The sequence below is a fragment of the Phocoena phocoena genome, chromosome X, assembly GCF_963924675.1.
Source record: "Phocoena phocoena chromosome X, mPhoPho1.1, whole genome shotgun sequence".
NCBI lineage: Eukaryota > Metazoa > Chordata > Mammalia > Artiodactyla > Phocoenidae > Phocoena > Phocoena phocoena.
The window spans coordinates 112,402,208-112,546,386 of record NC_089240.1 but is presented as its reverse complement, the minus strand read 5'-3'; the positions used below and the strand labels follow the sequence as shown (position 1 = coordinate 112,546,386).

The window sequence follows — 144,179 nt, the reverse complement described above, 5'->3', positions numbered from 1 at the left end:
CACTGGCACAAGTGGCTGCTAGGGACTTGAATTGTAGCTAGTGAAACTGAACTGAATTTAAAATTTTTCTTTATATGTATAACTGATTCACTTTGCTGTACAGCAGAAACTAACACAACATTGTAAATCAACTATGCGCCAATAAAAATTTTTTTAATAAAAACGAATTTTCTTAATTCCAATGAATTTCTTTTTAAATAGCTATGGTTATCTAGCGCTTAGCGTTAGCGTATTGGACAGTACAATTCCAAAGTAAATCTAGGCCCAATGAAGGTCCCAATCACCTTGCCACCTATAGATCAAGATCAGTTTGTCTCTGGCAAACTTTCTTTTAACAAAGCAGTTATTCTTATTATTATTTTTGGCCACGCCACACAGCTTATGGGATCTTAGTTCCCTGACCAGGGATTGAACCCGGGCCCCAGCAGTGAAAGCGCTGAGTCCTAACCACAGGACCACCAGGGAATTCCTGCAACAAAGCAATTTTTAGAAAAATTACTATAAACACTTTCCTGAAAAGGGAAAAAAATTCATTATTCCTGACCTTAGGGTTGTTACAACTACTGATACATTTTGGTACATATTTTTCCCACTTTGCCCAGCTTGCTCATTAGGACCTTGGGCCTTCTGGCAGTCAGAAGGCCTTTGCAGGGCAGCAATAGCCATGGGCTCTTCAGTGGACCCCAGGGACCCCGGGGTCAGCCATGGCTGGTTATCCATAGCCTCACATGAGTGCTTCCGGAGGGGTGAGCAGAGGGGCCGAGGCTGTTCACTGTGGAAGCAGCAACCATCATGGCATCCCAGTTTTTTGTTTGTTTGTTTTGCGGTACGCGGGCCTCTCACTGTCGTGGCCTCTCCCGTTGCGGAGCACAGGCTCCGGACACGCAGGCCCAGCGGCCATGGCTCAAGCGCCCAGCCACCCCGCGGCATGTGGGATCTTCCCGGACCGGGGCACGAACCTGCGTCCCCTGCGTCAGCAGGCGGACTCTCAACCGCTGCGCCACCAGGGAAGCCCCGGTATCCCAGTTTTGACTCCCCAGGTGGCAAGGTCTCCTCTGTGTTCCAGACTCATGTTCTGTCCTGCCTTTTAACTTCTAGAAACTCTCCTCCAGAGGTAAATTCTGGAATACTGGAGCTGGAAAGATCCCTAGCAACGAGCTAGTCCAAGCTGCTTAGAATGTAGATGAAGAGAGACACAGGGCCAGAGACTGAAGGAGATTGGATCCCGGACTCTTGACTCTCAGTCTTTTCAGCAGCTTCTCAAGTCCAGTGACCAGGGCTTCTTCCTCCTCCTGGTACTGTCATACCACAGCTGCTGAGAGGGACCGAGGCAGGAGAGGGACCAAATGTGATGCACTTCTCCTCTCCCAGATCTTCTCCTCTGTTTCATTTGCTCAGCAAAGTAGGAGCAAGTGCCCATTACTACATCTGGCCTCTGTCCTTTGGGAAGCCCCAGCCAGATAGCGAGGCCACCATTGCCTCTCCTCCATGCCTGCCACCATTGTGAAATAAGGTCCTGGTCGCCTGTTCCCACCGTCCCCTTCCCTCCGGGCCTTCTCCGAATGGCCTGGTTGAAACCTGAGCCCAGTTCTTTCCCACACAGGAAAGAAAGGTTCCCACAATGGAAGCCACCTCTTTAAAGGCTCCCATGGCACACGGGAGGAAGGACTACATTCCTCTAAGGAGGCAGTCCTGGCCCCAGGTTGGGTAATTTGCCCACATGTTCCTGCCTCTTAGGGGGAAGCCCTCCAGCTAGGGTACACATTCACGACTCACTCTATGCCCTCTTAGTTTCTCTAAGAGCCCTGGCCATCACGGGGTCTCCATAACTTGGAAGTCGGGACCCTATTGCTACTTTCCAAATCCCCTAGCCCCATTTGCTCCCAGGAAATTTAAACAACTGCATGAGTGCGTCTAAACTCCCCTTTGTGCTATAATTAGGCTGGAACAAGGCTCACCCCAGGACAGAAATACAGTATGCAGCGGGTTATAGACTGCTGCTGGTCTCCACAGTAGGGAAGGAGCGACCTTTTGAATAGGAGGATTAACACATTAGCACATAGATTCCTGCTTCCGGGGAGGGTTGAATTCTAGGATAAGAGCTCCAGCTTGTAGAAAGGGGGGAGGGGAAGGGGGAAGCCGGCACACTAAAGACTGTGTGTTCCCGGGGTACCTGGGGAGTCGACACAGGAAGAGGCCCACAGGCACCAATCAGAGGAGCAGAGCCACTCCAGACCTTCCCCGGTTCAGGGTTGTGCCGGGAAACTGCAGAAACCCAGGAAGGAAAAGCCTCTCCTGCCATCGCCTCTTTATTCTTCCCTGTCAGGTAGTGTTGGCGCAGCTGGCAGGCTGCAGCAAAGCCCAGGAAACAGGAGCACTGAAGCCAGCCTCACAGGAGTACCCGGAGAGGCAGCTGCGTGGCCTTGGGCAGGTGCCGGCACTTCTCCGCCGGCCTCTGTTTCTTCATGCACACAATAGGGGATATTAACATTCATCTCAGGAGGTTGTTAGGAAGATTACATGAGATAACATAAGAAAGCACCTAGAAATGAATAAGTAACACCTAGCAGGCCCTCAACAAATGATAAGGCCTCACGCTCCAACATCCTCTCTGCCACCCACGTTGGCAAGAATTTCCTCAGCAGATTCCCCACTGATTCTTGTCTTTGACTCTGTCTCCAGCTACGCCCCAAGACAGTTGTCCCATGGCTGTCCCCTCTCCTTGCCCATTTAGTATAGGGGGCAGAGTAGGAGTGATTGTGGCCACCCTCCTACTTCTCCTTCAAAGGGCTCGGCCCTGGAACACGGTGGGCCCAAGTTGGTGATCGGCTCCGCCCTGCTACTCTTCACAGGAACTCATGGAAAAGAAGCTCTTGATCTCCTCAAGGGCCAGAAGGGAGGTGATGGTGGCTGGGAGGGGACCCTTAGGGTCTCTGTACCCACTCATGAAAATGCATTGAAGTGGGCTCCGAGACAGCAACAGAGGAAGTCAACAATCAAGGGGCTAGGTGACAGGTTCATTTAAAAGAGAGCAAGAGAAGTTGGGACGTTACCAGCTTTCGACCCTGCCCCCCACTTAAGAAAGATGAAAAAGAAGAGAAAAAAACTTCAAAAAAAAACAACCTGAAAAACTTTTAAAGACCAAAAGAACCTAACAATAATAAACTCTCAAATCTAACAAAAACAGCCAAGAAACTCAGGGAAATGTCTGGGTTGTTGAGTCCCTAAAATAATGAAAAGCTTTTCCTTTACCTCTAGGGTAAGATTGGAAGGGGGCAGGGAGGGAGAAGCAGGAGGGAAGAGAAATGGGAACATGTGTATATGTATAACTGATTCACTTTGTTATAAAGCAGAAACTAACACACCATTGTAAAGCAATTATACTCCAATAAAGATGTTAAAAAGAAAAAAGATTTGAAGGGGGCAAAAGATGTTTCACACCCCAAACCTGCTGGACAACCACAACTCTGCAGCTTAGATACGAGGCAGGGTGCAAAGCAATATGAAGGATGGCAGCGAAGCACCCCTTGCCCTGCAACAGATTTGCCCTTCCCAGAACAGCACAGGGCCAGTTCATTTTCATGGCTTCTGCTTGCCCTGTTTAGTTGAAGATTGACAGATAAGGCCAGAAGACAACTCACTGAACGTCTATAAGTCTCAGTTTCCTCATCTGTAAACTGCGGGTGGGTGACAATACCTGACCTGCCTTCACCCCAGTGGGACCCTGGCAACTGAGTTTTCATTTGAGATCTTAACATTCATTGAGCGCATATGTCCCTGGGGTGTGCTGAGTCTTTGCTCCTTTGAGTCCAAGAAATGAAATCCTTTGTAAATTATAAATCAATACCCACTCCCCAAATTATTATTATTGAAAGTAGCACTCCAAAATCTTGAATGCTTTCTTTAAAATGAATGTTCATCTAAGGGCTGAATACACTTAAAACTTAGATGGAATTCAAGATACAGGCTCTAGGACTTCCCTGGTGGCGCAATGGTTAAGAATCTGCCTGCCAATTCAGGGGACACCGGTTCGAGCCCTGGTCCGGGAAGATTACACATGCCGCGGACCAACTAAGCCGGTGCGCCACAACTACTGAGCCTGCGCTCTAGAGCCCATGAGCCACAACTACTGAGCCCGCGTGCCACAACTACGGAAGCCCAAGTGCCTAGAGTCCCTGCTCTGCAGCAAGAGAAGCCACCGCAATGAGAAGGCCATGCACCGCAAGGAAGAGTAGCCCCCACTTGCTGCAATTAGAGAAAGCCCAGGCGCAGCAACAAAGACCCAACACAGCCAAAAAATTAATTAGTTAATTTTTAAAAAATAAAAAGAAGGCTACACAGATCCTAAAGGGTGTCTTATGGCCTGATTGTCATCTTGTTCTGTCTAGCAGAGCTAATATTAAAAAAAAAAAAGATATAGGCTCTAAATCTGCCTCTCCAAGTGCACATCTCCAGGTTGAGTCTATCAGGCCTGAATGGCTGAATTCTGCTTTGTGAACAGCCACTCTTTCAGAGAATGATGATTTGTGTAGGGTCAAAGGTCAAGAATGCTAATTTCATGTTTTTACTCTTAGAGTACCTTTAGGGGACTGGCAAACTACTGAAAAATGGTTTGGAGTTTGTAAACGTCTTGTATTTACTTGCCAAGTTTGCTTGGTGGCAGCTCTTCGTTGGAGCAGAAGAATGTACTTGCCTTGGAGAGTGACTAAACAGGTGGGATGCTACAGCCAGAGGGCCTGCCTGGCACCCGGGAAGCCCAATAACAGAAGGAAGGCCCAACACCTGGAGTGCCCAACTCCCTGAGGGTCAAAGCGGGAGCATCTCAACTCACCCCAGGAAGTACTTGGTCTGGAGCCACGTCCCCTCCAGGAGACAGGCTTGGGGGACCCTACTTAGATTTCTAAGGGAAGAAATCCCCATTGTACAAGCTGGCACTGGCACTGGCCCTGGACCTAACAGCCACTGAGGTCAGGATGCCAGGATCTCATGTTTAGTCATTTTGAATTATGGGCGGTTAGGGCTTTGGTTTTGCAAATTTAGGCAGAGAAGCGGGATTCCTGGTTAGGAGGACTAAATCAGAAACTTAAACACTTACCCACATGGAGAACTCATTACCTTAGCAGGCAACCCATCTAGGTTTTAACAGCTCTAGTGTGTTAGAAATCTCTTCCTTATATAGCATTGAAATCTTTATCCTTGTAATTTCCACCCTTTGTTCCCAGTTTCTCCCTCAGAAACCACATGGATTAAACCTGCTCTCTTCCCACCAAGAGGCCTTAGGAACATTGTTCCTTGACTCTCAGATTTGGCTGGGCATTGGCTATAGTGATATGCAGTTGGTTAGATAGATGCCTTTCCATCCTTATGATTCTTTGTGGGAAGGAAATTGCTCCTAAAGGGAGACATGACAGTTCCTAAGTCACATAGTATCTCAGTGGTTCCACTAGGAATCCTTCCTGACTCCAGGTATGCTCTCCTTTGCCCCCTCCCCCAAGAACAAAAAGGCTCCCCTGAATTTCTGTTATCAACCAGAATGTTGTGCTTTGGCTAATATGATCAATAACTCCTTAGCCAACAGAAGCAAACATCACACAAAACTCTTTACTGTGGTGGGAGTAGTAGCAACCAGAAATGTTTACAGTATTAAACATACCTTAAAAGGTCACGCTTGGGGCTTCCCTGGTGGCGCAGTGGTTGAGAGTCTGCCTGCCGATGCAGGGGACGCGGGTTCGTGCCCCGGTCCGGGAAGATCCCACATGCCGCGGAATGGCTGGGCCCGTGAGCCATGGCCGCTGAGCCTGCGCGTCCAGAGCCTGTGCTCTGCAACAGGAGAGGCCACAACAGTGAGAGGCCCGCGTACCGCAAAAAAAAACAAGAAACAAACAAACAAAAAGGTCAGGCTTTTCAAAATAGACACCCCCACCTCCCGTTCCCCACTCCCTCTGGCTTCTAGCACTTTTAATAGGCAATTTAGGGGGACTTCCTAGGTAGCCCAGTGGTTAAGAATCCGCCTGCCAATGCAGGGGGCCACGGGTTCGAGCCCTGGTCCGGGAAGATCCCACATGCCGCGGAGCAACTAAGCCTGTGCTCCACAACTACTGAGCCTGCGCTCTAGAGCCTGCGTGCCACAACTACTGAAGCCCGCATGCCTGGAGCCCGTGCTCTGCAACAAGAGAAGCCAGCGCAATGAGAAGCCCGCACATGGCACTGAAGAGAGCCCCTGCTTACAGCAACTAGAGAAAGCCCGCGCGCAGCAACGAAGACCCAACGCAGCCAAAAATAAATAAATAATTTTTCAAAAAAAATAGGCAATTTGAGGACTTCCCTGGTGGTCCAGTGGTTAAGACTCTGCACTTCCACTGTAGGGGGTGCAGGTTCGATCCCCGGTTGGGGAACTAAGATTCTGCATGACGTGCGGTACAGCCAAAATTAAATAAAATTTAATTAAAACAAAATAGGCAGTTTGCTGTCAGAGACTCAATTCCACAGAAGGTAATCTGGGCCTACGTTGGAGAGGTAATTATATCCAATCTCCTGAAGGAGATGACTGAGCCACCGCCCTGTGCCACCTTCCCACACCCCCATCTGCTCACAGGCAGGCTTTCTGGACCGAACTGCCCTTGACATGTTTGCATTTTGTGGTTCCTTTTGCACTGTCTGAGCCAGCCAGCCAGCCGGCCGGGGTCACCAGTTAATGCCACTTAACGCTACTTAAGCTGGGCTTCTAACTAGCCTGTTGACCAAGTCCCCAAGGTCAGACAGTCAGCAACTTCTATTGAGCCTCTCTGCCCTTTGCTGAGTACTGTTCTAGTCGCCTGGTGAGGGAGAGGGAAACAAAAGCCAGGGCCCTCGTCTTCGATGGGTTTACAGGCCCAATTAGCAACTCTCTTGAGAAAAGACTTAAGGACACTTACAAAACAACACACATGTGGGTATAATAGGGAGGGGAGTGAGCCAAGGGGAGATTCTAAGTTCCTTGAGGGAAGGGCTCTGCCTTTGTGTCCCCCCAGGAAGGACCTCTCCACTTCCTCATTAACCTTTTGTTTGGAGCAATTAAACAGACCTTGAGGCTGGCCGGCCTCCTCTTTCTCTCTGGTCTCAGGCTCAATGATCAAGTTGACAACTCTGGGGACTTCATTGACTTCAGATGGGGGTATTTCAATATCTTGCTGAGATGGCTGAATAGGCCTTTGATGTCATGTATATCCATTCGGATCTCAGCATTCCATCAAGGGGAGGAATGATAAAGCTTTCCTCTGGAGTGTCTTCCCCTAAGGCCTCCTGCTGTATAATAATAATAGCAGCTGCTGATAACTGAATACCTACCCTATGCCAGACACTTTACATATGTTATTTCATTTAATACAATAGGAAGGATTATTATTAAGTTAAATGAAAACAGTACTATCAGTATTTTATTTGTTCAGAAACATTAATCTGCAAAAAAAAAAAAAACAAGAAGGCCTGGGTCCAACCTGGAGTTCTTCTGCAGGATGGTGAAAAATAAATCTGAAGAGGACACAGAAGAAAAACACCAAAGGAATAAAAAGTTCTGAACATACAGATGAGATCCAACTATAAAACATGCCATCACAGCCACATCTCCCCACAGCAAAATGCTGGCGAAAACTCTAGGCAGTGTTACATTGATTAAAGTAATATTTAGATCAACAGAAATTGACATAGATCATGTTTTTCGAAATGGATTTAAAAAATCGATATGGCACATTGACGTAAAAAATGAAGGGAGTTAATATTTGTCATCAGTATATTGTGTTCAAGCTTCACAACCACTCTTTGAGGAATGCCGTATTCTTATTCCCATTTTTCAGATGAGGAAACTGAAGACTAGAAAGGTTAAATATCTTTCCTGAGATCACATATGAGCAAAATGGCAGAGCAAGTCTTCAGACACAAGTTTACCTAATTCCAAATCTAGGATTCTTCCTTCTACATCATGTTGCCCTCTATCAATGAATGAGTTAACCCAGACAATGAGACAACAGAGGAAAAAACTCAATTGCATCCATCCAGCCCCAGGCAAAGTGCTGAGCAGCCCTCTACCTCCCTGTGGGCCCGAGGAAGAGCCCCCAGCCCTGAACTGCAGCCGGAGGGATTGCCCATCTCTGAGCCTCACCCCGCTGAAAGGCAAGTGATTGATTGTCCAGGCTTGGGCGGGGCTGAAAAGGCAGCCCTGTCCCAGGAAAGACGCCCGGGCTCACTGGGGCCTCAGTGTGGGCCAGGCCCGCCCTTCCTCCAGTCTCTCTGCCCCCTGTAGCCACCACCACTAGCCACAAACAAGGGCAAGGAGGCCCACTCCTCCCTGGTGGGTATGGCAAACACTTCCTGCCTGTCAGGCTGGTTCATCTCTGTGCCAGGTGCCCAGCTGGGCTGGTGGCCTCTCTCTGGACACCTGTAGCCACCTGTCTGGGTGGTCTGGTCCCGGACCAGGGCCCTGGGGAACAGGCAGCCTTCCTGGGACGGAATGGATGGATACGAGCCCAGGAGGCAGCTACGCAGGATGGTGTGGCCAGGACAGCGGGGCACCGTCTATACTGTTCCTCCTTATGCGTAATGGGTCATAATTATAATACTTGGAACGCATGTGGGGCCTGCTTTTCAGAAGCGCAAAGCCCAATAGAGTACTTCAGTTTCCCAGTCAGTCTCTCACACACAGAGGCACGCACACACACTTTAAAGAGCAGGCCAGAAAGTGTTATAAATAAAATTCTAGAACATGAGTGGGAGGAATAAACAGGAAAATTTCACTGTAAGCGATGAAAATGCACCAGCTCCTTGTAGGATGGCTTTGCTCCAGCAGCCCACAATTGTGCTGTTAATCAGAAAGCAGGCGAGATCTATATTGTTGCTTTGCTCAGGCTTTTTCTCCTTCTCCTTGTCAATACACGTTAGAGACGGTGTAAATACCATTGGTTTTCAGGGCAAAGCTAGCAGTAAGAGAAAGAAGACAGTCCTCATTGGTACAGTGACAGCATAACCTGATGGGTTGCACTGACATTGCAGAGCATCCTTTCCTCCCAGCCACTCTGGGCTCCAGGCTGCCAGCCCCATGGGTTTAGCTCACTTGCCCCACCCTCCCCCCAGGCTCCAACATCCTCCACACTCCTCTCTCTGCTCATCCCCAGAGGTTCCTCATCCTCTAGGCCTTGGTTCAAGGTATTCTGTTCATCTGACACACCCTCCGCCTTCCTCCTACCTCTTTGGAGTCTCTCTGGTGTGGATAACACCCCTTGCCTGGACCCAGCCCCAGAAGGCCCAGCCATCTGACCCCTCCTCTGACCATGAGGACCACCGGCTATCTGGATCTAACACATGCTGCCTGCTTTGTGAGTTAACAGTTCAGTCCCCACTAAAACAGTTCAGGAGCAGCAGCAGCTGAAGATGCTCCCGGAGGCCAGGCTGGGGCTGGGGCTTATGCCCTCTTCATAATATGTACTTGATACGTGACTTTTTTCAAAACTTGAAAAGCAAAGGAGTTGTCCAGGGCATGGTCCCTATTTTGATGGCTTTCATCAAAGTGTAATTACCCAGTGGCTGCGTACATGACTCATAACTCTTGTGACAATTCCTCTATCACTTCATTCTTCTCTTATTTGCACAACCTCTCCTCTCCCCAACCCCGGCCTTTGGCTCAGTGTTTGTGATGGGCCAATAATTCATATTTTTCAGGCCAAGGTAGTATTTTCAAAAATAACACAGGAGCCAACTCCATAGCGCTAGAACTTCTTTCAGTTCTTATATTGTACAAGACCAGGAAATACACATGGAGGTTGCTAGGAAGTGGAGAGATTTTTTTCTTTGGGCCTCCACAAATTAGAAATAAAAGAACCCATGGGAAAAGACGGGTTCTGGAAGGCTCAGAAGAGCTCTTCGAGAATCTGCTAAATAATATTTTTGTCTGCTGTTTGTAAATGTGACTCACTTTGAAACCATCTGTCATGCAGTCCTTTGGAGAGAGCCGAGAAGTATTTAAATCTGTGAAAATGAGTATATTTTGGTATATACCAAAGCAGTGGTTTGTGGTTTTTTTTGCGGTACGCTGGCCTCTCACCATTGTGGCCTCTCTCGTTGCGGAGCACAGGCTCCGGACGCGCAGGCTCAGAGGCCATGGCTCACGGGCCCAGCCGCTCCGCGGCATGTGGGATCCTCCCGGACCGGGACAGGAACCCGCGTCCCCTGCATCGGCAGGTGGACTCTCAACCACTGCGCCACCAGGGAAGCCCCCAAAGCAGTGTTTTAATGGGCCCCTGCTGCACGTTGTCCAGTGCATTCTCTGAAATGTGAATTTATCCAATTGTCAAGTAACATTTAACACGGAGTTGAAAGAAGTGACAGGGCAAGGAATGGCGAGGCCACGGTGCAGTCTGTAGCTGTGTTTCTTCTCGGAGTGGGCAGAGAGGCTGCAATGCAGGTGGGAGAGCCATGTTTCCTCAGGGGTCTGGGGTGGAGTTAGAGATTTTGCTGCTTTTCCTGCCGTTTAGGGAAGCAGCCTTCCCCAGGTTGGGGGAGGACTCTGGCCAGCTGCTCCTCATTTCCTAGTAAAGGGCTAGCTTTGTGCAGGCAGAATTGGGCATGATGACAGCTTAGCACTTCAACCTTTATAACATTTCTGTTTTCGCTGCTGTTTAAATTACTGGCAGGAGCAGCAGCAGCTGAAGTAAAAAATTTGAAAATCATCAAAAAGGGCTTCTTCATGTGGAGTGGAGAAGGTAGATGCAGATGTTTCTCCCAACACCCAAAAGACTAATTCCTGGTGTTTCACATGTGCGGTGGTGGGTCACCAGTTGTCTCTGGGGGACATGCCTTGTTTGCCAAGTAAAATTGTCAATTTCTTGAGGGTCAGGATCTTGTCTGGGGCAAAAATCAAGCGTCAGACCTGGAAGGAACTCCAGAGCCCAAATATCAGAGATGAGAAAATTGAAGTCAAGAAAAGTGGGAAGTGGCGAAGTTAGGACTCATCAGAGGCCTCCAGATTCATGGCCCAATGGCTTCTTACTATACCGTTCTCCAAAATCTGCCAAATACAGACGACTCAACTACTGTGCCACAAAGGACAGCAGGCTAGAAACTTCTCTTATAATACCTGGACACAATCCATGATAAAGAAAGTATGTCAATACCCAAAAGAATTGGAAACTGGTACTCAAATACATGTACATGCATGTTCATAGCAGAGGATGAATGGATTAACAAATTGCAGTATATATACACAATGAATATACTTATAACGATTTCTTTATGCATCTCCTTGGTTATTTCCTTAGGATAAATTCCTGGCCATGCAAAAAATGGAAACCACCCAAGTGTCCATCAACTGACAAATGGATAAACAAAATGTGTATACTGTATATAATGGAATATTATTCGGCCATAAAAAGGAATGAAGTACTGATACATGCTATAGTATGCATGAACCTCAAAAAAAATTATGCCAAATGAAATGAGCCAGACAAAAGGACCAATATTGTATGATACCACTTATATGAAATGTCCAGAATAGGAAGATTAATAGAGAGAGGAAGGAGGAAAGGAGGAGTTATTACTTAATGGGTATAGAGTTTCTTTTTGGGGTGGTGAAAAGGTTTGGACATAACTAGAGGTGGTCGTTGTACAACCCTGTGAATGCACCAAATGCCATGCAATTGTTCACTTTAAGATGGTTAATTTTATGTTATGTGAATTCCAAGTCAATTAAAAAAAAAAGAAGGAAAAAAAGCATGTCAGCATCTTAGCTCATAGGTCTAGGCCATATCTGACTGCTGGCTGCCCCAGCATCCCACGTGGTCTCACTGGGACACAAAGAGTGTTATAAGACCAGCCTGGCAGTCAAGAGCAGGGCTTTAGTATTAGAATCAGGCACAGTTCTCAGCTCTGCTACTGGTCATCTGGGTGCCCTCAGGCAAGTGATTTAATCTCCCTGAGCCTCAGTTTCCTCAGTTTCCTGTAAAATGGGGATTCAGACCCTACCTCATGGAGTTGCCACAAAGATTAAATAACATATAGCAGGTGCTCAAAAGGTGGTAAATAATATTTTGAGGGAAGGTGTATAGATGAGAAGAAATCAATAAATAGTAGCTGTTATCAAGGGTAGGGCAGCAACCTCTTCCACCAGCCTGAAAGAAACAACAAAGGAGCCAAATGAGTATTGGACCTTAAAAGTGCAACATCTAACAGTATTCAGCTCAGGGGATGTGACTGTTGCACCCTATTACCTTGAAGCAGTTGGACAGCCAGGACCTCAGGTTCCCCTGACTATTAAAGATAGACTATGCTCCTCGATAGAATTTGTAGCTTGTACTCTTTATTTTATTTTATTTTATTTTGGCTGCGTTGGGCCTTAGTTGCGGCACGCGGGATCTTTCGTTGCGGCTCGCAGGCTTCTATCTAGTTGTGGCGTGAGGGTTTTCTCTTCTCTAGTTGTGACATGCGGGTTTTCTCTTCTCTAGCTGTGGCGCACAGGCTCCAGGGTGCGTGGGCTTCGTAGTTGTCGTGTGTGGGCTCTGAAGTTGTGGTGCGTGGGTTCCAGAGTTAGTCCCTGACTAGGGATCCAACCCGCATCCCCTGCATTGGAATGCGGATTCTTTACCACCGGACCACCAGGGAAGTCTCCCTGTAGCTTGTACTGTTGACTTTCTCCCTAGTTTCCAACCAAGTTCTCACTTATGCAGTTTCTACCTGGTTTTCCACTTTCAGCGCTATAGTTGGTAATGCCACCATTTCAGCCCTGGGATGCTTGTGTCTATAACAGTCACTTATTCTTCATCCTCAGATCTCCCTCCAGGACTTGGTTCATTCATTTTTCCAGCTTGTCAGCTTTTGAGCATCCTGGGCAGGCTTTGCCTAGATAACTCAGCATTGCATTCTAATCATCACCCACACACATGCCCACCTGAGAGCCCTGAGGTGTGAGATTTCCAGAGTAGCTGCTTGGTAAATGCTTGAGAATAATGCAAGAAGAAAGAAGACTTTTGTTTAAGTGAGCCGAGGTATAATGTAACTAACAGACTGGGAGCATTAGAGAGGAAAGAAAAAAGCAAGTAAGGAAAATGAGAGCTTCTCTTCACCTGGACAGTGATGCTCATTTTAAAAATATATGTTTGGGCTTCCCTGGTGGCGCAGTGGCTGAGAGTCCGCCTGCCGATGCAGGGAACGCGGGTTCATGCCCTGGTCCAGGAAGATCCCACATGCCGTGGAGCGGCTGGGCCCGTGAGCCATGGCCGCTGAGCCTGCACGTTCGGAGCCTGTGCTCCGCAACAGGAGAGGCCACAACAGTGAGAGGCCCCGCGTACCACAAAAAAAATAAATAAATAAAAATATATGTTTATTCAGGGCTTCCCTGGTGGTGCAGTGGTTGAGAGTCCGCCTGCCGATGCAGGGGACACGGGTTCGTGCCCTGGTCCGGGAAGATCCCATATGCCGCGGAGCGGCTGGGCCCGTGAGCCATGGCCACTGAGCCTGCGCATCTGGAGCCTGTGATCCGCAACGGGAGAGGCCACAACAGCGAGAGGCCTGCGTACCGCAAAAAAAAAAAAAAAAAAAAAGGAAAAAAATTTATATATGTTTATTCAAACTTACCAAACAGGAAAGGGGGGGAAGGGATAAATTAGGAGTTTGGGATTAGCAGATACAAACTACTATATATAAAATAGATAACCAGCAAGGACCTACTGTATAGCACAGGGAACTATATTCAATATCCTGTAATAAACTGTAATGGAAAAGAATCTGATAAAGAATATATATATATATATATAGATAGATAGATAGATACACACACACACACATATATATATGTATAACTGAATCACTTTGCTGTACACCTGAAACTAACACATTGTGAATTAACTACACTTCAATAAATATATATATGTTTATTGTTTTCGAGACTGTAAAAATCCCACGTTTTTACTGTAAAATACAGAAAAGTTTCCAAATTTTGTGTGTAGACACACACACACCCCTCAACCCTTCTACTGAAAAAAATTATAGTTGTGGTTTCTTGTATCCCCTTCTTTTGTATAGCATACATAAAGTGCATGAATCTGCAACGTATAGACTGATGAATTTTTACATATGTACACACTCATGTAATCACCACGAGGTGGTAACAAGATATAGAACATTCTAACACCCCAGAAGGTTTTCTTGAATTCCTTTTTTCATAAATATTGCCTAACACCAGCAAAATTTAAAAATCATATCATTTGTACATATTTATTAAAGGTGGACAACCTGACACGAATCTATACTTCAAAAGAAATAAAGTTAGGTGTCAGAGACATGAGAGCATTTAAATCGGAAATTTGACTTATGAAAACAAATTTCTCTTGATGCATTTTGTGGCTGCCTCCTTACCTTGCCCCTGAGAAGTCAGGGCAGAGCAGTCAGGGTTCTCTTAGAGGTGGTGGAAGTGGAAGAGTGGGGAAGGCACTCATTTCTGCCAACTCGTGTGCATCCTCCCCCTTCCCCCCAAGCCACGTGCATGCTGTGTACTCGGAAAATTAAGAAAGTGGCAGTTTGAATTCTGGAAAGTCAGTCTGGGTAAGGGAAACTCGTGTATGTCAGCAGAGAGGGGCATGGGCAAGGCCAAACCCCTGTGCTGCGTGTGGAGCCTGGATTCCGCGAGAGGCCCGGAATGTGTGTCCAGGTTTAATGGTTTCCTTGCTCATTTGAATGTGTTATTGTTCGAGGGGCAGCAAGAGCAGCCGTTCTGTAGACATTACCCATCACTGGTTAGAAAATGACAATGTCAAACCATGTCTGACCCTGACTCTCTTCAGTTCTTTTTATCTGTGGTATCTCTTTGGAATAAAAAGGCCTGCTCCCTGCTGGGTCTTCTTAAAAATGCACATTGTCTCTTCACATAAAAGCAGGGATGATGGAGCTAGGGAAAAAGAAGAAAAAGAAGAGGAGGAGAAGACGGGGGGGTGGGGGTGGGGAATAAATAAATAAAAGAAAAGGCATTCATTCAGACTTCTTAGGTTTGAAGTGCAAGTCCAAAAACCTGTTGGGCTAAATTGGCACTTCATTAAGAACTTCCTTTAAAACATTCTGGTGCTTTCTAAAGGGGGCTTGGTTGTGTGGTAGCTCAGTATCCTGGTGCTCACAGAGGAACTGGGTTCAAAATGTTCAGGGCCAGTGTTGGCGAGGGTGCCCTTCAGCTTCTTGGAGCCCTGCAAGTGTGAAGCTGCCACCAGACGGCTTGTCTGTTTATCTAAACAAAGCAGAGAATAAACATAAAATGCACTAGGCAGTGCCATGTGTCCCTGGGTGTCCTTCGCCACCTTGAGCCACAGTGTGCCCGATACCTAGGAGCCTGTGTTCTCAGGTAAAATCCTGAGTAGAAGCAGCCAGGTTAAACAAACACCATTAATATGGCCACTGTTCTAGTCAGAACCCATGTTTTGCCTCTGACAGTCTTTCCCTGGCTTGAAATTTCAAACAAAAAAGGAAAGGTCAGGTTTCAGGTGGACTGACTAGACAAATGCTAAGGTCCCTTCCAGATCGCACATTCTAGTAGCCTCTACTCAGACCATGCTGGGTTTTCTGCCTCCATGCTACCTTTTTGCCTGTGCGATTTTCTCATCAGCTAGGCGAGATGTGGAAGAGTCACATAAACAATTTTGAGAAATGAATGTTCCAGAAGCGCCTTCACAATCTAAATGCCAAACACTTAGTACTTTTATTTAATCAGAAGGATATGAAGGAATAATTTTCTTTCCATCAATGAACCATTTATGTCCACTGGGTAAATTACAGAAGGAACTCTCTCCCAATTATATTGAAATACACATTTTATATCTAAAGCTGTAGGGCAAATTACAGCCAACAGCTAGAGTTTTGCCATCACATGGAAGTGTACCCACTGAAAAGTGGTTTGTTTTTCCCATTAATTAGAAATAAGAGCTTAGGTGTACAGAAGACCAAGACCAGAGACAAAAGATCTCTTCCCATACCACCTTTGGTTTTTGTTCTCCTACAAGCATGAGACATGAGTCGGAATTTTTACAAACTACATACTTCATGAAACTTTTGCCCCAGTAATAAAGTATGAGAAAATATCAATACCAGTAGATATGTGATTATTGCATAAAAATGTCCACGTTACTCTCTGGGCCTCAGTTATCTCATCAGGAAAATGGGGATAATAAGAAACACCTTCCCTGTAGTGACAGAGCCGTACTGTATGAAAGTAACTCAGATCCCTCTCTGCTCTACAACTTGTATAATTCAATGCTAATTATGGACCAATACAGAGGTAATTCATGTATCTCAATACAAAATTATCAGACCAATTTATTATCCCGCTAAATAGCATTCAATGCTGACAGGGCTGGATCTGCACAAACTGTGAAGTAGATGGAATTTATAATAACCATAATAACAATAGTATTGGCTCATACTGATTGAGCCCCAAATTTTAGGCTCCGTGAGAGAAGAGACATTGTTTTATTCATGAATATATTCCCAAAGCCTGAAAGAGTATTGATCTTCTAAATATGTGTTGAATGAAGGAATGAGTGAATGGATAAATAAATGGATACTTTGTACCAGGCTGTATGGTAAGTGCTTTCCGATTATTTCAATGAATAGATATTTTCTCCTCCATGCTTGGTGCTGAGGGCACATAAAGGAATTTGACATGCTCCAGGCCAAGAGGAATGCTTTTCATATGTTTTCTCTTGTAATCTTCACAGGGTAGGCATGACACATGAGAAAAGAGAGGCTCAGGGAGGGTAAGTTACTTATCTAGGGACACACAGACAGGAAGTAGCAGAACCAGGATTCAGTTCTTGGTCTGCCTGACCCTATAGCCTCGCCTCTTTCACTGGGCAACACTACCTTTCTTCTGTCTGTCTTGTATTTATTTTCTTTTTCTTTTTTTTTTTTTTCTGGTACGCGGGCCTCTCACCATTGTGGCCTCTCCCGTTGCGGAGCACAGCCTCCGGACACGCAGGCTCAGCGGCCATGGCTCATGGGCCCAGCCGCTCCGCGGCATGTGGGATCTTCCCGGACTGGGGCACGAACCCGCGTCCCCTGTATCGACAGGCGGACTCTCAACCACTGCGCCACCAGGGAAGCCCATGTCTTGTATTTATTTTCTGCTCTTCATAAAGAATCCCCGGATAAGGAATCGTTGGGACTTTATCACTTGGCTGAGAAGACTGCCATGGCCTAACTTGCCTCTTTTCAGTCCGTCCTATGCCTCCTCACTTCATTCTTTCGAACGCACTACTTGTATCTTTTCACTCTCCGCTTCTAAATCTTCAGTGTTGATAGGATCAAGATGGCACCGTCCTCCCAGGGTAATGTGTCCCCCTTATCTGGCACCGTATTTCATGAGTCACCCGGATGAACCTGTACTTGGTCAAGATGGTGCCTTCACTGGCCTCATAATCCCCAATCCTCACTGCCTAGTGATTCTTCCCCATCCTTCATGGTCCAAAAGGAGACCTACCTTCTCCACTCCTTTACACATCAGCCTTGCACTGTCCTTGAAGTTTTCCTGGGCATATTCTGGGCTTGGAACATAGTGAGAAGTGACTACATCATTGAACTTGGACTCAGAGGACCTCAATTTAAGACTCCGAGCCAGTTTCCTCACCCGTAAGTTATGGAAAATAATACATGCTTCACAGATAATACATGTGGAAGCAATACCTAATCTCTGCCGCACTAAACAAATGTGTTATTATTGTGAGATTGTCTTCCTATGGAATTCTTTTTTCACCAAAGAGTGTGACACTTGGAAATCATGCTATAGGAAGATTGATTCTGTGACAGCCCCTGGGTGGATGGATGGAGGGAGAAGTTGGAGATCTGTTAGGTGTTGGCTCTACAGTCCAGACAAAAGGTAATAGAACTTGGACAAAGGTTGATGGCTGTTGAGTGGAAAGGAAGACTCAGTCCAAGTTTTTAATACAGAGAGAGGGAGTGTGGCACCTATGGCCTGGGGAAAACTGGGGACAACCCTGACACAAACAGGAAAGTATGGTGGCTAGGTACCTGGAGTTGGTGACTAAAGCTGTAAACACAGATGAGCTCTCTGAGAGAGAAGGAAAAGTAAGGCAAGCTTCAGGCACTAGAGAAAGAATACTGAAGGGAGGTCAGGAGTAGGGAGACAGGAACAGACCACACACATCAACTTCTTCAAAGTGGCTGATCCTTCAATTACTGGTACTTCTGTAAATTTCCAGAGGGACCAAGAGGAGAGGGGCCATCATGAAACAAACAGCAAATTGGGATGAGTGTCCCGAGGGACATGCATTGCCTTCTGCTTTCTTCCCCAGTGTCTTTCTCCATTTAGATATGGATCTTACCTCCCCAGGCAAGATGCCAGCTCCTCAAAGGCCTCTGGTCTTTCAAGTTTCTAGGGCCTTCGCAGAACCAACTTTTGTTCACAGGAAGTGGTCAGAAGACACTACTTGCTTGGTTGCTTGAAAAGGAGAGGTGTGGAGCGAGGGAGGAAAGTTACTTGGTGAGATCTAGGCTGAAGACAGGCTGAGTTTGTCCAGGAAGCTTTTAAGAGTTCTGAAGTAGTAACTAATTTAAAAATCAGGAGATTTCAGGGAGTTCCCTGGTGGTCTAGCGGTTAGGATTTGGTGCTTTCACTGCAGTGGCTCGGGTTCAATCCCTGGTTGGGGAACTGAGATCCCGCAAGCTGTGCTGCTTGGCCAAAAAAAAACCCCCAAAATCAGGAGATTTCAGATACAATTCTAGGTCTTTGTTTTCCCCGGGATACTGCCCATCAGGTGAACCTGTACCCTTGCAGGCAACAGGCATTTACACAAAAAGCCTAAAAAGCCTTTTGGAGGCTGGGGGTCGAGGAATTCTCAGAGAAATCAGGACCTCTGCTAAGGCACAAATGTGGTAGTCATTTTATAAAGACAGTGCTCTGGAGGCCTAGAAGCAGGAGCCATTAGCTCTGCTTGGGGGGATCTATGAAGGTTTTCCAAGAAGAGGTACTATCTCAGCTGAGTTTTGATGGATGAGTATGAAGGACTTGTCCAAAGAATGGAGGGGAATGAAAAGGTATTCCCAGCAGGGGCAGGGTGAGGATGCAGGCATGGTGGAGAATGATACAGGGTTGGGGAGGCCCAGTGAGAAACTTGGTAATGTAGACTATGGCCCAATAGCAAAGATCCAGAGCTGCTGAATGACTTGGCAATTGACCTGGAAAGCAATAGGGTACCATGGGGGAGAGGGGCAGGGTTAAGCAGGGGAGGGACATCGTTCAAGTGATGTCAAAGGCTCACTCTGATGGCTGTGGGAGGGTTGGGTATGATAGGGGGAGAGACTAGAGGCCCACAAGACCTATCCTAAGGGAGGAAGCCACATCCTACTCTTTGTCCGCCTATTTGGCAACCAAAGCAGCTTCCCAGCAGGCCAAGAGAAGGGCCCCCAAAGCTGAGAGAATGGACCTAACTCAACTAATTCTTAAGGACAGCAGCAGTGAGTACATACTTTGTTCCTTCTGCCCACCAGCAAACATACCCCAGTGCTGCATCAGGAGAAATGCCTCACCTGGGAAGACCAACTGTGCCACAAATACAGTAAACCGTGAACTCCCTTCGGCTTGTATATCTCCCCTCTCTCTAGGGCTGGGCAGCATCTGGCACATAGTAGGTGCTCAATAAACATTTATTCATCCGAAATAGGGACACTCATATGGGATTCAGTCAAAGGCCTTACATTTTTTTCAGTCTTGGTTCAGCCACTCAAGAGCTCTGTGGCTGTGGACAAGCCGCATAACTTCAGCGAGACTCAGTTTGTTGATTTATTATTATTATTAATTTTTGGCCATGCCGCATGTCATGTGGGATCCTAGTTCCCTGACCAGGGATCGAACCCGCACCCCCTGCATCGGAAACACGGAGTCTTAACCACTGGACCACCAGGGAAGTCCCTGCTGATCTATTTTAAAAATCAGTATGGGAGTGTGCCTGGAAGCGCTTTGCAAACTCTAAAGTACTATATGACCAAAAGTGGTGTGTCCATAAAATGGAATACTATTCAGCCATAAAAAGGAAGTGCTGACACATGCCACCACATGGATAGGTCTTAAAAACATGATGCTAAATGAAGGAAGCGAGATGCAAAAGGCCACATGTGACATGATTCCTTTTATATGAAATGTCCAGAATTGGCAAATCTATAGAGACAGAAAGCAGATTAGTGGTTGCCAGGGGTTGGGGAGAGAAGGGAATGGACTTAATGTGTTTTCTTTTGAGATGCTGCAAATATTCTGGAACTAGATAGCGGTGATGGTTGTACACCATGGTGAATGTACTAAATGCCACCAAATTGTACTTTTTTTTTTTTTGACCGCACTGGGCAGCTTGCGAGATCCTATTTCCCTGACCAGGGATCGAACCCAGACCCTGGGAGTGAAAGCGCGAGTGCTAACCACTGGACCACCAGGGAATTCCCTGTTACTGTATTTTATCACAGTTTTTAAAAAGCCCCCCAAAAGGGCTATATGAAGGTTAATCATCCTGAGAAGTTGTTGATTCTTGCACTCTACCTGCAGACCCCAATCCATTTTTTGGCATTCAGAGAACTTACAGAGTAGATACACCTCTACTAAGGAGCACAAGAAAACTGGAATGGGAGTGGGGGGAGGGAAGGAGGAGCTTCGGGCCATCAGAAAAGGGAAGCTGGATGGTATTTGTTTCGTAGATTGCCAGTTGTTCACCCTGTTTGTATTTACATGAAAGGAGGCTTTGAAGTGGGAGCCGCCTCTGAGCAGGGCTTGGGGTTCCTGGCTTGCGTGGTAAAGTTCAGACTTGTCCAGATTCGTTTCTAGCCAGAGGTTAACGTTTCTGGTGGAAAAGGCTTAAGTTTTGGTTAATAATACACGAACAGGAAGAGCCGAGTAAACTGGGGGGCAAGGAATGAGTTCCCCCTGGACTTGGTATGAAAGGAAGCTTTCTCTGATTTGGGCTTCATAGTTTGGGAGTATCTTTTTCTCACTTACAGTGGCTGGGTTTCATTTTATTATTAATGTTGGTTGCATCTCAGATCGTATTCTTTTTGGTAAAGAACATCTTTGAGTAAATGCATCAATCAATGAAAGTTAAAAGTGCTCTGGGCTAAGCCCTAGCAATGCCTTGAGGACCTGACGGTTATCCGTTTAAGGAAAACCTGGACCATTTGAAAGTCCCTCGAAAATGGCAGGAAATTCATCTGTAGCTGAGTTTGCTTATTTAGAAAGACTCCTCTCCTAGTTGCAGAGTTAAATGTTATGCCAACCCACCGAAACTGGAAATTTAAGTTCCACTTATAGATGGGTCACAATCTGTCTGTTTCTGCTGATGATCTCCAAGAGTTAATAAAATGTAGAAGAGTCTGCAGTGGGCTTTCAAAACAACAGCTAGCTACTTTCTACAGCTCCTCACAGCCAACCATGTCAACGAGGTTCGCAAACAACAGTGGAGGAAGTCTCAACAAACCCCATGAGGGTGATAATTGTAATGATGGTTCATATCTTCACCCTATGTAGTTTTATGGGAATTGAGAGTCTAGCCAAATAATAAGTTCCAGCCCCTTTTATCTGCCCAGTTCCCAGCACACTCCCGAGGTGTCTGAGGCGCTTCTCACCCTAACCTCTTACAGCAGATTGTAACAATAACAACCGTAATGACAAGTTCTCAATCTGCACAGTTCCCTTCATTAAAGGAGCCCTAGAAGCTTCAAAAACGCTCATTAATGGAATGTGACAAAGCTTAGAAGGTGGGAAGACTCACCCATTTCCAGTTTTCAGGTGGCTAAGTGGAGACAGGGACCCAGAGAGGTGTGAGACTCTGTTAAGAGGCTTAAGGGCAGAGGGGAAGGGGGTTCCTGGGCTACCTTTATTCCATGTGACCTGGGAGTCAAGTCCCGGGTTCTGGACACCCCCCCCTCCCCGCGCCAGCTACATGCTATCAGCAAGTCGCTTCTCTTCTCTGGGCCCCAGTTTCCCTTCGTGAAGAAGGAGGGTTTGGGCCAGAAGGTTTCCAAGGTCAACCCTGAATTTGCTCTGCGGTTGGCAGGGCAGCGGTTCTCCCGCTTCAGGGTTTGATTAGACCTGTAGCAGAACCAGACTGGGGGCTGGGGGGGCTGGGAATGCCTGCCAGGTTTCCGAACAGGTCGGTGCTCCATGAGCACCGTCTGACGGAAAGCAGGTCTGAGGAGGCCAGGTGAGGCTCTAGGGCCAGCTCGGAGTCCCAAGTCTCTCTGGTGCCCGCATCAAACAATGAGATTAATGCCAGCGCTTTCCACTCCTCGCCCAGGAGCTGGGCGGTTACGGGCGTCCTCCAGGCTGCGAGGCTGTAGCAGCGGCGGAGGGGTGCTGGTGGTTAGGTATGGAGGCCGGAGGGCTCCGTCCGGCTTTGGCCCGCGGGCAGCGGGTCAGGTGGCCGCGCGCAGACGGCCTAGGACTCGGACGTGGGTTTCAAGTCCCCAGCCTCTCGGTCCCCTGGGACTTGGGCCCTTCACCCCGGAGAAGTCAGCCCGTCCTCCCCGGGTGGGGGGCGGCGGGCAGGCTCCCCGCCTCCCGGGAGGAGGGAAGGAGGGAGGAGTCCCGCGGGGCGTGTCGCGCGAGGGCGTGTCGCGCGAGGGCGCGTTGCGCGCCCGGTGCGGGCCCCCTAGGAAGTGGATTTGGACGCTCCGGATCCAACCCCGTTTCCAGGTTTTCTCCCGTCCCGGCCCTGCTTGCTCCCGCCCGTCTCCGGCCCCCCCGCCGCCCGCCCCCTCCCCCTGAGTGCCGCCCGCTGGGCCAAGTTTGTCGAGCGCCGCCGCGCACGCCGGCCAGTCAATCAGCGGCAGAGCTGAAGAGGGCACAGCCGTGCGGCCGAGGGCAGAGCGAGCCGAGCCGAGCCGAGCTAGCAGGGCGGACCAGCGCCGGGCAGCCCGAGCCGCGCGCCGCGAGCGCCCGCCGCCGCCCCTCAAGCCCTCCTCGGCCCCCGCAGCGCCTGCCACCTTCCCCTCCTTCCCCGCGCCCCTGTCCCGCCTCCGGCCAGCCCGCCCCGATCGCTGCCCCCGCGGAGCCGGGAGGTCACCGGCCCGCGCCTCCGCTCCCCTGGGCCGCGCACCGCCTCCACGCCCTCCTCCTCCTCGCCGGGTTGGGCGCCTGGCACCGGGGACCGTTGCCTGACGCGCGAGGCCCAGCTCCACTTTTCGCCCCGCGTCTCCTCCTCCTGCTCTCCTCCTCCTCCTCCAACTCCTCCAACTCCCCTCGCTCTCAGACTCCGCTCGCGAGCCCCCGACTCCGCGCCCGCCCGCCACTTTCCGTCCCGCCCCGAAGGTGGGAGCGCGTCCGCCTCGGCCGGCACCATGGCACGGTTCGTCTTGCCCGCGCTGCTCTGCACCCTGGCCGCGCTCAGCGCCGCGCTGCTGGCTGCCGAGCTCAAGTCGAAAAGTTGTTCGGAAGTGCGACGTCTCTACGTGTCCAAAGGCTTCGACAAGAACGATGCCCCCACGCACGAGATCAACGGTAGGTGGGAGCCCCCGGGAGGCGAGCGCAGAGACGGGAGAAGGGGCCGCAGAAGCCCCCTCGCCCCGCCGCCCCTCGCGCCGGGCGCAGGTAGCCGAGACGGAGAAATGGGCAGGCGCGCCGGAGCGAGCCCCGACGCAGAGCGTTCGCTGCGGACGCCGGGGCCCCGGGTGCGCAGCAGGCGGAGGGGCGCCCCCGAGTTACCCGGCGGCACTCCCGCGCTCTGCTTCCTTCCCCCACCCCTCCTCCCGCGGTCTCCCTGGTCCCAGGAAGCCCCAGAGGACTCTGGCCCGCAAAGTGCGTGTCACCGGCTCCCTCGCCTTTTCCGGGTTGAACTCCTTACTGGGCTCCCCGCTTTGTTGTGTGGGTGACGAGAGGTCGGGTAGGGTGGAGGTTGCCAGGTTCCGGGGGGCGCAAAACGTGGAACTTGATGTTTCATTGATGTTCTTTAAAAACCCACTCCCCGCCTCTCTTCCACCGCTGACACGGATTAGGAGTTTTAGTAGCTACAGCGGCTTTAGAAGTGGTCTTTAAAAAGCAAACGACTCTCCACTCCTCCTTCAAACCCTGACTTTTGGGGACTCTCCTGCTTTCCGGGACGTGTTGGACGAGAAGGGTATTTTCCCCCCTTTTATTTCTCACCTCATTTTAAGGGTTAATTGCACTTTAAATTACAAATCTTTGAAAGGACTGATTACTGGAAGCCTGAATCTCAGTTGGGAGATGGTTATGCAAATAGAGACCGCTTAGCCTGTGAAAAAGTTCATCGGGTTTCGGCGCTGGGGGTGCGTGGGGTGTTTGTGAAAGCCCTTCTTGCAGCGCTGGGGAGGCAGCTTTGCGGCGGGTGCCCTTCGCCCCTCCTCGCCAGGCTGGCGGCGGTGGCCGGGCCGATCCCCTCTGGGTGGCACTCATTCGCAGAGGCCAACTGTTGCGCGCAGTCCCGCGGGCCGCGCTGGGGCCAGCGGCCGCGCAGGTAGCCTCTTCGCCCCGAGGGTTCGGAAAGAACCACGAATCTAGCTGGCTGATGGCCAGCTTAACCTAACGGAGAAGTGAGCGATTCGAGCCCCGGGGGCCAAGCCTCCATTCCAAACCTTTCATGGAAGTGAGCAGAGCGCGCCTTTGCCTCGCGGTGTTGGTCACCCGGGTGGGGCGGGCAGGGGGCCGGCAGCCAGCAAAGGAAATACTGTAATTTCAACCAGGCGTTTCCAAAGGCTTAGGAAGACTTGGGGGTCATTTTTTGGGAAGGGCTATTAATAACCTTGGAGATTAAGTGCAGTCATCAATTACATAAAAATTACAAAGGTAGTTGAGGGAAGTTGCTGGGCACTTTTCTTGTGTGACCGGCATCTATCTAGAAATAGAACCTAAGAAATGGTTGGAGCAGCCTAGGACCCCACGCACCTTGGGAGTTATCAAGTAACTCGCACGTTACTGATTAGAGACTGTTTGCCCTTGAGCTGCTTGTTTTTTGGGGAGCTCATGTCTGTCTTCACAGCGGCACGATTTTATTGGTTGTAGAGCCCTAAGAAGCCCTCTTTCTTTCCCCTCTCCCTTCCGCCCCGCTCGAAAAAGTAAAGTTGAGCCAGTAGCCACTGAAGCTTGGGGGCTCCACAGGTCAGACCTGGGGTCTTTGTGCCCTGCACGGTTTGGGCCCGGGGCCCAGTGGAGATGATTGGCGTGAAGGTTACAGTTGTCATTCCCACATTTAGAAGGGATAGATGCAGTGATGCACTTAATGGGAACGTGACAAGTTTTCATCTTCTGCTCATGCAAAACAATATGTGCCTTTGAGGTGGACTGGAGGCGTTCGGGGAGTGGGCTGTGAAATTGTCCTCCCCACTTTCTCCAACTGTGTTCTGTGCAGGCTTGCAAGGGCAGGACATCTTCCCCCGCCAGCAACTCAGGAAAAATGAAGTTTGAAGGGTGCCCAAGGACAGTGCTAGATGTTCCCTTTGATTGTCATGGTCCCCAGAAAACACCTGAGGAATGTTTTTGCATAAATATTTCTCTGGACATATTCCCCCTAAAGATAAGAGCGTTATTAGTGACCAGCAGCAGGAAATGGAAGCTAATGTGCTCACACCCAAAACATTTTATTCTTTTTGTCTTGTCCTTCATCTCCCTCCCAGGGCTGCTGCTTTTATTTCCCCTTTTGAATGACCTACTGGACTGCATTCTCCTGAGGAACAAAGGAAGTGCCTTTTTAGCTGGAATCCTTGGAAGACCACCAAGGACTTTAGCTCATGCAGTGCAATTTCGCACCACTTTCAACAATAACAAAAATGCATGACTGAATGGCTCAAAAATGTGGAGTGTTAGAGGCATTCATTTGAGTCTAGGACACTGTCACAACACAGACAGACCCAAGTAAATACCTTTAGACGGCCAGTATAGAAACGGGGTAATCTTTACCATCACCCTGGCCTCTCCAGCTGCATACATTGTCGTTGTCTCCCCTGGGCTCCACTCAGATAATTTTGGTCATTTGGGAGAGCATAGTCAACGTAGCGACTTGAATGAATTAGTTGCCAGGCACTTTCCTTGGTTGGGGGTGTGTGCGTATGTTTTCTTAAGTGCAAGAAGTCCAGGATTGTTTTCCAGGCAAAGGGTCACAGTGTCTGGGTGCCTAGCCCCAAGTTTAAGGTTTGATTCTTGATGGCCTTGCACTTGCCTTCTAGAGGTTTGAAGAGGTTTTGAGAATACTCCACGATCTTAAGGAACGTTTCAGTCTTTTTAGATTATAATTAAGATAATTTGATGTGCTCACAAGGGTGTCGGGGAGTACAGCATGCTAACAGGGCTCCGACCTAGGTCCTGCATTGCCTATCCACTTGACCCCTGAACTTAACCAAATAATGTGTAGCCTAGATGCCATGATCAAAAGGGATCTTTAACACAAAGGATGGGTTTTTGTTCAGCTTCAATGGGCATATCTTTTGGAGCACCTACTGTGTGCGATATTCTGTGCTTAGCATCATGGGGTCAGCAGGAAGGACGGGAGGGCCTCTGCCACCAGGACCTTCCCAGGTAATAGGGAGATAAGTCTTGCACACACACGATTGGAATACAACATGGTGTGTGATAAGGACCATATGAGTGGTACAGATGAGGAGAAAGGAGTACCTGGGGAGTTCAAGGGAGAAGGGATTTGGGACTAGGATATTAACTTACTAATGGTAGTTCAATAGTAAAAAAAAAAAAAATAGTATTTATAACAAGGAATTGTAAAATCTTACCATTCTCATTGCACCTCCCTCCGTAAGGACAGGATATGCAACAATTGGCATTTATTACTAACCTAATCTTTGCTTGTAATTGTCTTGAAGAGTGAGGCAGTTGGTTAAACCTACTTCACCTTGCCAAAGGTCCCTTCCACAGTGACATCGAACGATACCAAGGAGAACTTTGCATCACAGGTGTGATTTGGGAGTTTTTATTTTCCTGTTCCCATTTACGCTCATGACCAGTGCACCTGTGAGTGTGCATGCATGCTCATATGTGTACCTCTGAGGGAATCACATAAGCTATGTTAGGATTACATGGGAAAACGTGTGCTGGAGAAGTAGGAATACTTTTTTTTTTTTTTTTTTGCGGGGCCTCTCACTGCTGTGGCCTTCCTCGTTGCGGAGCACAGGCTCCGGACGCACAGGTTCAGCGGCCATGGCTCACGGGCCCAGCCGCTCCGCGGCATGCGGGATCCTCCCGGACCGGGGCACGAACCCGCGTCCCCTGCATCGGCAGGCGGACTCTCAACCACTGCGCCACCAGGGAAGCCCCAGGAATACTTTCTGATACTGCGTTGATTATCCCATGTAAGACACACAGCATATGTCTTCAAGAATTGTATTCCCTCTTACCTACTTTAAGTAGATGGGTTGGATTTTGCAGAGAACTTGTGATTTTTCTCACCTGTCAGTATAGAAATTGTCCCGAGTAGTACAGGGACTATCTCCTGGACATGCTCAAAAAAGAACTTGGTAAAAGTTCTGGCTTATGCAGCTCAATCTCTAGTTAGAACATACAAATATAAAATGTTTGATTCAGCATAATTACTATTTTCCTTTTTTGTTTGACTCACATTGGGTTGCACGCAATTTCAGGATTAGCTGGAGAGTAGACTGAGGAATGAAAAAGGAAGGTTTTTTGTTGTCTCAACAAGGGAGACATCAGTGTTTATCTAAGTCAGTTGGGAAGGGGTCTGTGGCTCCCCAATTACATCTGTTTTAGCCCTGAGGTGGTTGCCATATATGTTCACCAAAAATGCATTTTGGCTTCAATGAAAAGATGAAAAGAGCTAGTGGCTATTAAGTGCTTTCCCTGGGCCTGGTCCCAAACAAGATTGTCTCATTTAAAGTCCACAGCAACCATATAAAATCAGAATGATGATTATATTCATCATCCCCATTTTACAGACAAACAGATTCAGAGGGATTTAGAAATCTATTCGCAGTCTTACAGCTAGTTAATGTTGGAGGTGGGATTTGAACCCTAGGTCTTATCTGACCCAAAGTATAGTCTATGCTGTGTTGTACAGATAATAAGAAAGTACCTTCCCGACTCCCATAGGGGGCTGGTCTTAGAAACAAGCTATGAGAGGACCAGCAACTAACTGGTAAAAGACCATCATCACAGCGCTATGCTGATGCTCTAGTAGAGAGATCCAGTCACGTCCTTTGCAGGCAAAGTGTTGTACCCGGACAGAGACAATCTAATGTTAACAGTAGAAGGACTGTAAATTGTATTTCCTGGGTCATGGGGAGCCCACGATAGCTTCTGAGGAGGGGAATTTCGTTAGTCAGGCTGTTCCAGGAAGATAACTGGTGGCACTGCAGAGTTCAGGGTTGGTGAGGCAAGGGGAAGGCAGGGAGAGCTGTTGGGAGGCTGTTTTAAATAGTTCTTAACTGCCTCTTGTCTGTTACATCGGATCCATGGTCTTTGCACACAGCTGTCTTGTTTCCTAGTTCATCGTGTGTGCAGGCACATGTGTGTCTTCTTGCCTCAACCGTAAGTAACCTGAGGACAGATGGCAGCTCCTGGCATTTTGTGTGCCCAATGGTACCAGGTGCGCGAGTGCGGTGCAGTATTTGTTAAACAGGTAGGGGGATGACAGATAATTGTATCGCCTTGTCTGGCAGGACACCGGTGCTATCACGGGATTATACTGCCTTGGTGATAGATCATCATCCCATGGTCTCTTGCTCTCCTGGGAAGCTTTTGGGTCTAAACATTCTGAAGTGAAATAAATTTAGAATAAGTCTCCTAGAAATGTTGTTATAACTTGGAGAATGTTTTTATTCTTTCGGGAGTGTACTCATCTTCACCACTTCATTAATAACCGAGTGTCATAGGCATTTTTCAGAAGCATTCGGAATTCTGTTTTTCTTTCCGCCTTGAGATACACTTCTTTAAGAAACAAACAGTCGAGACTTGTGATTAGGCAATTTAGAACAAATGGAGAAGAGTAATTTAACACCTTAGATTCAGCATATAGAGCTGTCTGATGCACGTCAATTACCTTTAAAAAAAAATAAAATCTTGGGCTTCCCTGGTGGCGCAGTGGTTGAGAGTCCGCCTGCCGATGCAGGGGACAAGGGTTCGTGCCCCAGTCCGGGAGGATCCCACATGCCGCGGAGCGGCTGGGCCCGTGAGCTGTGGCCGCCGAGCCTGCGCGTCTGGAGCCTGTGCTCCGCAACGGGAGAGGCCACAACAGTGAGATGCCCGCATACCACACACACACAAAAAAAAAATTCTTAAATTTGTTGTCTTTACCAAGGTGAAGTACACAGGCTTAAGGATATCAATATTTTTATATAAGCGGGGAATTCCCTGGCGTTCCAGTAGTTAGGGCTCCGCGCTTTCACCTCCTACGCCCTGGTCGGGGAACTAAGAACCCACAAGCCGTGTGGTGTGGCCAAAAAAAAAAAAAAGCAGACACTAAAATACGAACAGTTAAAAACTAGCATTTTCAATTCCACTTGGCTAAACATCTGTTGCTTACTATAGAGAACATGAAAGTGCAGAAAATTCATGAAGCGATTCCATCTTGGAGGTAATTTGAAATACATTTAAGTTCTGATGCATTTAATTCAGCAATCTGGTGGGAGAGAAAAATCAAAGAGATCCATCAACCAGGTATTCAACCTTTGAAAAAGAAACTCTAACAAATGTTAGAAATTAGGAAAAAAATTGAATGGAAGAGTTAAAAAAAAAAAGGCAATAACCTCCAGGAAGCCTGGAAACTATGTAAAAACATCTTATTGGAAGCCCAGATAAATGTGTGCCAGACATCAAAAAGACCAGCTGCTTGGGGGAAGAAAAAAAGAACCCGGCATGACTAACTGGCAGAGTGAAAGAGGTGCTTCAGGGAAAAAGGCATCTTTCACAAAATGGAAAGTTTAAGCCAGCAGAAGGAAGTCCACGAGGTATGGCAGGGCAGGTACAAACTAGAAATTAAGTGAGCTGAAAGAATCAGAGGTGAGCCTTGCCAGGGATTTGAAAAAGGGCCCATGTGATGATAATGGTGAAAAGGGTGGGCTGAGTCCAGCCTCTTAGAGGAAAAGCAATATGGCTTCTTTAAGGGGCAGCCATGCCTGATTAACCTCCCAGAGATCTTTGAAAGAAGCAAGTGGGTGGATACAGGGAAACAGACCTAGTTTAGATTGTCAAGAATTATGCAATGGGATTCCAAGATGGAGTATATTCAGAAAATGCATTTACTTTGGGATAGGTGAGGACATTGGGTTATTGAAAAGAGGAAATAATGGAGGAAGGGCGGGGGAAGAGGGAAGAAACCCCACTGTCCTAGGTGGAGTAGTTTACATGGAAAGGCCATGGTTTCTTGAAAAGAGCAGTTCTAGCCTAGCTCTGTGACAAATCAGTTGTCTGATACCTTTGGTGAGGTTCTTTCTCCTCGATTTGAAAAATGGGAGTGGGGTTGTTAGAATACTGGATTACATCAGTGATTCTCAACCCTGGCAACGCTTTAAAGCGCCTGGAGAGCTTTTTTTTTTTTTAAAAAAAATTATTTATTTATTTATTTTTGGCTGTGTTGGGTCTTCGTTGCTGTGTGCGGGCTTAGTTGAGATGAGCCGGTGCTATTCTTTTTTTTTTTTTTTTTTTTTTCCGGTGCTATTCTTCATTGCGGTGCACGGGCTTCTCATTGCGGTGGCTTCTCTTGTTGCGGAGCACGGGCTCTAGGCACATGGGCTTCAGTAGTTGTGGCGCATGGGCTTAGTTGCTCTGCGGCACGTGGGATCTTCCCGGACCAGGGATCAAACCCGTGTCCCCTGCATTGGCAGGTGGATTCTTAACCACTGCGCCACCAGGGAAGCCCTTGGAGAGCTTTTAAAATCCACTAGTGCCTGGGCATCACCCCAGACCAATTAAATCATACTTTCTGGCAGTGGGGCTAGGTCTTGGTAACTTTTTAAAAGCTCCTCAGTGGCTCTAATGAGCGGCCATGGTTGAGAACCAGTGCCCTAGATGATCAGTGAGTTCCCTTCCATCTCTGAGATTCTGTGATTCTGAATTTTCCAATGAAATTCATCACAAAGTGTTATCTCAGAAGAGAGCTTTGATTTAGACCCAGTGCATGCTTGTTTCAATTTTGGCTAACTTGGATTTAAGAGGAACCTCTGGTTTGTTTATTTATTTATTTAAAAATTTATTTGTTTTATTTTTGGCTGTGTTAGGTCTTCGTTGCTGCACGCGGGCTTTCTCTAGTTGCGGCGAGCGGAGACTACTCTTCAGTTGCGGGGCACGGTCTTCTCATTGCAGTGGCTTCTCGTTGCGGAGCACGGTCTCTAGGCACGCGGGCTTCGTGGGCTCTAGAGCGCAGGCTCAGTAGTTGTGGCGTGGCGCATGGGCTTAATTGGTCCGCAGCATGTGGTATCTTCCCGGACCAGGGCTCAAACCCGTATCCCCTGCATTGGCAGGAGGATTCTTAACCACTGCGCCACCAGGGAAGTCCAGGAACATCTGTTAAACTTGGGAAAAATATTTTTTAATCAAGACGCAAATATATGCCATAACCAGTGATGCTTTGCTGAGAGTGGAGAAATAAGACTAGGACATTGAGAGTACTTTGGAGAGAATTAGACAGGAATCCAGCCTTGCTGTTGTTTATTGATTGTCAGTGTGCTAGGTGATACTTCTTCCCCTCTCTTTATTGGTAAAATAAAAGAAATCTCTTTATCCCTTACTTTAATGTCCTCTTTGCCATGTGTTTATTCTCTTCAAGTACCTTATCAAGAAATAGAAGTACAGTAAATCCCTGGGCTTCTGGCCGGCACAGCCATCCAGAACACAGCTGGGAATGTGGAAGTAAGCAGAAAAGCTAAATGATGGAAACAGCTGTCATAAAGTCCATGCATTCTACTTGGAGAAAAGGCCATCAGAAATTTGTCATCCGCAATCATTGATTTTTTTTTTTTTTTTTTTTTTTTTTTTTTTTTTTTTTCGGTATGTGGGCCTCTCACTGTTGCGGTCTCTCCAGTTGCGGAGCACAGGCTCCGGACGCGCAGACTCAGTGGCCATGGCTCACAGGCCCAGCCGCTCCACGGCATGTGGGATCCTCCCAGACCGGGGCACGAACCCGTGTCCCCTGCATCGGCAGGCGGACTCCCAACCACTGCGCCACCAGGGAAGCCCCGCAATCATTGATTGAATAGCTCTTCTATCAAGAGCAGAATGCTAGGTGCTGGGGATTCAAAGAGTTCCTTTAAAACCAGAATCAAGCTTTTTTGAGGCACTTACATTCAAATTAGGTAGATAGGGTTTAAATGTGGGAAGATAAAAAGTTTAGGTTACCTGGCTTCCCAGCACTACTTGCTACTCCTTACCTGATTAGGAGTAGCAAGCAGTGCTGGTTGTGGACCCATCAGAGGGGTTTGGAGGCAGGCAACCACTGGACCGCCAGGGAAGTCCCTCAGGGCAGTATTAAATAATTGTATATTCTGATTTAAAAGTTCCGAAGGTTTTTTTTTTTCTTTTTCTGCACCATGTAGCTTGTGGGATCTTAGTTCCCCCACCAGGGATTGAACCTGGGCCCTCAACAGTGAAAGCGCAGAGTCTTAACCACTGGACCGCCAGGGAATTCCCAGAAAGTATATTTTAGAAAGAGTGGACATCTCCTAAATACAAAAAATTGCTCTTGAAAGCACATTACCTTTTTAGAGCACCTAGTTTCCCAACAGTGCTGGGTCAATAAGGAGTAAATTCTGTGTGTCACTTTGTCCTTTTCTGGAAAAAAAAAAGTATATTAATATTAATACCACTGAGTATTACTAATTCAGTGGTTTACTCACTTCAGAGCTTTTGGTTGGTGATTTTGTTCCTCTGCACCTTGTCTTCTAATCCCCATAGAATGTCAGATACTGCTGTTACCACCTGCTGTGCTCAGCTTGGGAAACTGACATGCTGACCTGAAGCCACTAAAGGCAAGAGTTGGTTTTGAGTTAGAGGTGACAGGTTTAAATATGTGAATATTGGTTTCCCTTTTATACATTTACCAAACTAAGTAAATGGATAATCATATTTAAAGAAACACTAGAAGTTAAGGACGGGAGTACAGTATTAAGAATGAGGACACATTTGAGGGTCCTTGTCTCTGATGAGGTGGCTGTTGGAACCTTTAAAGGAAAAGAATCTGTTGCTGCCCGATCACGGCCATGTAGCTCCAGCTTTTATCACACTGCCCGGCACATGGTAGGTGTTAGAGAAATGTTTGTGGTTCACAAAGAAGTTCAAGCATGATTTGTGACTTTTGTATTCATTCTGGGAATGAATATTTCTATTCATCCATCCCTTTTAATTCAATTAACTTGATTTTAGCTATTTATTTTAAAATTTGTAATACGTTTAGTCCTAGATGCCTAAGTGAGAAAGAGAATCTTTTTTTTTTTTTTTTTTCTTAGAATGTAGTGTTATTTCTCAGCTTGCTCAGAGGTGGGAGCTAAGTATTTCATGTGGTTTGTTTTAATCCTGGTAGACAAATGGTTGCTGCTTCTTACATTGTCTGTTCCAGACATTAACAGGAACTCCGCTGTACCTGCAGAGGTGCTTCTAGAAAAAATAGCCTTTGCTCCTGTTCCTTGCTTTAGACTCTCAGCCAGGTGTTCGCGTCCCTCCCCTTCCCCAGGCAGTTCAGGTTGGGCCCCAGACAGGGTTGCCCTCTTTGTCTAGTCTAGCTCAAGGTCACCTGGTCCCCACTTCATCCCAGCCATCTTTTCATGCCAGTCCTTTCTCCTCCCAGCTACTTTGTCCGTTGGCTTTCGCAAGCCTCTCTAAGCCTGGCTTCTTTCTTGATGTTGGGCTTCTGTCTACAGGAGCAGACTGGGAAGTGGTTTCTTTTGGACTGCAGAGGTTTCCTTAGTTCTCCAAACCCTTGACGTCGGCATCCCAGCAAGCATCAAGCCGCAGAAAAAAAATTTTCCCTTCAGTTATTGTTTCTGTTCCACCACCCGGGTTTGTCTCCGTTGAGTTTTCAGTCTGGTGTTTGGTTAGAGATGAAAACGAAGAACTGTGTCCTTGCAAACTGCAGTGTGAAACATGTGGTTAACAGTTACTACTTGCAATGGTCCAGCCTGAGTGGGAGTATCATTTTTCTTGGCAGTCACTTCACAGAAAGTCCTGCTTCTTTGGTGCCAGAATAAGCAGTCATTGCATTCCTTACAATTTATAGTCAAATTATTATCTACTATTGTTAAAATTGCCTTAATTATGGAATATTTCCCCATGCTAAGATTTTAAAAAGCAACGCAAGACAACTTTTCACTGGTGTACTTCAGAAATAGTCCTTAAAAATCACTCTCTGACTAGGATGTCAGAGGCTATGACGAGGAATAGCTTTTTGTTTTTATGGGGAGAATTTTTTTTTTTAAGGGGAGGAGTGCAGTGGGTTCACTTTAAACCGAATCCTAACTAACTGTCCCCAGCTGGCTGGTTGGTTAATATTCTGCCTTGTTTATCCCCAGTTTGGAAGTAACTTTCTTTTTCCCCTGCCTCTTCGGGTCCCACAAGCCTGGATTCATTCTGGGAAGAAGGCTTTACTGGTGGGAGGTGGGTTGATCATTAAGCAGTGTGGCGATGGGAGAAGATGGTCTTGTGTCTTTCAGGTTGGAGGGCAAATGAAGAAATCAGAACCTTCCAAGATAAGAGACTGTTTGTTTTCTTAGGATCAGAACAAAGGTTTAGGTGACTGGGTGGGAAATGTTTCTGTTTAGATGCTCTCTCGGAATCTCTGCCTTTGAGCTCTGCTTTCAATATGGATCCAAGAATCTGTCCTCTTCTCTACCACCTCGGTAACTACTGTCCTGGTCTCATCTCCCATCACCTCTTCCCTGGATTATCACAGTTGCCTCTGATGAGTCTCTCTGCTCTGGCTCTTGCTCCAGCCTCTTCCCCACCAGTGTGTTCCCAGCACATTAGCCAGTGTGATCCTATTCTGTTAAACCTCACTCTGACCTTATCACTTGTGCTCAAAGTGCTCCAGTGACTCCCATTGCCACCCAGACCAAAAGCCAGAAGCTTAGGAGGCCTTACAGGGTCTGCCTCTGGCCCCCTCCCATGCCAGACTGTGCTTTTTATCATTTTCCCCCATACACTGGTCTGTCTTCCTCAGCAGGGCTGGCTCCCTCACAGGGTTCTGGGCTTTGCTTACCTATCCCCTTCATGGAGGCGCCTTTCCTGACCTCTGTGTAAGCTAGAATGCCTCCCACAGACACTTTGTCCCTCTCCCCCACTGCTTTGTTCAGTTCTCACAATCTGACCTAAGGGCAGGGACTTTGCCTCTTTTACTCACTGCCCTATACCTAGTGTCTAGTGCGTTGCTTGGCACTCGGATGTTTCTTGAATGAATGCATGAGTGATTCCTCCTGGCAAGTAGCGTGCTCTTAACCGTCCGAAAGCTTTTTCCTAAGAGCATCCTACTTGTGAGTGTGAGGCTACACATCTGACCCTCCATCTGTAGAAAGAGGGTGCCTAGGCCGAAGGTTCATTCAGCAACTACTTTCGAGTACCTCTGAATTGATGGGCATGGTGCCCCATGGGCACTGAGGGTGAGGCAGCGACCAAAGAGGACACAGGCTTCGCATGCATGGCGTCACAGTCTAAACGGCGAGACACATATTGACTTGGTAATCCTCCAAATCAGTATTTAGTGACGGTTCTGATAACTACTTTGAAGGAGAAGTAGTCTTGAGTGCATATTGCACGTGACAGGAGTGGAGCACAGTGTGTTGGAACTTTAGACCCCCCATTTAGGCCCATGGGGCTTTTCTCACTTCCTAGGAGATGTGCGTTTTACACCATCACAACCACCGCTCCTGCAACTTGAATGGCAGGGTCTGTTACTGCCAGTGGGTCCTGAGGCGAAGGCCGGAGTACTTGGAACAGCACAGGGGAGATGGGCCTAAGTTAGCGAGGCTTACCCGGAGCACTCTTCTCTGGTTTTCTCTCTTGGCCATCATTTTAGAGACAGGGTTACGTGGGCACCAGAAAGTGCACGGTGAACTCTTGTGTCACTTTGCACGGTTGTCTTCTGTTGTCGGGGTGCTCTGCAGAGGAACCACCAGGTACCATGAGTACTGAAGCCGCCAGGTTTCTGTGAAAGGTCAGCGTCCACTCTTAGCCCCACAGAGACCACAGAAATGCTAGTTTTTAGAAAATATTTTATTGAAGTATCGTTGATTTACAATGTTGTGTTTAATTTCTGCCTGGCAGCAGAGTGACTCAGTTATACATATATATCCTTTTTCATATTCTTTTCCATTATGGTTTATCACAGGATACTGAATATAGTGCCCTGTGCTGTACAGTAGGACCTTGTTGTTTATCTATCCTGTATATAATAGTTTGCATCTGCCAATCCCAAACTCCCAATCCTTCCCTCCCCCACCCCTCCCCCTTGGCAACCACAAGTCTGTTCTCTATATCGGTGAGACTGTTTTTGATTCGTAGGTATGTTCATTTGTGTCGTATTTTAGATTCCACATGTAAGTGATATCGTGTGGTATTTGTCTTTCTCTGTCTACTTACTTAGTGTGATAATCTCTAGGTCCACCCATGTTTGCTGCAAATGGCATTATTTCATTCTTTTTAATGGTTGACTAATATTCTGTGTATATACATATGTATATGTATATATACATATGTGTATGTATATATACACATGTGTATGTGTATATATACATATATGTATGTATATACGCCACGTCTTCTTTATCCATTCATTTGTCGAGGGACATTTAGGTTGTTTCCATGTCTTGGCTATTGTAAATGGTGCTGCTATGAACATTTATATAGCGTGTATCTTTTCAAATTATACTTTTGTCTGGGTATATGCCCAGGAGTGGGATTGCAGGATCATATGGTAACTCTGTTTTTAGTTTAAGGAACCTCCATACTGTTTTCCATAGTGGCTGCACTAATTTACATTCCCACCAACAGTGCAAGAGGGTTCCCTTTTCTCCACATCCTCTCCAGCATTTATTATTTGTAGACTTTTAAATGATGGCCATTCTGACTGGTGTGCAGTGGTACCTCATTGTTGTTTTTGATTTGCATTTCTCTAATAATTGAAATGCTAGTTTTTTTGACCAGTGAGTGGCTCAGCATGAAGCCCTCCGGCCCCTCAGTGACTATTCGAGTAGAATTCTGGGTCAGCAGAAATGGGCCAGATGCTCTTGCCAGTTGGTAGCAGGATTCCTTCCCTCTCCAAGCCTTTATGAATGGCAACCAGGTGTGCAGGTCTCCAAGACAGGGGGACCCTGACTGTGCGGATGAGTGCAGAGGCTGGCCAGGGAGATAGGATTGTAAGGAAATGCAGCCCAAGTGATAAGTGTTCTAGCAGTTATCATCGGAACAGGATGGGAAGGAGCATTCCCTGCCGTACATTGAGCCCCTCAGAACAGGGTTGTCCCCATTTCAAGAAGGAGTGTATTTCAGAATTTTATTATATATATATTTTTAAATTGAAATAGGATTGATGGTTTTCAGCATTTTAGATGAGTACTCTGGATAAAAATAGGGCCTTATTTTTGTTAGTATGTTCGGAAATTCCAACCTCTAATGAGGAACCCTGAGGCTGGATTATGTATAGGCACCACCTTGCGTGCTTGACAGTTTTACCTACCAGTGCACAAGGAGTCATGAGATCCCAGTATTCCCAGTGTTTCCCGGTTACAAACCAGTGGTTTTCACCATCTTCTAATCCAGACCCCCTCCTTTTACAGCAAGGACAGTCTGTATTGCAGTGATGAAGGCTGAAGCCCCAAGTTCTTGATTTAACGTAGTGAACTGGCTGTATCTGTAGTAAATGGGTGCGTATGTTTGTATGCAAGGGCCAAGTCTTGCGTAGATATGCAGATTAAGGTGTTCCCTATTTTATATATGGATTTAAATATGAAGATTTTGGCATATGCCCTATTTTAAATACAATAGGCTGGCACTATCAATATATAAGGATAAGTTGCCTGATTAAAAATAGAAATAAGCATTTTGTTTCTTGTCCAATCAAGCAAATGGTCCATATGCTATGAAGTACTCATGGTTTGGACTAAGATGTGTGGGTTCATGCTGGGGCAAACCAGTCCTTAGCTATCTAAACATAGCTTTAAGTTTAGGGAGAAGTGATTAATTGTCTCTGGTTTTATTTTTAAAACAGACACAGCATGGACCATTTTTTCCAATAACCTCTTAGTGTTTCTCTTAGAGCTCAGAGATTTTCTTCGTTGCTCCTAAGCTCAAGAATGAAGTAAAATACAGTGAGATTCTGGGATAATGGAGGCTGAGGCTAAGCTTGTTTATCTCTGCTGGATCTGTAATAAAAGGGTTTCCTAGGCAAATGAATGGTGTAAATAAGATCTTGGGAGATGTTTGACACCTGCATAGGGGAAGTGAGGATCTCCAAACACCTCAGGAACAGCCATTTTAATTGAAACCATTGTGTTAATTACAAGTATCTCTCTGTTTATTGAAGTAGGGTCGGTCTCTAAGTTACTTTAAAACTTCGGATGGTGGGAGAGTGGGGAGAAGTCACTTTGGGTTTAAAAGTGATAAATCTGTGTTTCTTTAAAATATTGTATAATTCAACTCATATTCCCTCCAATTAATCAAATTTATAGAAGGCATTTCTGTAATTGACCATAGCAACTAATGGCAGTTCTGCTGTTAGGGCAGGATATGTTTTCCTTCTTGAAGTCCCAGCAGCTGTTGTATCCTCAGAGTTTTCAGAAGGGAAAAACAACCCGAAAAATTGAGATGTGTTTTTCATGCGAGAGGAATGCAAGCTGATCACTAAGAATAAAGGGAAATGACTGCATTGGCGCAGTTATTAATTTCAGAAATGTCTTTGAATCTGTGCTATATGCCGGAGTGTTATGCCAATGCTTTGTGGCTTCCTGGGGTGACACTTAAGAAATGTAAGATTTAGATCCTGTATTTTGCCAAATATGAATTGCCTCAGTATTAAGTGTTTTTCTTAAAAAATTGGTTGTAAAGGAATTTTTCACCATTTTCAAGTTACTTGATGTGTCATCAAACCTTAAATTTTCATAATAGTGTATATTTAGTAGTGTACGCTCTTGTGGAAGAAAGCAGAACCCCAACTTCAGACAGCTTCCAAGGGACCATTAAAATGTCCTTAAAGTATTTCACTTGTATAGTCATTCTTGGAAATGAAGGACAATTTTGATCCTTAATTTAAAAAAGGAAGAATAGGGCTTCCCTGGTGGCGCAGTGGTTGAGAATCCGCTGCTAATGCAGGGGACACGGGTTTGATCCCTGGTCCGGGAAGATCCCACATGCTGCGGAGCAACTAAGCCCATGCACCACAACTACTGAGCCCGCGTGCCACAACTACTGAAGCCTGCGCGCCTAGAGCCTGTGCTTTGCAACAAGCCCGCGCGCCTAGCGCCCGTATGTTGCCACTGCAATGAGTAGCCCCCGCTTACCACAACCAGAGAAAGCCCACACACAGCAACGAAGACCCAATGCAGCCAAAAATGAATGAATGAATGAATTTATGTTAAAAAAAAGGAGTTACTCCCTCTTAATTGGAGGGAATATTAAAAAGAAAAAAAAGGGAAGAATAGGCACTTCCTTGGCCATCCAGTGGTTAGGACTCCAAGCTTCCACTGCAGGGGGCACGGGTTCGATTCCTGGTGGGGGAACAGATCCCACATGCTGTGTGGCACAGCCAAAATAAAAAAACAAAACAAAACCCCAGGAAGAATAGCAGGACATTTTACTCCAGCTAAATGTAAAATGTTGGAGATTTCTTCAAATACCACATCACTTCAGTACGTTTCTTGGTTGTATTGAATTCTGTCCACTGAAGTAGTTGACTTTTGTGCTTTTGTTCTTTTCTAAACAATTTATTGTAACCTTGACCAGGCCTTTCTCATCTCCTTTCTCTTCTCTTCCTTTCCTAATATTTGTTTTGTTTAATCAGTCAATATTGATACATTTTTTCCATTTAAAAAAAAAACAACCAAGAGGGACTTCCCTGGTGGTCCAGTGGCTGGGCCTTCAGTGCTCCCAATGCAGGGGGCCCAGGTCCAATACATGGTCAGGGAACTAGTTCCCGCATGCCATAACCAAAGATCCCGCATGCCGCAACCAAGACTCAGGCGCAGCCATATAAATAAATATTTAAAAAAAAACAACAAGAAGAGGCTAACGTGATTTCATTAGCCCTCTAATTGCGTTATTAATGGAAACCTGTTGGTCCGTTCAAGAGCAAGGGTGCTGGTGACCGGTTCTTCAACCATATGTCTTTAATTTTTAAAGATCTGGCAGGGCCTGAAACTTTGAGAAGTCATGTCATTTTCTTCCAAGGTTTTAAAAATTTAACTGTAATATAAACCCTACCTACTTAAGATTATTTAATCCATATTCAGTAAGATTCCTACAATCATAGTGATCATCATTGTTTTAGTTACAATAGATAGTATGTACTGAGCACTCATTATGGGTCTTTTTAGAAAGCATTATGTAGAGTAACCCATTTTATATAAACAGAAAATAAAAAGACACGATGGAAGGAGAAGGGAATGAGGAATTCTAAAAGCAAGGCTTGGGCTTCCCTGGTGGCGCAGTGGTTGAGAGTCCGCCCGCCGATGCAGGGGACACGGGTTCGTGCCCTGGTCCGGGAAGATCCCACATGCCGCGGAGTGGCTGGGCCTGTGAGCCGTGGCCGCTGAGCCTGCGCGTCCGGAGCCTGTGCTCCGCAGCGGGAGAGGCCACAGCAGTGAGAGGCCCGCATACCACAAAAAAAAAAAAAATAAAAGCAAGGCTTATGCCAGTGAATGGGCTATGCCAGTAGGCTTTCCAGGTAGCATTTATCTGAGAAAAAGAAACCTGACAGTTCTTCAGGCAGGACACTTTCTTGTTGTTACTAAACCTGGAACGAATTTATTATATAGGTTTTTACGTAAAAGACATCAAACAGTGTAGTAATCAGTGTCATCAATATGATGTCATTTATTGTACTGATCTCCCATAAAAACCCCAAGAAACAACATTTGAGAAATTCAGTCTGGCTTTCAGATCCATGGTATTATCTTCAGTCTAAAGAATTCACCTCTTCTACCTTTCTGGGTAGCTGCTTCCTTTTTGTGTATGAATTCATATCTCTTGGTCTCTGAGTCAGAGCTCTCCTGTAACAACCCCATGATATCAGCAAGTACAGCCACCTGCAATGTCCAGAAAACCAGAAAGAGTTACATACCAGGGGAAGTGAGAGCCTGTGGGCTGAAGCCACTTTAGATCTAGGGATTGAAACCATTTTGGGGAGCTGGACAGCATCTTTGATTCTTCAGCCATTTTTCTTCTCCCTGTCCTAACTCTGCTCTCAGGACTTTGTACCTGGCACTGAGAATTGTCAGAGTGTCATTTGGCCTCCAGAGATTGCTGTTTATGGTAGGTTACATATTTTCCAATTGAAAAGATGATATAACAGTAATAATAATGAGTAACTTTTATATCCTTTGCACATCACAGCCCAGTCCCTATTCACATGTACACGTTTCTGTGTGGCTTAAATTATAGTACTTGGTGTATCTGCTATTTTTCCAGTTTGATTGAGATATTGTTGGCATACAGCATAATGATGTGATTTACATATACCATGAAGTGATTGTCACAAGTTTAGTTGAACATTCATCGTCTTGTATAGATAGAAAATTTAAAAAATAGAAAAAAAATTTTTTCTTGTGATGAGAACTCTTAGGATTTCCTCTCTCAACAGCTTTCATATATAACATACAGCAGTGTTAACTCTATTGATCGTGCTGTACATTACATCCCTAGTACTTATTTATCTTATAACTGGACATTTGTACCTTTTGACCACCTTCATCCAATTTCTCCTTTATCTGCTATTTTTAACATAACATGAAAAATGCTTCTGTAGTTCTATAGAATTCAAATTTTCTAATAACTGTATGGTAGTCCCGGAAGTTGATGTACCAGAATCTGTTTTACGTACCCCATACGGCTGTTTAGTTATTTCTGGTGGTTTGTAGATGTGTGTGTTGGGTTTTACATTGAGCACAACGATGATCATCTTCATCCCTATGTGTTTGGCTTCTGTTGAAGAACTTCCTTAAGTTAAATTTTATGTAAATCTCTGTTGCTTTTTTTTAATTTCAGAAAGCTTAAAAAAAAAAGGAAACGTTCCCCTGGTGTCTCAAGCGTGCTGGCGGCACACTCCAGCCTCCTCTGTTCAGGTGTGCAGGGAAGAGAGAGGAGAGGAAATCCGAGGTTTAACCCAGGGACTTGGTCAGCTCTAAGAGTTCAGTTGTTTTTTTCCAGCATTTCCCAGATGCACCCTCTCTCAGCTCTTGCCAGGAACCTACATGTACTTTGGTCCCTAAAAACCTAGTTCAGCAATAATCCCAGAAACAGCTCAAATGTTGGTTGGTGGGAGGGGGGATTAAACCTGAAGGCGAGTATGAATGAGCTGCTTGCAGGGCAATGCCTTTTTCTCTGGTTCTTCTGCCCTTTGATTGGAGGAGGGTTTCCCACATGTCTGTGTGTCCCACTTAAAACAAAACAAAGGGGAAAACCCCAAACAAAACCCTTCCTAAAAACATTTGTCATCTAAACAGAACTTCCTAGAAAGCAGTGTCATTTTTTCTCAATGGAGGGGCTTGTAATAACCCTCCTTCTCACTCCTCTCCCAGTTTTTGACAATGAGAAGATTTTATGACTATTAGTGAAATGGCTTAATTCAGCTTCTTATTCTCTATGGAAAATAACTTTGCTATGCCTAGTGTCTGTCTCTGGTCAAAGGGCGTTTCCTCTGTCATTGACTTCCACGGTTTGTCTGCTTTCAGCTTTGTGATCGGGAGGGTACAGTCTCGCCTTTTAAATTGTCCGCTTCATCTTTTATCTTTCAACAGGTCCTGGAAAGAAATCGTCCAACGGCTTCTTTCCAGTGTCAGTTTTTGAAAGATCCGTGGCTTGCTTTATTTTGACAGGTGGCTGGTGAAAGAGGTGCTTACAGGGTGGGGTAAAGGAGGAGGGGCATCTCAGTGCAGAGAGAGGAGAGAGGTTAGCTGCTGCTTCTGGGGCTTTCTGACACAGGGCAAGTGATTATTGTGCTCTTTCTCCTCAACGGGGCCTTGAGAGAGGAGTTTGCCGACAAGGCCTCCAGTTGGAAGACAGCTGTGCCCTTTTTAGGACCGTTTCGGGGTCTTTGCCTTTTACTGGGAGCAGAATTAGAATCTGGAGAGGATGCAACTGTGTAGATTAATTTCCGGTGATGGTGAACAGTAGTGATAAGTCATTCAAAAGCTAGGTGTCTTTATTTGGGGGAGCTGTAGCTTTGGATCAACCCCAGAGGCCAGGCCAGCATGGTATCTCCGATGGTCTCAGCGACCCTGGTGTTCAGGGATATCTTCCAATAGTCCTGAGTTGCTTTTAGCCATGCTTGCGTTAGTTTATACCACTCCTGGGGATGGCAAATTGACTGTCGACTGCCTGCTGGATAAGTTAGTGCTTCTTTGTTATAACTGAAGCAACTCTCCAGGTCTTTTAACCTTTGGTTATTGGTAGCTTCCTGAGATTGTCACTTCTAGGGTTAATGGGCCTTTATGATGTCCTAAGAGTTAGAATACATATGTATCCCTTTACATCTTCTCTCCGGTACCAGACTGCCCTCTCTCCCCATCCCATTCTACCGCTGACTTTTCATCATTCCAGTTTCTGTCTCCCGAGCCTTCAATTCAGTTTACGGCTTGTTTCATTTGCACAACCCAGCATCATACAAGAATATTCCAGGTGGTTGGAAGAGAGGTAGGAGAGTGTTTTCTGATTCCCATCCCCTCCCTAGGTTCGGGGACAATTTTTTTTGGTGTTGTCGACTACAGTACATTTAACAGATTAAGCCCTGTTAATAATTAAGAATAAGATGTAAGGTTTAAACCGGTCTAAAGAATTAACCAGTAAAACAAGTGAAGCTAAGACAATACATAACTGAAAGGATTGGGGATCCAGGAGGCTCTTTTCCAGACCCTCTTTTCTTGCTCAAGCCCAATCCTGGCTTCCAAGTGGCCTCTTGGGGAGGAAACTGAGTGATCAGTAACGGTGAAAGCAGGGAGCAGAAATCGGTCCACATTGTCTTTTTGTACTAGAACACTGTGGTAACAAAGGCCTCTTGGAAAGAGGGCCATCTGCTGAGGCAGGGAAAGCTTTCTGTCTGCCATGAAGGGGGATGCTTCTTGCATGGGGTTTTAGGAAATTCACTGTAAATTAGAGAGCCTTGATATTAAAGAAAGTGGCTCAGTGTCCTAAGTGAAGGCAGATGCTAGCAGTAACAGCAAATAATAATTAAAGTTTTCTTTAGGGAGGGGTTTCGAGAAACTTGACAATACGCATAGCTCTTAATTCCTTTTGCTGACCTTTTCAGAAGTTCTAAGCTACTTCACTATGCCATTTGATTAGAATATTTACATTCGACTTTAAGCTGATTTGTTTGGTTTGGTTCGGTTTGGTTTTTCTCGTAAGCAGACACAAGCTGTAACATAAGCACGGAAACATATCACTGGCAGGCAGGAGAGAGCCTTCCTTGGATGGCCTGCGAGTCAGGAAGCCTGGGTTCTGCTCCCTGCTCGGCCCCTGACCAGCGGGGGTGATGGGCATTCAGTAAGTCATCATATCAGGGCCTGGTTCCTGGTGTTCATTAAAGGAGGGCGTTGCACTAGATCATCACTAAGATCCTTTCCAGCTCTGATATTCTGTATTTCACCGCAAATGTGTTGAGAGCTGATGAGATGATCTGGAAAGATGAGAGGAATATAAGGAAAGCCCTTTCCTCATTGCATATGTATTCTCGAGTACAATAAAACCTTGAAATGAGCAGTTCTGGGTAACTGAGCTTTCTGAATGGTTTTTGTCTCCTTCCTCGCTGTCAGCTGTCATTCTGTATCGCTGTCAGCATGCCGGCTTTTAGCAACTCCTGTCCCCCCTTCTTGGCTGCTTCCCTTGTGTTCTTAGAAACCGTAGCATTAGGCTCACCAGAACTCTGTGCCAAGTAAGTGGAGAGAAGCTGTTGGGAGGGCCTCGCCTATGACCCCAGCCCGTGGACTTTGGTTGATCAGAGCTTTTTGGGGCTTATTTTTAGGTTCCAGATAGGCCATGTGTCACTCTATCCCTGTTTGTCTCAGGCTAGACATTAGTGTAGTTAATAAGCACATTTCTTCTCTAAGCTAATTAGTCACAGTAGGTGGATGAGAGGAGGTGCGGAGGCACTGAGCCTGGGAAGGGGCCGGGGACTCGGTGTGTATCCCAAGGTGTGTAGCCAGATGGCTAGACATGCATCAGAAGATGCCTCGTTTTGTAAAGGATCAGAAAAGTGGTTGGGAGTGAAGAGCTAGGCTAAGGAGCTGTGGCTTGGATTCTAAAGAGAAACCCGGCCCAGGCGGGCCTCTCTGCTTGAAGTAGGGTGCTGCCCGGGCCAGTGTGTGTATGTTTAGGATTCGCTTGTCTGCCTGGTGCCCGGAATGTTGCACTCGAGCTTCTGAAAAGCTACAGACACGCTGCTTGCTCCCTGTGACTCAGGACGTAGTCCCAGAGTCCCAGAGTGGACGTAGTCAATCAAGCCAACACTCCAGAAAGTTCATCAGCAAGGCATTAACATCCCGATATGCTGCCTTTTTCTGAATTTTCTTTCAGTGGCTCCTGCATGAGACAGAAGTGAAATGATTCATCATTACATTCAGAATAGTCTCTCTGGCCATGAGGCCAATAGCAGTACATAACCCACAATCCAGGCGGATAAACCTTGCCAAGTAAAAGAAGCCAGACTACTCATTCGCCAAGAACAGCAGGACTGTCAGGTCCCCTCCCCACCAACCGTGGCACACGTGTTCTTCCTTCTGCCTAAACTTGCCCCTACCTACTTCTGCCCATTGAATATTCTGCGTCTCTCACAAACCTTTGCATTCATTTTCTCTGATACCCATGGTTGAACATCTCCCCTTCTTGCCCCTAGCATTTTGCTAGGAAGGAATAGATGGACGAATGAATGGACATTAGAATTAGAATGAACTATTCATTCACTTATTCTGTAAGCATTTATATAACATCTCCTATGTGCCCAACTAAGTGGCAGTTACTAGGGATATAAAAAGACAGATTGTGTCTCAAGGAAACAATCCTCATCTCCTATTAAAATTGGCTATTGGTTTTATTACCTCTCCAGGTTTGGAAGCTCCTCGAAGTCAGGTATCCTGATGTCTTGCTCAGCTCTATAATCCCCCATCACGCCTCGCAACACAGTACAGGAGCTCCATAAGTGTTTATTAGCTTGATTTGAAAAACACCCAGCTTTTGCCCATGAAAAAAAAAAAGGGCATACATTCCCCAAAGCCCTTTCCAAAGTGTCGTCGTTGGCGTGGTGCTTTGATCTAACAACAGCAGGCGTGTTAGTCTTTGAAGCACACACTTCCCTCAACATCAAGTGGACTAAAAACACAGAGGGTTAAGACCAGTCCCTGCCAGCCAGGTACAGGAAGGGTCTTCTTTTTACTGTGAAGCCTCCAAAATAAGGACTTCTGCCCATTTGTACTTCTGGATGAGTGCACGTTCCAGCCTGCCACCTATCTTGTTATGCCCAGAGTTGATAGAGTGCTTTAGCTACAAATATGTGCATCTATTGAAAAGATTTGATGCCGTCTACTCAGCTGTAGAAAAGCCTAGCAGAAGAATTGTTTCAGGAAGAATAAGGCTTTTAGACCACACAGTGGTGTTGGAGAAAACAACTTCTAATTATCTAGTTCTTGAGTCTAGTGTGAAAATAATATAGCTAGGGATAATTTATTATGCTGAGTATAAATGGGTGTTCAGAGTTAGAAACTGAAGAACTTACTGGGGGAATTCAAGTATTTAAGCCCTTTGATTCAACCATCAGCACTGCACTGAGAGGAAAATGAAGGGCTGCAACCTCACAGGTCCTACATATCATGTGATTAATTATCAACAGACCTTTCTGAGTATGATGATAAAATTCAATCCAGCCCTCATTTACAGGAAACCCTGCCTCTAGGACAAATTATAGACTTACTAGGTTTATCTAGCAAGGCCTGTCCTTTAAGTGCTATATAATTATTCCTAAACCTTTCAGGAAAGAATTTGAGAAATAATATTTTAAACCCATAAGCTATAGTTCACTAACAAGTTGGAAATCTCATTTAGTCTTCTGTGCTTGCTTGCTGGCCTATTTATTTATTTAATGTTCAAAAATTAACCTTTACTCCCCAGAAATGCTTCCAATTCTCTGCTGTTTCTACTCTGGCAGACAACTATAAATAACAAGGAATTAATATCACTACAAAATGCTTCGGGACAGTTATTCGCAGCATGTAACTGAAACCCACTGCTGTTTTCATGCCGCGTGACTACAATAACAGAAAATACTGGGAGACCAAAGGAGAGACTCTCAGCTCACCCCAAGGATAACCGGACGCCTTCTCCCATAAAGCCACTTTGCCCTTGTGAGCTGAGGCCGGTGTGTTATGGCCAAGTAAGATTTAGTGGACATCTGTGAAAACAGGCTCCTGTCAGGACACAGCTGATCAGCAGTCACAGTGAAGATTTGAACGGCCCATTGGCCCGTAGCACAGGTATCCTTCTTCATGGGCTGCAGATCCCAACATCTGCTACCTCCAATGGGCTGGGTTGCATGATGGACCCCTCAGAGGGAGGGACTGAAGGCTTCTGGCTGCTGTCCCCCTCAAGTCTTCCCACAGAATCTGGTCTCTAATGGCCATAATTAGCTTGGGGTCCAGAAGCGCTGGGTGTGAGTTTTTTTCTAAAATGAAATTCTAAAATCAAATTCTGCATAAAAGGAGCTCTCATCTCAAAAACATAAACTAAACGGACTAGAAACTGGAGGCGGGGGGTGGGGGGGAGTCCTTTGTACTCAGAGAATAGGTACTTTAAGTGTGCCAGAGTGAATTAGGACTATTAATGCTTTCACAACTCTGCTAGTTATTGAGCCGGTCCTTAAAACAAGGGAGGCAAGGGGGGATCTGAATAGACAGATCCCTGACTTAACAGCCACTTCTCAGGTTGTTCTTTAGGCTCTGAGCATGGGCACCTGCCTCTCATTTCCATTCACGTCATTAAGAGCTGCATATCATGTGTAATACAGGACCATCAGCGTTCTTTATTGCTGTTCTTTGAAAGGGAATAAAATCACGTCCCTTTCATTCTCCCTGAAACACGACGTGTTAGAATTAAGGGCCCTGGTACTTTGCCCAATTACTTTTCCAGACAAAGTTTCTTGATTAATGTGCCTAGAAGTAATTTTAATTTAAACAAGCAAATATGTATTCTTTGTTTAAACGTTTTCCAATTCCATCTGTGTCCCTGGTAGAGTCCTCTGAAGGAACTGCTTAGATTTAAAAACAAAACTAAACCAAACCAAACCAAACAAAAAAAAAACCCAAAGAACAAAAATACCTCCCCAAACCAAATAAAATGGACGCCGGTGCCCTTAATGCTATTTCACAGCCACGAGGCCCCTGTATCAAAAAGCTGCTGCATAAAGAACCAGCATCAGTACCCTTGGCAAAGCTGAAACCCCAGTCCTATCCCTCTGCCAAACTACTATTATCAGTAGTTTAGGAATGTCCCTTAATTTCAGCATTAGCTTAACAGCACATACACATAGATAAGCCATCCACAAATCAAACATGAGTTTTGGCTCCCTTGCTTTTTGGGATGTAGGTGGGCACAGCAAAAGGAGCTCAGCAGTTAGATGACCTGTATTGTAACTAGTACAGAGGGCCTATTCTAGGATAAGCTCCTGAAGGGCAGTGCCTCCCAGCAGGGTGTTACAGACTAGAGAGGGCAGGCCTTAGTTTTCAATCTGGGTCCAGATACTCTTCCTGTTCTGTGGGGAGTGGGCGGCAGGTCAGAAAGGGGAATGCTGGCTAGTAAGAGATTTGCTGGGGGGGGGGGGGGCGGGGGTCAGGGCTGTATGCATGTGCCTGAGATGTGACATCTGTGCTGGTAGCTTCTTAGGGTTCCTGGTTACTCTGAAGGTCTTTGCTGACACCCTTGGGGAGTGATGTCTGACCTGGGACCTTTCGAGGTTCCTGCTTGTACATGTAGCCCAACGTCTGAAGCCTTCCGGAAACGCTTTACATGTGCCAAAGACAAGGCCCCGAGTCTGCTTTTGGCCTGGGCTCTCCCTCCTACTCAGGTAATTGTGCATCCTTATGTAACCTTTCAAACTGAAGACTGAGACATTTATAGCAACCTTAAAGTTCCTCTCATCTCTTCTCACTTTCCCCTTTCGAAGTTTGAGCTTTGAGGTCCGGGGTGTGTGTGTGTGTGTGTGTGTGGGTTTTTAAGAAATGGGTTTAATTCACTGCAGATTTAACAACATGGTATGTATGGCCCTGCTCCCAGCTTCAGCTGAAGGACGTGGCTTTGTTTGACAGAGATCCTTGAGACTTATTAACTTTTAAAAAACAGATAGCACTATTCCTTCCAGGAAAAAAGAAAAAGATTGTATGGCTCCTTTTCATAAAGGAGTCAAAGTTGTCACAATTAGTTAGGGCTTTTTTATTTTGTGCATGGCCATTTGCTCTGGGTAGTGGGTTCCTATGGACACATTAAAGTGCAATTCTTTGTGCATTTTTAGTTCTCTGAAGAAACTTTTCACATTGCATTATCACAATAATAAGCATAAATGGTTTTGAAAGGGCTTTTTAACTCTAAGAGCAACTCTTAATATTTTCTAATGGACTTTATTTTTTAGAGCACTTTTAGGTTCACAGCAGATTTGAGCAGAAAGTACAAAGAGTTCCCATGTACCCTGCACCTCCTCACATGCACAGCCTCCCCTGCTATAAACATCCTGCACCAGAGTGGTGCATCTGTTACAGTCTGAGCCTACAGAGTTACATCAGTGACCCTACGTTATCACCCAGAGTCCACCCTTTACATTAGGATTCTCTCTTAGTGTGACACATTCTGTGGGTTTTTGACAAATGTATAATGACATGGATCCACCATTACAGTGTCACACAGAATAGTGTCACTGCCCGAAAAATCCTCTGTGCTCTGCCTATTCATCCTTCCCTCTCCCCCTGCCCCCAACCCCTGGCCACCACTGATCTTTCTCCTGTTTCCGTAGTTTTGCCTTTTCCAGAATGTCCTATAGTTGGCATCAGACAGTATGTAGTCTTTTCAGATTGGCTTCTTTCAGTTAGTAACATGCATTTAAGTTTCCTTCATGTCTGTTCATGGCTTGATAGCTCATTTCTTTTTAGCACTGAGTAATGTTTCATTGTCTGGATGTATCACAGTTTATTTATCCATTCACCTACTGAAGGATATATTGGCTGCTTCCAGATTTTGGTAATTATGAATAAATCTGTAAACATCTGTGTGCAGGTTTTTGCGTGGATATACTTTTCAGCTCCTTTGAATAAATGAGTATGTTTAGTTTTGTAAGGAACTTCCAAACTGCCTTCCAGAGTGGCTGTACCATTTTGCATTCCCCCCAGCAATGAATGAGAGTTCCTGTTGTTCCACAGCCTCACCAGCATTTGGCGTTGTCAGTGTTTTGGATTTTAGCCATTCTAATAGGTGTGTAGTGGTATCTCATTATTGTTTTAATTTGCAATTCTCTAGTGATGATGTGGAACATTTTTTCAAATGCTTTTTTTGCCCTCTGTGTATCTTTGGTGAGAGGTCTCTCAGGTCTTTGCCTCATGTTTTAAATCAGGTTGTTCATTTTCTTATTAATATTTTTTCATCCTATGACAGATGTTCATTTGTTCTCTTCTAACTGGCAGCTAGACAGTTTAATTTTGGTTACATATCTCACCTAAGATAAGTAGGGTTTAAGGCAGATCATGCTTGGTATATGTTCCCCCGGGCTTGCTGAACGATTCACTTTTATTAACATGACTGGTGAAAGGGCAGGTAAAAGTTAGTGATCAATTAAGTGTGCAGCTGCCAATTAACCTATTGAATGTATAAACCATGTCAGAAAATCCAGTTAGTTCTGCTATAACATAACGTATTCATTCCTAAAAGTCACTCTGCTATGTAAAATCATGCAGTAAAACCACAGGGCTTATTGGGAATATTGGGGTTAGGGTCCAACAATTAAAAAAAAAAACGAAAAACTTCACCAGTGGCACATTTTAAAAGCAGGAAACCTAAGAAAAACAATAGCCTACTTTTGCACATGCTAAAATGGTTAAGAAATATATAAAAACTACAATAAATACGACACTTTACCTTAAAGAACACCTGAAGTTTGCTTGTGGTCACGGGGGTGGGGGGTGGTCAGAAGGGTTGCAGACTGTGGGTCCTGGTGAAGTGGTAGAAGGATGTTATCTGAAGTCAGATGGGAAATTAATAAATGTGAACGGGTGTGACTCAACGCAGTGAACTGACAGAGCTGGTGGATGTTTGTGTGTTTATGTGTGGATTCCTACTTGGTTTGTTTCAGCTGGTTGGAGTCCTCTGCTTTTACCTAGTGTTTCTTGAAGATGAAATCACCAGTGAGGGAACCGCAAGTGAGCTGTGAAATTCACAATTATGCCCAAATTGCTTCCTAATTTATCAATGGCGTTGGAAGAAATTTACATTTTCAAAATAAGCATTGTAGCGAAGTGGACTATAGTTAATATCCTTTGTTGATTTCTTGAGTGGCGGTGGGTAGTAGCTGCTCACATGTGACCTCCTTTGTATGTGCTGCCCAGAAGTGCTCCTCTTGAGGGTCCACTGACCAGGGCTCTCATTACCAGTCAGTCCCTCCACAAGGGGCCTCTTGTGCTGCCTGGGAGGGCCGGTTAGCATGCGAAGAGTGACTTCTGGTTTTATATTGATGGGAGAATGCCGTGTTAAGACCTCTGGCTTACTCATTATTGCTGGTGTGGATGAGGAATTGGCCAGCAATGAGTGGCAAGAAGGCTTCCCTGGAGCTGGTCTAACTAAGGCTGGCTGTATATTTGAGCCCTCAAATGGACTGTCGTCCTAGAGTAATTAAAAGCATATTAGACTCTGGTCTTCTTTCAAGTCTCTGGCATGGATCGTAAGAGGACTGGATTCAGTTGTGTCTCTTTTCTGTGCACTTTTCCCCTGATGGATTAAAGAAACCATCTTTTACTAGGGAAACTTTCAATCATGTCAAAACCTCGTTTTCAAAGGGAAAACACCACCTTAGAGAGGAGCTTATTTTCAAATATGGACATTCACATTGCATATAAGTATATAGACAAGTGCTCTAACAACAGCAGCAAGGTGCTGCCCTTCTGTTCTGGGGAACAAATACATTATTTTCACTTTGGAGGGAGGGATTCTCCACAAAATACAGATACAGCTCTGCTCTATGTGTATTATTTCCTATAATTCCCCTCACTAAACATGCTTTGGCTCTATTATTCTTGGGAACCTTTGGGTTTTTCTGTAGATTGGCTGAGACAGATAGATCCTTAGCCTGAAAACCTCTTGCTATCTGGGAGCTACATCAAATTTATGGGGCTGCTGTGCTTGATTGGGAATGGGTCCTTGGAATTAGGAGCTGACATTGTAAAAAGGTTAAGGTTTTGTGAAGAAAACTCGGAACTGTCCCATCTCCGGGTCAAAGCCATCTAGTTTTCCTGGAGCCCCATATTTCTCTGTTACTATTTCCTATTTAGGACCACTCTCTTATCTATGGAAACTCCACTGTTTCAGCACTGATTTTCGTGTGTCACCTCCTTTCATTCTTGCAAAACATTGTAAAATTACTCCCCCTCCCCCATTTTCCACTTAAGGGAACTGAGACTTATCTAAGTCTCTTGCAGGGGATCAAGCAGCATGCAATTTGAACCCAAGACTTTCTTTTTTTAACTCTTATTTTTTTTCATTGTGGTAGATTTCACATAGAAAATCTACCATTTTAACCCTTTTCTTTATTTTTTTTTTGGCTGTTCCGCGTGGCTTGTGGGACCTTAGTTCGCCAAGCTCGGATCAAACCCGTGCCCTCAGCAGTGAAAGTGCGGAGTTCTAACCACTGGACCTCCAGGGAATTCCCTATTTTAACCATTTTAAAGTGTACAGTTCAGTGGCATTTAGTACATTCCATAATATTGTGTAACAGTCAGCACTCTAATTCTAGAATATTTTCATGTCAAAAGTAAAATCCTGTACCTGTTAAGCCACCATTCTTCATCTGCTGCGCCCCCCACACCTCCCCGGCAATCATTAATTTGCTTTCTGTCTGTAAGCATCTTGCCTACTCTGGTATTTCATATAAATGGAATTATACAGTATTGGATCTATTGTGCCTGGCTTCTTTTACTTAGCACAGTTTATCCCCATGGTTGCATCTATTGGCATTTTATTCTTTTTATGGCCGAATAATAGTCCATTGTATGGACATACCACATTTTAGTCCATTCCTCATTTGATGGATGGCCTGTGGGTTGTTTCTACCTTTTGGCTATTTCAGTAGTGCTACTATGAACATTCATGTACACGTTTTTGCCTGCAACACCTGTTTCAGTTTTCTTGAGTATATGCCTCAAGGAGTGGAGTATGCCTCAAGGAGTGGAGTTGCCGGGACATATGGTAATTCTGTGTTTCTTTTTTTTCCTTTTTCCTTTTTTTTTTTTTTTTGCGGTACGCGGGCCGCTCACTGCTGTGGCCTCTCCCATTGCGGAGCGCAGGCTCAGCGGCCATGGCTCACAGGCCCAGCCGCTCCGCGGCATGTGGGATCTTCCCAGACCAGGGCACGAACCTGTGTCCCCTGCATCGGCAGGCGGACTCTCAACCTCTGCGCCACCAGGGAAGCCCTGTGTTTTATCTTTTGAGGAGGTGCCAAACTGTTTTCCACGGTGGCTGCACTATTTCACACCGCCATCAGCAGGTGTGAGGTGAACGCAGGTCTTTCTGACACCAGAGGCTGTGCTCATTTTCTTAGGCCATACCGTCTCCTAATAACTCCGCAAAGGCTCCAGCAGCCCCCTGCCAAGTCTCTCCTCCAGCCAACAACCGAAGCACGTTTCAGCATGTCTCGTGTTCCGAGGGGAAGTTGGTGGTAATATGACTTCGGCTTGGGGGAAAGGACAGGTGTTTGCAATTTGTCAGTGGCCATCTCCTCTTCCTCAGTGTCAGGTAGTGGTGAAGAGGGTAGGTTCTAGAACCAAATACTGTATGATTCCAATTCTAAGAAATATCCAGAATGGGCAAATCCATAGATAGTCGGGTCAGTGACTGCCTAGGACTTAGGCAGTGATAGCTATGGTATGGAGTTTCTTTTTAGGGGTCATGAAAATGTTCTAATATTGGCTGTGGTGATGGTGCACTAAATATACTAAGAACTGTCGTGTGGTATACAGTTCTTTTTTTTTTTTTTCCTTTTGGCCACACCGTGCGGCTTGTAGGATCTTAGTTCCCCAACCAGGGATTGAACCCAGGCCCCTGGCAGTGAGAGTGCAGAGTCCTAACCACTGGACCGCTGGGGAAGTCCCTGTGTGGCGTACTTTAAATGGGTGAATATTGTATGTCACTAAAGTGTTAAAAATCAATGTCGGCTCTAGAGTCTTACTGCCGCTTATTAGCTCTGACCTTGGACAAATTCCTTAGTGACTTCTGCTCCAGGGTTCATATGTGTAAAAGACGGTAAAATAATAGGTTATACCTACCTCATAGAGTTGTGGAGATCAAAGGGGCTAATATAGATAATACAGTGCTTGGCATGGTGTCTGACACATAACCAGTGGTCATTGCATGCTGGTAACTATTAATATTAGCATCATAAAATAGGTTTTGAAGATCCAACTGATAGATGGTGTTCACGATGGGACAGTGAAGACAGGAAGTAGGTGGAATTCCTCTTACAATTTGAATTCTTAGTTCAAGCCTGCTGCCGAGGGCAGTGAGCAATACAGGGCAACATAACGAGGCAATAATTCGGATAGTAATGGGAGATGAGGTCATGTGGCAGGGGGCGTTGGGTAGAGACCTAAGGGCTAGAAAAAGAATATTGGTGCTGATGTGGGAGAGGAAATTGTATTAAAAAGGCTGCTCTGCCCTTCACTGACAACAGATGTTGGGAGGTCTTGGGCTCTGGGCTCCAGGGTCTCTGACCCCCTTGAAATTCTCTCCGGTTTCTTTGGAGGTCATGATCCCACAGTTGGAGGAGTCCTGGTGTAGATTAGCTCCCTTGGATATGTTTTCCTCTCTCTGCCTAATGCCTCCCATACCCAGGAACTTGGAGGTAGGTGCTCATGCCAGCAAAGGAACCAGCAGCTTTTCTAGAGCAACGGAGGAAAAAGCTGGGATGGGATGGAAGGCAGGAGCCTAAAAGACAGGGATCTGTGAGTGAAAAGAAAGCAGAACAAAACGCCGAGCTGCTGCGCTGGTCCAGTTGCTCTCAGGCTGAAGGCCCCCCAGAGGGAGTCAAGCCCTTGTCTGTGTTCCAACTTGCAGGCTCCAGGCATGGGACGATGTCCCACTTGGGGGGCACACAAGAGCAAAGACAGCCTCCCTCCCCCCAGTATTTGAGGAGACAGACTCAAAGCAAACACATAAAGGGACTGAGGATCATGTCCAGAGAACATGCTCTCGAGTCCAATGGGCAGGCTGTAAACCGAGTGTGTAAAGTGCCTAGCGAGGAAATATGGTTAAAGGTTTCGGTTCACAGAGTGCTTTCCTGCCGTCTCTGCACCTCCTTTCCATAAGCCGGTGTCCTGCGTGGACTGATCGTGTTTTACGGCCGGGAACACCCTGGGCTATCGACCCACTGAGTGATTTGTCACTGAGAGACTGTTCAGCGCTGGTGCCTGCTTCTGTGAGGGTATCTGTGCTGGATTCCATCATGGGGGTAGGGATGCCTCTGCCAGCCGAAGCCGCACACGCACGCTCTGTGGCCGAGCGCATGCCTGGGCCATCGTGGCAGATATGGGGATATCCTTGCCAGGAGGCTGGCAAGTGTGAAATGCCATTGGCAAGGACCGGGGCCCGGAGCGTGCAGCCCTGTTGCCTGGGGCAGGGGAGGGGGTGGTCGTGGGCAGCAGGAAAGGGCCTGGGCTCTGATGTGCAGCTTCTCCCTGCCTGCTCGCCCACCCCTCTCCAGCCTGCTGTCTGCCCATCAGCTGTGGGACTGCCAGCCTGAGCACGTGGGCTGCTCCTTGGCTTCGAGCCAGTGGCGAGCTGGGAACCTGTGACTTTGAGACTTGGCCCTTTTCAGTTCTCTTTGTTCAGAAAAAAGTTTCATCCTGGCTCTCTTCAGTGGCTGCCGAGGATTAGGAGAACCCCGGGGAGACTTGGCTATAGGACAGCTCTCAAAGCTGTGCTGGGAAATTTGAAGAGGGGCCATTTTTCTCTGTCTTATTTCAAGTGACATTCTTCTCTCCTTTCCTAAACGGGTTTTTACTGTTGCAAACCCTACAGCATAATCCCCTCGTGTACTTTTGTGATTCCGCAGCTATGGAGAGGATTAGACCAGTATCTGGACCAATAAAATATGGTAAGGACCGTTGAAATGGACAATAAGAAGGAAAGTTCAAATCTAGGCGCTTGTTTTTAATGGTTGGACCAGTTAGAGCCTGTACTTGTTTTCCTGGGTTAGCATTTCTCATTCTTAAAAAAAAAAAAAAAAAAAAAGTCTGCTTTTCACTGCCTTGGAGGGAAAAAGAAAGAAGGGAGGCTTTGCTCTCCTGAACAGAACTTGAGAACAGGACTGCTAAACGGCCAAAGGCTATGGTATTCCCAAGTACAAGTGGGCCATTTTCCAGAATGTGTAACTGCTTGTACTTTCCCCAGTTTAATATTGTTAAGAAATGGAAATTGCCTCGGTTGTAAAGTGGTTTCATATTAAACTTTCTTTTATTAGTGTCAATGGCTTTTAGCTTTTAAAAAATGCTATTTATTCCATGACTATGAATAAATTGTTTTTTGAGAATCTGATTATTAAAAGAGACAGATTTTTTCCATTTTCTGTACACTGCCCTTTGGTATATAGGATAAGTGCCTCTATCTGTCTTGTTACCATGTTTCTTTTGGTATCTTGGGGAGAACTTAACTGTGAGCTGCTTCCATTAGAATTATTTCCCGGAGGACACATTAACAAATCAAAAAGCTGTAGATGACTACATATACACATACGGGGGTGCTTGGTTCGGTTTCTGTAATCCCACAATATACAAATGTTGGCAGAATTTCCATGATTGTATTAATCCTGTGAGCTACTTTGTCATGCATGCTAGCTGATATTTACAAATGGAGGTCTGAAATGGTCTGAAACTTTGAAGTTGCTTTATTATGCAGTATGTGAAGGTGGAAGTGTTTATATTTCTTGTTTTAGACTATACTGGCCAACTGGGCAGCAAAAAAATACACAGTCTCCTAATAGGCTGCAACAATCTCGTAACAAACCTGAAGGTTCCTGGGGAGTTTTCACAGCCTAAACCAACAAGGTTTTGTCAAAGGTTTTGCCAAGGTCTTAAACGCTATGGATGGGTTTTCAATACCTGCTGTGAAATGTTGGTCCATTTCTATGTCATCCACATACCTGCTGAATGACTTTCTTAGTCAGTTTCTGTATTGTGAGCTCAGATGGAATACGATAGCCCTGCTACAAGGAGCTCCTGGTTCTTTAAGGGCTCTGCTTGATTAATGGGAGAGGATTTGAGCATAATTAGGAATCACATTGCGTTTGAAGACTGGAAGTGGAAGCCCAAGAAGGGTCACTGATTTGTTCTCAAGGTCATAGAGTCAGACCTAGTCAGCCTCGCTTCCTCTCAACATGTGTAACAGACTGGATATAGGTTGCTTTTGCCCTTTCCCCCACTCTCCCTATTGGATACATTTTAAAGGTTTCTATAATCAAAGAAGGTCTCGGCTCACCCTGGCCATGCTCTTCGTGACTTTGCACATCTCTCTTTTCTTTCCTCCACCCACCTTCCACTGTGTCTGTTTCTCCCACTGGCCTTCTCCCTTCCTGGCCCTTTCATTTTATTGTTATTGTTGCCCTTCTGCGGAAAGTCTCTTGGTAGTATTCATGTGTTTTAGAATAGCAGACGATATTCCAGGCACAAGTGAGTTACCCTTTGGTTTGTATAAAGCGTAGGCCTTTCTTTTTCCTTTGGTTGCTGTGGGGGGAGTGCTGGTTTTGGTCTCTCATGGACTGGAGTATTTCCCCCCTCCCCCAGCTCTATAAGGCATGCTATGAAACTGACCGTGTTAAAGTGTACAATTCAGTGGTTTGTAATATAGTCAGAGTTGTGCAACCATCACTTAACAGTCTATTTTAGAACATTTTTGTCTCCCTCCCACAAAGAAACCCCTCTAGCAGTCAGTCTCCCCCTATCCCCCCCCCCCCACCCCGCCTCAGTCCTAGGCAACCACAAATCTCTTTTCTGTGTACAGTGACATCCTGAGGGGCCAGTGTATGGTCCCTTCCCTGTGATAAGAGGAGCCGTGTGGCTACTCACTTCCCCACCTTGACAGTGGCCTTCCTGATTTTTGCCCATTTTTCCTCACTAGCTTGACATATCACTAACTTCTTTAGAGTCCAGTAAGCTTGGAGATGAGTGTGCCCTGCACTCCAATTCCTATTCTACAGGTTCTGGGATAGGACCTTGGAGAGCCTCTGTGTTGAACTCCCTTTCTGATGTCTGACTTCCTGCAGCCTCGTTGTTTGTCGGATGCCCCTTGAACCCTGGTGATAGAAAAGCCCAAGACTGGAAGCCTGCTCAAGGCGGGGACTGTGAAACCCCAGCTCTGAGCCCAGTGCCTGCCTGTGGCATAGGAGATGCTCAGTATTCACTGAATGAGTGAGCTTACGCACTGATATTAATGAAGATTAAGTTACCCTAGCATTTTGAGACATACCTGTCACTGTTAACTGAGTTCATTTATGCTGTTGTATACGTGTGTGATTTCTTTAAATAACCCAACTATGGAAGCATTTTAAAAATAGCATGTAAAGCTGTTGTCAGAACAAATTCGGGATGTATCTCATTTTGTGTATTAACGAGACGTATGCTTTCCTCTCAACCTTTTGTTTCTTGTCTTGTGAGTTTGGTCCCTATCGAGGAGAAAACAACATGATGCTCTGTTTATTTTAAGGGGAAAAAAGGAGCCGGTTTAGAGGATGTAGTAGGACTAATGCTATAGACATCAGTACTCCAGGTAGCTGCTTTGGTTCTTTTTAGCGTTTTTCTCATTTATATGAAGATGAGCATCTGGTAAGGAATGCTTTTACTTGCCATTGAGGACATGCCTGTCGTGCAGTCAGAAAACAAGTGGGAGTGAGACATTCTATCTGAGATATCTCTGATTGCCGGAACAGCGGGCTTGGTGTCAAAGTTGAGAAAGTGTCAATAAAATGTTAATGGGGAGACTCCAGGAGTTCAGGGCATTTTGAAGCTCAGCACGTATTCACATCCCTCTGGTATCAGTGAAGATTCCAAAGTGAAACCTGTGGGGTCATTTGGTTTTAATGTTGTCCCACAATAGGATATTAAAAGCCGCACACTAAGGAGCGCAATATAGAAAATTGCTTTGAACTTGCAAAGCTTGCTATCTCAACTGTCCCAGCAACTTTCAAAATGTGATAAGCAGGAATGCAGCAGTTCCAAAGACATGTGCTTGCTCTTAAGCAAACGCCTCAAATGCTCTTAATTTGTACCAGAGACCTTATCAAAGGCCTTGGCAAAACTTCCCGTTTGGCAGTTACGAGAATTAGTTGAGCTTAACCTCTGAGGCGTGGGGTAGGGGTTGGGGAATGAGCATTTCATGCCCTTTCTCGTTGTCAAGGCAGGTGGACCATGGACGAGTGGAAAAGGAATTGGGAAGCAAAGGGGAGGGAATTTGAGACGATCCTCTTTTCCGAGCTGCCACAACCTTCCCTCCAAGACCACTGTCCCCACCGGGCACAGTAACCTATTAGTAGCAACGTTAACCCCATCAGTGAAAACTTGGCTTTGTGTTAAGCTTTGGATCGTTGGCGCTCCCACCCTCAGGCCCCATTTAGCCATGATACTGCTAGGAATAAAGCCTTTTTAAAGAGATTGTTTGTTCATTCTTATTAAAGACTTTTGAACAGTCCAGAAGACAAATTCCGCGTTAGGAAAATAAGTGATGCCTATCTGGCTGGCTGTGACCTTGAAGTAATGACTGGCTTTCCTAGAATTAGGATCTGTATTGCTTGAGAAGCTTTTATTATTTTATTTTTAATAGATCTTTATTGGAGTATAATTGCTTTACAATGTTGCGTTAGTTGCTGCTGTATAACAAAGTGAATCAGTTATACATATACATATGTCCCCCCATATGTCCTCCCTCTTGCGTCTCCCTTCCACCCTCCCTATCCCACCCCTCTAGGTGGCCACAGAGCACTGAGCTGATCTCCCTGTGCTATGCGGCTGCTTCCCACTAGCTATCTGTTTTACATTTGGTAGTGTATATATGTCCATGCCACTCTCTCACTTGGTCCTAGCTTACCCTTCCCCCTCCCTGTGTCCTCAAGTCAATTGTGAAGCTTCTAAGTAGATGGTAGAAGAGTGGGTCAGAAAAATATTTTCAGAGATGCAAAGTATCTACAACTTTGTAGATACAATCGTCAGCAACCAGAATTTTGAAATAATTCCATCTTCCTCAGGAAAGATGAAGGGATAGTGTTTATCAGTAAATGGAGACCACAGCTGTTTTTCTCTAACATATGGCAGGGGGATAAAAATCTTTTACTATATTTTGGCATTTAGGAAAATGTTATAATTTGGTTTTTTTGGAGTGGGGTGTGTGTGTGTGTGTGTGTGTGTGTGTGTGTGTGTGTGTGACACATTCCGCTTTATGCCATGTGTCTCGATTTTTAATCATTTCCAGAAAATGTAAGAAACGGAAAGAATTCTGAAGGAACTAGTAAGTAGGTGTTCATATTGAACCAGAAACTGCATTTAATGGTGTTTTCTCCGTGAACATCTAAGAGTTGTTGTCAGTAGTCCTGAAGCTGACTGGCTGGGGGGGATCTTTACAAGTAGGGTTAGATGACTCTGGAGAGAGGGGTCCGAGGGTTAAGCTTGGGAGTGGGTCAGGAGATTTCATTCTAGAAAATGAACACCCTCATGTTATGATTACCCTTAATTTATACCCTTGGGGCCTCCTTACAAAACAAAAAAAACATTCTGGAGTTGAAAAGCAAAATTTGGGCTTCATGGAGCCTCCTTCGAGCTGTTGAGCCAGGGTCTGGGTGGAGCGGCTTGGTGTTGGGATAGGGGGCCACACTCATTGCTATGAAATTACCTGCAGCCCTTTGGGCTCAGTTTTAGAATGACTTTTAGAATGTCCTGGAAAGTAAATTACTTACCTTGGCCTCGGTTTCTGTGAATTGCCTCTTTCTGTGAGAAACCTTGTAACTCATATAATGGCCTAAGGTTTGTTAGATTTATATTGATCAGTTTGGAAAAAGAGAAATCAACTCAAGCATGTTTTTTTTTTTTTCCTGTGAAAGAAATCCTATGTCCATTAAGGACAAGCTTCGTGTATAAAGATAGCTTTATTTATATTTAGAAATGATAGCTGCAGCCTTTTAAAAACATTAATTAATTTGTTTTTATTTTTGACTGTGTTGGGTCTTCGTTGCTGCACGCAGGCTTTCTCTAGTTGTGGAGAGCGGGGGCTACTCTTCGTTTCAGTGCGCGGGCTTCTCATTGTCGTGGCTTCACTTGTTGCGGAGCACGGGCTCTAGGCGCGAGGGCTTCAGTAGCTGTGGCTCACGGGCTCTAGAGCGCAGGCTCAGTAGTTGTGGCACACAGGCTTAATTGTTCCGCGGCACGTGGGATCTTCCTGGACCAGGGCTCGAACCCCTGTCCCCTGCATTGGCAGGCGGATTCTCAACCACTGCACCACCAGGGAAGCCCTAGCTGCAGGCTTTTCTTTGATGAGTTTGTTTAGATTCCAAAACCTGAGCATGTTTCAGCATTGGGGAAGGGAGGCTACTGACACTTCCCCCAAAAGACAAAGTGATTTGAGGAAAGCAAAAGAGTTGGTAGTAATATGTACACACATATTGTGTGTATGTGAGTTTCTAGTCCTGAAACTAAAAGCAATTTAAAATAACAAACACCATGTTTCAACGGACTGTGTATTTGCCTTAAAAATATCACTATCACTGAGTATGAGTTGCTTCTTAGCGATTTGTAGTTCTGCCCTGTCTTTTTTTTTTTTTTTTTTTGCCCTGTCTTATTTAGGCCTAGAAGTCAAGAAAAAAGTAGACTTTTAATTAATAGTTTTAAAATTTGCTATAGTTTCCAATTATGTTTATATTTGAACAGGAAGAAGGCTTAGGACTTTAAGAAAAGTGATGCTCATAAAACACACTGAAGGGGAACTTACTTAAAGACTGGTTTCATATATGTGTACACACACACACACACACACACACACACACACACACAGCAGTAAATTGGGATGCCACAGCTTGATGAATTTTTCAAATATTTTAGGAAAGGTTTCAGAGCACTCATGAAACAAAAGCATTAAGGACTGCTTGTCATAGCTAATAAAGTTTGCTTGGATCTCACTTGATTTTTCTGCTTCACTTCACAAGGTAATTGAAACTTCCTTTTTACTTCGAGCTCCCCCCACCCCCCCAAGAGCTACAGTCTTAAAAGAACATCTCTTTTGGTTAGCAATTCTATGGAATTTTTCTGAATGTAGGACTAGGTCTTAAATAGTTATAGAGCTAGTGGTCATTCAGTCCTTGGCAGGGAAATTAGTAAAATCTCTAAGTGGCTTCTGGCGGCTGAATAACATCCAAAGAGGAAAAAATGGCTTATTACAACTGGAGCATTTAAAGCATCTCTTGGGTAAGACTGGAAATTTGATCCAGGTCGAAAAGTAGCGATGATGGAACTGTCCCCCTGGAACAACGAAGGTATGAAAATAGGAATCTCCAGTCTCCAAAAAAAACTGAAGAACTTAGGTATAGGAACTATGAATTGATGCAGACGAGTCCAAATGATGAGGTTTCCCAATGATCCACGTCTGCTTGTTTGCCTCTTTATGTCAAGTGGTTCTCTAGAAAAATGCTTTTCTCCATCAAATAAACCAACCTGGAACTCTTAACCAGCTCTTGCAAAATAGCTTCTTCCTCCCTCCCTTCCACCCATGGTTGGTTTTGGGTTGACAGTAAAAGACAAAACAGATTGTTGACTTTACCAGAAAATTTGGGGGACAGATTTTGCTGCTGTGGCTGCCGCTGAGGTGAACAAAAACCTCAGATTGCATGTCCCGTATTCTCAGGGCAAAAGCACTTATTTTGGGAGCGATGTGGGTGGGTTTTGAGGCGCTCTTCTGTTTTTGTTTTAAAGCGTTTGGTAAGAAGACACTTAACTTTGAAATTTTATTTTCATATGTACTGGCTTGAGAGCCCTGACCTCCCACCTCTGCTCAATCCACCTTGTCAGCTTTCATTTTTAACTAAGTAATCAACTAGTTGACATAACTTGCTTATTTTAAAAGCAATCATATGGGAGTAATTTGGCCTCTTTTTTTTTATCAAGTCGAGTGTTAATTATTTTGATCTGCCTCTTGAATGGTGGGTTGTTAATAGTAATATTAGTCACAGCTGGGCTGTGAGTGCTTGAGTCCAGATTCCTTGGTTGAATGTTTCATAGGTCACTAAACAATTTTCTGATGAAAATGATTTATTTAAAGCCTAATTCTTGACCTCTGTCTTCCCCCAGTGCCTTAGGATAATTAAATGCTCAGTACTGTACCTCTAACTAGTTACTTGCCATTGAAGAATTCCTCATTTCAATGTTCATATCATATTCAGAAAGAATTATGTGTCCTGGAAGGAAAGCTTTGTAAATACTGGGGTGTTTAATTCAATTTAAATTCATTTTGAAGAGACTAGTACCATGGATTGAGTGACTGCATTATAACTCACTGTGCAAACGAAGGATTTGAAAAATATTTTGACGTTCTTGACTAGGTTTCATGTCATTCTTTATCAAGTGCATCATAATATATTAGGTTTCTTTGCTTAGCTCACATTGTCTGATGTGTACAAGTTTAATATCATTTAAGACAGACTCTGGTTATCTCATATAAGTGACAATGGTTCTGTGAGAACTACAGCTTCACAGAAATAAAAGAAAAACAGGAACTAGGGTCAGAGGCCTGCCAGGGTATGAAAGGATCATAACCTTCCTCAGAGAAGGCAAACTTGACTGATATGCTAGTTTTTATAGAGCACTTTATTACATGAAGGAATGTGGTAACAGGACTGAAAGCAAACATAGCAGTAATAAAGATTAAATCAATTGTATGTCCTGCTTTGGGGGGAGATAAAAGGGTGTGGTTTTATATAAAATTACTTAATTATAAGTAGGATAAAAATGTCCTGGTTTTGCATATCAAAAAGGTACAGCTCTTCCTCAACTTAAAATAAGTCAAAAATGCATTTAATGCACCTAACCTACAGAGCATCATAGCTTAGCCTAGCCTACCTTAAACTTGCTCCGAACACTTACATTAGCTTACAGCTGGGCAAAGTCATCTAACACAAAGCCTATCTTATGATAAAGTGTTAAAAATCTCATGTAATTTATTTATTTATCTTGCGGTATGCGGGCCTCTCACCGTTGCGGCCTCTCCCGCTGCGGAGCACAGGCTCCGGACGCGCAGGCTCAGCGGCCATGGCTCACCGGCCCAGCCGCTCCGCGGCATGTGGGATCTTCCCGGACCGGGGCAGGAACCCGTGTCCCCTGCATCTGCAGGCGGACTCTCAACCACTGCGCCACCAGGGAAGCCCTCGTGTAATTTATTGAATACTGTCCTGAAGGTGGAAAACAGAACGGTCGTTTGGGTACAGAATGATTATAAATTTATCGATGGTTTTTCCTCGTGAATGCGTGGCTGTCGCTGCCCCAGCATCACCAGACTCTCCTACCACATACCCCTAGCCCAGGAAAAGATTGACATTCAAAATTCGAAGTGCAGTTTCTATTGAGTGTGAGTCACTTTCGCACTTTCCTAAAGTCGAAAAATCATAAGTTGAACCTTTGTTAAGTCAGGGACCGTCTGTACTGTATTTTATGACGTGTTGCATGTATACGTTTATGTATAAGTAGGATTTACACTTGGATATATGAACACAATCAAGAAGCCAGGTCAAAGTCTAAAGATGTGTCATCCTTGTATCCCTTTATATTGAAGTAATGTCAGTATTTTCTTAGGTGATAAACTTACCACGCTCTTAAAAATATTGGGCGTGAAGCTCTAAGGGAATCCAGTCTTTCAGATGGTAAGTCATGAGAGTACAAAAGACGTCGAAAGGTGATTAATTTTATTAACAGAGCTTTTGTGAAATGAAAACATCCCCTTAGACCTTGGTGTGGAGGAGGGAAAGAAGGCGGTGTTTTCAGCTTGGACATTGGGAGTTCTGTAAAATATGCTCCCTCGCCGGCCCCGGGGTGTCTTGTTCAGGGAGGCCTGCACCGTTATCGAAGGGCCTAGATTGGCCGTGCAGATAATTGGGATTAAATTAAGACTTCATACGCTGCCAGGAAAAATAATAGCATATCCATTTCATCTCCAGTACGGTTTCAAGATGATTCACAGTTGGAAGATAGATGGCATGGAGTTGAACCACTATGCATTTTATTTTACCCTTTTATTTGAAAATCTCATCAAATAGATACTTTACTTGAAATATTATAGGTGAGGGAGGGGCTCATTGTTCCAGTTTGCCCAGCACAGTCCAGTTTCTCACCTGTTGTCCCAGCATAATTGTTAATACCGCCTCCTTTCACTCTCAAACGTGTCCTGGGGTGGACTATAATTTACGGTCACCCTAAGGACAGGAATCGGTATATTCACAAAAAGAACTCGATAATTAAATATGACTTAAAAGAGTCTTGCTCCCAAAACTGGGTACGTGAACTTGTAAATATTTGCTAGATGTGAGTTAGCCTAAGTTAGCAGCAGGTTGATGTCCTGGAGGAGCAGGTTCTGTGTATGTTGGAAGAGCACTTTTCAAAGACGCAAGAAAGCCATCTAGACGATGTCTAAAAAGAATCACTTAGAATAGAATTGAGGCCTATTCTGATGGCACTCCAGGGCCCCCATTATGAACAGCACCTCTCCTGACCCTGGCTGCGCACGCAGGCACAGTAAGAGTGGGGGCCCACGACTCACACGCGCTGGGAGGAGTTTTGTGGGCTCTCAAGTATCCGCTTCCCTCCACAGGCTTCTGCCTGAGAGTTGGATGCAGTATATGCAACTGCCTTCCTCCAGGGCCTGCCAGTGTTTTTGTTTTTGAAATCACCGATAAAGACAATCTTTTCTCTTGTGAACCTCTTTCCAGGGAACAACAAAGAGCAGCCAAGAAGCGCGCTTTACTGTTTTATTTGTGCATTTTTAAAAACTGCTTACAGTGCTATAGGCTGAAACTATGAATTATGGTTTTGTGCCTGGTGATCAAATCTCCTCAGCCTAGGGAACACCATAATACCCAAGTTGGATAGAAACGTCCAAATAGTGCAGAAGAGGTGTTTTCGAATCAGATTTATGTGTTTACTATTATGACGTGGTTTAGTGGACTTGGAGCAGGGTGATTGATTCCCAGGCTATATGGGATGACCTTGGATAAGTCACTTAATCCCTCTGTGCTTTAGGTCTCCTTTTCTACTTTTCCAGGCTTAACAAAGCTACGGAAATACTCTTCTGGGGTTAAAGGAGTGAATTGCTTGCTTACAGGAGACACGTTCACTCACTCACCCTTGTGTCTCGCTTGCTAAAACAGGAGAGGTCACGGAGGGCTTTACAAGCGCCTTCAGCTCTAACCCTTGCCCCGAGCAGGATGAGATTCAGAATGCATAGAGTTCCCGGACAGGAATGTGCAACCTAAGTGTAGCAGGAGGTAAGAAGGCCTGGAACTGGCCCGCCCACAGGCCTGCAGGACTATTTTTAGTTCTGGGGCACTAGGGTGGGTCAACTCCTTTTCCAGGGCAGTGTTTTAAACTGGAGCCATGAGTGGCAGGCCCCTCTGGGGAAGCTTTAAATTGGGCCAGGATGGGGTCCCAGTCCATCCCTGGCTGATGATAAGAAAACTGAGTTATTTGGGCAGCAGTGGATAGGGCAGTTACAAGTTACTTACCAGGAGAATATCTCAGTTGAGAAAACTGGATTACCTTGGAGCAGTTGGGAAGTGCTTCTTTTCGCCATCTGGTTCAGAGAGACCATGACAGAGGGAATAGGGCAAAGTAGCAAGGATAGAACACACGGCTTCCCATGTTTTGAAAGTACCTTAGCTCATAAGGCCAGACTCGGACCACCTCCGCCTGCTTTCCGTGGAGCCCTGTGCCCTTGGAGTTCATTGTCAGAGAGCTTCACGTGTGCACCTTTATGGTCATGGGAACAAGTTATGTTAATCTTGCTGACTTTCAGTTTCAGTGGTGATTAGAACACTTATTTCTTAGGATTTTCTTACCTTAATCAACTGCAAGTGATTTTTCCTGGATTCTTTTAAATGAAGAATTAAATAGAGAAAGACCATATAGTACATTAGACTTGGGGCTAGCGTACAGGGGAAACTGAGACCCCCAAAGGTTAAGTACTTTGCTTGGATACAATTTATGAAGTTGGTCCTAGGGACTTACCTCTGTCGTGCTAGGCTGGCACTGGGAGTAGGTTAGGCTGGCAGTGGCCATGGGAAGAATGTTTTGCTTTAGTTTATTACCGTTTAATTCATTGCTGCTTTTCAGTCCTTTACCCTTTGATAGAATCAGAATCATATTCTGTTTGTCGGTGGTATAAGTTTAAAATTGGTTTCCAAAGGGTAAGTCTGCAAAGTCCGTTTATTTCTGTAGAAATGTCCCCCCATTAGCCTTGGCAGGCCTCCAGCCTTGCAGACGTAATGGACCGAAAACTCTGCTGGTTGCCAGCTTTTGGCATTCATACACTGGAACGTACCAACTGGACCATCCCACAGAGGTAGACGTAACTGTAGTCTCATACATAACTTATAAAAATACAGCTACTCTATTTGGCCTGCTACTAAATGTAGAATGTAGAAGTTGCCGTTGAACACAGAGAGGCAGGGTTGGGGAAGAGAAGGTACACTGCAGAAGGAATCCGAAATGATCCGATCTTCCTAAGAACCTCTAAGGACCTCCGTTGACTAAGAAATGAGAGGTTTGGTCTGAAGGCCCTTTCCAGCCCTTCTATTCATCCAAGTATTTACTGAGAACAACTCAACCAGGTACTGCAGCTCTGAGGACGCTCAGGTGAATAAAAGAAACCATTGGCTGCTAGAGGAGCACCCAGTCTAGGAGCTCATTCGGGGGCCAGTGCTCCTTAGCTCTGTCCTCCACACGAGGTCCCTGGGTGCCCCTGAGGAACAGAATCATGGGAGCATAGTAAGATCTTAGAGCTCCTATGAATGTTGGAGCCAGAGCGGGCGTCAGAAGTCATTTAACAGATGAGGTCACTGACACCCAGAGAGGTGTCACATCACCTGTCATACTTGACCCACATCACCCAGCTGCCTTGTGGCACAGTCAGTTTGAGGACCAAGGCTTCTTATCTTCTTCATCATTGCTCTTTTTTTAAAATCAATCAACCTATCTATCTATCTATCCATCTATCTATCTATGGCTGCATTGGGTCTTCGTTGCTGCATCCAGCCTTCCTCTAGTTGCAGCGAGCAGGGGCTACTCTTCGTTGCAGTGTGTGGGCTTCTCATTGCGTGGCTTCTCTTGTTGTGGAGCACGGGCTCTAGGTGCGCGGGCTTTAGTAGTTGTGGCACTCAGGCTCAGTAGTTGTGGCTCGCGGGCTCTAGAGCGCAGGTTCAGTAGTTGTGGCGCATGGGCTTAGTTGCTCCGCGGCATGTGGGATCTTCCTGGACCAGGGCTCAAACCCGTGTCCCCTGCATTGGCAGGCGGGTTCTTAACCACTGCGCCACCAGGGAAGTCCTTCATCGTTGCTCTTTAAATGATAACTGTGGTACTCTCTCTCTCTCTCTCTTTGGGCTTAACAGAATATTGGTTTGGTGTCATCCATGGTGACCAGTTTTTGCTGAGTACAGAGTGAGAATGGTTCACCATCGTTTCCTAAATCATTTTGATCATTTGTCTCTGGTGCACCAGCTCACTGGCTGCGTTCTCTGAGGGATGCGCAGTAGTGCTCAGGGTAGGCTGCAGTGGATCCCAACCTTCTGTAGTCTGAGAAAACCATAGTGCGTTCTGTAAGTGGGGCAGTATTCAGTGTGCAGAAAGTACTTGGCAGACCTGTAAATCCATAGATGTTTGGCAATATCGCTAAGACCCACAGGTTGAGAACCACTGAACTGAACCATTGAAAACATGTGTGTGTGCCTTAATGTAATGATAACATTTGGAGCTTTGGTCTTGGAACTTGATGTTATGATCTGAAATGCTTTTAAACTTGAGTCATCTCAGTGCATACCTGATCTATGCCTTCATTACATTCTTTTGACCTGAAATGCATGAAGCTGATCAGGACTTGAGAAGGCCGTTCTGATGGCATGTAAACACTTGGACTGATAAATGTCCTGCTATAGTATTATATCCTTGCTGTCCAGCTCTTGAGGGATTGCTTATTAACATTTTATCAGCCAATCATTTGCCATTTCTGATCTTACTGTCTAAAACGTGTACCCTCTAACCTAACATCTAGTACAGGATGTTGCTCCATCTTTCTGCAGAGAAAAGCATGTGAAACAGCTGCAACTATTTAGGAAAGATGAGTAATGCAGAAAATAGTGCATATTTGCAGGTTTTAACAGGGTTGTTTCCTTTTCTAACAAAAAATAACAAAATCACAGCCTGTAGGTTTGGAAGACCTCAGACAATAAAATCATTCTGACTTTCGTTTATTAAGTGGGGCTGGAAATTCTTCAGACTTTCTTGTTCTTGAAGAGATTTCCCTGTCAATGTTGGTATTCAGCGTCAGAATAAAAATTGAATAATTTGAGTATGGTAGAGCAGTAAGTCAGAGGGTCTTCTGGGAACAGATCTCAAATTCAGCAGGCTCTCAAATAGATAGTTTGACATGGAAGCTTGGTAGGGTATTGTCATAACTGGGATGGAATGGAAATGTATAGGGGTGGGTTGGTGGAATAATCCATACTAGACCCCGAGCTCCTTTAGGGCAGAGAGTGTGATCATTTTTTATCCTCATCATCTGGCACAATACTTGAGTGACTAGAGACAGAAAACTGGTGGAGATATAGGTAGAGCAAGCATGGTAGTGGTGAAAGACTAATGAAATTGGGATTAAAAAGCACAAGTTTTAAAAATTAGGTGGAAACCACAGGGTGTGTCTACAGGCAGCCACCAAAACTGTAGTTGAAATAGAATGAAACATTAAAAACAAATTGGGGGAGGTTGTAAAAAATTACGTATTTGGCTTTGGGGCTAAAATTCTGCAGCTGTCATCAGGGAGAATGCTCTGCCCGGCAGCCTGAGTAATGAGTAAAAAGAATTTTCAGAAGAAAAAAAATCAACAAGGTCTGTGACTGTCCAACTGCGGCCTCCCACCATCTTTGACAAGAATGACATTTTACCCACCCAAGCCATTCTCCTAAAATGAATTGATAATGTTTGCATTAGTAGGATCTCTTGTTAGAGAATGAGACTGTCTTAAATTTCTTACTGAGTTTTCAGCTGTGTTAGTTAGAAACAGTGGCTATTCTTAGATTTTCAACAGCATTCATATCTGGATATCTTTGGGATAATTTGTTGTGTTCTGACCTGGAAAGTTGATTATGTTTTCCTTTTACTATTTCTGAAAGATGTAATTCACATGAGAGTTATTAAAGTTATCTGATTCTTATTTACTATTTCATTCCAGTTTTACAGTTGCGTGTGTGTATTTGAAGTTCTGAGTGCCCTGGCTAAATTTTAGAATGAAAACAGGAAGTAGTGACTATATTTAAGTGTTTTCTTAGTTGAGGGATTAAAACCCATGTTTTCGAGTTTGTTTTGTTTTGGTCATCACTCCCAATTTAAATGGCATTGTTGTTTTCTGGTGGCCAGAGGAGCTTGTGGAGACCAATAACTTGTGTTAAGCTTGTATGCGAGGTCATTTCAGATGAGATTCTTAACTGTAAAATGTCTATGGATGGCATTCAACATACTTTTTGGCCTGACTGAGTAATTCCACTCCTAGGTACATACCTAAGAGAATTGAAACCCTTTGGGCAGAAAAAAGAAAAAGAAAACTGTAAATTTGGGGATTACTGAGATTTTAGTGCTGTAAAACTGGTTTCCTATTAATGTTTGTATCCAGTATCAAAATACAAATCTGATACTATAATAAATAATGTGAGTATGTTTGTCACAACATTATCCACAGTTGTCACAAGGTGGAAACAACCTAAGTGTCCATCAACAGATGAATGGATAAACAAAGTACAGGCCTACATCGTTTATTGAACTTCACAGATATTGCGTGGTTTTGTTTTGTTTTGTTAAACAAATTGAAGGTTTGTGGCAATCCTGCATGTTCATGTCTCAGTCACATTTTGGTAATTCTCATTATATTTCAGACTTTCATTATATTTGTTATGGTGATCTGTGATCAGTGGTCTTTGGCGTTACTGTCGTAATTGTTTTGGCATTTTTAATAATAAAGTATTTTAAAATTAATGTCCGTACTAAAGAAGGCATGTAAAATTCAGGCATAGTATAGTGTAAACATAACATTTGTATGCATCAGGAAACCAAAAAATTCACGTGACTTGCTTTGTTGTGATATTCACTTCATTGTGGTGGTCTGGAACCAAACCTGCAATATTTCTGAGGTATACCCCTAAGGTATAGCCATACAATGAAATATTATACAGCCACAAAGAAGAATGAAGCACTGATACATGCTACAACACAGATGAACCTTGAAAACTTGATGGTTTGTGAGAAAAGCCAGTACAGAGAGACTATATATTGTATGATTCCTTTTATATGAAATGTCCAGAAGAGACAAATCCATAGAACCAGACAGTAGATTACTGGTTGCCTTGGGCTGATGTATGTGTGCAGTTGGAGGGGAGAGAATGATGGTGACTACTAATATGTATGAAATTTCTTTTGGGGGTGAGGAAAATGTTTTGGAATTAGATAGTGGTGATGGTTGCAAAACTCTAAAACATACGAAAACCCACTGTATTGTACACTTTAAGTGGGCAAAGTGTATGGTACGTGAGTGATATTAGGATTTTTAGAAGTTGCAGGGTGGGAGTGGAAAGCAGCATGTTAGCATCGTTTCCGATGTCCAGTTCTCAAATGGCTAATGTCGGCGTTCACCTGACTGATGGGATGGAAGAATTACAAGCTGGACCACAGGAGACCAGGGTTCTAGCCCTAACCAAATAAGTTGATACTGTCCCACCTTGGACAAGTTCATCCACATTTGCAGGGAACTTCATTTCCCATTCTATAGACTGAGGAAATGTGATCTCAAGATCATAAGTCCCTTCCAGTTCTTAGTAGTTGGAAACTTTGATGGCATTTACTTACATGCAACCTTATTTCACTGTTCTCCATCACCAGAGAATGAAGGGTGATGTTGGGAGTTGAGCCGTGGGAAAAATAGCGTATCCTTTTCATAATAAAAGGATTGAGGGTATCTGGGGAAGGGGGGAAGAAAAGGAGCTTGGCCTAGTCACTTTGGGCTGCTATAACAAAAATATCATAGATTGGGTGACTTAACAGAAATTTATTTCTAACAGTTCTGGAGGCTGTGAAGTCCAAGATCAAGGTGCCAGCAGAGTCAGTGTCTGGTGGGAGCCTCTGCGGTATCTTTTGTAAGGTCCCTAATCCCATTCACGAGGGCTCCACCCTCATGACCAAAGGCTCCACCTCCGGATACCATGACAATGGGGATTAGGTTTCAACATATGAGTTTGGGGGCTGGAGGTATACATTCAGTATAACATTCAGTCTATAGCAGAGCTATATGTTTTTTTTTTTTTTTTTTTTTTTTTTAGAGCTATATGTTTAAAAAACAAATCTGATTTCTCAGACTATTGGGTGAGGGAATGCATGTGGGGTTAATTCCTATTACTGATCCAGGCCGGGCATTGACAATGATTTACCCAGGCACCCTTTGGCCTCTCTGCCATGGAAATCCCAGCTCTCCTCATGCCTCAGCTTTCTGTCAGAACCGAAATCCATCACCACCATTTGTTTTACCAAAAGGAACATCGTCTCTGCCCTGCCCTCCCCTTCTGCCCTTAGCCTGGCTCACCTGACCTGACTTACCTGTTCTTTGTGGTGGGAGACAGCTGTGCAATGGGTGGGAGGTGGAGGGGGTCCAGATCCACAGCAGCACCCATTCATCATCGCTCTGAGAGGAAACAAGGAGTTTACAAGCTTTTACTGAAAAGTCATCGTTGTGTAGGTTTTCCGGAAATAAAGATTGTGTGAGCCATCACAGAGGGCTGTTTTCAGGACATCCCTCACAGAGGATGTTTGTTCGTTCCCCCCAGAAATGCTGGCAGTGTGTAAGCTTTTCATCCCTTCTTTAGCAAGGCATCAGTCTGGTGCTTTTAGTGTCTGATCCTGCTAAAGAAGTAGGAAATGTTAAGAGGGCCTTGTTCTAAAGAAATGATCTCCGAATATCAGTGCTAAGCACCATGTATGACCACACACATGTCCATTTATAAAATGCCCTATGTCACTGGGAGCCATGATGGTTTTATGTCAAAGTTCAGTCTCCAAATCAGGGCCATTTAAAATTGTAAAACCGTTCTGAACTTGTATTGTGTTTATGTTACACATAGGGTACAGATGTGGCAGGTAACATTTGGTACACTGGCACTTTTAGAATGAGAAATAGTGAGCTACTGTTGTCTCCTGCTTCTTCTCTTCTCTGTCCTTTTCCTTCAAGGTTTTTGTTTCCATTATCATATGTAATTTGTTTGGGGGGGGGGTCTTTTCCTTACTGAGCGTCCTGCCTTGTCACTTGTTCTCTTTTGTGAGAGATGAGCAATTTTTGCATTGGGGTACTCTAAAATGAATGAATGATAGAATTTATGCAATTTGGTGTTCCAGAAACTTTGGTTATTTTGGCCTTTGATATTACCCAGGTTTTCTAACATTTTATTTCCCTGGAGCACTTCAGACAGCTATGGTGTTCTTCTGGTGTGTGCAGTGGCTTATTCTAAGGCATATGGTTTGAGAAATGGCTCTCCTTAAGCATCTTATTTTTGCTTTCTTCTTGGATGTTTCAGATGTGTTTCCTTCACTAAGACCTAGTTGTCTTGAGAGAAATTAAGGATGGTCTGAAGTGCAGACAGCAGTCTCTCTTCCCAAGTAGGAAAATATGTGTTTGTAGAAATAAACAAGCCCATTCTGAGAAGTAAATTTATTTTCATGTTTACTTAACTTTTTTCTTTTAAATCTTTTAGGATTAACATTTTTGGTAATATGAATCAGCTGTTTGAAGCCCTTTGAAAGAAAAAACAGCATTATGACCTGGGTCAGCTCTCTGGTCAGTTGTGTCTCTGGCAAGGACACCACACTCAGGTGGAAGGACAAAGAATGTTCTTTTTTGGAACAAAATCTAAGGATCTAAATGTATACAAAACAAACCAGTTTTCGTTAATAAATCACTCCATTGATCTCTCTCTGAATACATCTAGAACTTTTGTGAAGCTCTTGAGTTGTAACCTCGGACAACTGTTGACCTTACACTTGTGGCAGTCAAATATTATGTGTTAGTTGTCTTGCTTCATCTGAAAAGGAAATATTTGGAGTAAAAGATTTTTCTAGATAACTGTTCTTTTACACATCAAACAAACTTTTAAAGATGTTCTAAACATCTCAGTGAAAATATTTCCGAAATATTTATTCTCCTGCCTAATTAAACAGAACGATGAAAACCATAACTAATTAAAGAAGACCCAGGGTCATCAGGGAAATCATATAATAAATGATACTCTAGTGCAGTAATGTCCTTAGGGGTTTTTGAAGTATGAGGAGCTATTTGCCCCTAAGCTAAGCGGCCCTAGAAGGTTCTGCCTGTGTTGCTTCTGCCTCCGTTTTCAGCTGTCACTTGAGCTGTCCTTGATTTGGGTTCACTCTTTGTCGTTTTTCACCCAGGGCAGAACTGAAGGTCTAGAAATCAGACAACAGAGTTGGTTAAATATGCAACTGGAATATTTGTGTGCAAAATAAAGGCTGCGTCCCGGAGGGTGGCTCCAATATTCTACAGTAAATTTCACAGACTTTGACTGTTTCTGTTTTCCTCTTCTTGCTGTTGTTAAACCTCAGCTTCCCTTGCTCATTGGGTTGTCTCAAAGGTTGAGGCAATGTGTGAGCGATTGCTATGCTTCTAGGGTTGTTTACTGGATGAGTGTAATATATCGGTAGTCCATAAAAAATACTTTTAAAGCCTCTCCATACGTGTAATTAAAAAAAGCAATATTCCCATCTTTCCACACCAAACCGTAATTTATTTTCCTTCGTCTCCTCCAGCTCCCTTAACTTCTTTTTATCTAACTTCGGAATTTTACTTATCTCCTTTGTATCTTTTAAGGTTCAGTGGCAGTACACAGGAGCACAGGTGCATGGTAATGCTTTCTGTTATGTTTTTAGCACCCTCCGTAACTTGTATATTCAGGGTCCCCTTTATTCAAATGCATATTCTCCTTGCCTCACCAACCCCACAAGCTCTAGTTTATTAGGTGAACAGGATTTTTCTCCTTTGCCAAAATATTTGGTGTTCTCTCTCCTCCCAGGCTTTATTTTTGTAAATATGCACTGATTTCACCTTTATTGTAAAGTTGGCCGGCCTACTTGATATGGAAATGAGTCTTACTGGTTTCTACTTCCCAGGGTCCCCTCTGGAACCCTTCTTATGAATAGGAATCGCGTTGACAAGCACCAATCTCTTGGGCACAGTGGCTGTTTGTAATGATGGCCGACACATGTTGGCCAAAACAATTTCACCCTTGAGTGACTTCAGAACTGCCTGGTGGATACCATCTGGTCCCAGTGATTTATCTACTCCTGGTTTGTGATTAGATGCAGAGCATCGTGTTTACCACTATTTGATCTAGTACCTCTGACCTGCTGAGTTCAGTGTTCTGGTTTGGGAATGCGAATCTCTTTCCAAGACAAAGAGTTCATTCAGTCTCTTGAGCATCTCCTTTTTAGCCTGTGACTGTGATTAAGTGGGTCCTCGGATGCTCTAAATGGCTTCCTCTCTTACTCTGTTGGCTTTGCAATCTCTTGCAAGTGGCTCCTGCCTAATTTTTATTTTGTGTCTAACCTTCTATGCCTTTGGGGCTTTTCTCCGTACCCAGTCTGGGACTAGCTTTTTATTTCATCGATGACACCTTTACTTCTTTTTACTCTGGCCTTTTAGCCATGATGAAGGTTCTCTTCTCTCTCTCTCTCCAGCCCTCTCCTCAAAATCTAAGTGCTTGGGAGCACTTACTCTGAAGTAACAATAAGGAAAGGTCCCCCCCCGCCCCAACCCTGTATTTTCAAACCAGTCTCCAGGCATCTTGCTTGTTGTTTACTTTTTGAACCCTTTTTTTTCTCTCCCTCAGTAATGCCTGGTTTTGTCATAGCTTCTTACTCTAAAATGGGCCATGTAGTTTTGAACTTTTCTTTACCTCTCCCATGGCGTTGTTGAATTTCATAGTGCTGGGATCCCCACTACACACTGTTTATCCAGCTCCTTGGTGCCTAACTAACTTCTATATACTACTCAGGACCAAGGCCAGGGTATCTCAGGCCCCCGTCCTCCCTTCCCTCCCTGCACACCTCCACCCTATGGAAACATTTGTTCAGGAAGCATTTTTCATCTTTCCAAACCTTGCCTTCACATCCTGGCAGGTGAGTATTATGTTGATGAGTTTTCCTTTTCTCACTCATGTCTGTAAATTATATGCACCATTGTGAAGGGGAAATGCAGGGAAATCTATGGCCCCAGTCTAAAACCTAGTAGAGAAAGGCCTATTTGACAGAAATATTAAAGAAATAAAGAGAGTAAAAGGAGGTGATCAGATGATAAACTGACAGACGCTCCGAGGTCGATATACTCTCATCAGCAACATCAAAAAATCAGCACTTAAATGCATCACAATTGTGCAGGGCAGCTGTCATTTCCATCTTTGTTCTCCCTTTCTTTGATGTGATAGGGAACAAACTCCCTTCATCTGGGGGTCAGTGTTTTTGTTTGTTTTTATTTGATACGCATTTATCCTTAGATACTCTAAATTTTTGAATCATCCACCTTTATTTTATAGAGCAGAGTGTTCTTTCAACAAAGTGATTGGCTATTAAGAACTGATCATTTGTCAGGATAGTGCAGTTAACATAGTATGTACTCCAGGCACATGTATTTTTTTTAAAAAGTAAGATGCATATTTAAGTAAGTAAATAGGAGTGTCTTATTTCAGTCTTTTGTATTCATGAGTGCAGGAGTTCTAGAATGCAAATGATTCATAGTTTATTTGTAGAAATACTTGGATGTTGATGCAAAGTTGATTCCTCAAAATATTAGGCTGGGCTATGTGAAATCGTTGATATTTCACCCTTTTGACCTGAAATAATGGCAACTTCATATGAATCAACCTTTATTATTTTGTTTTTTTATTCATCTCCAACTTTATAACATAACAGAGCCATTTCAAAACTAAAGAAAAGATCCTCTGGTCTGTAATCCCAAAGTGATATTGCTATAGCCTGAAGTTTTACCAAGGGACAGTTTGTCTTTGGGCTAAATAAAGCTAAATTGCTGGTTATTTCTGTAATTTTGAGAAGCAATGCTTCTTAAGACTACTACTAATAGTAGTAATAATCACAACAGGAAAACAACACTCTTCCCTTGATTAAATGTAGCTGAACCCTGAAGCATAGAAAGGACCTCCCTTCTGAGGAATATACAGCCATTCCTCGGGATTGGGGTGGGGGGTTGGTTCCAGGACCCCGCCCCCCCCCCCCCCCCCCCCCAGGGATACCAAAATCCATAGATGCTCAAGTCCCTTATATGACCTAGTACATCGTTCCATATGCTTTAAATCATCTCTAGATTACTTATAATACCTCATACAATGTAAATGTTATGTAAATGGTTGCTGGTACATGACAAATTCAAGTTTTGCCTTTTGGGACTTTTCTGGAATTTTATTTTATTTATTTTTTAAAATACTTACTTACCTAATTTATTTATTTGGCTGTGCTGGGTCTTAGTTGCGGCATGCGGGATCTTTTCTTTAGTTGCGGCATGTGGGATCTAGTTCCCTGACCGGGGATTGAACCCGGGCCCCCTGCATTGGGAGCACAGAGTCTTCACTACTGGACCACCAGGGAAGTCCCTAGAATTAAAAAAAAAATACATATTTTCTATTCACGGTTGGTCGAATCCACAGATGTGGAACCTGTGGATACAGAGAGATGACTGTATAGCATCTTTTGATGTCAGTATTTATAATAATAGCTACTATTGAGTGAGGCCCTATATAGTTTAATGCTTATATTGTATATATATTATATATAGTTTGACACTTATATAGTTTAATGCTTTCAACGATAACGCTTTCAACAAATCTATGAAGTAGGTTCTGTTTTTGTCCCTGTTCTACAAAAGAAGTAGTCTAGAAGTAAAGAGATCAACCCAAAGTTGCACAATTAGTAAGCAGCCTTGATTCCTTCCGTATAACATGGTGCCTTCCTGCCTCAAAGACTCAGAACAAGTGCTGTGTGTAGGAAGCTTTTCAGTTTTCTTTGTTTGAGTTTCCTGCTTGTAGTGACTTTATTCATTTGTTTTGTAATGAACTGGTCTGACTGAGGAACCTTGGTGATGCTGAATAAAATAAGCTGAAGCTCTAGGTTCATTGAGAGCCTGATCCTTCCTGTTCCAAGTTGCTGTTCACCGGTGAGATGAAAAGAAGTTTGAGTTCTGTATGCTATTCCTGGGCTACCACATTTGTCAACACTATTATAAGAGTTTTAGCCAATAAGGCATCATGATTTTTTTTAAACATAGGCTCATTATTTTTTTTCCATAGGCTCATTTGGTAATAATCCCTTAGATAATTTCTGTTTACATTTGTGGCCACAGATCATGGTAGCACAGAGGTTCATCTCACAATAATGGAACAATGCCTTTTTATAAGAGGATACCCACCATTTACCCATACCCACTCAGTCATCAGGCCAAATGGAAACCCAGAAAGTCGGACTTGTGTCACTGAGCACCTCTTGGCGTGTATGTTTATGAAACTTGAGATTGAGCTGTGGTTCTTTTCCAAGCTTACTTAATTATGGTCTCAGAATGATATTCTATGATTGAACTTATCATACCATAGTAGGGTTAAACTTCGATATGATTAGTTGGTCTTTTTGTATTGGGCTGTGTCCATTGTAATATATTCAACATAGAAACGCCCATGGGCAAAAACATAAGTATTTTTTTCAGATCACCCGGTCGAACTCATTCTAACTTAAGCAGTTCATTTGCAAAAACCAGGGCTTATAATGCTGGACATTCAGCTTTTGGAATGGCCTTTCCCTACTACATTGAAACTGATTCCAGAATGTGACTGAAAATCTTTCAGCATGGTAATGCATATGCTCCTGTAACATTGGCTCTTATTTGGGATCATGCCACCTTGGCTCAGAGTTAAAACATAAGATTAGGTAGGTGTTTTTTAAAAATGTGACCTTGCACGGTTTATGATCCTATGAAAGGCAAAGAGGACAAAGTAAGCTATTCTCCGTTCTTTCATATTTCTAGTTACCAATGCTCATTTAAGTACAATAAAATGTTTACTAATTCAAACAGGCAAGCACAACACCGCCCAGTGTTATTTTTAAAACAAGACAGACATTTAGTGTCGCTTGTTTGTTCTCATCCTCCAAGACAGTTTAAAAAATTGCCTCTCCTGGGTTGCTGTGGGATCTGGAAAAACTAGGAGCTTGTGCAAAATATAGGTGTGTGTGTCTGCAAGGAGAAAGTTACTTTAGTTTTTACTTTCCTTTGAAGTACCTTTAAGTATATTCTTAAAATACATCCTAAACCACATACCATTATTCATTTTTCACATAGGATAAAACATCTTCAAGGAGAGGAGCCGAAAACAAGTATATTAAAGTGACTTATTCTTTTCTGGCAAAAAGTCCTGGTATGAAATTGGGTCCTTGAATTTTCCAAAGGAGGCTGTATTTACTGCCCTTCTTTTCTAAGAAGGGCCATTTTAATAATTTTTGCTCTCACATCAAAGACTTTTCACAATAATTATAGTCAATAATTGCAGTAGTAATGCTGTGTGCCATCTGCAGGCTCTGTGTAGTGGAAACTGGATAGAGAAACGTGTCCCTCTGCTTGATGGGAGTTACCGTGAACTTGAGGCCCTGGTGCCAGATTGCCACTAGCATCAGCTTTAGGTGGCCCTGCCACTACTTGGCCCTGGGTCTCATACCAGCTTCCTTTTCTTTCCCATTCCCTGGGCCCATTTCCCTTCAGTTCTTTCTCTCTCCCTCCCCTACCCCTGCAGCCTGAACCTCCCCATCCCCCATGGTTGTTGCTCATCCTAAATTAGCTGATGGGTCTTGATGCAGAGTCACATTCCCAGACTGGAGGAGTAATTGGAACTTCTTTGGGATCAGATATTTGACCAAATCAGTTGCTTTACGAGTAGTTGGCCCATGACCCAAAAGATTTATGGAAAGCAATTGGATATTGAAATAATGAAACAGGTACTTACTCTCCCATTGCTCCAGGCCTTTGAAAGCTGTCTGATGTTTGGAGTTTGTGAACATGAGGCCTCCAGACTATCTCCTGGCCAGACTCTGATGCTCTGGTACTTCTCTTAGGTCCTGTGACAGACACCATTCTATAGTGATTCCAGTGTCAGCCCTATGGCGGCAACCTTCCTGTCTTCTTCGAGGCTCAAAGCAGAATGGCCTCTCTCCTTTCATCCCCACCCAAAGCAAAACACGGGAACACGCAACCCCTTTATTCTTAGTTTTCTGACAGTTCTGCAGGAAACAGGGCCAGGGTACCTCTGATGCACTAGTTGCTTTCTGGAACATTCATATCTATCTCTGTGGCTCTGGGGTGACTAAGAGGACGCTGATCTGGCCAGCCTATATCTGAGGATGGTCAGGAATTGAATAGGCCAGTGGGGGCTTGAATGCAGAGCGAACGACTGGTTTCTCTCTTTTCCTCGTCAGTTGTTGGCAAGGTCAATCACTTCCATCTTCTTCTGTAACGAAGTAAATTTTTTTTGTGTGTCATAAATAAGTAATCACATTAATCTGTTTAGTGCCCAAGATCTGCCCTTATTTTTCCCTTCTCTGTGATACTTAAACCAGAGGAAAATGGTAGATGGCTGGCATGACGGCCCAGCCGAAGAATTTCCTAATTGATGCCTTACATTTAACTTTAAGTACCTTTTTTTTTTTTTTTTTTTTTTTTTGGTGGTACGCGGGCCTCTCACTGTTGTGGCCTCTCCCGTGGCGGAGCACAGGCTCCGGACGCGCAGGCTCAGCGGCCATGGCTCACGGGCCCAGCCGCTCCGTGGCACGTGGGATCCTCCCGGACCGGGGCATGAACCCGTGTCCCCTGCATCGGCAGGCGGACTCTCAACCGCTGCGCCACCAGGGGAGCCCTAAGTACCTTTTTATCAGTTTCAGAGCCCAGAACAAACAGGGATTATTCCTAGCATGGTAGAGAGGAATTATGAAGTCTCTCAATTCCTTTGCTGTTTGGTTTGTCAGTCACTTGAGGGCATAGAAGCTCCTGTCCTCTGACCTCAGCTGCAGGAGTTGGATGGGGTGTCACGCCAGTGATTTATTGACTATTGGAATATAAGGTTCGGGAAGCTCATCATCAAGGGACCAGATTTAGATCTAGAGACGTTTCAAAAATTGAAGCATGAACATCGTCTGAGAGATGGCATTTTTAAATTAATTTGCGTGTTCAGTGACCTGATTTGTCAAGCCAAATAAGTAAAGCATTTGTGTGAAGTTTTTCCTTTGTGGATTTTGCTTTATTGACCAAGAAAGGCAGCGGAACTAGATGCCCAAGGAATTTGCTCATTGCAAGATTTTGCTTTGAGTCCAAGCTAGTACCTTCTGTTAGTTTTGGATGACTCAAAAAATGGCCACAGCATATCTGGCAACGTATAGATTATATTTGAGTAGATGAATCTCTCCCAGTTTGTCCAAAGGCACCTCCTAAGGCACATCTGTTGATGCCCCCAGTGTAAGAAGCATGGGCTGGGTGGATTTGCCTGGGATAGTGTCCCCTCTCCTGTCTTTTGAACTTGAGTTGTTTCTAGATGAGATGAGAAGACCTCAGAGATCTTTGGTCAGGGGAGGGGGGAGGAGTGGCGTGATTCAGAATATACATTAAGAGGGAGAGAGAAGAAGCCTATAGAGCAACAAAAATCCACTTCTGTTCATCTTGTAATTTTCAAGAGGGTGGAGACCAAGCCTTTTGCCTTTTTTGCACCGAGGAATGGCATGTAGCACGTAAGAGGCACTGGGTAAATACCGCATTAAACACCAGCAATTTTTTGTGTGTTGTCAAATTGGGCCAAAGGTTAGTTTGGGAGAAGTGAACGAATACTTTGATATAGAGCTGGAGAAAATTTTAGGACAGAGTTCCATTTCCAGATAATCTCTTGAGGTGGAATGGTTGAAGTGGTAAATGTACTCAATTTTTTAATCCTCACGAACAAATCAAATGTAATTAATCAACAGGTCTGATCCTAAAGGAGAGATTCTGGAAGGTGAGATTGGGGAATTGAATGGCGCCAAGGAGACGGTCATTAGAATAAATAGGGAGATGGCCATTAAAATAAATGCCAATCAGACCTGGGATGCCTCACTTATAAAGGCAAGCAGGTAGAATGTATAATAGAGAATGGGAACACTGGAAAGTTAAGCAAACTTAATCTTCTAGGAAGGGCAACATCATTTCTATAAGTGGAATCTGTGCTTGATTAATGACCTTGTGTTTTTCAAGGGACTAAAGCATATGTGGACAAGGGACTAAAGCATATGTGGACAGAGGGAAACCAGTGAATGTGATCTATCTGGGCTTTCAAAAAGCTCTTCGTGGGATTGCACAGCAAGCCAAGGAAACTTAAAATAACTGGCAACTACTATGATTGGCTTTGAGGCAGGAAGCAAAGGGTTAGCGATAAATAAGTCAAGCCTCTGTATAGCCACAGTAACGGTGGCATCCTCTCCAAAATTAGGATGGAGACAAATTTTGCTTGAAACTCTAGTAAATAGCCTAAAAGAGGAAATGTACGTTGAAAACTTTACTTTTGGCAACAAAAATGGGGCTGAATTCTAGGGTGTCTGCCCCAAGGGTGGCAGGCCCAAGTGTTAGGATACTAGATAATGGTGAAGAGGAGCTTTTTTGAGGGTTGAGGAAACTCAGCCTTGCAAAATGAGGTCTCTGCCTTTCCTCCATCTGCCTGCGCTAAGGTTGCATAACACTTTTATCTCATGCTATAAAAATTAACCCCTGTTCAACTGTGGCCCATGTCCATGGGAAGGGAGACTAATTAAATTAAGAGTCCTTAAATGCAAATCTGTATTAGAGTCAGCTGTAACTTACTGTGACCTTTAACAAGAATTTTGTGCAAGTGGGTTTTAATTAAGTACAGACTTTGAAAAAGTAACTTTTCTTTCCCCTTCGCCATTTCATTGATACCTGGCTAGAATTTTAAAGAATGGTTCATGTGGCTTGAAATCTGTTGTTAGAGAATCATTTTTCTTTACGTGAGGCAGTGAACTTTGTTATCACTCATGGTAAAGGCATTCTAAGTAGCCATTTGGAAAAATATCTGTGGGAGAATTCCTAATGAATGACTGTGTTGTTATTTAGGTATATTTTTCCTAGAAAGTAGATTTACTAAAAACCTATTCTCACACTGTATTCTGGAGGGAGGAATTTTAGGTATGTCATGAAAGGGGGAGTAAAGAGAAGTTAAGGAGGGTTTTTATTTCTCTAGTTACCCAAGCTGAAAAAAGGCATAAAAAAAGAGAAAACAATGTTAAAAATGTTCATGACCCACACGACCCGTGACACGCATATAAAACGAAAGGCATTAATTAATGTTTGTATTAGCGCCTCCCCACCCACCTACTGCATTTTCTCCTACACTTGGAATAAACTTGGTACCCAGCTGTTGACCCTTTCCAATCTTGCTGTGAAACCTAAATGGCTGTGGCAGGCTTATCTTAGAATGGGGCTCCTCGGGGTTTCTTTAGAGATGATTAGGAGATAATCAGGAAAATCGCTCCCTGTTGGAAGTCTGGTGTTCGGTCAGACCCCTGGGAGAGGGGGACAGGAGTGTCTCCAGTGTTTTTCTGAGGATGCCTTCCTCCTCCACTTTCTCTGAGGTCTGATGCGGTTGCCCGCAGGAGACTGCTCGCGGGGATCATTGTAAGAGTGTACGCTAGGGGTGCAGAGAAAGGACAAGATGCTGGGGGCCAGCATCCCTCCCATCCCAGGAATCCCCCGTGACCCTCTGAGCCTGGTCTCTTCACTGTCTTAGAGATGGCCCTCACGAGGCCTCGCTCTACCAGTAATTAGGACGCTTGGCTTGGGTACATAGGTTCCAGAAAGAAGTACTGTTGGGCACCAAAGAAAAAAAATGTCCTAGCCAGTGGTGTTTCCTCTCTAGGCTACATTTTATTTGTAGCTGAATTTGAAACAGGCATATTTGGACTCGGGCGTTCTGTTAAATGACGAGCTCAATGGAGATCGTAAACTAGTGTTCGAGAGAAGCTCTCAAATGATGCTACTCCAGGAATGTGCACCTGAATCACTGACAGGAAAGATCTTCATTATTTGTAAAACAAGTAACAGAGCTCCTTCTTTTCCTGCTTGCCCCTGTCGGGGGCCCCCGCCCCCAAGTCACCAACACATTTCCGGGAGCCTTTTATTAGCTTAGGTAGTATTTACTGGATCCTCAGAATCGTTGAAGAGATTTGGGTTGATTGCCAGTACTATCATTCCTGTTGAGTCCTGGACCTGGACTAAGTGGTTGGAAATGTGCAGAATAGATGCAGTTGCTCTACGTGCTCTAAAGTGATGGTAACATAAGGTCAGAGTATGCATTTCAGGTCATTCACTCAGTTTGGTTGATGTGCCTTTCTTCAGTGAACCTTTGGTACAGTTAAAATGGAGATTGAAGATTGTCAGATAAAAACTTTGGTTCATCATTTGCTTATCAGTATAAAGCAATAAAAAGCCCTGCTTGATTTCTATCTGAGGTGGATTTTAAAGCTGTTGCAAGCTCACTGAAATGAAGTGTGGGGTTTGAAAGTAGCAGCCCTAACTCTTCCAACTACACTTAAACGAAGTATTCTTAGAAAAATATAATAGAACTGACTTTTGAAATGTATGTGTTTCTGATTGGCCTTCTAGCCTACCTTGCAGGATTAGTGGACCTAAAAATAATCGGTAGCAAAGCCCTCCAGAGCTGTATTTCGGAAAGGTTTTGCAAAATGCTAACTGGCTGCATTTCTCCTACTGATTGGTAGGTGATCTCAAATCATACGTCTCCATAATGACTGTAATTTATGTGCTTTATTATTACGGTTTAGGTCAAATGGCTTCAGGCTTTGGATGTGCATAGCACATTACATGCAGTCATTTCCCTGCTGTTTTGCAAGGGAGGAAGGATGGATTAATGTATACATTCCCTCATCCCCCTGGGATTATTAAAAACCTTTAGAGATTTTCTTTCTTTGTTGCCATGAAGCAGAGCATTGTATATTCCTCCTGGGGTTCTTAGATAGCTTGGAGGGGATGGAGTTATACAGCAACCTGCATTTTGGCTCATTTTGTGGCTACATGAATTTAGATCTAGAAAATGAACAGAAACTATTTTGGTAACTCTTTAGACCAACGGCAAGGAATTGTTTTACCTTCAGAACAAATAAAAATTAGGAAAAGAGTAAAGTAGCAATCGAGGGATTAGGAAAATTACTGCAGCAAGTAATAGTTTGATGTTGCTCCCCAATATTAGAATTACATCAAGTGTTTGATGTAATACTGATGAAAGCCCCCCCCCCCCACGTATTGATCCTTTTTACTTTGAAAACTGAAGCTTGCTTTTTTTTTTTTTAAAGTTAAAATTTAAAAAAAAAAAAAAATTTTTTTTTTTTGGCTGCGTTGGTTCTTCGTTGCTGCGTGGGCTTTCTCTAGTTGCGGCCAGCAGGGGCTTCTCGTTGTGGTGGCTTCTCGTTGCAGAGTACGGGCTCTAGGCACTTGGACTCAGAAGTTGTGGCTCGTGGGCTCTAGAGCGCAGGCTCAGTAGTTGTGGCACACGGGCTTAGTTGCTCCGCGGCATGTGGGATCTTCCCGGACCAGGGCTTGAACCCATGTCTCCTGCATTGGCAGGCGGATTCTTAACCACTGCGCCACCAGGGAAATCCAAAGCTTGCTTTTTAAAAAAAAGAAAAAATAAAATTTATCTTAGAAGGGTTAGATTTACAGAATTTGCGAGGATAGCCCAGAGCTTTCCTATACCCCAAACCCTGTTTCCCCTATTATTAACACCTTACATTTCTGTGGTACATTGTCATAATTGATAAACCAATATTGATGCATTATTGTTAACTAAAGTCTATATCTTATTCCGATTTCCTTAGCTTTTTTTTTTTACTAACAGTTTCATTGAGGTATGATTCATATCCCAAACAATTCACCCATTTAAAGTATACAGTGGCTTTTAATATACTCACAAAATTGTGCATTTATCACCAAAATCAATTTTAGAACAGTTTCATTATCCCAGAAAGAAAGCTCATACCTTTTAGCTGTAACCCCTCCCTTACTTCCCATCCCCCTGCCCACCACCCTCCCCTCTCAGCCCCAGGCTACCACTAATCCACCTTCTGTCTCTATAGATTGACCAAGGCTGGACATTTCATGTAAATGGTATCATACAATATGTGGACTTTTGTGAGTGGCTCCTTACTTAACATAGTATTTTCCAGATTTCACCATGTTGGAACACGTTTCAGAAGTTCATTCCTTCTTATGGCTGAATAACATTTCATTATTCAGATACACCTCATTTTGTTTATCCATCCATTGTTGGACATTTGGCTATTTTGCATAATGCTGCTGTGAACATTTGCATGTAAGTTTTTGTGTGATTTCCTTCATTTTCCCCTAATGTCTTTTTCTGTTCCAGGATCCCAGCCAGGGTACCACATTATGTCTCGTCATCATGTCTCCTTAGGCTCCCAAGGCTTTTCTTTTGAAGGCCCTTTAAATAAATGTCTGTACTTACTTGCCATCAGTTCCCCATCACTTATGCATGCCACTGAACTCCTAATTGATAATGCTGTCTTTTCTGGCTATCTCTATTCTCCTAAATTCTGCCTCCAATAAGAAATTTCCCTGAAGTAGCTGGAAGAAAGAAGGTGCTGCTCTCCTGGCCCCTCTGCCTCTCCTAGTACAAGTCATCAGAAAAGTCTCTTTCTGGAGAACTTCATTCAGTAGCTTACCAGTATAATAGATGCTCTTCATCGTTGTCTTGGTTTTGTAACTGCACTGTATTCATAATGCTTCCTTCTTTACAAAGGGCTTCTTCAAGAGCCTACAGTGAATCACGTAGAGCTGGGACTCAAACCCATATTTCTTGCTCCCCAGATCAGTCGTCTTCTCCCCAGACTACCATTAGGCCTACAGAATAAAAGACACAGATAGTATCAAGCATTTGGAAGCTTTTTAAATTCACTTCTTTAAAACCCCTTGTCAAGAGCTAAGTATCCATAAACTTCACCAAGGAGGTAAAAGAACTACAAAACATTAATAAACGCATTGAAGATGATTCGAAGAAATAGAAAGGTATCCCATGCTCTTGGATTGGAAGAATTATATTGTTAAAATGGCCATACTATCCAAAGCAATCTACAGATTTAATGCAATCTCTATCAAATTACCCATGACATTTTCCATAGAACTAGAACAAATAATCCTAAAATTTATATGGAACCATAAAAGACCCAGAATTGCCAAAGCAATCCTGAGGAAAAAGAACAAAGCTGGAGGCATAACCCTACCAGACTTTAAACAATACTACAATGCTACAGTAATCAAAACAGCATGGTGTTGGCACAAAAACAGACATGCAGATCAATGGAACAGAATAGAGAGCCCAGAGATAAACCCACACACCTATGGACAATTAATCTTCGACAAAGGAAGCAAGAATACACAATGGGGAAAAGACATTCTCTTCAGCAAGTGGTGTTGGGAAAGTTGGACAACCACATGCAAATCAAAGCTAGAACACAGCCTCACACCATACACAAAAATAAACTCAAAATGATGAGACACCATAAAACTCCTAGCAGAGAACAGCAAAACATTGTCTGACATAAATCGTACCAATGTTTTCTTAGGTCAGTCTCCCACGGCAACAGAAATAAAAGCAAAAATAAACAAATGGGGCCTAATGACACTTAAAAGCTTTTGCACAGCAAAGGAAACCATAAACAGAATGAAAAGACTGGGAGATAACATTTGCAAATGATGCAACCAACAAAGGCTTAATTTTCAAAATATAAAAACAGGTCCTACAATTTAATAACAAAAAACCAAACAATCCAATTAAAAATAGGCAGAAGACCTAAATAGACATTTTTCCAAAGAAGACATACAGATGGCCAGCAGGCACATGAAAAGCTGCTCATCATATCTAATTATTAGAGAAATGCAAATGAAAACTACAACGAGGTACCACCTCATACCAGTCAGAATGGCCATCATTAAAAAGTCTACACATCATAAATGCTGGAGATGGTGTGGAGAAAAGGAAACTCTCCTGCACTATTGGTGGGAATGTAAATTGGTGCAGCCACTATGGCAAACAGTATGGAGGTGCCTCAAAGAACTAAAAATAGAGTTTCCATGTGGTCCAGCAATCCCACACCTGGGCATATATCCAGAAAAAGACGAAAACTCTAATTCAAAAAGATACCTGCACCCCAGCGTTCATTGCAGCACTATTTACAATGGACAAGACATGGAAGAAATTCAAGTGTCCATCAACAGACGACTGGCTTAAGAAGATGTGGTGGATATAGATAATGGACTGTTACTCAGCCATTAAAAAGAATGAAATAATGCCATTTGTAGCAAACATGGATGGGCCTAGAGATTATCATACTAAGCGAAGTAAAGTAAGAATGAGAAGGATAAATACCATTTGATATCACTTATGTAGACTCTAAAAGATGACACAAATGAACCTATTTGTGAAACAAAAACAGACTCACAGATGTGGAGAACAAACTTGTGGTTGCCAAGGGGGAAGGAAGGATTGGGCGTTTGGGATTAGCAGATGCAAACTATTATATATATAGAATGGATAAACAACAAGGTCCTACTCTATAGCACAGGGAACTATATATTCAATATCCTGTGATAAACCATAATGGAAAAGAATATGAAAAAATATATATGTGTGTGTGTGTGTGTGTGTATATATATATATATATATATATATATATATATATATATAAAAACTGAGTCACTGCTGTACAGCAGAAACTAAACACAACATTGTAAATCAACTCTACTTCAAGAAAATAAAATTTTCAAAAACACAAAAAAGGAGCTAAGTTTTCTCCAAATCCCTTTCTGCATGAAAGGCCACTGCAAAATCGAATCTCTTACATTGGCAGTTTTCCTAAGCGCTTTCCAGTCCGTTATTCTCAAATGTCCCTCACTGCAGCCCCCACCCTTAGGGTGCAGTTTGTGTGTCTCTTCTTTACCAAAGGCATTTGGTTGCATTTTTGGTAAAATGAGTTGGGCTACGGAGAATGTTTGCTGTCCAAATCGTGCTGGTGCAGGCATGCCTGGGTTTTCTGCATTGTCGCATAAAAATTTCTGGCTGCTGTTTCCTCCATTTAGGACTCTGGAGGAGTAATCCTGAAGACATTTACTTTATCTCCTACAGGTATAGAAAGCTGACATCCTAGTGGTAACTACAAGTATTCCTCTATCATCATCTCCCCAAAAATGTGTGAGAATCTGAGAGACATTTTCTTGGCTTCTACTTGGACTTCAAAATGAAGTTACAGATAAATTGGGAGATTGGGATTGATATATATACACTAATATGTATAAAACGGATAATTAATAAGAACCTGCTGTATAGAAAAACAAAGTACATGTATGCTTTAATAGACGTAAAATGTGGAACTATTACTGAAAAATTAAATTGGGGGTATAGTGGTGTATCAGGAAGCATCACGTTAATAATGTCCCTTTACTCATCTCTTACATGACACTGACAGAAAATGTCCTTTTATGTAAAAAAGACATGAATCTGGATGTTATTTTAAATGCATCTTCAGAAAATATGAAACTAAGCTGAAAAAAAAATGAAGTTACAGTTAGAAGTAGTTACGTTGATAGTAAATAGGCTGGGAGCTGGCCTGAGAATGTAACCACCATTTATAACATTTTCTATGGGCCAGGTGGGTTATGAGTAACTGGAAATAAATGGACATTATCTGCACCCCATCTGTACATCACAGCCAGCCTTTGGTGAGAGGAAGAAATGAAATAAAATGAGAAAGCACAGTTCTACAGATTGCCCGCCGCAGAGCCCTGTTAAAGGATGGACTAGATTCCTCATAGTCAATGCCTGCTTCTTTAACTATTGAGTGGAAATGCTTCAAAAAAAAAAAAAAAAAAAGGAACCAATCCACACACTCAGCAGGATCGAGTAGTAATTTATTGTGATTGTCTTTGTTCAGCTTTGAAAAACGAAGGCATTGATATTAAGACTGAAGGGAAATTACACAGAGCTGGTGTGACTGAAAAAAGTTTGGCTCTTTCGAGTGATTTTTTTGTTTTTAATGCCACAGAGTTAAGCTTTAAAAGCACGCTTCATTGACTCTCATCCAAGCCTCCGGAGGACAAGGCTAAGGGACCTTTTTTCTTTTGAGGGCCACTGACCCACAAAGAAAAACCCTAATCGAGGGCCATGTACAAAAAGCAACTTAATTTAGGTGCTTTCTTAGAAATCCATAAAGCCTTCAATTCACCTGCTTTAAAAATTAAGAACAGGGAACTCTCAACAAGTATAACAAACAAAAAAGTCCTTCGGTTTCACATTATGTGCAGTTAGAAGAGGTGGAGTGTGGTGAGGGAGAACAGGATGAGCAGAGTGAAAAGAGAGTGGAAAGCAGACAGAAGAGGGCCATGGAGAAGAACACAGAAGGTCCCGGAAGCAGGAGGCTGAGTTAGCGAAATAGAGGAGGCAAATGATGGTTGTAGATCATAACCCACTGTTGACTCAAACCATTGGATGAACTTTGATTCCCGGTTCTTCTGTGGCTCTAATGCTTCAGCCTTTCAAACTAGAATTCTTTAGGAAGGGTATGGATCAGAATCCTCTAGGGCCGCCCCGCCCCCCTTTTTTAAATGCATGAGCTCACCGCTTCCCCTGCAGTGGCTGTCATCTTCCTGTCCCACACTGGATCCTGTCGTCCCTGTGCTCAACGCTTTCAGTCTACAGAACAAATTGTGACATCCTTCTTAAATAAGAAGTATACAGGATAACCAGGTTGAGAGGTGATCTCCAGAGAAAGAAAGCATGTCTCATTCAGACACAGCATTTTAGAAGCAGTCTCCAACAGGCAAAATGGAATGTCTTTCCATTGATACGTATGCCCTGGCTTTTACTCATAGAAATCATTTTTGGTGTTACAGTAGAAATGTTCAGGTTTTAAAAATCAAATGAGTTGCTCCAGTTCTTAGTACAGTGCAGAGCTGTAGTTTCATTTTCAGATGCGCCAAGACTTGTCCCCTTTTCCTTCCTAGTAACTTCTCATCAGCGGAAACTGGTTATGGCACTGAATCCCCACTGGCCCATGTGTGGCTTGGGATTTAATTCATAAGTGTGTCTTGGACAGGGCCTTTGGCAAGAATGCCAGATTACATTTTCAAGGAATGCTTTTTAGAAACACAGACAGAATACGTGGTGTATGCAAGGCTCAAACGGGCAAAAGTGGCCTGTTGGTGTGGCTTCTTTGCACTCGGGGGAAGATGACTTTGCCAGCAGAAACATTACCCGGGTATCTACCCCGTTGTCGCCCTTTCCACAAGGCAAGCCTTTACCATTAGACAGAGTCTTCCTGTAAAGATCTTATCTGTAACATGGAAGTGGACTCTTTTTCCTTAGTTTTTGCCAAAACAAATAAATGTGCTTCAGTGTTCAGATATCAGCAGGTCTCCCGAAGGTCCTGCTGAGGGCCCCTGGTGGGTAGGTGGTGGGTGGAGTGCTCGGGCCTTTTGTTTAGCTGCTGGCTAGTTCAGTCGGTCACCAGTAAAACTTTAATTGCTGTGACCCATTTTTGAAGGGTGTTTGTTCAGTGCCCAAAATTTAAGACTCTCAACATCTAGCACCTTCTTATATGTAGAAAAGTATTGTTTCCTTTTGTCTCTTCGAATTTTCTGGCTTTATGTTCTGTGTGTGTGTCTGTGCGTACGTGCATTGGAGGTGCAAAGAAGGGTGCTTTTTCCCTTGGTCATAGATGCCTATTTTGATAAGATCCAATGAATGACCCTTTCATTTATTATTGTATGTGTGAACCATGTTAAGATTAGGTGAATATAGATTCGCTCCCAGACTCTGAACTGTTTTGCCTTGGAAATTCAGTGCATTACCACGATCGAATCTTTGCAGGGGCTTGAAAACCAGCCTGTGATTAATTTTAGCCTGTGAAGATCTTAAAAAAGTAGCTGCTCTCTTATTATAATTCATGTACCTAGTTCTGTATGTCCTAAGTTCTCATTGTGAGCATTTCAGTTAATTTTCTTCGTGGTGTGTGAGAGTGATATGGATTCTTTAATACAGCTACATCAAGTACTGTACTAGTTGGGGGTCCTTTGTATTACTTTATGTATTAAGATTGTGTTTGGGGAGATCCTCAACCCTGAAACCAGGAGACAACTGGATATCTCTTTGTTAATTAGGTGTCCCAGTACCAAAGGCCTGTTGTGAACTTGTTAATCCAGTCAAGAGGCAGTTTTGGTTTTGGTTGTAACAAGGTGTTTCCAGAAAACTAAGCTTCTTCCACTAATGAGATCTAAGACTGTTCGGCAACCTCACAGCTCTAGACTCCTTCACATTCTTCCCTATGCCTCCCCCCACCCCCGCCGCCTTTGTTAGAATTATCGGTTGACCAAGGGTTTCAAAAATGCCAAATGAAGCATTGAGCAGTTTCTGGATGAGGAAGTTATTTGAAGAATGTTTCCCTTCTCCCCTTCTTTAAAAGTCCTTTAATGCTGCATATCCATTTTTGTCTGGCAATAACACTCTCCCTACTTTTGAATTGCCAGGAAGGAAGAACGATCAGGAATATATCTGATTATGTAATTATTTGCATCTGCGCAGTTGACGGTACTAGTGTCCGTCAAATAAATTGCCAACACCGTGTTATTTGAAATCCACCCCCTCGGCAAAACTACTTTGGTATCTGTCCGAAGTGAAGGCTTATTTCCTCTAAAGCACCCACAGCCAAGAAGCAGCAATGGCCGTCGGCGCCTGGTCCAGTTCATGTCCGTGATTAGTGTTGTTAAAAAGATTTTGCTCTTCATCCCTCCTCCCTTGATTTATTATACACACTTACCATTGTTAGGTTCATATGTCTTCAGTATACGCCTTCCTGAGTTCCTGAGACCTTAGGTCTTTTGAGACCCCTTTTGTCTGTCATGGAACATGAACTGCAATAATAGAAGGAACAGTGAAGGTGAATTGGTATTGTATTGGTGTGACTAACGTGGTAGTACCTGGTGGGGTTAGTTTTGAGTGGCGCCATATCTCTTGGTCATTATGAGGGAGAGGCGTGGTCTGTTCAAAGCACAGTTTTTGGTCTTGGACAGAGGAGGAACAGGGCAGAAGCTCTCCAAACTCTCAGGTCCAAACCACAAACAGAATGCCGTTGGTGTAGGGGAGGCAGATGGTCTGCATGTCTTTGACATTTTCTTGGCCCTTAGGGCTACCTAAAGGCGACATTTACTGGAAGCCATTCATCTGTATTTGGACAAGTGGCTACACCGCACACGATCATAAGAAGATGCTGGACAAGGAAATCTTAAAACCGAGAATCATTTAACGTCCCCCTTTGTGACTTACCATAGACTCAAATCCCAGCGTGGACTCCATTCTTTCCTCTTGGTTGACAGCTCCTTGAAATGCACTTATCCCTTTGCTTTGTTTGCCACATCAATTGCTTATATATTTGCTCAGCTTTTGGTTGTTGTCACATATTTTACAAATCATTCTTCATTAACGGTACCCTCTCTTGCAGTGTAAACTCTCAAAGCTAGAAAAACTATGTCTCATTTGCATGACTTGCACAGTATGTAGCGTAAAATCTCGAAGAATTTATGCGAGCCTTCCGTTCATATTGAATGATACTCTCTTTACTGGCCACACCGATTTTTCCTGTATGATAACAGCCTTCCTGATTGGAAAGTTCTTTTGCCTTTTGGAGATGGCTTCATTATCTTATTTTTCCGAGAAGGAAATCAATATTTTCAGTATAATGAAACTTTTTAGATAACGCATAATGCCTGGGCCTTTGCAGGAACATCACGGAGAGAAATGAAGCCAAGCGTGTGCACCTAAATCGAACTCTTCCGTTTTGGACTTGATGAATGATGATGGAGATTGATTGTCCTACATTTTATCTTCCAGGTGATCATTTGAAGATTTGTCCCCAGGGTTATACCTGCTGCTCCCAAGAGATGGAGGAGAAGTACAGCCTGCAAAGTAAGGATGATTTCAAAAGTGCGGTCAGTGAGCAGTGCAATCATTTGCAAGCTGTCTTTGCGTCCCGTTACAAGAAGTTTGATGGTATGTATTGGAACTTTGGTCTACGTAAGTGTAGATATTTGCTTTGTTCTTGAATTCTTTTTTTTTCTTTTTGCCATGCGGCCAGCAGGATCTTAGTTCCCTGACCAGAGATTGAACCTGGGCCACAGCAGTGAAAGTGCTGAGTCCTAACCACAGGACGGCCAGGGAACTCCCTTGAATTCATCTTATACCTTTTAGTCAAGTCAGATCTACGAGCTGCCAGTGAAGTTCGTGCAGTTGCTTTTCCCAAGTGCCTTTCTTCTCTCAGTGTTCAAGTTTTCTCCCAAGAGGCTCTCCTGGCTGGACCCCAGGGGCAAGTTAGCCTTACAGCTTTATTGTAGAATCCTTCCAGATACACTAGAATCTGTACGGTATGGTAGCCATTATGGAAATATGGTCACAAGGAGCCAAAAAAGAGATTAAAGTAGTTTAATTTAAATGCTTTCATTTATTTTCTTGGGTGAACACACAATAGTGTTGTTGACACAAGTCACTAAAGAAAAATCTTCCTAATAAAAAGCAGGCATCTGAAAACTTAGTCAAAATAACCACAGAGATTCTGCAGATGCTGGACTTCAAATTAAATTTCAAAATGGATCCCTCAAAGCCAACTAGAATTCCTAGAAGCCCTGTAGAACACAGGATTAATGCTCATGCAGCAGTGACCACGCGGCAGTGACCCAGAGGTAGCTCCTGGGCTCCAGTCTTCATTAAGTTCAGCACCATCCCTGGCCTCATTTTAGCTGAAGCTTTGGTCAATCCACGTTAGAGCCACAAGAAAACAGTCCCCTGTGCCAAACACAGATTTTCGCATGCACACTTTCTTTTCAGAGTGAGGAAATAGACAATCTGAGCCAGAAGAGAGGCACTTCAATTGTATCTGAAGCAATGTAATAGATAACAGACTTTCAAAATGAAAGTATGGGGCCCAAACACCTCAGGATTCCTTTCTCTGGTGCTGTTCACTCAGTTTGCAGGTCGTTATGAAGTAGATTTAATTTTAATAGGAATGATTTCCTTTGTACCTGTTGTAAAGGCCATTCTAATTACATAGTACCTTTGAAGCACGCTTTTCCTGACATTCTGTGGTGAAGAAGTACAAGGCAAATTTTTGAGACGTGAAATGTCTTTGAGCATTTCTGCAAAGGGCTCATTACCATGGTGAGAAGTGGGATTAAATTAGATTTGATCTAGCTGATAAGGCAGCTCCCAGCTAAAGAACAGGTTGTATTTCAAATGTTGCCTTTGAGATTCTTTATTTAAAACCGATAACTGATTTAATAAGTGTTAGTCGGTTCCCAGGCTAGACGACAAAAGCATATTTTTTTTTTTTTTTTTTTTTTTTTTTTTTTTTTTTTTTATGCGTTACGCGGGCCTCTCACCGCTGTGGCCTCTCCCGTTGCGGAGGACAGGCTCCGGACGCGCAGGCCCAGCGGCCATGGCCCACGGGCCCAGCTGCTCCGCGGCATGTGGGATCCTCCCAGACCGGGGCACGAACCCGCGTCCCCTGCATCGGCAGGCGGACTCTCAACCACTGCGCCACCAGGGAAGCCCAGCATATTTTTATATATATGTTTTTTATAAATTTATTTATTTTTATTTTATTTTTGGCTGCGTTGGGTCTTCGTTGCTGCGCGCGGGCTTTTCTCTGCTTGCGGCGAGAGGAGGCTACCTCCTCTTTGTTGCGGTGCACGGGCTTCTTGCGGTGGCTTCTCTTGTTGTGGAGCACGGGCTCTAGGCTCACAGGCTTCAGTAGTTGTGGCACGTGAGCTCAGTAGTTGTGGCTCGCGGGCTCTAGAGTGCAGGCTCAGTAGTTGTGGCACGCGGGCTTAGTTGCTCCGCGGCATGTGGGATCTTCCCGGACCAGGGATCGAACCCGTGTCCCCTGCATTGGCAGGCGGATTCTTAACCACTGTGCCACCAGGGAACCCCCAACAAAAGCATGTTTAATTTGTAATGTAGTTGAACTAAAATTTTCCAGGTAGTGTACCATTTATTGTGCCCATTTCCCCCAATGCTTTGTATGTGGAGTTGTGTTTAGTCTTTGTCTCCTTTCCCTGGATGGATGGAAATAATTTATGTATCCATATATCCTGTTTATTATTCTATAATCCCCAATGCACAGGCTGTTAAGTATGTTAACACCACGTGAAGATGAGTGTTATTGGCAAAAGACATCTTAGACCACCTCTGTCTCTTGGTCACTAAGTTATCAGTATGATTATTGAAAAGAATGGTATTCTCTTGACTATGGCGTTTCTCATTCAAGACAGTAACTGAAGCAGTTCCTTTTCCTTTGAGGAGAAAACTTAGAGAGATAATCAGACAGTCATCTTTGAAAACTTGAGATGCTGATATTTAAAAATTACCCTTGGGGGTTTAATAATGGAACTTAGAAGGGACAATTCCTGCTCTTTAGAAATGGCTAGCGTGTCAGTAGCAAGATACAGTGGAGATGAGGCAGTTTCCAACTTCTAAGGTCACTGCCTCCAAATCACCCCATTTCTTCTTAGATGTGTCTCCTCCAGGTGTGGACTGCACAGACATTTAGTGATTTCTCTTCCCAGTGGGCCTAGTAGTTTCACTATTCTTTCCCCTTCTCACTCCCCATGGTTTTATAGCATTACTCATGTGATTCCAGTGTGTACTTTTTAAAAAGCCACACAGAGAAATTTTATCAGTAAGTATTAACATATGTTTTTTTAAAAAAGGACAGAAAGGGGCCTCCCTGTTGTTGCAGTGCTTAAGAACCTGCCTGCCAATGCAGGGGACATGGGTTCGAGCCCTGGTCCGGGAAGATCACACATGCTGGGGAGCAACTGAGCCCGTGCGCCGCAGCTACTGAAGCCCGTGCGCCTAGAGCCCGTGCTCCGCTGCAAGAGAAGCCACTGCAATGAGAAGCCCGCGCACCACAACAAAGAGTAGCCCCCAATCGCCACTAGAGAAAGCCCGCACGCAGCAAAGAAGACCCAGTGCAGCCAAAAAAGAAAATGAAAAAGGAGGGGGGGGCTTCCCTGGTGGCGCAGTGGTTGAGAGTCCTCCTGCCGATGCAGGGGACACGGGTTCGTGCCCCGGTCCGGGAAGATCCCACATGCCGTGGAGCGGCTGGGCCCGTGAGCCATGGCCGCTGAGCCTGCGTGTCCGGAGCCTGTGCTCTGCAACGGGAGAGGCCACAACAGTGAGAGGCCCGCGTACCGAGAGAGAGAGAAAAAAAAAAAAAAAAAAAAAAAAGGACAGAAAAAGTTTCTCTTGCCCTTCCCTACCAGCCTTCACCTCCAATAAATGTGTTTAACGCTGTTTCTTTATCAGTTTCAAAACTGCCCATGAAAAATGATGATGAAACCCCAGTTTGTTTCTTCTGACTTCAAATTAGACTATGGCACAGACAATAAAGGTAGGGAGCATAGATTTAAATTTTTTTGAAGGAGTTGTAGCCTCAGTGTGTTTGGCCTGGAGATCAGAACAAAGCTGGGATACTTTGCATATTTCCTCCAAGCTAGGCTTTCTGAGACAATTAACTGCTTTTTTATGGTGAAATCTCAGTTGATTGGTATCCAACAAACCGTAATCCTCAAGTGGGTGCTGCATTTATTGATTGATTTTTTTTACATCTTTATTGGAGTATAATCGCTTCACAATGGTGTGTTAGTTTCTGCTTTACAACAAAGCGAATCAGTTATACATATACATATGTTCCTGTATCTCTTCCCTCCTGTGTCTCCCTCCCTCCCACCCTCCCTATCCCACCCCTCCAGGCGGTCACAAAGCCCGGAGCTGATCTCCCTGTGCTATGCGGCTGCTTCCCACTAGCTATTTACCTTTCGTTTGGTAGTGTATATATGTCCATGCCTCTCTCGCTTTGTCACAGCTTACCCTTCCCCCTCCCCATATCCTCAAGTACATTTTTAAGGTTGGCAATTATGACCTGCCAATACTCCACAAGACCTAAAGATGATGTTGAGTGAAATTGTGTAGGGGCTATGGTGACTCTTAGAAATTCAAGAGTAGAGTGCTTTGGTCAAAGAATTGTCTAAGCTTTTATAAAAGTCAAACCCTGGGTTATTGATGTGAATGGAAGGGAGGAAGTTTGGCAGAGTAACAAGATGGCGACTGGAGAACCAAAATGGGGCAGCAAGGTGGCATAAGGAAGGCTGGGGATAAGTACTGAGGAAATAGCAAAGGACACGTGGGAACATAGGAGGTCAAAGTACTTCAGAGGAGCATCTTTTGCCATCTCCAAGCTTACAGTATAACTTTTTTTTTTTTTTTTTTTTTTTGCGGTACGCGGGCCTCTCACCACTGTGGCCTCTCCCGTTGCGGAGCACAGGCTCCGGACGCGCAGGCTCAGCGGCCATGGCTCACGGGCCCAGCCGCTCCGCGGCACGTGGGATCTTCCCGGACCGGGGCACGAACCCGCGTCCCCTGCATCGGCATCAACCCACTGCGCCACCAGGGAGGCACTACAGTATAACGTTGAAGTGGTGATCCTGAGCTCAGGCAACTTCATCTGTCATCAAAACTTCAGTCATGTTTATGAGATACCACTTCTTTCTAAGGCAGGAACAGGTTTTTTTTTTTTTTTTAAATAAACTTTCAAATAAAAATAAGGTTTCGAGGCTTTTAGGGAATTAGCCTTCTTTTACCAGAAAGCATCCCATTATCATTCTGCCTCCATGAGCTCTGGTCAGTCTGAGCGCTAGCGTGGGCATTTTGGAGTCAGTCCACTTATCTCTAAGGTCCTTTTTTGTTCTACACATGTAATTTTCTATTGTTTGTACCTCTAAAGAGACTATACAGTGTATAAACCAGTTTTTAAGTTGTAAACTGTGCAGGTGTGTGTGTTTTCAGACCTGGCTGAAGTACAGAAGAACTTCCTTAGGCAGCACCTCCCCCCTCCCAGTTCTCAGATTTCCCATATTTTAAACCTGCGCCTCTGAGTTTAAGGACTCACCTCTTTATTTTCTCACACGTTAATCTTCTTCATCTAATCTTTGACTTAGAATATTCAATACCAGAAATCGACTATCCTGGGCTAGAGACATAGTCAGAAAACTTTAATGACAGAGCTAGCTGCTCCCCCTGTTGGCCAGTTTTGGGAATTTTTCTTTTTTTTGAAGTAGAACTGCTAATTAACATAGCTGAATCGGTTGTCTCATGAATATGCTAATCAGATACTCTGTTCAGGGGTCTTTGAAAGAATTGCTTGGCAAAAGGAATAGAAATAATAGAAGTGCGGCATAATCCGTGTTTGGGGACCGCAACATAAAAACCCGCCCCCAAATGTCGCATTTTGTGAGAGACTAGTTGTTTTTCAAAGAATCAGAGCGAAATCAAACAACCCAAATAGATTAAGATTAGAGCTGCCATGTTAAATATATTTCAGAATTACATAATAAAAATGATGTTAACAACTACAGAGATAGATTATTGCTTGCAAACTCCCTGAATCAAATTATTTGCTAGGTGTTTTTGCATGGTGTAAAAGAAATTTTAAGAAAATAGTGACGTTGTCTGATGCTAGCCCATTGGGAATACTACTTTCATTTGCCATTGTAGGAGCAAATGTAGCAACTTTGCCCAGGAGGCAGAGCCCTCCCGGTTGTCAGCCTGTTTCTGCTGTGAACCCACTGTGACCTGGGGCAATTAACTGGTCTCAGTTTTCCCATCCATAAAATCAAGGGGTTGAGCTGGATGCTCTCTAAAGACCCTTTCAATTCTACAAATTCTGTGAATCTTCTCAACATGTGACTAGACCAGCTGCTTCAGTGAAAGGTCTTACAAGATGTTAATTAGGCGTCTGCATGGTCCCCTCTATTTTCCTCCTATCATTTCTTAACCCTCCGCTACTTTCACTGGGTCTTTGAAAACCCTCCCATGAGCCTGAAGCTTGTTAACTCGAATAATAGTAGAAATGTTCTGAATTAGCTTAAAACCCACATAAAAGAAATAATTGTCCCATCTATCTGAAGAGTGCTTCATGTCCTGCCTTTGTGAAATGATAGAAAACAAGGGGGCTGGAGAGCTTAGGGGAAAGGGTGGCCACTCTTCATATTGAGCCAAATTTCTGTTTTAATCAGTGACTAAAAGTTTTCCATGGTTCATCCTGGCCATTACCTCATTAGGCCAGTAGGCTCAGCAGTGTCGGAGACGCAGCAAGTTGAAGGCATTTGAATTCCCATGCCAGTGAAAGACAAATATAGCCAACTAAGCTTCATGGCTTTTGGCTAAGCTGAAGTTTTTGGAATTTTCCTGACCCCTGACTGCAAGTATTTTTCAACTGCACGGTTTTCTTATTGTCCTTTGCACGGCCATACTGACTTCGTACAGACCTCCCGGGTCTTTAGTTTAAGTCTTCGACATCCTCAAGATAAATGTGTCATAGAAATGTGTGACGTACATACAACATACGGTTGTTTTTTAATCCTTACCTCAGATTTCATTCATTAAGATGTCTTTTTAAAATTTGTTGCTTTTTTAAAACCTCTGCTACAGTGCGGCAATCAGGATGCGTAGCCACGAAAGTACAGAAAAAGACATGAGGCGTCTGACCTTCCTGCAAATGCAGTGTTCCTTCCAGATCATACTATGGGTGTTTGATTTGGTTGGAAAGCACTGCTACTCTGTGCTTTACAATTCTATTTTCCTTCTTTTTTTTTTTCTTTCCATGCAAAAGAGACTAAAACACTGGGTAATTTTGCTAATTCTTTGATAATCTCTGTGAAACGCGATGAGAAGGAGCCACTGCCAGCTTACTGGAATCAAATCAAGAGCTCAGATAAAACACACACTTTTCTGTATTGACAAAGGTTTTCTGCCTTTTGAGTTGTTATCTCAGGTGTGGCCAGTTGTGGCTCTAGCATTGGCCATCTCATTGAAGATGCTTGTGCAGCTTCCAGGGAGCCCTGAGCACACTCTCTTTGGGCCTCTTCTATTAGCTGTGGCTTCTTAAAGAAGGCGTGGTGTCAGCAAGAAGCAGCCGATCTGTTTGGAGGCGAGTAAATAAATACACAGAAGAGCTTCAGCCGAATTGCTTTTATCTATTTTTTGGTTCATTGTACTTTGAGCCTGGGAGTTGAGAGCCTTGTTGATCATCTCTGCTTTTTCCATGCGTCTGTCTGTCCCAGCAAAGAAAAGGGCTTATTTGATCTAGCAGTGACTCTGAGAGAATTCCCAAGCCAGTCAGGCCTTTCTTGTTCATTGTCCTGGCCCATCTCTATTGCGCGCAAAGCACGTGGTCTCTCTGTCTCTGTCTCTTTCTCTCCCTCCCCTCCCCCTCCCCCTCCCCCCATTCCCTCAAGAATCTGAAGCTCTTCACAATAGAGAAGACTGGAGCAGGGAATGCTACTTGGGCATACCTTTTCTGGAGGTCAGTTTGGCAGTGTATCAGAGGTTTCAAATAGCTTCATTCATACCCTTTGACTCAGTAACTGTACTTCTAGGTTTTGATCTCAAGGAAAGAAAGATCTGCGTACAGATTTATGTACAAGAATGTTCATCACAGTATTACTTGTAATAATGAAAAATAGGAAATTATCCTAAATGTCCCTTTATGATTACATTATGATCTGTTCGTATGGTGTCATAGTATGCAGTTGTTAACACTGATGTTTCTGAAGGCTTTTTAATCACATCGGAACTGCTAACCATAGTGTTACATGAGAACAGGGTATAAATACAATGTGACAATACATACCTTCATAGAAAAAGCAGGAAAGAAATTCAATAAACCATTGTTGTTCTCTTAATGGTGGGATTATGCGAATTTTTGTTTTCTTCATACCTTGCCATATTTTTCAAATTGCTGCAATTTGAAAGGAATACTTTATAGGAAAAAAGGTATTTTTAAACGAAAAATGTAAACTGCATTGGTGGTGGTTTGCCATGTTTGGTTTTTTTTTTTTCCAGTATTATAGTGCTCACTGTAGACAGTTTGGAAGAAGTAGAAAAAAATGCGTCGAAGCCTCCAGCATTTAAGTCGGATGAATAGAATAAAGGGAAATAAGTCATTTTTGAAAGCATGAGATAGATTACTTTTCCTATTGTGTCGCTGCAAAATTGGGGTGAACTAAATTGAGAAACATTGAAAAAAATCACGCCGATTCCCTAACACCCATCCAACACCACTGTACGCACCTCGTCTTTCTTTGGTCAGGTAGACAACGTATATACATACATACATACAAATCAGAATCATAGCCGATTGTGCTATTTTGCGTCCTGAGTTTTCTCTTGATATTAGATCATGAGCGGATAGACTGTATTGTGAGGTTTGTGTATGAGGTCATATAATAGGTCCACGTGGAGGTTAGTATATGGAGCACTTGGAACACTGCTTCAGCCTTGGAGCATTGTTTTCTTCTTCTTCTGTTTTTTTGGCTGACAGCACAGCATATGGGATCTTAGTTTCCAGATCAGGGATAGAACCCATGCCCCCTGAGGTGGAAGCGTGGAGTCTGAACCACTGGACCACCAGGAAAGTCCCCTCAGAGCTTTCTTAAACATGCCCTCATGGGCCATTCTCAGTGAGAAGGAATCCGGCTGTGCTAAAGTGACTTGGCTAGCTGGTGCTGGGAGTACCATTGCTAGAAATGGAATGTGGTCCAGGGGAAGGGACCTTACCGTACTGACTGTGTGTCCCTGGCCAAGTTAGCCCGGAGAGAGAATTAGCATTCAAAATGCATTAACTACTAAAAGTAACCTTGGGAAGAAAGGGCTGCTCCTGCAGTGGCAGGGTCCCCCAGCCCCCTTTCATATGCTAACAGCCCCTAATAAGGGCCTCAGCTGGCAATGGCCTTCTCCTGCTAGGAGAAGACCTTTGTTGGGCTACAGCTGTTCATTGTTAGTCAAGTACCCGTGCTTTTAGTACACCGTGTCCTCCCTAGCAGGCACTCCTGAGGAAAGTGCCTGTTAGAAACTTAACACAGACTTGACCAAAAAAGCAAGACAGAGGAGGAGATAGTCTTTGGTTTCAGTCAGTAAAATACTTGCTTAATTTCCTTCTTTTCCCCCCTTCCACTTGTAGGTGCTTATGTTAGCTGTTCTTCATCAAGTACTTGATCTTGGGTGAAAGAATGGATGGCTATAACTCTGAGTTTTCTTAACAGTGTGAGAAGTATGATCTGTAGCATGTACCAGGAGACTTCTTTCTTAGGAATTTTGTGGATGTGGTAACTTACTGTTTGCACGCCACACCAGGGCTGTGAAATACAGCCTTTACATTAAAGAGGAAATAAATCCTTATATGTAAAAGGCAGCTTCCTAATGATATAAATACAAGGGGGTAATTTATAGCACCAAGCAAATGGATTGAATAGAAAGGGCTTCCAGTCTCTTCAGATCACAGGTTAATTCTAGAATGCATTCTAGCACATTAATCAATAGCCAGTCGATTGTTTATAAAGTAGTAGCTAATGGCATTTAATAGCAGAACTGAGGGTCTTTTGACCTGTTTCAAGAATTTTGAATGTTTATTTGATGCAAGACAAGTGGCGGGGGGATAGAAGCTCCAGAAGTACATGATGTTCTTCTTTTTGTAAAAGACAGGATATTTACATAGAAAACTTTTATACGGAAAGGTTTTGCCTTTTCTCTCTAGTAGTTTTTCCCATGTTAAATTGGTACTACTGACATTAAGAATAATCAGATGTTAGAGCCGGAAAACACTCCCAATCTCCAAGTCTCCTAGCTCAACCCTTGCATTGAGGTGCTTCTGGTAGGATGCAGATGAAATATACATGGGGAGGGTGGGGCATTGACCTGCCGCTTAATTCTCAGTTTTCCTTTCCCTGATTCTTTGCCTCGATATTTTTGTATATACGCACAGTTGTAATATCATGTAAAATCTCTTCCCTGGATTTCTTCATCCCTTGTTTTTCACTCAGGAGTTGCTCCACCCTCGTAGATGTCTGGGATGTTTCACAGGATTGGAAGCTAGAGCCATTAAGCATTTCCTTTGGCTGAATTGTTCCCAGTTTTATAAGGCCTTGGGTCTTCTTAACCATTCTCCAGCAGCTTTGGCTTAATTTATATTCCCCCCAGATGGCTAATATTTGACTCTGCCAATAAAGATAAAAACCAGCCTTGAAAGGTTTTTTTTTTCTTTTTCAATAATTGTAGATATAAAGAAACTCTGAAGGTGACAGTAACATTATTTCACATATTATGAATAGTGTCCACTCACTGAGCAGCTATTGTGTGCTAGCCATTATCCATATGAGGTGAGCAGTAATAGCCCCATTTTATGGAAGAAGAAGCAACAGAGGCTCAGAGCGTTTAGATCTTCTGTCCCGTCAAGGTCACACAGCTCGTAAATGAGAGGGCCCATGCTTTTCCTACTGTGTCATACTGCTTTAGATCCTAGCACATTAAAGTGTTTATTTCCATTCCTACATTGTGGTCATTCATGAGCCCTAGGCGTAGCAGTTGCTTCATCCTTGGAACATAAATCCTTAAGCCCCCAAACTGAAAATTGAAGGAGAAATAAACCCTGCTCACAGACACCATATTTAAAATGCTTATAAACTGTCTCCTCTCTCACTCTTCTTTTAGACTCTCTGAGCAGCATTTTTCATGAATACAAGCAGTTGCTGCAAGGGAGATCTGAATTCCAGTTAAGTCAGCTTCTGATCCTGGTGGAACTCTGGTTTACACTGGTCCTGGCTGGTTCTCTCTTAGCCACCAAGTGTCTTATAATTGGCTTCAGGCATAATGTTTACAATGGGATGATGGCTCGTTGTCTCAGACCTGCACAGTTTTTCTTCAGCAGTTAAGATCTGATTCTGAGTTCTAAATAATGGGGGGGGAAGTGGAGATGAGCTTTGTAGCGATGAATGAAGTTGCTGTTGGTGGCTGGGGACCAGGTCCTGAATGTCTAATTTGTGTTCTGTCCCCCATTGTAGAAGGAAACATGGGAAGAAAGGTGGGGAGGTGGGGAGGTTAAGGAATCTACAAGAACATATGAGAGCGGCTAGTTTGATAGGAGAAATGGATGTAAAAGTTTTTTCCCCCCTTTTTTCTTAGAGCGAATTATTATGCTTTGATTGATATTGTACCTAATTGGTATGCATTTTAGAATTTAAATTATGTCTGCCATCCTTAAAAGATCTCTTTGAGACAAAAAGCATAGGTAGAATAGTCCCATTTACCACGACCAGTAAGAACACGTCTAAGGAGAAATGAGTTTGGGTCTTTTGGTTCGCTTGACTTTTGTTCTGTTGACTTTGCAGGTGTAATAGATGAATATTAAAAAAAAACTTGCTGTATGAAATGAAAGATTAAGGATTTTATAGATAGTTGAAAAGTCCCTGGTGCCTCCATAAAACCATGCGTGGAACGTGGCGGGTATAGTAAAGGTGAATTGGATGGAGAAAATTCATCTTTCTAGAAATTTTCATTACAGTCTCTTTGGGCAGGAAGGTTAAGATGCATGGCAAAGCTGTGTGCTTTGATTTGAGCCCATACCAACCACTTAGTACATAGTTGTCAAATTGCATAGCTATTTGAAGAGATCAAATTAGCAGATTTTAACTCCTTATATCAGTTTTGTAGAATTTCTATATATAATCCACTCAGTGGAATTATATCTGCAACTTATACAGCCACACTAAAGAATCTTTTAAAATGTGAAGGAAAGGAAATCAATTTTCTGAATGATTAAATGAATTAGAGTTTAATATGTATACAGCACCAAACTAAACTCTGAAAATATAAGCTAACATCACACACACACACACACACACACACACACACACACACACACACACACAAAACCTTCCTAGCAGAATTTGAGTCCCAGGAAATAAAGTAATGTCCATTGTGGTATTGGACAGAGGGCATGCTGGGTTAGAATCAGTCCTGTTCTTCGTTGGATCATTGCTCTTGTACTTTGAAGTAGCTGTATTATATATGACTATACCGACCCATAGGCTGTTGACCTGAATGAGGATCTCTAAGAATGTTTTATTTTTTCCATAAAATGTTCAGTGTCTTAGCGTTTCTTTGACCTGGATTAAGCCTAAAAAAATAGTGACATTTCATAGCGTTTTTCAGTTAAAACTGAGCTCGACATGCCACTGTGCCCCAACCCTTAAAACCAGCATTCATTAGAAATGCAAGTGAGTATTCAGAATTACTTATTTAATGAGTCATGAAAGCACAAGTCAAATAATTCTCAACATCCTGTTTCTACACTAAATGATGTGTGCCAATTTTATGAGCAATATAGTAAAAATCCAATCTAAGGAAGGACCTATGGTTGCCTTTGGAATGTGCTCTTTTGGATGGTGAAATATTAGTGGCACTGGATTGACACAAGGCTTCCATACTGATCTCAATAACCAGGCTTTATTTTTCCAGTATGTGAAAGCCAGCACCACTTGGCAAGGACGCTAGTGATTCAAGGACGGTACGGGAAGTGGACCAGATGACATTTAAGGTCTTTTCTCGCCCTAAGATTCCACAACTCTGAAGTCTAGAAAAGTGCTGCCTACATCTCGACTCTTAGTTGAGAGATACTTCCACACAAGAAAATTCATCCCCGAAACCTCTTTAAGAAATGACACCCAAGAATGCAACAAATAATTTTAAACCCAATTTATTGGAAATATATTTTCCTCTAATTAAAACGTTACCCTTACCCTGAATGCTTCACGTTCAGCACAGTTGCCAGGTTGGTGCTGATTGCTAGTGAGAGGCAAAATGGGAGAAGTTTCATTGGCTAGAGTCTTGCTTCTCAAACTTTGGGGTATAGCAGAGTGCCAGATGGCTGGGTCCCACCCTCCAGAGTTTCTGATCCAGTAGGTTTAAGGTGGGGTCCAAGAACTTGTGTCCCAGTGGTGATGGTGTGTGCCCATGGAAGCACAGTCGAGAACCACTTGGGGTTTAGAGAGAATCAGAGGCCTTCCCGGCTACCTGATTTGAGTAACTCTTTTCATTATCATTCCCCTAGCTCCTTATGTACTTTCTGGCCTCCTTCCAGGGAGAGAACTTTGGTAAAAATGCCAGGCTGTGCAGTTGTAATGGGGATTTCCCTTTCTCTCGCTGAAGAAAACCCAGGAAATAAAAGGCAAACGGTAGAGAATGGTTTTGTAGCGCTATTGCATTTTGAGAAGATCACTTAATGTTCTTCTGGCTTTGAAGGAGTTGTCTTATTTTCCTTTCTGTTCCATGTTCACTTGGAGGCAGCTTCTTTCTTGATGTGGTCCTTATATTTTGCTTTGGTATTCATTACATTTCCTGCTTATAAACTTGATACCATGAGGTGTTTATTTTTATACCAGACATAGAGTCTTTAAGAATGATCAATGTTGCAGATAGACTGTTAGCTCCTCTCTTCAGGGAGCTCCCTGAGAAAAGCTTCAGGAGAAATTAATTTGACATTTGTATTTAAGAGATTAAAGTCTTTAACATTTAGGCTGTGTGGGTATGCGGTGCCCAAAAAGTAAATCTGAAAAAAACCCAAAAAACACAGGTATTCTTTTTTTTCCCACTTATTTTTCCATGTTATCTTAATCTCATGGTTTTACTGTATGAATCCTTTAGCAACCCGAGGTCACCTTGGATATCCCAGTTTATACTAATGACACAGGGAACACCTGAGAAGTTCTTTTCCTGCTTATGTGTGGTGTTTCATTCTGTTTCTTGGCCTCAAGCATTTCCCAGGCAGTTTTCTTATATGTCATGTAGATGTAAGGAGGAGAAAAGGAAAAAATAATCATGTCTAAGTAAACAGCATGTCTTGAAAACACCTGTCCTGGTGTCATGTTACAATGAGGAGGCATTATCCACTTTGGTTTAGATTCTTTTTTTTTTTTTTTTTTGCGGTACGCGGGCCTCTCACTGTTGCGGCCTCTCCCGCTGTGGAGCACAGGCTCCGGACACGCAGGCTCAGCGGCCATGGCTCACGGACCCAGCCGCTCCGCGGCATGTGGGATCTTCCCGGACCGGGGCACGAACCCGTGTCCCCTGCATCGGCAGGCGGACTCTCAACCACTGCGCCACCAGGGAAGCCCTGGTTTAGATTCTTATAGTAAAAAGTTCTGGCAAACCTCATGTTTTAGACTTTATGTATCCATTTTTATCCAGTTCTTTATTTACCTTGTGACTAAATAAGAAAAAGGAGGGAGGGAGGGAGTCCTGAGAAGTTGTCCGTTTAAAGTTTCATTTTTTTCCCTCTTAGACATAGACACGTGACTTTGTGACATAGGTTTCCTTTCATTGATAAACGATCAGAGATGCCAGATCCCCCCAAAGAAATCCACCTTATATACAAGCATGATTTCCAATTTAATTTCAGGATTTTTTTTTCCAGTTTTCAGATTTACCTGAAAAGCAAGCACTCTGTTGTTGAATTACTGAGAACTCTTTCTTTTTTCCTTTCTTTTTTGGTTTTGTTTTTAGAATTCTTCAAAGAACTACTTGAAAATGCGGAGAAATCCCTGAATGACATGTTTGTGAAGACATATGGTCACTTGTACATGCAAAATTCCGAGCTATTTAAAGATCTCTTCGAAGAGTTGAAGCGCTACTATGTGGCAGGAAATGTGAACCTGGAAGAAATGCTGAATGACTTCTGGGCCCGCCTCCTGGAGCGGATGTTCCGCCTAGTGAACTCCCAGTACCACTTCACAGACGACTATCTGGAGTGCGTGAGCAAGTACACGGAGCAGCTGAAGCCCTTTGGAGATGTCCCTCGGAAACTGAAGCTCCAGGTCACTCGTGCATTTGTAGCAGCCCGCACTTTTGCTCAGGGCTTAGCAGTTGCAAGAGATGTAGTGAGCAAAGTCTCGGTGGTAAGCGCTGTTTGCATTCTGTGTTATTGTTTTCTTTTGTTTCACATTAAAAGAAAGTTTGGGAGATGTGGAAAGATAGGTCAGTAGAATTCCATCGTCTCAATAGCAATCGTCTTTTTCTTCTGTTCTTTTCTCATCTTTCTCTCCCCTCTTCTCTCCTACACTTTCTCCTGATACATGTGCATCATGTGGCTATAAACAATACAGCGATGAACATCTTCACGTATCAACATCATTCTTTCCTGTGGTTTCTTTGGTAACTATTCTTAGAAGCAGGATACGTGTTCACTTTGGAACCTTAATTTTAAAAATGGATTTAGGGACTACCCTGGCCATCCAGTGGTTAAGACTCCATGCTTCCACTGCAGGGGGTAAGGGTTTGATTCCTGGTCCTGGAACTAAGATCCCACATGCTGTGAAGCCAAAAAAACTTTCAAAAAATGGATTTAATACCTCCATATTCTTTTCAGCTCTTATTCTGCTTCTCCTTCAGAGAAAGAAACATATACAGATAGACTCCACATTTGGTTGTTTTGAGTGACTATGTTTGAGCCTGCTAGTTACAGTCTAGAAAAGAATTTCACATCCATTACTATATGTTTCCTTGTTATAAGGTATACTCAGAGCCCTTTAGAAGACAGACCTTTCTATGACAATTAATATGGACCACCTGCTCTTGACTTAATGGCTTTGTTTATAGAATTACCAGAAAATAGAATGGAATTGTACTAGCAGGAAAAAGCAAATGAAATAAGCCACATTTTCCTCATTTGTAAATTAGAGGAATTGGACCAGACCAGTATTTTTCAGACTGTTCTTTGGAGCCAGCTAAGGAGGTACCTCAGGGGCCTCCTTGAGGAGAGATAAGGGAGACACAGGGTTCTTCTAGTGGACGAGACCCTGCCTCTGTGCCTTTATCTCCTGGCTGCACCAGGGAAGCTTTGCTTTCCTCAGTTGTATGTAGTAGGGTTTTGAACATGATTTCAAGGGGGAAAAGATTCTATGGCCCCTTCACTCCCCCCACCCCCCAAAAAAGATGAAATTTGAAAACCTTTTGAAGGCCTTTCCACCTCTACCCTCTGTGACTCAACACCAGTGAAGAAATAGAATATTCTGGAGCAGAGTTATCTTTGCAGGACTGATCTTAGTGCTGTTACCTTTAGGCCCTCAAAGGAAAAGCCAAATTTTAGCCCATTTGGTTGTTTTGAGGACTGGAGGACTGGTCAAAATACAAACTAGACAGTGATACTAACAGTAAAATATAAATCCAGTGGCTTCTTAGAGAGTTCATTCAGATTTAGGGTAGCCATATAATTTATTGTCCAAACCAGGAGGTGCTTAAAAACAATTATACCCAGATAACATGGGCAGACCAGGATACATGGTCCTCCTAGCGAGGAATCTTACATTTACCAGAGTGAAGATAAAGAATTGTGTATTTTAAAAATTAGGTGCTTATTGGCTGTCTCATGTTAGTACTGGGAGATGTTAGTATTAGTCTGTTGGTGCATTCCATTATTACAATTGTGTGTGTGTGTTCCCATTTCCCAGCCATAAGCCATCAGGAAACAATTCATTACAGTACGTTTTTGTTCACTCCTTTTCCTCCTGATATTTTCGTCATAAATTGCAAAAAAATAAAACAAAAAAAATCGTTGGGTCATATGAGGGGTGGGTGGGAGCAAGTAGGGAGATAATGGGTATAATTAAAGGAATAGTCTGAATCCTGAACTGCTGCCCCCACCTCTGCAACCATTATTAATTTTGGAGATGCTCCTGTCAGAGAGTCCCTAAACAATGCACAGTTAATCCAGATCAAAGTTAATTACATTGTAGTTCCCCTAACACATCTGCCCTCCTTCAGCAATTCCTCGCATTTATCCTAAGCTGAATAGGCAGAAAGGTACTGCTGTGGTTTTCTTTTTCTTTTTTTGTTGGCGGGGGCGGGGGAGCTGCATTGGGTCTTCGCTGCTGCGCGAGGGCTTTCTCTAGTTGCGGCGAGCGGGGTCTACTCTTCGTTGCAGTGCACGGCCTTCTCATTGCGGTGGCTTCTTTGTTGCGGAGCGCATGCTCTAGGTGCACAGGCTTCAGTAGTTGCGGCGCACTGGTTTAGCAGTTGTGGCTCGCAGGCTGTAGAGTGCAGGCTCAGTAGTTGTGGTGCATGGGCTTTGTTGCTCCGTGGCATGTGGGATCTTCCCAGACCGGGGATCGAACCCACGTCCCCTGCATTGGCAGGCGGATTCTTAACTGCTGCGCCACCAGGGGAGTCCATGCGTGCCATGTGCTTTTGAACGTCTATGTGCGTGTGCATGTGTGTGCCAAAGAGAAAAGCAAGGACTAGAACACCCTTTGCAAGTGTCTGAAAGTGGTTTCTTTACATTAACCATCCCCCCTCTGAGCTGATTCCTGGGAAAAAGGACCAGGCTGACACAAGCCTGCCACGGTGTTAGCCTCCCTTAGCCCCGTTGGGGCCCCTTTAGAGAACTGAGATTCCAGAACCCCTAACTTGAGGGGGAAGGTGGTGGTCGAACCAAGGAAGCAGGTTAAACGATTGAGGGCTAGAAGTCTAGTCCACGTTATGCCACCTCCCAGGGTAGATAAACAGTCGAGGCTTCCCAGTATCGCATTCTTCTTGACATGGTTCCCAGAATTAACTGAGAACCAATAAGATTGGTGGGAAATCAACAAGATTGACTGTTCACCCTTACTTACCTGTGCAATAAAGAGTATGTGACCCAGAAGGAAATAATCACAATTTCCAATGTTGCTTTTGGTATGATTTTTTTTTTTTTTTTTTTTGCGGTACGCGGGCCTCTCACTGTTGTGGCCCCTCCTGCCGTGGAGCACAGGCTCCAGACATGCAGGCTCAGCGGCCATGGCTCACGGGCCCAGCCGCTCCGCGGCATGTGGGATCTTCCCGGACCCGGGCAGGAACCCGTGTCCCCTGCATCGGCAGGCGGACTCTCAACCACTGCGTCACCAGGGAAGCCCTGGTATGAATTTTTTTAAAGCAAGAAAGAAATTTCTGTGTACCTTAGTTTTTTCAAGTTGTTTGAGAAAGTTAATTTCCAAATATGACCCTAAATTTTTGGAGAATTGATCCCTATTCTATATTCATTGTATTCTCATGTCTGCCTAAGAGTTGTTTGCATTGTTATACGAGAATAAAATGAATACAAGCTATAGGGCTCAATTTACTTTCAGTAAAACATTACTTGCCAATTGTTTAGTGGAAAATACTGTTATGACTTAAATCTTTTTTATTATAGCTGATTTACAATGTTGTGTTAGTTTCTCGTGTACAGTTTCTTGTTACACACACCCACACACACTTTTTCATATTCTTTTCCATTATGGTTTATCACAGGATTTGAATATAGTTCCCTGTGCTGTACAGTAGGACCTTGTTATTTATCTATATTACATATAGTAGTGTGTATCTTTTAATCCCAAACCCCTAATTTATCCCTCCCCCACCCCGTTCCCCTTTGGTAACCATAATTTTGTTTTCTATGTCTGTGAGTCTGTTTCTGCTTTGTAAATAAGTTCATTTGTGTCATCTTTTAGATTACATATAAAAGTGCTATCATATGGTATTTGTCTTTCTCTGTCTGACATACTTGACTTAATATGATAATCTCTAGGTCCATCCATGTTGCTCTAAATGGCATTATTTCATTCTCTTTTTATGGCTGAGTAGTATTCCATTGTATATACGTACCACATGTTCTTAAGCCATTTGTGTGTTGATGGACATTTAGGTTGCTTCCATGTCCCAGCTATTATAAATAGTGCTGCTATGAACATTGGGTTGCCTGTATCTTTTTGAATTAGAGTGTTTTTCTGGATATATGCCCAGGAGTGGGATTTTTGGATCATATGGTAACTATTTTTAGGTTTTTTTTTTTTTTTTGACGAACCTCCATACTGTTTTCCATAGTGGCTGCACTAATTTACATTCCCACCGACAGTGTAAGAGGGTTCCCTTTTCTCCACACCCCCTCCAGCATTTTTTATTTGTAGACTTTCTAATGATGGCCATTCTGACTTGTGTGAGGTGATACCTCATTGTAGTTTTGATTTGCATTCCTCTAATAATTAGTGATGTCGAGCAGCTTTTCATGTGCCTATTGGCCATCTGTATATCTTTTTTTGAGAAATATGACTATTTTAAATGTTGTGTTTGTAATTGATAACTTTAAAAAAATAACGTTTTGCTTTACCACTGAGCATCTTCTTGACTTACGGACTGACTTGAAATCAAACCCTTCCACTAGGTTGAGTTATATCTAAATTACATAATAATAAGACACTCAAGCATCAAATCAGTTTCTAAAGATGCCAAAGCACAAATTATGTAAAAATCTATCATCAGTGTAATGTTTCTTTTTAGAAGGCTGGAAAGGAATACTTGCACATTTGAAAAAATATTCATTACATTCGTTTTTGGAGTATGAGTATCAGCTCAACAGAGGTTTTAATTTAAGGTGTAGTGGTATGGGGAAGACAGTAAATGATCTGGCTATGAAAATCATATTTCAAATTGAACATGTTGAAAATAATCTACATTTGATTGAGAAAAATTAGTAAGCTCTATCAGTGTGGGGACCCAAGCAATGTTTTTTCATGTAGGAACTGTTGTCCAAATGTAGTTGACGGGTGGAACTGGAGCAACCCAAGAAATACATTCCATCTTTTGGTGTCCAGTAGAATTAATTACCTTGGGCCTGAAAAAGACCCTTCAGGGTAGAGAACCTCACCCACTTCATCTACAAAGAAGCCTTTAAAGTCAACTATGAAAACCATTGTGGTCTTGGGACTAGTTATGCATACTTAACTCAGAGATGCTCACACTTTCTTTTCATGAGCAGATGCTCTGCTTCTCCAGTTTACTTTTGCAACAAAAGGGTTGCTGTTATTTGCTGAGCAATGATTTGATTATCACTAAACCTTTTAAAGGCTATTAGCACCAGCAAGCTTAACTGACTTCAGGAGAAACTCGCTTCTTACTTGAAGTATGCTTGCCTTGCTTCAGTTTTTCTGGGCGCAGACATCCAGTGATTTCAGCTTGCTCCATTGAGCTTTGCAATTCAAACTTCAGAAAAGTCCCTTTAATTAGGAACAGATGGTTCACGAATACCCTGGTGCTACACATCTTTGTATTACTTATTCCATCTTTACTTGTCATGGTTCATGATACATTTCTCATTTACCTGCTAGCAGCAGCAGTTTTGCCTGGAAGGGTGAAGTCTGTTGTGGTCTTTCAAAAATGCACAAGTGGTTACATGCACCGTGAAAATTAATAGCTCCTATGCCAAAGAGAGTTGCATTCTCATGGTTTCAATTAACACTGACATAATGGGGCTGTGTCTATACCCCAACCCCAAACTCCGGGGACTGTAATTAGAAATCCTGCCTTGAAAACGATTTCCATTGATCCCCCTTTGTTGTTGTCTATTCGCAATGCCCGGACACCTACAAGAGTACTACACCATTTCCCCAAATCATTATGTCTATTTTTAAAAATGAGCAATACAAAAAGCTTTTAAGTGTAGATATGTATTCAACATTTAATATTTTTCACACACAACCTTAAAGACTAGAATTGCAAAGAGGAAGGTGGGATATATATATATATATTCTATACACTGTAATACATACAGGGGTGGAGACATGGGGAAGGTAGGGGTGTGGGAAGTGTCAAGGACTGAATACTCTCAAAACAATAATAGAGCCCTCTACAAGGGGGCGGATACAATGATGCTTCAAGTTATCATAACTGAGTCTAATTTAAAACACAAGACTTATTTTCAAGCATTTATGCAGTTTCAGCTACAGTGTGGCTCCAAATATTCCTGAATGAATCCTAGCTTATTTTATTTATTTATTTCTTTTTTTCCTAGCTTATTTTATATCTTTTGTTATGTGTTTAAAATCCTATTATCAGGGACTTAGGAGAATCTCCACCTTCTTTCTTAGCACGTTTGTGTATTGAAATCAAACTGAATTGGGAAGTTGTTGAATAAACCCTTCACATCTCACAGCGTGTTTGGGTTCCCTATCTTTTTCTTTTTTTTTTCTTTTTAAAATTTTCTTTATTTCTGGCTGTGTTGTGTCTTCATTGCTGTGTGCAGGCTTTCTCTGGTTGCGGTGAGCGGTGGCCTCTCTTGTTGAAGAGCACGGGCTCTAGGCGCATGGGTTTCAGTAGTTGTGGCACACAGGCTCAGTAGTTGTGGCTCACAGGCTCTAGAGCACAGCCTCAGTAGTTGTGGTGCACGGGCTTAGTTGCTCTGCGGCATGTGGGATCTTCCCAGACCAGGGATCGAACCTGTGTCCCCTGAATTGGCAGGCGGATTCTTAACCACTGCACCACCAGGGAAGTCTTCTATCTCTTTCTTTGATAGTCCCCCTATCTCTTTCTTTGACCATAATTTGGGGAACGATTTCCTGTTATTTTTGTTGGGTGCTTATGTTACCAAGAACAGATAAAAATCTAGACCCTTTCTGTTTGTTTGGTACTATTGGCAGTGCAGGGGAAAAATGTTGCAGTGAATGTGTGTTAGGAACTGGAAGAAACTAGAAGGAAATGTGTTTCTAACTTGAGTGCCGCATGTTGACTGCCATCACTGTGTAATGTGGCTGAAGGCTCATTCTAAATTACTGAAATGAGATCCAGGCTGTGTGAAGAGTTCTGTTCCAGGATTTCTCTTTTTTCAGGCGGCTTGCAGTAGTTTTTAATGTGGTGTTTGGAAAATGCAGGTTATTTGGTAGAAAGTCTCAATCTATATTAAGAGAGTCTTTGCAGAGAAAAGGACTTTTCTGCAGAGACATTTTATAGCAGAAATGGAGTGCAGATGTCACGTTAAATGTATACCCTGAGGAATGCAGGAATGAGTATTTTTAAAAGAGTCTTAATAAGTTAAAAAGGAAATGAGGACCCCTCCCCCTCCACTGACTTTTACCATGAAACATAGACTAGCTCCTAAGATCTACATTCTTTGTTACCTTACCATTTAGAAACACCTTAGTCAGTCTTGAAGGATTTTATAAGGCTTGGAAGTTGACTATTAATGTATTGTCATTATGCTCAATAACTCAGATTGATTTTGATTTGAGTTAATAAAGGAATATTGAGTCCAGACGATGTTCCCTTTCTATCATACTGGTCCCCCAAAGTAAACAAATCAAGCCATCTCATTCTTCTGTAATTAATGTCAAAACCTTTTCCTTATATAAATAATATGCCACGTTCTAGTAGAAATTGATCATCTCTGCTACATTTAGCTGCAAGTTTTTCAAACTGTTAAAACTTTGGCAAAATATATAGTTTCCTGTTTTGTTCCAGTAACCTCTTTTCTCTTCGTGTCCAGCAGTGTTTACTTGAGCTTTTGAGTTCTTTGTGTCTACCTCTGGTGAATTTTTTTTTTTCTCATCCCTGTAGCATGGGTTTCAGTAGTTGTGGCACACAGGCTCAGTAGTTGTGGCTACTGAGTGCATTGAGTGCATAAGTCATTATTTAAAATTATTATTAAAATTATTTAAAAATCTGTCATCTCATTCATAGTTGTCCAGTCAGATATCGTTCCATGTAGAACAGTTACATCCTAACTTGCCCATCAACATAAAAACTGATTCATTTGGTCAGTAAATTTGAAACCTGCAAATTCTCACTAGAAAATATCCAACCCCAGAGCTGAGGTATTCACTGTGTGTGGATACCCTATGTTAGATCTGCGAGCTATGCAGGAGGACCAGCCCCATGTGCTGCCCTTAAGGTTCCGATAGTCTGGCACTCAAAAGATATACATCAAGGAAATTGAGTGTACCTGCTCTAGGACAAAACTGCCCCATTTCAAATCTTGGCCATCTACTGGAAGATGTGTTTGTCTCTTAATCTCTTTAGGCTTCTGTTTCCTTATCTGTGAAACAAAATAATAATACTCATCTCCTATGATTATTTTGAAGCTTAAATGATTTAATACATATAAAGTACTTAGAACAGAGCCTGGCACATAGTAAGTACTCTATATCATATAAAGCAATAAAGTCCAATAAAAGCTATCAGTAGAAAATTAATTGACATCGAACAGAATATTTTTCTCTTCAGTATTAACATCATGACCTTCATGATCATGAAACCATAGAAACTGAATAAGCATTTTCTGTCTGAGACCATCAACCCATTCTTTATGTCAGTGGTTCAAAGGAGGAAGGGAAGTGTGTACAGTTTTCCTTTTCCTGTTTTTTCTAAATATCATTTTGAGAAATAACTTTTGATTTGCTAAGTGAGGTCCGAAAATCTGACTTTTATAAAAGCAACCATAATTAACCCCTACCCGACTCCTCCCCCAGCCCCAAGGATTCTGGAAGTCACATCTGGGCTCAACAGACCCTTCTGAATAAAAGGAAAACATACCAAACATTAGTCAAGACCTGTGACCCAAAGGAATAATCAGATTGATCATTTTAAGTGGCACGGCAGGCCATAGAGAATCAGTACGTAAGTGAGGATTAAAGCAAGATCTTAGAGTTTGGTTACCCATTTTGTTAATCCCCATGTGGCATGATCTACCACTGAGTCTTGGGTCTTCTGGTATAAATTATTTCAGTAACTGAGTTATTTGGGGACTTGAGAGAAGTGATTGATTTTGAGTGTTACAAGGGAGTAGAATGTGAGTGAAGTTGAATTTATATTCAAAATTATTAAATCCCCAGAACACGGTATGACTTCGTCTACTATTATATCTGCTTTCGGGTGAAAGGTTTGCCCCTGGCATGGTGGAGAGACCGTTGAGAGCTTGTAATGGAGTACCCTTGAGGGCCTGGTATATCATGACATGACAGCGAGAGCCATCACTGGATCAAGGAGATGCTAGATTTTACCAGAAACTCCACAGGAGAATTTAAATTGAAGTACTATATACTATTAGGCTCTTTCTTCCCAGTGCAATAGTATTCCTTTGGCTTGTTGACCAACCTACATTGCTCTTTACCGAGAAGCCACAGACGATTCCAAAAGAGAGACAGCCATTTTGTTTGTCCACTGGGGTAGTCCAGAGTCAGAAAGGAGAGCTGGGCCTTAGTACTCTGTGTTCACCATCCTGAACTTGGTCAGGTCAGTGAGAATGGGGACCCAAGACCTGGGGGGTAGTCTCATCACTTCTTCTGGGGGAGTGAGCATAGCAGGGGACCCCTATTTCTTTAGTTCTCATGACTGTTTTAAAAGCCTTTGTCTTTCTACTTTATCCCACACAAGGGGTTTATTTCCCAGGTTCTGAATTCCCTTCATGTAAAAAACACTGCGTGGTAGTCTGATCAGTGGTTGTGAGACGAAAGGCAGATTTTCTCTAACTTTGGTATTTCATATGTCCTTTCTCATCCCAGTTTTCTTATAACTTCCCCAGTTCTGGTATTATTTAGTGTTTCCATAGCATGTTATTGCTGAGTTCCTTGTGATCATTTTTAGTAGTTACACAACAAGTCATGTGCAGAACATGAGCCCGTACTTAGCCAAAGAATGAAATGGAAAAACTCCGCCAAACCCAGCTTCATAATCTTCCTTTAATAAAACTCTACTGTGTCATTTGGTTTGGTCTCTCTTTTAAAACTTGAGGCTCCATCAGCCTATTTTAGGATACTCCTGTAAGGCCTACGGCATAAATGATTTGACTTATAGTTGAACCAAGGATGTAGTGAACCCCATCGTAGAGTTCAAAAAGAGAGAGAAAGGGAAAGGACTTCTTTGGCCAAAAGCGTTTCTCGAGCACAATTGTGGAGTTTAAAATTTTTGCTTATTTCCAAAAGGTCTACACCATTTGGAAATTTCTTTGTGTTTTCTAGGACAGGTCCCGTAGTCTAGAAATTCCTACTTGCCTTGCTACCTAATCACAAATGCATTCCAGAATAATCCCTGGCACATAGTAGGTGCTCAGTAACTGCTTGTTGACATGTTAACTTTTTACATTGTTTTCTCGCACAAGTCCATTGTTTCCTGATAAGCCTCATAATAAAAAAATGCCACGCACTAACCTGGTTTTCACAGGCATTTTCATAATAACTCTTTACCTCTCCAGAATCCAGCCATTTTGGCAATCTCACCAATGTGGAACCTAATTTAAGATAAAGCAGAAAACTACCGATGCTTAAGATTCGAGTTTCATATATTCAGTTTAAAGAGGCAGGGACACATGATATATGTGGGAAATCGTTTCAGTGTTTCCTAAGGTGCAGTGCTAGAGTCATATGCGGTGAGGTGGCTGCCCACAAGTCAATTATTCTCTTTGGCTTTGGTTTTCTCATCCCTCAAATGTGAGAGCTGTACTCAGTGATCTCTAGGGCCCCTTCCAACTTCTGTGAATGTCTGGCCACCTCCTCTCTCCAGGCCTGTTTGTTCCTCTGTCCAGTGAGGGGGTGGGAAAGTATCAAAGTCCTAACTCTCTGTGACTTTAAAGGCATGCTCTTGTTGCTGTCCAGGAAACCTAGCTATCCAGATTGGCTATTCCTCCAGGGCATCGTTTAGCCAAGATTTTACTGTATGTTAATACATAGTTAAAAGGACTAATTTACTGCCTAGGAAAACATTTGGCACTGGTTAAAACTGTGGAAAAGTCCTAATTGTTCGCAGGGAACCCTGACTTCGGTGTATACAACTACCGTCCTGTTGGATGTACCTCCCCCTTTTAGGCTAGAGTTCTGTTTGAGATAAGAGGGTGTGTGTGTGTACATCAGATAGGAGCCTAACAGTGTGAAGTTTTTCTTCTGGTGGTGCTAATCTCCCGTTCCTGTCCCTAAGGCTACTGTTGATAAGTGGTATCCAAAGTAACGCTCCGGAGCAGGTGAAGTGCACTGCTGGACTGCCCTGCATCCCAGCATCTGTTCCCTGCGGTGGTATCTGCTTTCAGAAGTCTCTGTTTGCAGAGCTGGTTGGTACTGATAGAGAGGAATGCACTAATCCTCTGATATTGACTCCAAAAGGGGAGGGTGGCGCAGAGAGAATGACAACACAGGAACTCTTGGGGAGCTGCCAGCTTGTGATCCTGGCCATGATCCTTTCTAAGCATTGATGGAAATGAGTGACAGGATGGGATCGGCTCTTCTATGCCCAAGACAATTGCACCCTATAGAAGTGCAATTGAAAGGCCACACAATTGAAGAAAGATGAAACCAAGTCTCATTTCTTTACAGAGGACGCCTAGGCCAATCCGTCTTCGGTGCCACCTTCATCCTTGCCTCTTCCTTTGCTCATGAACTTTCAGTAGCTCCCTGTGTCCTGCCATATGGTGTCTTGATTTCTGCCTGGTTTTCAATCCCCTTTACTGTCCAGTCACATACACAGCCCTTCCTGTACTCAGCCAACCTTATTTCCCATAATTCCTCAACCCCGTTCTAAGATTCCTCGGTCTGCTCAGTACCACGTATGCTTTTGTTCATTTCATTCTTCCTAACTGCGATGTTCTCCCTTCATTTGATCATTGAAATCCAACCCCTTCTGATTAGCGGATGCAAACTATTATATGTGGGATGGATAAACAATAGGATCCTACTGTACAGCACAGGGAACTATATTCAATGTCCTGTGATAAATCATAATGGAAAAGAATAGGAAAAATAATATAAATATGAGTCACTTTGCTGTACAGCAGAAATTAAACACAACATTGTAAACCAACTCTACTTCAATAAAAATTTTAAAAATAAATAAATAAATCCAACCCCCTCTTCAGAATTTAACTGAAGTCCCACCTCTTCATCAAGTGTTCCCTGAGCACTCTATGCTATACTGCTCCCAAGCCTTGGACGGCCTTCACAGAACCCCAGGTTCAAATTTATTCACATTCTTCCCTGTAGGATACATTAATTTTGTCTTCTGTGCAGCTATTGGCACAGAAGGGAGTACACACGAGGTACCCTTCTAAACGACTGGGGGCTTACGTGTGAAAGGGCAGTCTTGTAGTCAATGTGTCTGAAGAGAAGATGTGCTTGAGTTCCAGTCTGGCAAGGCAAACACGGTGATGGGAGAGGCCACAGCTGGCCATGGATGGCAGGCAGGTAAAGACCACCTCTACTACTGCATCTTACGGCGATCCTGGAAATTTATTCGTAAAAGGACTTTGAAATCGTTGAGCCGTTTAAAATGAGTGCGAGTAGTTGAGTCTGCGTGTGATATGCAACTTTGTTGTTTAAGGTAATTCAGTGTTCATCCCTACCTCCACCTTCTTCCCAGCATACCCCTTTTCTTTATCTAATTTTGCTCTTCAGGAAGCAAGCCAGGCCTGCTAAGTGTGACCCATCACGACTCATTCTTAAGGGAAGTTCATGGCCAAGCCTTCAAAGTCAACTTGATAGACTTGCAATTGCTATGTCTATCTTTGCCCCACCGTTGTCTTTTTCTTCTCCCAATTAGGTAAATCCCACAGCCCAGTGTACCCATGCCCTGTTGAAGATGATCTACTGCTCCCACTGCCAAGGTCTCGTGACTGTGAAACCCTGTTACAACTACTGCTCCAACATCATGAGAGGTTGTTTGGCCAACCAAGGGGATCTTGATTTCGAGTGGAACAATTTCATAGGTGAGCAGGCGATTAATGTATTTCTGTTGCTATTGATTGCTAAGCTTCTGCCACAAGGAATGTTTTATTTATTTTTTAATTTTAATTTTTTTTTTTTGGCCATGCCACACGGCTTGCGGAATCTTAGTTCCCCGACCAGGGATTGAACTCAGGCCCTGGCAATGAAAGCGCAGAGTCCTAACCACCAGACTGCCAGGGAATTCCCCAAGGAATGTTTTAATTATCAGCGATGAAATTTCTGTTCATTATGTAGTGTTTGCCAGAGTTCTGACTGTACTGAAAGTTCACACCACTCTACAGGTAAATGTTCCCTTGAACTAATGGTGGCACTTCTGAAGACATTAGACAGACGTTAGACGCAGCGAATACCAAGTTTTAATAACAAGAAAGTGATTTTTTGACATTTTCCCCCTAAAGGTCAGTTTTAGTTCTGCATCATAGGCTGGTATCCATGTAAATGCTGGAGTACAGCCATCACTGAGATGTGAAAGCGGCTTTTCAAATGTTATATCTGTTACATTGCAACCAAATCTTCTGCAAACGGCCAGATACCCATTGGGTATTTGGATCAGGTGCAATCTGATTGTGGAAATGTAAGGGTTATGTTTCTGTAGAGATTTAACAATCACAGACTGCTCTGGTGAGAATGGAAGGACTTTTGTCCTGGTAATTTTAGAGGTCAGTGTTCTCGTCTACACCTAAAACTTAGAAAACCATTACTGGGAACCCAGACACCAATGGAAGTAAAGTGGCCTGTTTCTAAGAATGTTAATTATGTGGGAAGGGACAAATTATGGATGATTGAAATATCCAGTCATCGACTCCCTCGATGCTTGCTTAATGCATATGGGAATCCCGGGATGTTAGTCGCAGTTGTTGAAGCTGCTAGTGGTGGTGGGTCTTCACCCACATACTATCAGCACCCCAAAACAAACTCAGGTTTTTCTCCCATACCCAGTCACATTTACATAATTGTAGAATTTGAGTGTCTTTGTAAGCACCTATTTTTCACTTATTTGTCCACATCATGGGAACATGTACGCAATTTGCTGAGGGTTTTTTCGGGGAGGGGAATGCGGGGATCGGAGCCGGGGAATGCTGTTTAGTCTGCATGAGAGCTGATTACCATATTAACTCTGAAAGTGCATCAATAAATTGGCTCCAACAGATTCTTGAGAACACTGACACAAGGGGGGAAAAGAAGATGTGAATACCAAACGCTTCAGCACAATTGTAGCCTAAATAGCTCAAAGCTAGAAGACCTGAAAAAATCTTCCACACACAGAAAAGCAGAATCCCATGAAAGGGAAGGCATAAGACCAGTCAACACACACACGCACAAATGGCCCATCACGCCCAGAAAGAAGCCATGGGAGAAATTGTTGCTGGAAAATATTTCCCATGGAAATAAAAGCCCGTGGCATTTCTAGATCTAAAGTTGAAAGTTTTTGCTTTCTCTCTTTTTTAATCCCACTCTCACCCCCACCCCAAATGTCAAGTTTGCAGCTCACTTTTGCTAAATTCATTTTTAAAAAACAAGATGGTTTGCCTTTTCGCTTTCCCCTGTAACATCTAATGCACTAGTTCTCTGGACAGAGCTGTAGCATTTGCTATACAGTAGCAAAAATGTCTGGTGACAACGATCTAGTTTGGGTAACATTTCTACAGGCACATCAGGAATGAGGTACACTATTCTGTTCTTCTAATGTGTCTGACAGAAACTATAACTCAGAAACTCGTCTTAAAATACAAATTCTTCTACATATTTTTTCCAAGAGTCTGCAGGTCCATATTAAAACCATACTCTGGCTTGCTTAATTAACGTCTTCAACCAGGTACTCTGAATCAAGGAGGACTTCCTTTGCTGCCACTATTCTCGCTGTGTGTTTTACAAATTACATTTGTTATCTTTGATGAAACAAAAATTCAACCCAAGTGGAAATTGGTAGGATTTCAGAATCAATTTTCTTCAGTTATTTTAAGTGATACTTTCTGGAGGGAGGAGGAATATAATTATATCTAAACTTCATTTTTAATGGGTGTTTTATTATTTATTTCTAATAAGCTGATATAAAAGGCCAGGAGTAATAGACATTGTTAATCTCCAGTGCTTTTTCGTGGATTTTCACAAGGGTTTAATTTGCTCTGTGGTTATAGAATTCAGTCCCAATTTACATACCTTTACCATAAGTTCTTTTTTTTTTTCTTTGCAAGGAATTTTCCCCCTCTTAAAATGACTGCAGTTAATGAATGGGCAAGGGCTTTTTTCCCCACTTCTTTAAATCAGATGTTGGGGTTAAGTCGGGAAACTGCCTTTTGTTCATCCAGTCGGGTCGCGAGGCTGAAGATTGGGTTTCTGATTATCGGCGGCACAGTGCAAGAGGAATCGCTTTCCCTAGTGAGAAGGGGCTGCTCTGTTGCCCGGGTGGCGGGGGGAGTGTCCTGAGCACTAAACTCCTGCAGTTGGACTAGACCCTTTGAAGAGACTAAGGATGAGTTTTCCAACTCTGCCTCCTTGCTCCCGAGCCCTCGTGTCCCTCTCTTGAACTGTACCTATTAAACTGCCGTCCAGCTTTATCAAGGTGGATCCGAATAGTCAAAACACCTTGGACTTGGCTTCGTAAGAGGTTGGTTACAGGAAACCTTCTTTTTGAAAAGTACTCCCACCGCCACCACGACCACGAAAGTCAGTTTCTGGGAAATCATAAATTACGGGTAGGTGCAACTTGCTCTCCGTCGCATACTGCCGTCGTGATAACATTCATTTGGCTCCTAGCCACCCTTATGAACGTCCCATGTCTGCTGCCACTGGGAATTTAGTATGAGGGGGTCGGGATTGCCGGCTGGGACGTCAGCCAGTTCCTGGCAAGAGGCAGGAGCCGGTCAGATACCCCGCAAAGGGAGGCCTGCAGCCTAGATCCATCAGAAGCAACAACACCGGACCAGCCATCGTGGGACTCCTCTTGGGGCTTCTCATCAGGGCCATTCGCTTCTATGGAGGCGCCCAGTGGATAGCCAGGCAGGACTTGCCCTGGGGCTGAGGGGCGGCTTTGGCTCCCGGGTTGCAGCCTCCAGGCGGACCACAGCCTCACTCGCATTCTTCAGTCGCGGGACACGCAACGCCATGGCAGCGGCGCGACAAGGGCCCGGCCCCTCTCTCTTCCCAGGGCCTTGTGCACAGCCAGCAGGCCTGGAGTTGACAAAGACACCAAACAGCCAGAAGAATTGGGGTTTATGTTCCCTTTCACAAACACACGAACACGTTCACGATCTGGCCTTTCCTTGCCACTAGGGGAATAAGTAGTGACGAGGTGCGCCGTTTCCTTCCTGTTGAAACCTCTGTGTTTGAGATGTTTATGGTCTGTCCCTTCATAATATTTTTCTCTGGAGCCAGCAACTCCTTCTCGGCTCCGAAGGCATGTGCTCTCTGGACGTGGCAGCCCTGATGCTTCGACAATGATGAACACGTTCAGGTTGTGCTCCACTTGTTTACAAAAGTCCCCTTTTGCTAGCACATCAAACGCATTTTTCCTCTCCTCGAGCACAATGGTATATTCACTCTGGCAGCCTTTCCTTAGAGGTTGGAAGTGTCGGTTTATTGGCGCTTACCACAATGCAACCTGAAACTTCATTTGTTAATAAGACTTTCAAAAATATTGCATTGCACGGACATCTATTCGTGGTTTGTGACATCGGAACTGTAGTTGAAAGAAATGAGCCCGTGCTTTAAAATGTTGGGTTGCATTTGTTCTCAGGGGAAGGTGAAAGGTCGGTGACCAGATTTGGGTTCACTGATCTGCTGATGCCAGAACTCCTTTCCATCAGCGAGCTTGGGTAGAAGTTCAGCTGTGGCCTGCTCTTTGAGAGAGACACACCATCTTCTAGAAACTCACCCTTCTTTCTGGCAGCTGTCCTTGAACTACCTGAAGGCTGTGGAGAATGTGAGCCTAACTCTCCTTTAAGGGGAAAGAACAAGTTTAAAAGTTCACTGCGTGTCATGAATGAGGCATCCTTTTTCTCATTTGGAGATTACCTTTCCAATTTCTTCTAATTTTACACAATAAGTATCAGGGAAAAATACTAAATCGCATAATCCCAAGAACCATGGATGACAAGAAAACCCATACAGTGCTTTTCATTTAAGAGATTCAATGTGTCCTAAAAAATTCTAGACTCCTCCAAAGTGAAAAAGTGATTTCCAGAGTAATTAGTGAAGACTCATATTGTGAACGCATGGATTTTGTGCCCTGTCTTGGGTTGTCTTTTCATTTGAATAAAAAGAGGTACAGGGCTTCCCTGGTGGCGCAGTGGTTGAGAGTCCGCCTGCCGATGCAGGGAACACGGGTTCGTGCCCCGGTCCGGGAGGATCCCACATGCCGCGGAGCGGCTGGGCCCGTGAGCCATGGCCGCTGAGCCTGCGCGTCCGGAGCCTGTGCTCCGCAGCGGGAGAGGCCACAACAGTGAGAGGCCTGCGTACCGCAAAAAAAAAAAAAAAAAAAAAAAAAAAAGAGGTACATGTTTTTGCTTTAAAATAACTCAAGGCCCTTGTATTTGAAATGGGAAGTTTATCTTAATAAAAAAATTGCATTTCTCAAAATGTCATTATTTGAAAGGTCATTAGAGTTCCTAGGAGCACTTTCATTTGTATTTTCTAACTGCGCACTCAAGGATCTGAAAGGGTTTCATTTAAAAAATGAAAGAAAAGAATTGGTATGCCAGGATTCGAACTGATTTATGTTTTTGACTCTTGTAAATGGAACATGAAATGAGAAGATCTGTGGAGGTCTCTGGGAGAACTGGAATGTTATTCTGCTTCCAGCCTTAGGTTTGTCAGCTGGGAGCTAGCTCAGAGCCGTACAACGACAGCCACTGACACATGGAGGGATGAATAATCAGTGTGTTAGAAGGTTCCCGATTGGGTTTCCTTGCTGTGGAATAAAGCCTTCATCTGGTCACTTCACACTCCAGAGAGCTAGTGTGGTACATACTGACTGAATGAAGTTCTGTGTCATAGAAATAGATCTAAAAGCATGAATTAATGATGATCATGCCTCCCCCTCCCCCCCAGCACCCCCCCACCCCACCCAAGGGAATCAAAGACAGTAAAGTAATCAGACTGATCACTCAAGGCCAAGCTAATGATTTCCTTTGTATGCTGTATTGTTCTGCCCCGAACCTCATGTTAGATGCTATGCTGATGGTGGCCGAGAGGTTAGAGGGTCCTTTCAACATTGAATCGGTCATGGATCCCATCGATGTGAAGATTTCAGATGCTATTATGAACATGCAGGAGAACAGCGTGCAGGTGTCTCAGAAGGTAAGGATGGCCGGGTCCTGGAAAGGAGAGGACGGGGCCCGCTCCAGCCTGCAATGTCACTTCCATCACGTGACCACACTTATGCCAATACAGGTTTTCCAGGGATGTGGACCCCCTAAGCCTCTCCCAGCTGGTCGGATTTCCCGTTCCATCTCTGAAAGTGCCTTCAGTGCCCGCTTCAGACCCTTTCACCCCGAGGAGCGCCCCACCACAGCAGCTGGCACTAGTTTGGACCGACTGGTGAGCACTTTGGCAGGAATGGCCGTGTTTAATGACAAAGAACTGAAAACATTTGCTCCAAATGCATCTTTATTTGGGACGCTTCCAACTGTTGGGTCTTTTCAAGTGAAAGTTTTCCAGCAACTTTGCACAGGGATGGCAGTGAATCTGCCTCTTTGATTCCCTAGCTCAGAAATTCCATCCGTAGGCTAACAAATGGGGTGTGCTGAGGCATATCTGAACACCTGCCTTTTGTTTCACAGTGTGGGTAACACATAGGTTGGATCCTGAGTTATAAAAGCCCGCGAGAAGAGACTGTGTCGTATCAGTGTATCTCCGGGGTATGAGACCCGGTGGGCCTCAGATGGCGGTTCTAATGGAGAGCGAGAATGGACGGTGGATCTAGGCACTAGGCAACATTGTTTTCACAGAGCTTCTATTTCACCTGTTAATTCTTTGGGTGATTTTATACATTTTACATATCAGTGTGATCTGCATTTTTCTCTTCTGACTACGGAGAGACTCTGGAGATACTTTACAGTGATGAAAAGGGCACATATGTAGGTGGTTTTGGGGTTTTACAGAGGTCTCTTTTTCTCTCTTTCTTAATGAGGTTACTGATGTCAAGGAGAAACTGAAGCAGGCCAAGAAGTTCTGGTCCTCTCTTCCTAGTAACGTCTGCAACGATGAGAGGATGGCTGCAGGAAACGGCAATGAGGATGACTGCTGGAATGGAAAAGGCAAAAGCAGGTTAGCCTCCATCGAACGGGTGTGCAATCTCTCCCTTCCTAGATGCCCGGAGACCTTTCAGAGAAGGTTTGCTCAGTTGTTTAGTCGAGGCAGCAGGAAGCATTTCACAAGTAGGTGGCAACAACATGGAAGGCTTCTAGACATTCTTAGGAATTGGTTCTGCTGTAGAAGTGTCAGGAAGGCCCCTAGCTACTTGCAAAGAGTTCTGGGTCAAAGGTTTGTGACAGTGGTTATAAGCTGGTGTTACAGCTGCAATGAGGGATTGAGCGGTTTTAATAGTGTCATTATTTTTAATGTTTTATACCTGTGGTCCTGTGCTCGATGGCCTGGCCTCATAAAGTACCAGTTCTCCAAAGGTCTCATTCTCTTACTTGACGATGCTCTGTGTCCCTCCCCTACATACTCAGGAAGTTAGACAAGTACCCACTTCACTCTGACCCACCAACCTCCCCGAAATGGGTAGTTTTCAGAAAGGTCACAGTCAGATTGGAGAAACATAATGTATGCCCAGGAAAAGGAGAGATTCAAGTTATTCGAAAGGCAAGCACTTGCATTTCATTGTACTCCGTGGAAAATGCTAGAACCTAGGTAGGAATCTTTGACTGTCTTCTGTAACTTTTTGTTTTACTGATCATGTGAATGGGGTCATTCCTCATTGCAGGTACCTGTTTGCAGTGACAGGAAACGGATTAGCCAACCAGGGCAATAATCCGGAGGTCCAGGTTGACACCAGCAAACCGGACATACTGATCCTTCGTCAAATCATGGCTCTTCGAGTTATGACCAGTAAAATGAAGAATGCTTATAATGGGAACGATGTGGACTTCTTTGATATCAGTAAGCATTTGTGCTTCTAAAGGACAAATTGTTATATACCTTGTGATGAGAAGCAGCAGAGTGAAATCTCTATTCCATTGTTTTTTTTTTTTTTTTTTCAAAAATAGGTGATGAGAGCAGTGGAGAAGGAAGTGGAAGCGGATGTGAGTATCAGCAGTGCCCTTCGGAGTTTGAGTATAACGCAACTGACCACTCTGGGAAGAGCGTCAGCGATAAAGCCAGCAGCGCTGGGGTCCCCGCTGGGGCCCGGCCCTACCTCCTCACTGTCTTCTGCATCTTGTCCCTGGTTATGCAGGGAGAATGGAGATAATTCTCAACCTTAGAGAAGAAGTGTTCATCATCAAAAAGGCACCGGTTATCACTTTTATACCATCCTAGTGACTTTGCTTTTTAAATGAATGGACAACAATGTACAGTTTTTACTATGTGGCCACTGGTTTAAAAGATGCTGACTTTGTTTTTTCATTCAGTTTTGCGGGAAAAGGGGACTTGTACGTAAGGTCGGTCCTGCTTCCTCAGAATCATGTTAAATGTGGCTAACAGTGTAGGTACAGAACTGTAGTTAGTTGTGCATTTGTGATTTTTATCACTCTGTTTGTTTGTTTTTTTTTGTTTTTGTTCTGTTTGTTTGTGGGTTTTTTTTTTTCTTCTTCAATACGGTCTCACCTTGTTTCTTACAAGAAAACCAGGGTCCTTTCTTGGCATGTAACATGTACGTATCTCTGAAATATTAAATAGCTGTACAGAAGCAGGTTTTATTTATCATGTTACCTTATTAAAAGAAAAAGCCCAACAAGCAGTAAAATTGCCATTTATCCCTGTTGTTTTTAGTTGCCTTATCTGGAGAGAAGAGGAGGTCATTTTAAAAATGTTTATTAAGTTAGGACAGAATGTGAAGGCGCAAGGGGGCTTCTGAGTCACTTGTCAGGTTGTATTCAAACATCAATACAAGAAGAAGGTTATACTTCATTTATAGCTGGTGACTGGAAGAGACTGCAGACTACCCATTTTGGTTGAGTTGGATTGTATAAACTAAGATCACAGGTCCATTTCTTGAAGCCGCTTATACTTAAAGTGTAGTCCATCTAGAAGATTCCTGTTGCATTCTCCCTCGAAAGATATAAGGCATGCAGGATATCGTAGTTATCACCTGTTTACACTTAGTTTGGGGGTGGGTTTGGTTTGGTTCTTTTAATCCAGGCAAGTGAGCACGCCCACCGTTTGCTGGTCTTCGTGTCCACACTTGACCCTCCTTGAATTGATATCCCAACAATCTCATTTGGTCCTTCTTGTTGCAGATTTCAACCCCGGTCATACAGAGGGAGCTGTCTGGGGGCTAGCCAGAACTGGGGTACAGCCTGGGCTCAGGGAGTAACTATGAACACTCAAGCAAAGTTTTCGTCCGAGCAGGTGTATTTGTGTTTGTTTTTGGATCCCAGGGTTTTTTTTTTTTTTATAAAAGAGATTTAAGGTGTCTTATTTGAGTCTTTTTCTCTCCCAGCCCTGTCTGATCGGAAAGGCAAGGGTCTTGCCATGCATGGTTCACAGCTGTGTGCTACCCTATCAGCCAAGCAGCCCACTTGGGGAGATCTGAGTGTCCAGATTGTTTTTCATGTGTTGTCAGGATTTGGCGGGGGGCGGGGAAAGGAGTCGGAGTAGGTAGAGCTGAGAAGACCACATCTTAGTGATGACCTTTAGCCACTTGGGTGAACGGGCAAAGGCCATTATCTCTTGTCCCAGGCCAAAGAGTAAGTAAGCACTGCCTTGGCCCCTTTGGAGCCCTTTCTTTCCTTGAGTCCTTACCAAATGACAGCCCATAAAACTATGAGAATGTAACAAAACCACGTTAAAAAGAGTTCCCAGAAGTCTTCAGAAAGAATCACGCTCTGCAAGTCTCTTCCTGCTTTAGACAGCCATTAAGATCCCAACCAATTCCACGGAAGCTGAAACCCACAGAGAGGTTGTTTGTGTTATTGTTTAATCTTCAGTTGTAAGAGTAATTCTCTATTTTTATATTGAAACATAATTACTTGATAGCTCAGGGTCTACATTTCCTTCAACTTTTTACACCAAATTCTGTAGAATGGACAAAATGGAATATTGGGGGCTGTTGTCAACAGAGGCTTAATTTTATTAGAAGTAGCCAGTTATTTATTAAAGCATGATGTTAATAAAATAGGCATATTCTGGCTGGTGTGTATAAGTGTTTTGTTCTTTTATTTTTTAAACAAATCGCAGAAGACATAAAATTGAAAAGGCGCTCCATTTATGTATGAGGAAAAATTGATTGTAAATAGCTAAGCTGCCTTGTGAGAACTTGGAAAATGTGCTGATACTTAGTAACTACCTCAGTTGTGAGGAATTTCCTTTTTAGCTTAGACTGCTATTATTTTTACTTGGTAGAAATGAATCTGGTCTCCAAAATGTGGCTCAAAGAGTTATCCCCATAGACTTTGTTAGATTGTTTTTTAATTTAAAACCTTGAACTCTGCCCAGCTGTTTTCTTTCAGTCAAGTTCTCGAAACCAATAACATTTTCCGAATTAAATATTCTTGAAGGTTCTTCTGGAGTCTAACTGATTTGTTTTCTTTCTTTGCATTGTTTTCCCTGTTACTCTGTTATTATTTAAATTGTCTCTTGCTTTTGAACTTGAATATGAAATAAACAAATCCTAGACTTTTCCACTCAGGTCTGACTGGATAACTCTTGGCTTCTAACCAGCTGGCAGGCTCACACCCCCACACCCTCCCCAAAACAGGAATAAAGGCAAGTTGAATATTTTAAAACCTAAGAGTTTAGCATATGAGGTAGAAGAAAAGCTTTGTGAGGAGACCTTACTTTTCCAAAGCCTCAGTTAATAGCACGTGAAGGGTTCGTGCTTTACAAAGTCGTTTCTCATCTGTACCTTAAGAAACAACGTTTTACGACACTTAGATTTGTACTTTATTTTAAAAAGTCAGTAATTAGCACCTATGATTTTGATAAAAGCATACAAACAATTGACTTAAATCTTTGAACTTTAGTTCCTGAGTTGTTAGAAACCTAACAGTTTGCAGGTAATTTTTTACGAAAATTAACAGTTAAATTTTTGAAGTAAAATGTATCATATGTGATGACAGAACCAGAATAAAAATAGGTATAGATGGTGCTACACAAAATTCTGCTTGCCCTTTTGTGTTGGCAGACTATGTCCATTTGCATAGCTAAAAGGTAGTATGTTAGTAACTACTACAGGAAGCCTCTGTGTGTGTGTGCGTGCGCGTGCGTGCGTGCGAGCATGTGTATGTGCGCGTGTGTATGTATGTGTGTGCACTCTCAAGCAAATACCAGACTACCAAATACAACTTTCTTTTTTGAAATAAAAAAGCACTGAGAAGTTTCTTCCAACTTAAAGCTTAGTGGGAAAAATATAATTCGGCATTCCGTGATACATTATACTTTAAAAGTTCAGTTTCCACTTTTAAACTCCTAATTATTTTCTTGTAAAAATCCTTTTTATATGTGTGAAAAATACCTGAAAGATAACCTGGTAATATAGGAGTCTTGAGTCCATCAGTAAAGCAAATGCCATATAATATTTGTTTGTCTAATTTAGTTTTTACGTAGGTAATATATAGACAGGGTTTAAAAACCAAAACATGTACTATAAAGGTGCAAAGTGCAAGTTTCTGTCCTGTTCCTGCATCCATCTGCCCAGTTACCTCCCACACGTTAGATAAACTTATTAGTTCTTTAGTATATCTTCTCTCAAAGTTCCTTTATATAAATAGAAGCAAATATGAATAGATTTTTCTTTTTTGCCTCTTTACATGAAAGGTAGCATATTATACCCAATCATCTCATATTTTTTAGGTTAACTTTAAAAAGTATTGAGAGGAGGAAGGGGGGGGTCCCTAAAGATAATGGATTCCTGTTCTAAAGGCATGGCTTCTCCATGCTACCACAGTTTGGATTTTTACTGCATTTTGGCCCAGATTAATCTAGGTAATTTTTCAAGAAACAAACATGGACTTGACGAGGAGCGTTTGGGCGTTGTAGTGCTGTCATCCTGGAGTGCACAATTAGGATGCTGCCTGTGGTTCATTAAGCTTCATTTGGGGCACTTTATTTCCATAGCATCACCAGTGAAGAAGACATTGGCAAAAGCGATTGGGAAGATCCTCTTAGAACACAGCACATTAATACCACTCTTAATGCTTGGAAATGGTTCAGAAATGAAATGTGCTCTGGAATCGACTCATATTTAATAGAATGAAGTACTCTTAATGTTTCCTCACGCCCAAATGCCTGGAAGCACCATCAGCTGCCACACAGGATGGAGGTGAGAGTGTTAGGAAAATGTGTAACTAGATCATCTGGGTTACTGCGTGATTTGTCTGTCCAGCGGTAGAGGAATCATTAGGATATGCAAATGTCCACATTCAGTTTTCATGTAAGATTAAAGTTTTCCTCATCAATGTTTGAAGTGATTTCTAAATTCAGAATTAATCAGTAAAAACTACAGAAATCCATTTCTCAGCATGAGTGTCCATGTGCGGAATTAAATGCCCATTTTACTCTACTTTTGACATTTAAATGTTAGGAATTCTGAAAAAATAATACAGGATCATTGTAAAGAATAAGGTTTTCATGTGTCAATCCTGTCAGGTTAAAGCTGATGAAAGGTGACAGGTGTGGTTAAAGAATTGAAAAGACAGCACATGTGTGTTGACCCAACATGCTTTTGTAAAGGTCTTATGGACTTTGATCAAAGTTCTCTGCACTTGTATTTCTTAGCAGACAGAGTTGGAAGTCCTGTGTGTTTGTGTGTGTATACACACAATCATATCTACACACAGAGGTGTATTTGTGTATTTTCAAACACTTAATCCCAGTTAGACTCTACCCAGTTAGACTATCCCAGTCACTTATGGGCTGCCCTGCTGGTAGTGGTGTGTGTTTGGGAAATGCACGCTATTTTAATAATAGCCTAAGGGAAACATAATTTGGAAGGTAAGTCTCCTGCCAAGAAAAAAATATATACACACATGCACATATAAAATGCATTCCAGATAGAACTTCTTAGATTTACCACTGCCTGGGATTTGCTTTTCTGCATCACCATCGACAGCCTCAAGCTGCCTGTAACCCACTGTTCTTGGTGGCTCACGGCATGGGCAGTTGGTGCCAGGTTGGCCAGAAAGAAATAATCACGGTCAGTGGGTGATTTTTTGAACATGCAGTAGGATCTCAATCCTCTTTCACTACATTTGCCTTTCAAGGTCTTTAGTGCCCCTGCTCTCTTGTCTCTCAGGTGTAAGGAAAAATTGTTGTTATTCTGTTGGAGTTCTGAGTACTTTGGAACGAGCCCTGGCAGCAGCAAGGAACAGTTATTTGGGCACGTTTACTGTAAAAGGGAAAGTAGTTCCTTGCCGTTAATTCACCTGTAACCTCTCGACTGAGCAGCGAGGTGGGATGAACCTGTGTGCCTGGCACAAAAGCTGGGCCACGGCAGTGATCTCACACGATCCGGCAGAGTAGAAATCCCTCCATTTTGCAGATGTGTCAAATGACTGGAAGAAGCTGGGTAACTTGTCCAAGGGGCGACAGGTAAGAAACGCAAGAACCAGGTCTGGAACCGAGGTTGGTCTGCCACAAAAGCCTGTTTATCTCAAGTGGTATTTTTCCTCTGATTACCCTTTTCCTCTTATTCCACCTCCCTGAATCATCAGGAAGGGGGACGGGGCTTGTCAGGCTTGCTGCACGTAGAGCTGTCCTGGTCCTGTGGAAGGGCCAGGGTAAGGGTCATGGCAGACGCTGGTTGACTTGGCTGACCCGAGTTCAGGGCAAGGAGTCCAGGACCACCTGGAGACAAATCTTGATGATGCCGAGGTTTTCTAACCGCAGTGGCAGTGGCTCTTTGCTCAGCCCGATTTCAAAACAGAAAGAGCTCGGATGATAGTGCAAGGGACCATGAGGTCTCTACTTGCTGGTTCTTGAAGAACTGGGATTAAGTCAAGTGAACCTGTCGGTCCTCTGCAGGACAGCCTCACGTGACCCTGTGTGAATGGGCTCTGGGGGTGCCCGGACAGCTGCCTTGATCTGTTGAGAAGAATACCGTGGTTTACGTTGGGAACATTCACACCTGCTTAATCAGCCGGAGCTTTGTGAGGACAGATGGGATAAATGGGGCCCAGTGAATAGTATCTGGGCTTCTTAAAGAGCCCTTGACAAGATTCCACCTTGAAAGTTACACCTGGGTCAGAGATTGGACACAAAGATCCGAGATAACAGGGGCTGCTCTAGCCTGGGGAGTGTAACAATAGGTTCCTCCTGCTGCGCTGGTCTCAGTTCATCTTAGAAAGGACAACATCTGAAGACAAAATGTGTGCTTTAGGGTCAAGAGAGTTTGACTTGCCATTTCCTGCCTCGGACAAGGGGGCGGAGGGGAGAGAACCCTGGAGCTTTTGTTGGTTGTTTCCTGAACATATGTCCTAGCATGCCCATCAGACAGTATGTGCTAGAAAAATTTGCAAGGTCCTTGACTAGAGGTATTCAGACCTCGTTACAAGGTCCAGAGAGACGTAATTTAAGATCGGCAGGGACTGAGGACTCTGCCTCCAAATGAAAGGCAAGTGATGGCCTCACTAGTCTGAGGAGAGACGCTGAGAGGCAATGTGAATCACACCTCTAGAATCGAGAGTTGTGGGAAGGGTGAATTTCTAGAACTAAAGTTTAGCCAACTGCCTTCTTAGAATGTGTAAATGGTCCATTTTGAACAAAGAGGGTTTCTTCCCTTACTCAATGAGTAGTGAGTCATGTAACTGGATAAACCAAAGATGCTGTACGCTGATGATGAAAGAAATCCCTGGATCCAAGAGGTGGATCAGAGTGGTATGGGGGAGGGAGGCAGCGTCCGAGGTGGCTATGAGAGACTGGTGTTCTGCAATATGCCCCTTGGGCCACTGGCCTCCACACAAGTCAGGCCTGGCTGGATCCTTTTGTGCCTCACATTGTGTGATTTGTCTGCTAAGTTCCCTTTTGGAGAAATGTACAAGCAAACAAATTTGCACGTCCTTGTCATATTGAAACAGACTCCAAAGATGAACTACCTAGAGAGGCCAGCTATTGGTGAGCAGAGGTCTCTAATGGCTCTGGATATGTGGGCCTCCAACATCACATGGGATTTGGGGCAGTAATCTGATCTATGACACGTCTGGCCTTGGTTTCTGCACGGGAGGACGAGGGAGGATGGGAGGACGAGGGAGGATGGGAGGACGAGGGAGGATGGGAGGACGAGGGAGGATGGGAGGACGAGGGAGGATGGAAGTCAGATGGGGTCCTTATCGTCAGGAAGCCACTGGGGAGAAACGGGGATGTGGGACTAACTGGTCTGGGGATGGTAGTGTGATAGGTATGCGTAGTGAGGCGGCAGAAAGGAAATGTGTGTAAAACGCAGAGGCGATGCGTTTGCTAGTATGGGACTAGGGAAGCAGTGGGGTGGGGTGGGGTCAATACAAAGCTCTCAAAAGCCAGGCAAGGCAATTGAAAATTCAAGGGGGGCACAAGCTAACGCAAATAATTGAATAGGATTTGACCTGATGCCCAGGGTGTATAAAGAAGATGAACTAAGTATGGGGTCGTCCTTGGGCTTGACAACGTGCTCAACACTACCCTACAGCCTAAAGCGCTCAGCTCCCTTCATAACCCCGTACACTCTAGCCTCTCCCAGGCGGTCTTGACTTGGAACTTACTGGTGAAGACAACCCAGTTCCACCCAAGGAGTACTTTTTGGACGTCCAGACTCAGAATGCAGTCAGACACATTAAAAGCGCTCCTCCCGGCCTCCCAGCCCATCACACCCTTGCATGCCAGCCATGCACACGCACACATCTTCTCCATTTCTTTGGGCACTGCTTCCAGCTCACCTGCATGCCTCTGCCCACACAGGCCCTCCAGAGCTCCAAGGCATCTTAGGCCACACCATTCTGCTCTGGCCTCCTGGCTCTGCAGAGGAACACAGAGAAGGATCCTTGGAGCCTGGTTCCCCAGACACCGTCCTGCAGGGACCTTGGGATTGCAAGGGAGTGGGGAAACCTGCAAGCATTAGACGGCCAGCTTGAGGGATGAACGGGCCAAATAACCATCAGGTTAAGGAGAATCCCTGCCTGCTTGCCTCCTGCTATCCCAGGTGGCTTTTGTCATTTTGCCCCTTGGGTGATCACAGTTAAAAAACTGCAAAGCTTGACTTCTTGCTGGGCTTTTCTCTTTTAGACTTCAGGAGCTGGGAAACAGGTTGGGGCCTGGACAGGAAGGAGCTGCAGCTGCCGGGACTCTAAGATCGTGGTCCCATCTGCCCTCTTGGCGCCCTCTCTGTGGGCTGGGAACTGTCCACATTTAGAATGGAGCTAGCCTGGACACCGACTATTGCCGAGTGATAGCAGGAAAGCTGCATTTACATCGAAGAGTGAGGTTTTCTAGAAAATGAGCAGATGGGAGTGTGAAACCTGCTTCTTGCTGGCAAGAAAATATTCTAACTCTCTAATGATGACATATTCTGATTTGAGGGTTCAAAACAGGAGAAGCTCCAAAGGGTCCCTTTACCCCTCCACCCTGACCTTTCACTGTTCTCCATCCCTAAAATACACCTCTTTCTACTCTTCTCTACCAGAACCCCTAGAGGAGAATTCCACACACTAAGCCTTTTACCCAGGAGGCAGGCAAGCAGGACACTCAGGCGAGCACCTCTTCAGCCTCTTGACCACCCATCCCCACCCCACCTCTCTCCACCATTCTCCCCCATTTCCCGCCAGACTCTGAGTTCCTGGGGAGTTGCCATTTGCTTTGTAAAGAAAGGTTTTTCGCTCCGGGTCACATAAGGAAGCTGTACCAGCTCCTCTGATTCCAGAGTTGACAGGGAGAAAGGAGAAAGCTATGCAGAAGTGTTTCTCAGGATCTAATTCCCATCTGTATCTCCCCAAAGAATGCAAAGTGGTCTTGGAAGACCATTATTGGAGTGAACGGGTGATTCTGAGTAATCCCCTTGTCTGTCTTTCCTGTAATCTTCTGGCCCAGACCACATGGATTAAAAGAGTGGTTTCACCACATCTCTATAAGACATTGAGAGGACGAGATCCGATCGAAGATTGTGGTATTAGTTAAGACGCTCGTGGCTACAAGTAAGGATAAATCCAACTCAAAATGATTTAAACAACAAGGGATTTATCATCTCACATAACAAGACGCCGCGATGTAGGGAAGCTCCAGGGATGGTTGCGTCTCAACGTCATTATGAAGGATCCAGAGCCTTTCCATCTTTCAACTTTGCCAACTTCAGCATGTTGGATAGCTTTGCTCATGGTTGAAAGATGGTTGTAAAACTTCAATAAAGCTGAAAAAAAAGATGGCTGTCACAGTTGTAGTAATAATACATCTTCACACGCAACTTCCTGCTGGTAGCAATGAGACTCTTTTTTTATTCTCAAGTCTCCTTTGAAGAGCTAATACCCTCGTCCAGCAGACATCCCCTCACCTCTCATTGCCTAGAATCAGCTCACATGCCCTGAGCTGTTGAGTATGAAGGCTAACCGAGATTCATGCCCTGGTCGGAGGCCAGTTTTACCTGAAAGACGTGGCTACAGGGAGGGGGATGAACACTACCCTGAACAAATTAGGGGATGATCGGCAAGGAAGAAGGGAGGAACATCTATTGGGTAGGTGAACAACTGGGTTGACTACACCTGTGCACTACCAGAGGGCAACACCAGTAGGCCTATAGGGCACTCTTGCTGCATCTGGGGTGGGGAAGTGCATTAGGCATCAGCAACTTTGGCAGGGATAGACAACTTCATTGAGCTTCAGGGATTCCAGAATGTAGAGCTACAAAGAAAGAAATTCATCACCTTCTAGACTTACCAGCTCAACTCAGTTCCCACGGTCTCTTCAAGGACATCCAGGTCAATCTTGAATCTTTAGTGATTGGTTGTCCTCTACAGTAGTCCTGCCAAGTGGTTGCCCAAACACTGCTTGAACACCTCCAGTGGCAGGGATCTCACCACTTAACAAGCCATGTTATCTCTAGGGAGCTCTAAATATTAGAAAGCGTTTTCTGCCGACTCCAAAGTGTCCACACATGTACTGTTTGCTCAGTGATTAGGTGGCAGAGCCTTTGAAGTTGCTTGCTGTCAGTGTTTACTGGAAATGGAAGTTTTCAGATGTTTCTAACTAAAATTTCCTTGCAACTTCATATGTGTTGCCAAGAGATACTTAAAAAAATAAACAACCAAATAACTCTGGGAAATTTTTGGCTTGTCTTCATTAAGATCTGTAAATATTTTTCATAATTCAAACCCATTTTGGGTTTGACTGGTTTAAATTTTAACAAGAGATTAGACCATAGCATATCCTAATAACTAACATTTTGGGGGGAAATGTTTTAAGGAAATGCATTGCAGTATTAGCTTTGAAAGTAGCCATTGTATGTGAGTCCCACATTGCTCCTTCCCAGGTTAGATTGGAGAAGCCTAGCTGAACTGGTTGTCCCTGTGGGAAGAGGAGATCATTTCCCTTGGTGCTACCTTCACGTAGTGTAGGATGGTGTATTTGCTGTGTTCACATGAATCCAGATGAATGGGGAATAACAATGGCTCCCGCCTTGGCCATGACTGTTCAAGGGCTTGGTAGCATTGATTGCTGGGCTGCAGTGGGTAGGGGTTGGGGACAATGTCCCAGGGAGAGTCTAGGGTAGAGATTAAGGGACCTTTTTTCCCCCAGTGACTGTTCTTCTCTGACTACATGGATCACCACTGCCTAAGCAGACCAAAAGTAGTTGTCCAGGCTCACCAGAATAATGGGTTCTAGTCAATTGTTCTCAAATCTCAGTATGATGCTATGGAAAGATTTTCTCTATGTCCAGCTGGGAAGACTGCCCATAAATATGCTTGCATTGTCAGAGACATGATATCACATTTTTTTGAACTGAAGTATAGTTGACGTACTGTGTTATAGGTGTACAATATAGTGGTTTGCAATTTTTTAAAGTTATGCTCCATTTATAGTTATTATAAAATATTGGCTATATTCCCCATGTTGTTCAATATATCCTTGTAGCTTGTTTTATACCTAATAGCTTGTACCTCTTTATCCCCTACCTGTTTTTTGCCCCTCCCCCCTTCCTCACCCCACTGGTCACCACTAGTGTGTTCTCTGTATCTGTGAGTCTTCTTCTTTTTTATTATATTCACTAGTTTGTAGTGTTTTTCAGATCTCACATATAAGTGACATCATACAGTATTTGTCTTTCTCTGTCTGACTTATTTCACTTAGCATAATGCCCGCCCAGTCTATCCATGTTGTTGCAAATGGCAAAATTCCATTATTTTTCATGGCTTAGTAGTATTCCACTGTGTGTGTGTGTGTGTGTGTGTGTGTGTGTGTGTGTGTGTACCACATCTTTATCCAGTCATCTGTTGATGGACACTTAGGTTGTTTCCATGTCTTGGCTATTGTAAATAATGCTGCTATGAACATTGGGTTGCATGTATCTTTTCAAATTAGAGTTGATTCCATCTATAATGTTACCCCCTCTTTTCACCATCCTCCTGATTCATGTTCCTTCCCTCCACCACCAACTCTGAAGCCACTATCCTTGCAGCAGCCCTACTCCTCCCTTTTGGATTTGGTTTTGGCTTTGTGGAAATACGGTTAAGGCAGATTCATTCTTCTCTAACACTGGCCAAGAGTCTGACATAGCCTGTGGAACCAACCTTCAGAAAATTGTTCCCAATTCCCAATAGTCATACTTGGCCATTCTTCTCCTTTAACAGATGTGCCCTTATTTTTCCAGTGGTGTCTCTTTAGGCTGTTCCCTCAAGAGGTTAGCTACTCACTGCTCCTGTTACTCATTAGGGAGTGTTGTCCCAGCCTGTGGCACACTTGGAGTCCCCCCCACTTTGGGGCACATCTCCTGACTCTGAAGATGGATATAATTTTTTGAATAGACAGAAGTTAGTAAAGGCCAAGTCTGATACACTGGACACAGCGTTCTGTCACTAACCAGATCCTTCTGCATATTATATAGATGCCAAGGAAGCCAGGTTCTCATGGGGTGCCCTCAGTCTCAAGGTAAGTAATTTTGCTCGAAAACGAGACGTGATTATGAAAGAAGGAGAGAGATTTTCTCGCTCGACTCAGAAGTGGGTTCCGAAGGCAGGTCACGTGAACAGTGCTTCACATCTGTACTTGCGAGGAGGAAGCAGCATGCTTGGAACTGCAAGTCCTGCTCTGTCGTTAAAAGTCACCAATTTCATGACTGCATGGACTCATGGTGGGCTGGTGTGAGGCTGCATCAAGAGGTCCTATCAGCTTGGTGGTCTTATCCAGCTTCCTTCAACATTGGCCTTTGTCATCTTGTCACCCATGACCTGCTTCTCCAGCAGTCATCGCTGGCGTGATCAGTGCTCAGACCCATCGGAGCCTCAATCTCTCACAGACAAATTCTGAAACTGGAAAAAAAAACTAAGGAAGGCCAGGTTTGTCCCAGGCCCCCTCAGCCTCCCAGGTAGCAGTCTCTTCCTACCCTAGAGGCTCGGATGGTGTGCTTTCCGTCCTGGAGCATCTGCAGTTTGACAGGGAGCAACGTCTTCAGCCGAAGCAATGACATCATCATTGAGGGATTTGAGGAGAGGGCGGTGCGGAAGGGCAGGGCGTGGGAGGCTGCTTCCAAGTTTCCCAAATCACTCATTAGCTCAGAAAAACACCAGCCACTGGACCGTTTCACATCCTCCAGAGAACGTGCCACCAAGATGGTCTCCAGAACCTTGTCATGACTGGCCAAGAGGAAGACGGTTTCCATTTAGTCTATACTTTCGGCTGCTTCCCCGAGCGAAGGCCGGGCCCATCCTATTCACTGTTTTTATAACAGGCAGGAGCCTGTCTGGCGATGCGGCCAGACTTGTCGGGTGGCTACGTGGATTGCAGATAAGCTGAGTGACGACTCAGGGTGGAAGGCACCATGAGTGGATGCCAGCCAGACCACCATGGCGCAGGCAAGCTGATTATACAGGCGGATCCCTACTCTGGAGAGGGCTGGGCTGTTGGGGAACTGGAGGCTGGTTCAGCAGTCCACCTAATTTGAGACCTAAGTAAAAATGTGTGTTTGGTAATGGAGGCGCTCATATTGAAAACAGGTGGTGTTGGGTTTTTGCCTACTCTCGAAAATGGATTGTCTGAGGCCCACAGTGCTTTTCTGGCTCCAAAGTCTCAGCCCGTTGTGGGTTTGGAGCTCCACTAAGGATGAGGCCTGCTGGAGCCTCTGTTCTGAAGGGGGCTCCTTGAAGGTCAACAAGGATATGGCGTTGTCGTTGAGTTGCAGACCTTGCCTCACAATGAAGAGCAGGGGAAAAAATGAAGGCTGCTGATCCAAGGCATCATGTAAGCACATGGGAGACAGAAAGCTGCAGCTGACATGCTAGTACAAGGCATAACATACACAGAAAATGACAAAAGTAGAAGGTAACGCAACTGCCAACCAAGCAGTACGGACTAGGGTTTTCCAGACTGTTCTCTCAAAGCTTACTATAGTGCATTGGAGGTATTTCATAAGTAGGGTTGATTCGTTGGTGCATTCCTTGATGCGTTTATTTATTCATTCCATAAACTTCTTCCATGGAGAGAGGGGTCAGTGTGTGTGTGTGTGTGTGTGAGTGAGGGCTCCTGGTTATTATTTAAATAATGCATTTCCTTTCTTTGCTCTCCGCAAATCATACCCTCGTCTTCATCCTGTAGTGTGCTTATTTACAAGTGCAGTCAAGAATACGTCAGAAAGTGATCTGTCCAAGTGTTGCTACCTAGAAACAGAAAGTTGATTCCATCTGTATGCCCATTCATCCATAATGCCTCTACCGCATGTCATCTCTCTCTTTTTTTTTTTTTTTTTTGCGGTACGCGGGCCTCTCACTGCTGTGGCCTCTCCCGTTGCGGAGCACAGGCTCCGGACGCACAGGCTCAGCGGCCATGGCTCATGAGCCCAGCCTCTCCGCGGCATGTGGGATCCTCCCGGACCGGGGCACGAACCCGTGTCCCCTGCATCGGCAGGCGGACTCTCAACCACTGTGCCGCCAGGGAAGCCCTATCACCAGGGAAGCCCTATCATTTTTATAAAGAGAAACAACACCCACCATTGTATATTGGTTACAACCGGTCAATGTAGGGCTTAATTGGAGTTTTTGTGGGTTGGCGCAGTTGGTGTGCTGGTCCTATGTATGTGGACATAGAGCTCAGACAGGTTGAAGGGGGCCATAGTGGGATGCCCGCCACCACCAACCCACTCTGCAAACTGTCTTTGGATCAGAAGAACCGCTATGTGTAGGTAATGCTTCGGTGTTTGAATGGGACTTCTAAAGTTTCGACCTGCTCTACAGGTCAGTGTTTTAAAGACAACCCAATGGATTACATTAGTTCTACACAGTTGGGAAAGGGTAGCCAAGGGCTTGAGTGTGGCCTTTATTGTTAACATCACTTTTGATTGTGGCTTATATTAAAAGACTACGAATACCCCAAAAAAAAATGAAAAGAAAAAAACTACAAATACAATGAATAAATGTACTGTGAGATTTTCAATATGTTGGGCCACATTTGGCCATCTGTGGAATTACTGGGAAAATTACCTGCAAGATTTTACGTAGTTACTGGTCTCAAATACTTACTGGAATGCAACAAATACAGAATCATCGACATATGCAAATCCTGATGAATTTGCAGGTGGGTATCTGCAGGGTGTTCAGCAGCGAGCTAGGTGATTCTCTGAATTCAGTTCCCGAACTAGGAAGTTCAACCTTAGTACTTTGTTTCATGTGAAAAT

The 144,179-nt window shown here is 43.8% G+C and overlaps 1 protein-coding gene across 1 annotated transcript; it reads left to right on the top strand.

The window, feature by feature from the left end:
- The first annotated feature begins 23,258 nt into the window (after positions 1-23,258).
- GPC4 (glypican 4) lies at positions 23,259-130,141 on the top strand. Its single transcript, XM_065900846.1, has 9 exons — positions 23,259-23,494; positions 94,701-94,859; positions 109,257-109,648; positions 122,052-122,217; positions 127,404-127,534; positions 127,628-127,774; positions 128,367-128,503; positions 129,165-129,340; positions 129,448-130,141. Exons 1-9 carry the CDS (start codon positions 23,335-23,337, stop codon positions 129,648-129,650), a joined length of 1,671 nt encoding a protein of 556 aa, XP_065756918.1. The 5' UTR covers positions 23,259-23,334; the 3' UTR covers positions 129,651-130,141.
- Positions 130,142-144,179: the final 14,038 nt, after the last annotated feature.

Excerpts from the sequence above, each read along its gene's own strand:
- GPC4 (XM_065900846.1), top strand. The coding sequence starts at position 23,335 with ATGGCACGGTTCGTCTTGCCCGCGCTGCTCTGCACCCTGGCCGCGCTC. Across the intron at positions 109,649-122,051 it reads TAGTGAGCAAAGTCTCGGTG|GTAAATCCCACAGCCCAGTG; the intron begins GTAAGCGCTGTT and ends TCTCCCAATTAG. Across the intron at positions 127,535-127,627 it reads GCGTGCAGGTGTCTCAGAAG|GTTTTCCAGGGATGTGGACC; the intron begins GTAAGGATGGCC and ends ATGCCAATACAG.